Genomic DNA, 121,896 nt, shown 5'->3' with positions numbered 1-121,896 from the left:
CTAATCTGATTAGGTGGCACAAGGACTAGCCAACCTGTCAACACAAGAGTAACCATTAACATCATAGCTGCGGCCATTTGATGCTTTTATAATAATTCGATCATAAATGTAAAGATATCTGTATTATGTGAGGGCTCTCTGCTGCTGCTGTGCAAGTTATTATTCAAGAAAAGTCTGCCAGACTAGGCCTAATTAAAGATACCAGCTGATGCCATTTTTACAGGGAAGTCAGAAGTCTGCCATATAGTTAGAATGACAAAGGTAGCAAGTCTATGATGAATTACTTTCTCTTTTGGGTCCCTATCCCTACACCTCCACACATAACCCCTCCATAACGTGTCTCATTATCCATCTAACATCTTGCTATGACCCTTTTATATGCTCCAAGCAAGAATGGTATTTAGGGGGCCTCCCTGGTGGCGCAAGTGGTTGAGAGTCCGCCTGCCGATGCAGGGGATACGGGTTCGTGCCCCGGTCTGGGAGGATCCCATATGCCGCAGAGCGGCTGGGCCCGTGAGCCATGGCCGCTGAGCCTGCGCGTCCGGAGCCTGTGCTCCGCAACGGGGGAGGCCACAACAGTGAGAGGCCCGCATACCGCAAAAAAAAAAAAAAAAAAAAAAAAAAAAGAATGGTATTTAGGGTTTTGCTCAGTGCAGGGGAAGAGGGTATAGGAGTGGCTAAATGGACAAACTGACAAACAGAGGGCAAAAAGAAACATTCCAAAACCTTCCTATTTAATACAATGTTCTTCATGACACCTCTCAGGCTGGAAACAAAGGTTGGTGTAAAGAACTTCATTCTGATGATTAAAGACTTGTATGACTGAGTAAGGCGGTTTCCTGACTTACCCCCACCCCCTAACAGACTTTCCTAAAAACCTGTGGGATAATCAGGGAGGAAGCATATACATCCCTTTCCAAATGGAGGCATTGTGACTCCTCCCAGAAGGAAAGTTTACAACATTGGCTACTGAATCAGGAGCCTCCCCGCCAGCCATTCTGGAACGGGCAGCTACACCTGCACACCCTGGAACCTGTCAGGTCTCGAGTCTGATGTCTGAAGAGCATTTCAGTCCACGTCCACTTCAGTGAGGGTCAGTGGTGTCCGGTGGCTGTGGTCAGGGTTCTATCCTTTGATAACAGCAATCGGTCTCAGTTTAATGGCCTTCTTGCTGATTCCGGCATCATGGCAGGTGTTCACCACATCAGTCACATTCTTATAGGACTCAGGTGCCTGCAGGGGAGGAAAAGTCTACTTAAAATGGAATCTTTAAAAGCATTAATGTTCACTTGCAATTTAAAAAATGCACATTCAAACAGTACTGAGTTGGTTTTGTTTTTTCTTTTTTTTGCCTATCAAATAGGCAAAGGTTTAAAAGATGATTAAGTTCAGTGTTGGTAAGGGAGTAGTATGATAACACTCTCATCTTGTTTTATTTTTTTTTCTGTATTTCTCTAAATTTCCCCAAAGAACATATATCACTTGTATAAGTAGGAAGAGCAGTAAATGTAATTGAATAAAGCATATACACTAATACCCAACTGGAAGGAAATGTACCAAATCATCCTGTTAGTGGTAACTGTCTTTGGATGGTGGAGTTATTGGCAATTTTGATTTTCTTTTATTAGATATTTCTACAGTTGTCAAAATTCCTGGAATGACCATGTATAACCTTCACAATAAGGAAAGGTTATTACATTCATATATATAACTTACACTACATATGTGCATGCATACATGGGTATACATACATACACATACAATTTATTTCTGTGAGTTTCTAGTAAGACCTCCCCGCTTCCTTCCGTCTTCCCACCATTAGAACAAATCTCACCACACACACCCTTTATCTCCATTCATGTCAACACAGCAAGCTTAGGCCTCTCAGATTGATTCCCGTGGGGGCTCTGTACACACCCCTTTCTATCCCATCTCCTATTCCCTTCCAGTTTCTGAAACATTTCCACTGTGGCCACTGAACTCCTTCCACTGAGTCAAAGGCAAAGAACTTCTTCCTTTCTTCTTTAAGCATTCCCTTCACTTTCTTGTTCTTGCTGAAACATGGACCTCCGCTGAGGATATTTCTTCTGCTTCCAACTTTCTGAAGTGCTAGCTGTTTTCTCTCCCAAACTGGGTCATGCCATTAGGTTGAGAGGTGGGACAGGTGTCCTTGCTTTTCATGGTTCCTTTCAGACCATTCTCCCTCCTTTCTCCCAGTTTTGAATGTTGCAGTCACCATTTGTACCACCCACTACTCTTGTTGCTGCAATCTTCTGCTAGAGTCTGATCCCCATTGTTACTTGAAGTTTTGTAGCTCCTGGGTCACCCTCACCCTCTCCTGCTATAATTCAGAACGATTTCAGTATCCAGGAAGAGGATTCTTTCAGTACCTCGGCTTCCTAGTTTCTTGATTCCCGCTCCTTCAATACTTACCTCAGCCATTCACTCCCAGAGTCATTCCCCCAGAACTCATCATTACGAATGATTACAACTCCTCCACAGTCTCAGCTCCCAGCATCCCAGACAGCCTAGGTTTCCACCTCCAACAATCCTTTAACCCCACGAGACCCACAATCCCTTTGCAACACCCTTCAACAACCTTGCTTCTCCTTTACTGTGCCATACTTGCAACCCTGGTTAAAGGAAACTCAACATCTATTTCATGCCTGCACCTATACAGTTGGATGTAGCTGAAAAACACCCAACCACTGAATTTAAGCTCAAGTGGGCCCTTGACGCTGTCCTGGCAATCACCCAAAATTTCACTAGGCCAATCACTTTCTTAGATGATGATTTTATACCTTCTCCTGCATCCCCACTCTCAGTTGCTGGCCCTACTTCCTATTACACTGAAAAAACAGAAACAACCAGATCAGAATCCCCATAAACTCTCTTACCATATCTTCCCTGACTACCAGCAACTGTACCTTCTCTCCTTTTATTAAGGATGAATTACCTAAGCTCCTAGCAAAGACCAACCCCACCAGATCCCATCTCCTTTCATCTACTCAAGGACACTTCTCTAGTAATTCCCCACTCTTTCCTGCATCATCGATTTCTCTTCTAGATTCTTCTCAACAGCATGCAAACACATCAGTTAGATCATGTTATTCTTCTGCTCAAAATTCTCCTAAGTCTTCCCCTCATCTCACTCAGAGGAAGAGCAAAAATTCATCTGTAAAGGAAAAAACAAGGACCCACACGATCTGGTGCCCCTACCTCTCTAACCTCCTCTCCCTCTTGCTTGCTCCAGTCACGCTGGCCTCCACACCATTTCTTGAACCTCCAAGTATGATATGGCCTCAGAGTTTCTGCACTTGCCATCCTCCCTGCCTGGAAAGCTTACCCCTAGATACCCACGTAGCCTGTTCCCTTACCCCTCTCAGGTCTTCACTCAAATACCACCTCACTACACCCTATCTAAAACTGCACCCACCCCCAGTCTCTCCCTATCCCCCTTCCCATTTTTACTTTGTAGCACTTACCATCATTCTACACACTATACATTTTACTATTTGGTAAGTTTCACAGGAAAGGATTTATGTTTGTTTTGTTCACTGCAATATCCCTAGCACCTAGAACAGTTCCTAACTATAGCAGATGTTTAATAAGTATTAGCTGGATGAGTGAAAAAAATCATATGTAAAATGTGCAAGTAAAAAGTATACCAAATGTTAAAAGTGGTTATCTCTGGTTGGTGGAATTCTAGATGTTTTCTTCTTGGTATTTTCTAAAACCTCTTAATTAAAATCAGGTGAAAAATTAAGTTGTTAAAAAATAAAGCTTTGTCATACTCTTTAACGCAGTAATTCTGCTTTTGAGATTTCACTCTAATTATTAAAACATCTGGAGGAAAGCTTCATGCATGAAGACACACAGTACAACTTAATTTAGCATAGCAAAGATGTGGAAACTACTTGAATATCCACTATGGGCAGAAACTTATGGTACTTAGCTAGTAGAATATTTCTCAATCGTTAAAAAATGACGTAAACAATATTATGATAATGTGTTAAATTTTAAAAAGGACTATAAAATGTTTGTAAACTATGATTATAACCAGTTTTAAAAAAGCATTTAGGGAAAAAATGGCAATAAGCATCTTAAAAAAGGAGGTAATAGTTATGTCAAGGCACAGAATTTCTGGATGACAATTTTTCTTTTCTCTTAAACTTTTAAAAGGAAGTTATGTTACTTCTAATTTAAATATGTACATACGTGTACATATACATACATGTAATTTAAACAAAATCTTTGCTCCCTTATGAATCAAAAAAACCCATTTTCTCAAACATTTCCCGCCCTACCTTTTCAAATTTGCTTTCAAATTTAACTGTTAAGTATACAGTTGTGCAAAAGAAAGGTTAAGATGGGTCAGCTCCAACTAAATTTAAAAGCTTGTAATATGTAGACAAAGATTGTACATGAATGGTAAAAATCATTCTTATGGACCCAGCTCATAATTAACCTCCAAACAAAAGAGAAGACAATGACAGACTGTAACTGAGGTTATTTTAAAAAAAAACATTTCTATTAGCAATACTAAAAATTGCTGTGTCCGTGTACTGGCATAAATTATAAACAATTTTATGCTGAATACTTATCAAAATTTCACTTACCTCTTCCATAACCAGCTTGGGTGAGGCAACACGGATTGCAATTCCCATGTCTGCCAATTTGTCTAGGACGTCCTGGAAATCTAAATTACGCCTTGACTTTGCTCGGGACAGTGCACGGCCCTAGATTGGGAAAGGAATGAACTTCATTTATAAATTCTGAGCTCCAATTTACGTTCAACCCCAGCAATTATTTGAACCCTTAGGATCATATGCCTTTTCCCTGACTTCTTTTTAAACTAAAAAAATAAATAAGAGAGTCCTTTTCTATTTAATCAACACTGTAATGTGCTTTTTAAGACTCATCCTTTTGGAAGACAAATTTACATCTACAAAGCATTTAGCATTTAAAGACTTAGTTTTGTGTATCTAATCACTATTAATTGTCAATTACATATAAATATGTTAATTTAAAATTGTAATCAGTATGTCTATCATCACAAAAACTTTGTGCTCTTTGTGGTTTAAAACAGTTTCTCCACCTTAGCACTTACTGACATCTTGGATGAGGTAACTGTTGTGGGGACTGTCCCATACGTTATAAGATGTTTAGCGGCATCCTTGCCCTCTACCCACTAGATGCCAATAGCACAATTCCCCTCCCCCACTGCAACAACAGAAAATGCCCTGAGACACTGCTAATGTGTGTGGGGAGATGGTTTTGATCACTGGGTTAAAGTTAGGAGTTGGGAGGCAACTGAAAATGAAAAAGGATCAGAGGAAAAAAAGTAGGGTTAATATATATGTGAGGGTCTGTCCTACTGAGAAGGTATCATAGACAGTTTCTATTTTCCACTCCATCACCAGCTAAGAACTTTGATGGCTTAGAAGAGCAGTTGGAAAACTGGTTTGTGGGCCAAATCTGGCCTATTACCTGTTTTTGTAAATACAGTTTTATTAGCACATAGCAATACCTATTTGTTTATATATTGTCTATGGCTGCTTTTCTACTAAAATGGCACGATAGAATAGCTGCTACAGAGATCTTACGGCCCCAAAAGCCTAAAATATTTACTGTCTGGTGCTTTATAGAAAGTTTATCAACCTCTGGCTTAGAAGAGGCAATATATTGAAATAGGTGTGCAGTCTACACATGGGTCCTGATTTGCAAAATGGTGCATATCCTCCAAATCTCGAGTGGACCCACCCAGTAAGGAACAAATTATGCTAATGGCTAGGTCTGTGAATCACTGAGATACACTGTGATGTAAATTTGCATCAGGTAAAGTTTTATCAGTCATGCTAGTGTGATAATTTCTCAATCTGGATTTTGTGGACTCACAGAGTTGAGGAATAGTCCCTGGCCGTACAATGACCCCACTAAGGTCGAGATACTTGGTGTCCTCAGTTAGTTCACTAGACAGTATATATTACGGGGAAAAATTCAGGTAGAAGACAAGACAAACCCAAACCTCAACTTTGTTAATGCTCAACCAAGTACATTTACCTGTCAAAATGCAAAACAATGACTACACTGAAGAGAACATTTCTAAGTAAGTTTCTGTTTTCATAACTCACCGCTCCATGACAAGTTGTTCCAAAGGTCTCTGTCATGCCCTGCTCAGTGCCAGTGAGAACATAGCTACAGGTTCCCATGGTGCCGCCAATGAGCACAGGTTGTCCAGTGAGCTGAGGAAGCACACAAATCAAACGTGTTAAAATTTAGAAAAGCAAGAGCTTTCTATGTCTGAGATTTAAATTTCCTCTTGCATTGGAGGACCGTGGAGAAACCAGGGCCTTTAAATGCACTGCACTCACAACTATATTAAGATATTATTTTGATTCTTTGATAGTTGAGAGGGAAGGGAAGAGGATGGGAGGAAAAATGTGAGGACCAGGAAGGCAGCAGAAGACAGACTGAAGGTAAGAGCAAAGCAAAACTCAAATGTGTAGTGAAGTGTTTTTAGGAAGAACCATCCCGAGCAAGCCATCTGCCCTCTCAGGCTTGTTTCCTCATCTGTGAAATAGTAGGTTAAGGGTCTTTCTAACTCTATCACAGCCAGACACCAAAAGGATAAGAGGAATGAAACAGACTGAGTTTAATCTTAATCCTGTCTTCTAATCATTCAAAGGCCTTAAAAAGATAATCTTAGTGTATCTTAATGGAGTAGAATATTCTCCATGCAGCACTACAGCACACTGCAAGCACAGATGATGGGGGGAGTCATGCTTCAGAGAAGACTGGAAATCACTGTTCTCATGGATGACAGACTGTTTTCTTTTCACAATTGCTGCTTTCCTGTTTAAATTCTTACATATTTAGAACAGTCTAAATCATGCCCCCACTGCTTAAAACCACAAATGGCTCAGTACGTACTTGATAATCAACCGCAATGAGGGGATGGTGAGGAGGGAAAGCTCGGGTGGATCCCTTCCTGTGTACTAACAGAGTCCGTTCCTTTCCATCCACCACATGCTGTTCTACTTTGGCAATATTGTGAGAAACATCATAGATCACATGTAGGTCCAAGTCATCAGGGGTTGTGTTGAAGACCTTGGCAAAAGCCTAAGAGAAAAAGCTTACGTTAAAAGTGGCAGAACCAGCTCTTCAGAACTTATCTTATTGATTCTGGAAGGTCTGCTGGAAGGGAGTGAGGGATTTAAGAATTCAAAAATAGCAGAATTATTAACCTTCATGTAAAGGACAAAAACTGTCTTTAGACCACAGAGCAAACGCCACTCCATAAGTTCCAACTAGTCTTGACCGAACCCGTCAGAGGTGCTTCTTCTTCAGCCTTCTGAATGTCAGTGAACGGCACTTCTACCCTCTCCGCTGCTCAAGGCAAATTCTAGGAATAATTCTGGCTTCTCTTCTCCCCTCTCCTGATACCCTGCTGAGTTAGCTTAAGGACACACCGAAAGCTTGGACACTTCGCCAGTATTCTGAATATCTATTAACATACATTTCCCAAACCAAATTCTACAGGCTTAGATTTGAATACACTATGTTTTAAATTACTTAACTTCATCATGTATAACTGGGAACAGACAAGCAACCTCAACTGTACCTGACGGGTTAAGAAGGTCATGGAAGAGCGGTTGACCCAGGCATAGTTCCCGGCCGCTGCCATTCCCTTCAGGTAGTCCTGACCCTCTGCGGAAGCGATTCGAGCACAAGCCAACTGACGGTCATTGACTATAATCTTGTCTCTCTTCATGGCTTTTTCCATAGCTACCAGTGCATCTGAAAGGAGAGAGCGCAACAAGTCCAAACCAGCCAGCTTTCCCTTTATAATTCAGATTTACTGCAGAAAGGTGGGCTAGATTCAAAACCATTCTACAAAGAAACAAGTAAAATACCATTTTCCCTTTAAAGTGTTTCTGAGCTCATCTATTTATTGGTCAAGATATATTTACTGAGAATCTTCTGTCAGAGCTATGTGACACAATATATGCAGGCTCCAAAGAGAACACCTGCCCTCCAGGACTTGCAAGGGGAATGGAAGGTGGTCTGAGTTACTCCCTTCCTGGCATGTGCATGAATGAGAAGTAATAGAATACGTTTTATTGCCATCATGGTTTTTAAAAATAATTTTTAGTGACTTAAGAGAATTGGAGATAAGTTGCTAGACCTTCTGCATGCAAATCAAATCCATGATAAAGTGTAGAGCAGAACTCAGTAGAAAGTTCAGAATACTAGTCAATGCTCCATATATTTGCTAGACAAAATATTCTAACAGGCCAGGCTGGCACAAATTTTTAGATTCCCATAGAATGAAACGTACATACAAGGATGAACCATAATTGCAATTTAGAGTTTACAGTAATTTCCATGTGTCTATATAACTTTTCCTATATTCATAAATCCTTTCACTCATTGTACAAACATTCCAAAGTGACTTTTCTACTATTTCCCTGCCTCCTGCTTTTGTTCACACTGTCTTTTGGTCATGAATGTTCTGTGTGTGTGACTGTTCAAACTGCACATGTTATGTGTCCATGAAGTCATCTCTAAAATTTTTTCCCTAAACACTTTGTCTCTTCCATAGTATTTTATCAATTACTATACCTTCTGTCTTTACTTTTTCTTCTTAATGAACATGACATCTCTCTCATGAGACAATTTGAGGGCGGAGCCCTTGCTATTTCATTTCTGAATCCACTATAACACCTAATCTTGCAGTACAGGTAGGTGTCTAAAACATATTCCTGCATATATCATAAACTCTACAATTTAAAGTCTTTACTGCTCTTTCTTGGCCAGACAGTAATAGTAACCTGTAAGAGTAAATATGGTAACTGGAGCCTTTGACAACACCATATGAAATAATTATTATTTCCATTTTTTTCAGACAAGTAAGTTAAGGACCAGTGAAGTTAATTTCTGCTAGTTAGGAAAACCAGGGTAAAAACCTGCACAGTACAGTTCCAGCACTTTCTCCCTTTAATCTCTATATGGTTCCCCACAAAATGTACATTTTAGCACCAAGCCAAAAATTAGGTCCAGAATATACCTGTGGCTACTTGGTGGCCCAAGCCTCTGCTTCCACTGTGGATCATCACACACACCTGTCCCTTATGGTCGATGCCCATTTTCTTAGCAGCATACTCATTGAAAATCTCATCCACAACCTGGATTTCTGCATAGTGGTTGCCTGCTCCCAGAGTCCCCAACTGCAAATATGAGAATGTCTGATAAAATAGCTGCTATTCAGGTTTGAAAAAATCCATTTGCAAAGCAAATAGGTTAAAAAAACCAATAAAACCAAAAAGATAACCACACAAATAGTGTAACAAAAAAACTTCTAAGCTTAGAAATGCTTCATTCACTTAAAGTAATATCCCACACAACTAAAATAATGTAGACCAGTTCCTGCATTTATTATATCATTATTTGCTTGAGGCACAGCACATTAAAAGCATCATAAACGAAAACTCAAAACCACCAAATGGCTCACAGGACAATTTAAACATCATGGAGAGAAGGGTCAAATTTTGGGGTGAACTCTGGTGAATGTTGACTCTTACACAAAGTCCAAGTTCAAATGATTCTTGAAATATCTGTGAGTTCACTGACACCTACCACTATCCATCACTGGAAGAATATATCCCATAACTGGAGCTAACAGATGCTTTACGGACCCAAAGAATGGCAGCGTTGGAACAATCTTAGAGACTGCTTAGTTTTAACTATCGCAATTTTCGGATGAGAAAATGAGACCCAGACAGGCAAAAGAGACTTGCCCAAGGTCACAGTGAATTAGTGGCAAAGCCATCACAATTTGCTGTAAATTTCAAACATCTGGTATATTTTTATCTCATGGATACCATGAACCGACAAGGTATCTGTTGTCATCTTGGATGCTAGAAAACTTTCAGCCAAATCTGTAGATTGTCAAAGTTTGTACATATGCAATTTTGGTATATATTTTAAGCCTTATAATCATATCCCATTTTCCTCCCATCCACTTCTAATTCATGATATCTTGTTTTATTTTATGAACATCTGCAAGCTCCTGATAGCTTTTTAAAAGATTAAGAATGAAGCATAAACAAACAAATTTGTGTTCCTTTTGATGTGAAAAAAGCTGGGGTATATTTTTTTTTTTTTTTTTTTTTTGCTGTACGCGGGCCTCTCACCGCTGTGGCCTCTCCCGTTGCGGAGCACAGGCTCCGGACACACAGGCCCCGCGGCCATGGCTCGCGGGCCCAGCCGCTCCGCGGCATGTGGGATCCTCCGGGATCGGGGCACGAACCCGTGTCCCCTGCATCGGCAGGCGGACCCTCAACCACTGCGCCACCAGGGAGGCCCAGCTGGGGTATATTTACTACATGGAAGACAGATTTTTTTCTTCCTCCCAAAAAAAACAAAATATGAAAAAACTGAACATTTCCCCTGCAAAGCAAGCGCTACCTGGGGAAGGCCTCTTTTCTTGGCCCTGGCAGAGACCTTACTGGGGTCGGCTTGCAGCATCCTTCCGTACTCCTCACAGTGCTCCTTGTCTTCAGCCCAGGCATAGCCTTCCCTTAGGGACCAGTCCACACCCATCTCTAAGGCCTCCTCCAAGTCTCTGAGTGAGTAACAAGGTGCAGGTCATTTCACAGCCAAGGAAGATCAAAATCTAAAGATGACCACATCTCCAAAGGCAAGCGAAAGAACTATATTGACTATTGCCTGTGTATCAGGCATCGTGCTAGATGTAGTTCATGCTCTCAGCAACTCTAGTTTTTTGAGGAAAAGCAGTTACATAAATAATTGAATATTAAAATTATAAATGCCACATTACAGATGATTATAGTTCTTGACATTTACACAGTCCCTCATACTTTTCAAATCTTATTTATCTCTCTGATCCTGAATTCTATGAGGCAGTGATTAAGCATCCACAGAAAATGTATAACCATAATCAAATATCATTATCTACCACCAACTTTACTACAGCTACACTAACTTTTCATAGTAACTTATGAAAAATTACAACTAACAAAGCTATCTCAATGTCCTCAGGCAACACAGGTTAAATTTTAAGGTCTATTCCCACCTTCACAGAAGTACTACGTCGCTTTACTGCACCCGCACTTTGAAGCTGAGGTGCACACACGTTAAACCCTTAGAAGGAAAAAGCTCTGATCTTCACTTAAGGTCTAGCCCTCTTGCAGAATACCATCTGGAGAGATTACAATGATCAATGGGCCCTCCCCACAACAGCCCATTTCAAACATTACTTATTAGGACAAAATTCCTATCTAAAATATTTGTAAAGATGCTTGGAATTTATTTAGATGTTCCAGGTGTGCTTTTCAAAGTGGGACTGCATACCAGGGACCACATAAAGTCACAGAATAAGCATCTTCCAAATGTATCAATTTTACTCCAAGTTTTTTTGTTTTGTTTTTTGGTAAAGGGGAGCTGTATAACAGGAAATAGCTAAAAACATTTTAGTATTAACGTCTGTACATATATTTGAATAGAATGCAAAATTCACATGAACTTTTAGATAAAACAGAAGATATTAATGATACATACTTATTAAGCACACCCTTCTGCAAAGTGTAAGGTGCACAGCTTTACACGAGCTATGACAGTACATCAACGGCCATGTAAAAGGCCACTGTGCTGTAGCTTTACACTGAATTTTCTACTTTGGAAATACACAACATCTTAGGTGAAGAACACACTCAGTGCTATCATCCAAAAAGGAAGGTCGTCAATACAGGTTCACTGACAAAGGACAGTGGGGTTCAGGATACAGCCTCTGAAGCCAGAGGATCCTTGGTTTGAATCCTGACTTTACTTACTAGCTTATTTAGTGTTATCTCTTTAAACTTCAGTTTCCTTTCTTGTGAACTAGGAATGGTATTAGGGTTATTATCTACACAAAATGATATACACCTACACTACAGCACAGTGCTCTGCATAGAGGAAGTGCTCAGTAAACATCAGTGGATATTATTCTATTATGAATTCTACCATACGTCAAAGGCTGTCATGATGAACATGAATTGACTAATGTCTCTAATGAACGTTACAGACCTCATACTTAAAAAAACAATTCGTTACCACTTCCTCAACAGTGACTGAACAATCCCCATCTCCTAAGTGTCCTACACTGGAAATGAACGTGAGGGTCGTGTGATTATTATCTCTCCCTCCCTTTACTAGCAGCTCTTGTTCTTACTTGGCATTCATCGGGATGACGCCTTTCGACCCCACCCCGACAGGAATGTGGTCGAACATAGCTTGGGCGAGCTGCTCCTTCACAGGCTGGACGTCACTTTCATCTAAATTGGTTCTTAGCAAGCGGACACCACAGTTGATGTCAAATCCGACACCACCTACAAAATAGAGAAAAGTTAGTCAAATATTAGCGAAACCAGGTAGTTAGGCTTTGTTACCTGTGGTTTCCCACTATTAATAAAGGGTTTAAAAGACAGCCACTCTTTTAAAAGTAGCTATGTTTTAAAGGAGCCAACAAAGTGGTTCTCTGTGGGTAAAGTCTGATGACAACATAATTTAAAGTAAATACATACTAAAGGTACTTTGTGGGTCAAGGAGGCAGTAATGAACAAGTAACATCTAGACTAGAGATTAAAATTTGAATTACGTGCTTCTCTTTTTTTCTTGATCACTCTTGTCAGGGGTTTATGAATTCTATTAGTCTTTTCAAAGGACCAACTTTTGGCTCTGTTGATCCTTACCACTGTATATTGTTTCATTAATCTTGCTCAATTATTTCCACCTATCTACATTTTCTGGGTTTAGTTAGTTGTTCTTTTTCTAACTTTTTGAGATGGATGCTTAGATCATTGATACTGCAGCCTTTCTTCTTTTCTAGTTTGTGCACTGAAGGCTATATACTTCTATCCAAGTATGGTGTTAACAGTAATCCACAATTTTTAGACAGGTGTTTTTTAAATTAACATCAGTTAAAATTATTCTGTAGTTTCCATTACGATTTTTTGTTTTTGACCCATGGGTTATTTAAATGCATATTGCTTAACTCATAAACATGGGTTTTTCCCCCAGGTTTTTATTGTTATTAGTGATTTCTAACTTAATTCCGCTGTGGTAGGATAGTATCCTCTATATCAGTGGTTCTTAGGTGTGACCCAGGAATTCTTTCAGGCCTTTAGGATTAATTGTATAACAATGCTAAGACATTATTAGCCTTTTAAACGTATTCTCTCTACTGTCAGTGAAGTTTTCCAAAGGCTACATGACATGTGATAACATGCCTGCTCTGAGGGGTAATGAGACATGTCCTTGTGTATTGTTGTTTCTAAACTTTCTCAGTTTTAATTTCCAGTAAGGTAAACATTGATAAAAGCCTTTGAGATCAACCCTCAATAATTTTAAGAACATAAAGGGGTCTTGAGCCCAAAGTTTGAGAACTGCTGTTGTATGATTTCAATGCTTTGAAATTTGAGACATGCTTTACGGCTCAGTATATGGTCAATTTTGGTAAACATTCTGTGTGCATTTGAAAAGAATGTGTACTCTACAGTTCTTGGATGCACTGTAATGTGGATGCATGCACAACCACACATGTATATGAGAGAGCAAGATGTCAAGTTTGTAACAGGATTGTTCAAATCATCTGTGTCCTTAGTGACTGAAATTTCCTCAAGAGAAAAATAGTGCTAAATGTTGGGCTCATGTATCTGCACTTTTCCTCTGGATCTTAGACTCACAAATTCTTACTGCCTCTGTAGTTTTTTTATGGTTTCAACAGATGCGTTTTTGGCTCTGTTTTAAAAATTTCACGCAGCTTTTCTCATTGTTCTCGGCAAAGGACTGCCTGAAATGACCTTGTCGACTGCTGCTGGAGGCAGAACTCTCAAGACACAATTCAACCTTTCATCTTTTTTTCAGCCTCTTAACACAAAGATATTACTTCCAGTGTGAAACATTTTCAGTGAAAGCACACCACAGCAGAAAAGAAGTATACAACTACAAGTGACTAATAATGATGCTAATGAGAATAAACACTTATCAAGTAATTCCTATGTGTCCAGCATTGTTCTAAGTATTTTAACACAGCTTAATGAATTTAATCCTCACAATAATGCTATGTAGTAAGTAACATTATTAACTACAATTTGCCTAAGAGATAACTGGGGCACAAAGAAGATGTATAATTTGCCAGGGAAGTGTTTCAGTTTCTTTTGTAGCCCATGTCTGAATAGTGCCTGGCACACAGTAGGAGCCCAAATAATTTACAATAAATATATGCTTTACTTGATATTTTAATAGCCTCTGAGTGTCCACAATTAATTCTCTCAGTAAATGGGGAAAAGAAATGATAGAATATGATGAGGCTGACATTCACAAACAAAATGCAGCCGTGCTCTATTTTAGAAAGGCTACGATTCTGAGAGAAGCTACACACCTGACAGCAGACATGCACAGTGACCTTACCTGGGGATACCACTGCTTCAGGGTCATTCATATCAAAAGCCGCCATATTCCCAATAGCAAACCCATAACCTGAATGGACATCAGGAAGCCCAATGGATCGCTGAAAGAGAATTAGAAAATAAAATACAGCTTTCTCACTGGCACTCTGGCTGCCTGATAGACCTGACACTAACTGTCAAATAGGCTGGGGGGCTGAAGCCTTCCCTAAATCAAGATTCTGTTTTCATGAAATCTTCTTTATTGGTGGAAATTTGGTATAAAAATTCCTAATCATAAAGCCAAATATAGCAGGAAAAACTTTTTTACAAAGTCTGACATTAACTAAGAAAATTGAAAAGAGAAAAGCCTTAGTACCACATGATATAGGAGGACCACATACTAACTTTAATGCATTATTACATTTTAAAGATGATTGACAGATTGTGGTCATGTCAGGCTGACAGGAAGAAAATACCTGATTTACACAGGTCCTTAGTGTTTAAGCAATCAGAGACAAATGTAATCCATTTGATGGTATGAAAACTGTACAATTTCTACATCTGGGGCCTAGAAAAGGATACTGACCCAGGAAGAATGGAGGTCAAAACATGGTAGGAATACATGCAGACACCTGGACACTTACGAGTTCCTTAAATGCACAAGCCATGTGTTTTCATTTCTCCTCCCAAGTGCCCAGCAGAGAAACCAGCATAAAGACCTCAAAAAATGTCTGCTGAATGGATTTAACATCTACCTCTAATGGTGGAATCTAAATGTAGACTCGCGTGAGGGCCCCACTTGTACCATCCAGTTCTATCTCCACCATCGCTACCACCCTCCTTTTCCAATCATATCCACAACAGCTATATTGCCCTTTGTTCCTCCCCTCAGTCCTAACCCTTACGATTCTTGCCAATCTTTCTCCAATCAACCTCTTAAATGAGGCCACAGTGAAACTTTCACTGGTGGCAAACTGATATAAGAATAATGTGTACAACAAGAAAACAAAATCTACTTCAAAGGTTCTCAAACACTTATAGATTCTGGCTAAAGGCAACCAGAAACTGAGATGTTACCCAGACTCAGTTATTTCTTTAAATTCCACGGTTATTTCTAGATGTTTGAAGGTCACTGTCTAAATGACACCATTATCAGTTAGGCATGGCCATTCAACCATTCAACAAACTTTCAGACTAAAAAAAATATGAGTGATTAAAACTGTGAACATAGACTCACATGAACAATCCCAGGCAGGGCGGCCACATTGCCAATTTGTTTCATGGCTGGCAGGAAGCCACCAACACCTGAAAACAAAATTTCAATATTAGAAAAGAGGACATATTTGATTTTTAGCTTAAGTGTATTCATACTTTTCTAGATTGCGTTAATGAAGGGGTAGTGGTTAGGACTGCTAAAACAACAAAGCATAAAAGGGTGTTTGAGATGAAGTGGAGAAGAAGGCAGCACATGCACAGGAAGGTAGTGAGGGCAACCAGACTAATTACAAACATGCTGCCAGTATTCTGTGCATACCACGGAGGATTGCTTGCAAATACTGTACAGGGAGATGTAAAACATAATCATTATACCTTACGTTGTCAATATAAAAAAAGGGTTCTTTTAACTGTTCATAATATATATCAAAAAAAAAAGTACTGGTTTTACTCTAAGTGACAAAGAAGAGCAATTTGGAAGAGTTGGGAAAACACTGGATGGAGAGTCAGGGGATCTGGAGTTCTAATCTCAGCTCTGTCACTGGCTGTGTATCATTTCAGACAAGTCAGCACACCCTGGTGGGGGGTGGGATGAGACTTATTTATTTTAGGTTTGTTGACTATAAAAATAAAAGGGTTAAAACTAGATTTCTAGGGCCTCCCTGGTGGCGCAGTGGTTGAGAGTCCGCCTGCCGATGCAGGGGATACGGGTTCGTGCCCCGGTCTGGGAGGATCCCATATGCCGCGGAGCGGCTGGGCCCGTGGGCCATGGCCGCTGGGCCTGCGCATCCGGAGCCTGTGCTCCGCAACGGGAGAGGCCACAACAGTGAGAGGCCCACATAACGCAAAAAGGAAAAAAAAAAAAAAAAAAAAACAAACTAGATTTCTATTCCACCATCACCACTAGAATGTTATATTACAGTTTTATACATTTATCTCTAAACCTCCCTGTAGTCTTGCAAGATAGGTGTTATAAACTCTCTTTTATAGATGAGATAACTGAAGTTCAATGAGGCTAATCAGTACACAGACTTTGTAATCAGACACTCCTGGATCTGAATTCTGATTCTGTCACTGAGAGACTGTGCAACCTTGGACAAATTAAAATGACTTAACTTCACTCAGCCTTGACTTAAACATCTGTAAAATGGAGATATCCTCTTAGAGTTACTTTAAGAATTACATGAGATAACCTATGTAAAGTGCCTGGCACATAGTAAGTGCACAATAAATGGTAGCTCTTGTTATTACTGTCCGAGGTTAGGTGCAAAACCAACCAGGTCCATCCAGCTCCAAGTGCCTTCTACAAGGCCAGGTGGCTAACAATGTGATCACGAATAAGTAACGGTTCTCATCTCATTTGAAGTCTTGATCGTTCCTTGACAACACTTTTGTATTTTTTAATTATAATTATTTGAGTTACCATTTTTCAGGTCACAAGGCAGACACTACTTGTACTGCCACATGTCAAACTCTAAATTACTTACCACCACCTCGACAGGCATTCCTTAATTCTTCAAACATTAATTTTTCCAGAGCATCATTCACATAGAAAACTCCTTCAACCTGGTACCAAAGAAAAGGAAGAATTATGTCTGAGCACATGGACCTGATGTATATAAGTACAGGATAGAATACAAACACTGTAGGCAATATTTATTTTGCTTTACTCTTTATAAAACACTTTCACGTTACCTTAAACAAGCAGAAAACTACTTACAAGATGTTCCTATCTTTAAATATATCTTAAAAGTGTATTTTACAATGTTCACAAATCATTTTGTTTATTCTCCTACTCTCATAGGCCATATTTAAAAGTTCAACAGGTAAAATATTTTGTGTGTGTGTGTGATAAAGAAACGTCTTCCAACAATGCTCTCACTAAGGCCAAAGGTCTCAGTATTCTTGTGCTTCTAAAATATCAGTAGTTTTTGAAAAAAATAAATGAATCAAAAACTCAGATCTAAACATAAAAATGCAGTCATCTGACCTAAGTGTACTTTTTCTAGGTCTAAGACAACAGCACACTACACTTTACTGTGTCCTATTCTGATTTACAAATTTGTACTTAGGTAAACAGTGAGTAAAAAAATTTTAACAGGTAGCTATATAGCTGTGTGCTTAGTTTTACCATCTATGTAATTTTAAGGGGATAAAAAAAAAGCTTGACAATAGAGGCACACAATGGGCAATGGAAGACATAATTATGTAACACCAAAGGACAGAACATTTTAGTCACAGATCAAATATTATGAAGGATCTGCCTAGCATTGAAGAACCAAAGATTTAACAATCATCTGGACAAGGAAATTTATTTATCAGAAAGATGACTTCTGCATCTTACCACTGCATGAACAACAATACCAGTTATGGAAAATGTCTCAATTTTCCAAAGGACCACATTTATTAATTCACCAAACATTTGCTGAGGACTCATTATGTGTCAGGCACTGTACTGGGCAGTAGGGGAGATACAGAGAATGTGCAAGATCGTGATATTGTGGAACTTCTAGTCTAGCATGAAGCCCAGACTAGAAAATGTAGAGTGCAATGGGGCAAGTGCTGTAATAGAAGCACAGAGTACTATGGAAGAATCTGATGAAGAAGGGGCTCAACAGTCTAGGGAGGCGGTAGCCGGGGCGGGGGTGCGCTTCACAGTTTGTTCATTTTTTTGTGAACACTGAGCTGGCTCTTTAAAGACAAGCGACAGGGCTTCCCTGGTGGCACAGTGGTTGAGAGTCCGCCTGCCGATGCAGGGGACACGGGTTCGTGCCCCGGTCTGGGAAGATCCCACATGCCGCGGAGCGGCTAGGCCCGTGAGCCATGGCCACTGAGCCTGCGCGTCCGGAGCCTGTGCTCCGCAAGGGGAGAGGCCACAACAGTGAGAGGCCCGCCTACCGCAAAAAAAAAAAATAAAGACAAGAGACATTACTGAAGCAGCAGCAACACATTTAGGAGCTGAATGGAAACATGACATAAAGATGCGAGAGAAGTATTTTTAAGAAACAGAGGAATTTTTAGGGCAGCACACGGTTCTTACAGGAGGAATGGAGATTAAGCAAGAGAGATAGGGAATTGTAAGTGTGAAGTTCACTACTCTTATGAGAATGGGAATACAACACAAGCCTACCATAAGGTCAGTAACTTTTTAAGAGCAATATATCAAGATTTCAACTCTCCATTCCCAAGGGAGGGGTGGTAGTGAAGTGTTGTTCAAATAGTTAAACTGGAACTGCCTAGCAAAAATCAGACTTGCCCCCAAGCAGAATTAGCAGGAGTGTGTGCATCAAAAGTTAAGCCAGAGGGCTTCCCTGGTGGCGCAGTGGTTGAGAGTCCGCCTGCCGATGCAGGGGACGCGGGTTCGTGCCCCGGTCCGGGAGGATCCCACATGCTGCGGAGCGGCTGGGCCCGTGAGCCATGGCCGCTGAGCTTGTGCTCCGCAACGGGAGAGGCCACAACAATGAGAGGCCCGTGTACCGCAAAAAAAAAAAAAAAAAGTTAAGCCAGAATTGCTGACAGAATATAACAGTGTGTGTTACAATCCTCTTAGGATGATCATATGCTTTTTATTTTCTACTCCCTGCAGGGAACTGGATTCCATAAAAAGAAACTAGTCAAAGGAAAAAACAGAGCAAAAGGGAGGTTTGCGACTATGGGCTTTTTCTCCGCTCAGCGTCTAGCTAAGTGCTTTGCTCATAGGGGGCGCTCAATAAGTTTTAATATTGAGTAAAAGGGTGGAGCGGCTATCAGGAACTTTTACCAAGACGCAGGATCACAAACCTTCAATACAATTGCAGGGCACCTAAAGGGATTTCAAAAGCCGTCTAACAACATATGCACCAAAACCTCACAAATGCCTTCTTCTTCACTTTAATGGAAGACCATAAGCACAAATGACAAGGAAGCCCAAGAGATACAGAGACCTGGCTTTCAGACTCTCTGGTATCGGGCTCTCAAGTCTCCATCGGGAATACGTCATCCTGTCAGAGGAAAAAGAAGTGAACTGGACATCACGTGTTAGCTGAGCTTCTACTGGGTGAGTAAAGGAAGCCGTGTAACCGACTCACGCTCAAAGCCCTACTGCGAAGTGCATATTAAAAAGAAAAAACCTGCCCTGTGAACTTTCTAGGTTGCCACGAGAAGCAAGATCGTTGTATTATAACTCCACGCATATCAATTAAAAAAAACCCAACACGGAGCAGTGAATGCTAGAAACTTGGTTCAGCGAACAAAGGTCAGTAACCGTTATATAAATGACCGGCATGACTCAGAGAAGCGGACCTCAGTCCCAGAAACTGCACCCCGGACTGGCTGGGCCACCTAGTAAAAGCCCACTAATGTCTCTAAGGCTCAGGGACGTAACACATCTCACAGTGCGTTCATGAGACTTCTGTGTGAAGACGCTTTGCAAAGGCCAATTTCGTATTTACTGGGATTCCCTGGACGCACTCCGCTTTGCTCGTCCTCGCGGTTCGGGGACCTCTCCATCCGGGAGGTGGGGCCGGCACAGGTTGGGCAGCCCCGGAGGCGGGAGGGGTGGGTGGGGTGGGAGTTGGGGGATGGGAGGAACTCTGCTGGGGGCGGGGGCCTCTCCTGCGCGCGAGGGGTCGGGAGGGCTCGGAAGAGACCGGGCCGGGTGGGTAGAGACGCGCCGCGGGCCCCCAGCCGGGAAGGCCCCGGCACCGGGTCCCGCTCCCCCCCCTCACCTGCATGTTGGGCACGAAGCCCTTCTTGATTCTCCAGCAGCTTTTATTGACCTTTTCCAAGAACTGCAGTTCATCGTTATAATTGCGGCTCATGGCGGCGACAAGAGTAGCGAAAACTCCCGGCTCCGCTTTGAAGAGTCGCTGCCGCGTTGTCCCGCTGACAGAAACACCAACTTCCGGAACTCAACGCGCAGGCGCGGCAGGATGGGCGACGGCTAGCGCCGAGGCTCAAAACTCATCGCACCAATCGCTTTTTTTTTTTTTTTTTTTTTTTAAGTTAAGTTAGACTGTCCTCTAGCGTTTAACTTTTTGGATGTTAACTAGTCATTTTCTTCTAGGCTAAAGCTAAGCTAAATGCAGGACAGTAGTTTTTAGTATGATCTAGTTATCCTTCGTTTTGGAAGTGTTTTCCAGCACTGAAAAACACACTGAATCGGGATCAGGTCCAGTTGTTCTAAATAATCCATCTGCTTGGAGTTTACATCCCTAGTAGTGAGGGGAAAGAAATGTCTGCAGCCGAGAAAGAGAAACATGTTTAAATAAATACCACAACGGAAATTTTGTAATGTTTCAGAATGAATTTGTGAAAACATTAAATAACTTTTCTTTCAGAAAAGGGCATTCCAAAGAATGAAACGTGACAGTTTATCATTTATTCCAACAACACTGACAGGGGAATCTATTACGGGGGCATCTATCGCTATTTTATGAGCAATACGAAGATGAGTAAATGGCAGTCCCTATGGATAGCCAGAGCTTCCCAGTCCAGCCTTCTGTCATGACTAAGTATTCTATGATTGTGCTTTTATCCAGTGTCGCTTCTTCACAGTAATAAGCGAGCTTTAAGTGCCTTCGGTTTCTAATCCTACCTCATGTAAAGAACAGCGACTTTGAAATCAGAAAGGCTTCTTTTGAATTTTTACCTCTGCTGTTTACTGGCTTTGTGTGATTCATCTCTTTTAACCTTTGTTTCCTTATCTATAAAATGGGATCATAATTCTTCACAGAGTGGCTGTGAGGATTAAATGAAATGACACTTGGTAAGCCCTCCAGTAAACAGCTCTCTTCCATTCCCCCACTGGATTGTCAGCACCACAAATGCAAAGTGTGGTTTCTATTCATTTCCTACATTATCTATACGGGTTCCCCTTTCCTCCTCTTCTGCCCCAATTTTGCCCCATTCATTGGTTGCTTTAACTTAACCTACAGTGAGTTATCTAGATTTAGTACTCTTCACTGCCATTTCATTTAATTTGAAAGGGAAAACAGCCTAAAACTTAAACAAGTGATACAACTTCTAGAGTTTCCTGTGTTCACTCTGTTTCTCTCTGGAAACATCTAAAGAGACAACATATTCCCTTTTTAAATCAAGGATTTAAAATTCTTGAATTCTGTACAAGCTCAGTTTGTGTTAACGTTAAGGACACTAAATTTTCTTCTTACCAGTTTTATTTTATTAAAAAAAATCTGGGGCAAGAAAATTTGCAAATAAAAAGGCAAAACTGACATTGATAGCAAACAATTTTAATTAAATACAGGGGACAGTAACAGTAAATATAAAACATAAAATCCAATATGCAGGGAAGGGGGAACCCTAGAGAGCTGAAGGGGCTGAAGGGATCTCCGCTGATAACAACTGATGCAAATCTGTATTTGAGAGTTTCTCATGCACCTCCTTAGAAGTACATGCCTCACTCTTGGCCCCAGAATCTCACAGACACAGGAACACACAACATGCACTCAAACATGAACACACATTCAAACATATACACCTCCACACACATGGGAACACACACATCCCGACTGAGCTCTTTCACCCAGTTTGCCTCCCTCTACATCCATGAGGGCTTGAAAAAGATAACTTCCAGCAATTCGCAAAACGGCTTTACAATTTCCGTGTGTACCATTTTCCCACTCTGGGTTTACAGGAGCTGTGGGATTAAGGGCCATTTACTTCCTGGAGTGGACTCCAAACAGGCAATCAAGGGGCTGGCTTCCCCCTCCACTGTCCACTTATCAGGTTCAGAGCTTCCCAACCATGAAAACTTGGCTGCTGCTTTAAGGACGCTTTATACTTCAGGTCAGTGGAAATCAAAAGGAAACCCTGAAAAGGATGCAACAATGAAGATGATATCAAACTTGGGGCACCTGGAGCCATAGGATGTCTGAGTTTGCCTGAGGGGTTGGGGAGACGTCGTTTCTTTACCAGGTCCTACTGTGCAATACCCTTCCTAACCCCTGTCCCCCTTGTGAGTGCCTCAGACATAGGAACAGGCCATTTTGGATTCTTGTCACCTTATGTGACTTAAGCAGTAATAGAAAGGGACATGGGGAGGGAAGAGGGAGTGCAGGGTAGTATATAGGACTGGAGAATTCTGTCAGAATCTTATGTTCACCTCCCCAAACCAAAAAGCTCCAGAAAGGAAGAAACAAGGTATTCTGAAGTTTGTTAATAATGATTAACTAGGAAACAGCTCACAACAGATCCCTGAACCCAGAGGAGGGTCTTTGGTTCAGGCAAAAGTTTACTGACTGAGAGAATCAGAAGAGTCAGTCTAGTCTCAGATATGCCCTTTTCCAGCTATACAAGCCACTTCACCTCTCTGAATCTTACTTTCCTCATCTATAAAATGGGATTAATAATCCCAGCCTTACAAGTTGTCTTGTGGAACAAATGAAATACAGTGCACTAGTGCATCTTCTTGTAGTGTAGTGTGAATAAACTTGGCTTCAAAGGGAAATCAGACTTGGTCTGATGGGTTTTTTTTTTTCCACTTTGATCTGATTTTTAAACTCAAGTTTAAGTGCTTTTCATTGTTAATTATGGGCTTTAAGAGCTAAACATCTCATTTATAAAATTCCTCGGGCTGGGAAAAAACAAAAAGTAAGCAAAATAGGAAGAGGTATATTCTACTATGAAAAGAAATGGGGGCAATTAATATTGATAACTCTTACCTCAAGAACTTCAATATCTGAATTGACGAGTGAGATTTTGTGTGGGTTGGGCAGAGGAAATCCTTGCTGCAATTTTGCTAAAATAAAGAACAAGATGTAAAATAATTGGGCATGGGCATGGAAGATTTAGTAAACCTTTTAGTAAGAGACTAACAAGAAACTTTTTGATAATTTATCTTTCCATTCTTCCTGGTTCTGTGTCTTCATTCTCTCTGATATGTCCCTAGCATTTCCCTGAAAGAATAGTTAATTAATCTGTGCTTAATAAAAATGTACCTGCAACTATGGGCATTTGGATGGCAGAAAAATGCTGGCAACTTGTCCAATTTGTATTTTGAAAATACCTTAACTGGTGGGTCCTGAGAATATTTTGATCTCCAGTACAAAGCATATTTTAACCAAGCCAAACTCAAGATGCTACAGTTTGTGAACAATTGCAGTGTAGGGAGAAGGCCTAGGATTGTCATTCATTAAAACTGTGTCTGTCCAGATGGTGGTCTTTGCATAAGAACCACAGAGACACCTTCTAGGGATCATCATCTCATTTCTGGTTGACCCGAAGGAGACCCTTGACTGCCTAAGGAGAGTGGTTTTAATCTCCTTAACTCAACCAGAGTTAGCCATTCTTGCTGAGTCTGCAAGTAGAGTTGCTAACAAGGCCTGGACCTGGAATCTCTAACTTCAAAACTGTATCGTTGATGGTACAAACTCCGTCAATTCTGGTGCTCGCCTCGATTCATAAGAACACATTAGAAGTACAAGCTTCAGGATGGAAAGTCCCAAACAATCCCCAACACTTAGCCAATGTCAGTGTCACATTGTTTCCCAAGAATCCCTTACCGTTGGCCAGTGGGAGGACTCCGAAGTGGAGAATGGAAGACAGAATATTCTCAAACCTCAAGACCTAAAATGAAAGGGGAAGCTGAATCAGTTGCCAAATCAGGGCATTTTGAAAGCACCATACCTGGTTTGGACATGTACTCTCCCAGACTTTATCAGGACTGAAAGCAATAATCAGCATCTCCCCACAGAGATATTCTAGCTTTCCAGACACTGAAAGCTATTTTGTGGGAAGCCATTTTACAGGGTTTCCTAATCTTTTTTCCTCTTTGAGGATGGACATTTCGGTTCCTCTCTACAGTAAATCATGGTGACAACAAATGCAGAGGGACCACATGGTGGCAGCAAACATAACAGCTTAGATACTTATCAAGTAAGATAATCCTGAATGACTAATGGACATTCCAATTAGTAGTCTTCCATTAATTTATTGGGAACCCTGGCCACAGGAGTTTCCTTGTATTATATTATGCTCTATAGCTAATAGCACCACCAGAACATGCAATTTATCTTTAATAAACTACGGTAGTTGTATAATCTTAGCAAACTGCTGGTTCCTGGGAAGATTTAGGTATTAAAAACAAATGCACTATGATGAACATCAGTTCATTCAGTGAATATTTTTTAAGCATCCTATATGCTTAGCAATAATAAGAACCTCTTTGAAGCTTAGCAAGGGTGGCTCTGAAGCAGATGTCCTAGGTTTATCTCTTGTTTTTACCACTTTACTGTGTGATGTTGGGAAACATCTCTCTGTGCCTCAATTTCCTCAACTGTAAAATGAAGATAATAGTACTAATCTCCGAGGGTTGTTATCAGGATTAAACAAGTTAATATTATGTAAAATGCCCAGTATATACCATTGCCATTTTTCAGAGATGTCTACAAACACTGCCAAACACCCCTGGAGGGGAAAATTGACCCTAGTTGAGAACCAGTGCTCTAGAACATAAGCGACATGAGGGTAGGGGCACCAATTAGTGATCTGGCTGATCTTCCTGAAGCTTGGGGAGGGGGGTTTCCAAGTCGAATGTTGGGATGACCTCTTCCAGTCAGGAGGTCACCAGGCTAGACCCTCCTAAGAGGCACCTACACAACCTCCTAAAATTAGGCACCTTGACCTAATTTTAGGAGATGGGTGGATATCCTTTGAAGAGCAAACCTAATCATAGCCTAATAATTATATAGAGCATCATCCTTTGGTAGTCTGAATCTTAAATTTAACTCTAGATGATTATTTTACCCAAAAAATGAAATGTCTGGGTTTTTCCCCCCAATATTACACAGTCTTAACAGTCTTTTGAGTTCTTTTGAAAGTCTTTTTGAATAGATAAAAGTAAATTAGAGAGTTTAATAGTTAACAGGCTTGGTGAATGAGTAGCTACATAAAGAATTTTAAAGGTAAAACCTACAATCAGAGGCAAAGAAAACAATCATCCAGCTACTATATAGGAAAATTCTCATTTTCCCCTGTACGGGGGCTTTGAGAGCTCTGATTCCTACCTCGATACTGCTGCGACTGGACTGTGGCAAAGAGAAGCGGAATCTGAAAACAAAACAAAGCAACAAAAACCAATGGGAAAAAGTTAAAGGAGGGAAGACTTAAAAACAACCGTATCGGGCTTCCCTGGTGGCCTGCCGATGCAGGGGAAACGGGTTCATGCCCGGGTCTGGGAAGATCCCACATGCCGTGGAGCGGCTGGGCCCGTGATCCATGGCCGCTGGGCCTGCGCGTCTGGAGCCTGTGCTCCGCAACGTGAGAGGCCACAACAGTGAGAGGCCCGCGTACCGGAAAAGAAAAAAAAAAGGAAGAAAAGAAAGGGAACTTTTTTTATTCTTTAGTTCAATAAGCCGTTATTTAAAAAACCACACAAACTTTTAAGAACATAGTGTTCTAGTACATCTTTACCCCTATATTTGCTGCTTAAGAAGAAGAGCAAGGGTAACAGAAAGCTTGGATTTGTAACCAGGATGGGTTGCCCAAGTGCATTTGCTATATACAACTTACTGTTGGCCAACTTGGAATGCAGAACATTCTTACAAAACAGTTTTTAGGTCTTCTTGCTCTGAACTCAACCTTATAACTTCCCTGGGTCAGGCCGGTCCCTTATTAATAAATATGACAATGATGATGATGATGGTGGTAGTGCCACTGTAGGAGGCGGACTATTCTAGGAGCTTTGTAAACATTCAAAAATTTAATCTTCATAATGACCCTGTAAGAAATGCTACTATTACTGTCCCTTTGGCAGACAAGAAAACTGATGATCAGAGAGGGAAAGTAAATTTTCCAAGTTACAAAGTCAGCAATTGATAGGTGCAGGTGACAAATCTCACTCTATTTGACTCTTAAGTTCTATGCTCTGTCTAGGCCACACCCCTCTGAAGGAGGTATTACATGTATAATTTTTTTAGCAGCTCAGTCAAAACACATAGGGGAAACGGTAGCTGTGATGGCTATCTGATATGAAAGGCAGTATAGTATAATCGTTAAAGAATAGGGACTCTGTAGAATGCCTGAGTTTGAATCCCATTTCTGCCTCTTACTACATAGAATTACTTACTCTCTCTGGATCTTAGTTTTCTCACCTACAAAATATGAATAAGAATGGTATCTACCTTATAGGACTATAGTGAAGATTGAATGAAATAATGCACATAAAATGCCTAGAACTGTGCCTAGCATATCCTTAGCACTCTATCAATGCTGTTATTATAACTAGGAGAAATGCTAACAGTTAGGCCAGCACATAATGCCCTTGATATTCTTTGTCAAATACAGAACCTTTGCTATAGGTCCCATTAGCAGGGAGTCCCTCACCTCCCCAACACAGCCTGTGCTGATGCTTGATATTTTGTAATTTTCATGATAAAGCTAAAGGCCAACATTGCCTCTCTCCCCATTTTTCCAAGGACTGATCCACAGGTCCCAACATACACACATGATGTTCAATGCAATAGTAATAGTAATATGAAGCAATAGTAATCAATAGTAATAGTAATATGAAGCAATAGTAATCAATAGTAATAGTAAAATGAAGCAATAGTAATCAATAGCAATAGTAATATGAAACAATAGTAATCAATAGAATTGTACTATGGAGCAATAGTAGTCCACAGGGAGGATTCCTTCATTTTACACATGGGAAAACTGAGGGCCAAAGAGGGGAATATTAATGGCAGATTTGGGACTGAAACACAGATCTCTTGATGCCACCCCAAAGCTCCCTTCCATTATACGATGTTGACTCATCCTGTTTTCCCTATTTAGCTTCCTATGGCTCACTTTTGCCCAGGTCTAGAGTCTTACTTCTGCATCATCCCTCCAGTGGAACTCCCTGTCTTCAGTCTTGATTCTCTCCAATCCATCATCCACACCATCCCCAGAGTGAGCTACATTACACACATGTCTGATGAGGACGTTCTCCTGCTCAACATTCTTTCCTGGTTATGATAAAGTTCAAGTGATTCATACAGTACAGGAGGCTTTCTGTATCCTGACTCCCAGCTGCCTCTCTGTTCTCATCTTTCATTCTCTACCTTGAATTTTTTTAAGGTTAGCAATCATTTAATGTATTAACATTTTCACTTATAAGCATACAATTTGCATATACAGGGAAAAATAGGTTCTGAGGACACAACAGAATACTAGAGACAGGCAAGCAGTCAGAAAAAAAGATCAACCTAGGGGGAAAAAATGGAACTGCATCCCATGCTGGTGTCTACATAAACTTGGGAAGCAGAAAGATAGATCACACAGTATCACAATTAATGCAGAAAATAAACGTGGGTCATTTTGTCTCAATGACAGGAACTTCTCCAATGATCCAAATCTTGGGTCCCGGTCTGGCCCGTTTCATGAATGATGATCTGAAACACAATCACAGGTCTCTTCCTTCTCTTTACATCTAAGACCCTGAAGTTAACTCAAGGAATTAAAAGAACAGAGCTAAGAAACAAGCCAGACTGGCATGTGTGCAATGTCAAAGGCCAACTAGTTAAAAGTACACATGGAAGTAAAATACTGACTAAACCTGAACAAGTTCCTTCCAACTCACCTAACTTCTTGATTTAGGATTACCTAACTGTTGGCATTTACGAGAGTTGGGGCCAGGGGAATGAAATATCTCAGCCCATCTTTATACCAAGTATGCGTTTCCTCTCAGGATCAAGTCACTAGTGACATTGAACTTCCAGACTCAACTATAGTTGCCCAGTGGGGCTGACCCCACTGGGGACAGGGACTGGAGATGCGGGGGAATACGTGTGCCCAAGCTTCAGTCCATAGCTCTCCCTCTTCTGTCAGAGGGAAGCCAGGGGAACACAGGGAGACCATCTGCTTCAAGGGCATTTCACTGACATAACTCAGTATCTGTGGTTCCAGTAACTCCAAGTTCAAAATTAATACCCTGATGTAACATTAAAAACTGCGTTTAGTATTTTGTAAGTAAAGCATACAGCTCAAATAATGATTACCATCTGAACAAAACCATTCTTATTACGTACAATGTAAAATAACTAAAGTAACATTTTTAACCATCAAAACCAGTGTCGTCACACATCACATCTGGCAACTTTCCACCATGTCAAACACCCAAAGAGATGACAGCCAAGTATACTTCTTTTCAGCTGGAAACAGACTCCCCAGAGTCAACAAGTGCAAGAGAATTGACTAGGAAACCAGACCTGTGGTCACCACAAAGTTCATTTGGCATCTGGTTTCATACGGAGATAGATCAATTTAAGTCTGCCTTAGAGGTGGAGTGCGTTGATCAGTGGAACAAAAGACTATGTATGTCACTGGCCACATAGAATACAAACAGAATTTGTGCTACTAGGAGTGTATTTTATGGAAAATAGGGCCACATGGAATATAGGGGCAGAGACCTTCAATGTGCTAAACTGCCTTTGTAAAAGTACATTTTTTAAAGCATGCAGGACAGAAAACTGGAATAATTGAAGTTTTAAAATTTACGTAAATAAAGAAATAAGAAATAACAGAAATGCACGACTCAGTTTTCCAGAACTTCACACATAGTTGGGGCTCAAATTAGATGGTTTAAGCTTCTCTGTAACATTTGAGTCAAGAATAAAAACAAGGCCAGTGTCCTGATCAGGTGGAGTAATACCCTGAGCAGGTTATTCATGTCCTTAGGCCGCAATTCCCATCTGTAACCTGAGTCTCCCCCACCATGCCACCACCGGGGCTGCACGCACCCCAGTGCTCGGGGACAGCCACAGCGCCCCAGTCCTGCACAGGACAGGAAACGGGCTCTTTAACAGCCTTCAGAAGGGTGGAAAAGAGGATCCTCAGTGCAGTCCAACTCCCTGAAACAGCACTGTAACTATGGCTCTCATTCCACTTTCCTCACCATTCTCTTAATATTACTTTCTCAACAAGTAGAAAAATATGCTATAAGTAGGCTGAAGTGGCAATAAAAATAGTCAGAGTAAACACTAAAAACATGATGCCTCTGAATAAAGCAAATCTACCTCCACACACTTGTTTGTAATTGTTTTGCCTTGTTCAAGTTTTAAATGATAAAGCCCTAAAACGCTGAGACTCAAGTCTACTCCTAATTTGAGATGTTTTCCAAGGATCGCTACCAAAAACAAACTAGTAAAAATAAAATGAAAAGGTATCATTTTAAAGGGGGGGATCTGCCATCCCGCCCATCATCCTGAGCAGTCAGCTTTGCTGGAAGCCCGCAGAGCCCCAGAGGCTGTGGGCATATCACATTGCTGCCTCAGGAAGGTTCCAGCCTACAACTCCTGAAGTAACGTGCAGCCAGTTCTGGTCTGAGGTTTCAAAGTCTGGCATTAAAACAAAACAGCTGCAGTTCTTCTTGCCCTAATCACTCACTCACTCATACATCACCATGTTACTAGTGTAATACTAAAATAAACTATCCCTTAAGCACTAAGGCCTAACTCTAAAAGGAAAATGGCCTTTCCAAACAGGTGTGTTCAAATAAGGTATTCTGAGAGTGCCATAAAAAACTCCTAGAGGGCTTCCCTGGTGGCGCAGTGGTTGGGAGTCTGCCTGCCGATGCAGGGGACACAGGTTCGTGCCCCGGCATGGGAAGATCCCACATGCCGCAGAGCGGCTGGGCCCGTGGGCCATGGCCGCTGAGCCTGCGCGTCCGGAGCCTGCGCTCCGCAACGGGAGAGGCCACAACAGTGAGAGGCCCGCGTACCGCAAAAAAAAAAACAAAAACAAAAAACTCCTAGAATGAGCCAGTGCTCCCAGATAGTCCACGTTTTAGCTGAACAGCAGTCCAAAGCCTTCTCTGTGGTACTTATATGGATTAGTTGTAAGTATGATGTCACTACTTTCAAAAGAACTACTAAAGCTATTGTTAAAAACATTTATAACAGGGCCTCCCTGGTGGCGCAAGTGGTTGAGAGTCCGCCTGCCGATGCAGGGGATACGGGTTCGTGCCCCGGTCTGGGAGGATCCCATATGCCGTGGAGCGGCTGGGCCCGTGAGCCATGGCCGCTGAGCCTGCGCGTCCGGAGCCTGTGCTCCGCAACGGGGGAGGCCACAACAGTGAGAGGCCCGCATACCGCAAAAAAAAAAAAAAAAAAAAAAAACATTTATAACAAACAGAAATGCCCTGCAAAGTATATTATTGCACACAGGGTATCAGAAGCTATGCACATCCAGGTTCCAAGGACTCTAGAAGACCCAGAACAGAGACCCTAAGGCCAAGCCTCTGGCTGCTGCAGCCAGCATGCCCAGCGCCAGGTCACTGTCATTGTCTCAATACCGCTCACGAATGATGACTTGGTTGGCAGGCTGCTGTCCATAAAGTCCTGCATATGGGTACAGATAGGGTACAGCACAAGCCTGCCCGTTTGCAGCATAGAAAACTTGAGATCCTGGCGGGTATGCACCACTGCATGGACCACAGCCATCAGGCTTGGTGCAGCATAGGCTGTGTAAGGAGGTGGGGAGGAAGCCCTGGCAGCCTCATCATACATGACTTCTGAGCCAACATAAGCTGTGTTTGTCCTGGAATCCTGAAGTGTACATTTCCAGGCCAAACAATCATCTGTGCTTTCTGCACAAAGCCTGATGGTTTTCCCATCTCGGCAAACAACGTGCAGCAGTCTTGCCTTCCCATCTGGAGGCTGAATATCCTGACATTCATGTCCCATGCGGATGTTGATGCAGTCCACTGGCATGTGCACCTTATCCTCTACACTCTGCCGAGTTTGGTCATCATAATAGGTCAGGTGACCATCTGACCACAGGTCAAACCAATTCTCCTTCCAGCGCTTCAAAATAGTACTCTAAGGGCTTCCCTGGTGGTGCAATGGTTGAGAGTCCGCCTGCCGATGCAGGGGACACGGGTTCATGCCCCGGTCTGGGAAGATCCCACATGCCGTGGAGCGGCTGGGCCCGTGAGCCATGGCCGCTGGGCCTGTGTGTCCGGAGCCCGTGCTCCGCAGCGGGAGAGGCCACAGCAGTGAGAGGCCCGCGTACCACAAAAAAATAAATAAATAAAATAGTACTCTGTCTCAGCAACCATCCACTCTTCACAAACGCTGTCTTCTCACCTGCAAAGGCTCTGGCCACAGCCGTGCACCGAAGCAGGGCGGGAGCGCAAGGTCACTGCCGGGCTCCTCGGCTCCGACTGCCTCACACCCTCTACCTTGAACTTTATACTCAGTAACTCCGAACTGCTTAGCGCTATGCTGTCTTTTTCATCAGGTACTATATACCTGAGTTTAAAGTATATTGGCTTCAAAACACATACCAAAAAATCCTGAAAAATTAAAATTAATAAATGTCTACAAAAGTAACATTATGGCCACTAGTCACGTTGACTCAACCCGACTCATAGTTAAATATAAATTATATTTACTGTGGAATGCATTTGAATATGTGCAATATATTTTGGGATGGAGTCTCCAAAAATTAGAGTGGGTAAGGCCATAAAGATCCTAAAACGACCTTGAGGTGTTTCCATGCATATTCCATGATATTTCTGGCCTCCATGCTTTTTGCTCATGTGGCTCCCTCTTTCTAGAATTGCCCTTCTCCTTTCTCTTTGGCTAGTTAACTCCTTTTACTTGCTTAAGATTTAACTCAGGTGTGACCTCTTCCGGGAATCTTTCTGTTATTTCATTTAAGGAGCAGATATTCACAGAAGAGGTAAGTTTGCTTATTATCAGCCAATATCATGTTAGCATGAATTAGGTTTTGAGATTTATTCAAAGTGACAGCTAGGAGTAAAAACCAGAAAGACTGTTAATTCTGACAAGGATCAGAAATGGTATCAGAGGCACTGTGGCTCAAATTGATCTTAGTGGAAAGTGAGGACCAGAATCATTGGGGCATCTTTGAAGGAAGTAAGCTGAGCAGTTGAACAAACATTTGCAGGCACTGCTGGGGAAATGTGGGTGCCTCCCCCTGGTCACCCTGCCTCTTACAATGGGCAATCTAGAGCAAATTAGAAATTAGGTCTACATAAAATGGAACACACTTGTGAGTGTCCTTTCTTTTCTTTCATCACAACCCTAAGCCATGATTGGTTATCTTAGGACCACCTGAGCTTCCCGCAAACCAACTATCCTTTCCTATTAGGGCCGTACGACTTTTATCTATTTGCTAGTCTCTAGGCATATTTACTAGGTTAGTTTACTAAGAGACAAGTCTCACTAACTGCAGAGAAACAGGTGGAGCAAAGAGCAAACTCTTCCTGTCCAGGCTCTGAAAAACACACAAGCTCAACTCAGACCGCTAGGTGGCGAACAACTTCACTCCTTTGACATTTTATCCTTCACCTGGCACCTAACCTGTTACTTAAAGCCCTGCTACTAGCAGCTAATTTTTATTACAGAACCACAGAGCAGCTGGGGAGAAAGGGAGCTCAAATAGGTCTACCTTGCAGACATATAGAAGTATAGTTTATTTTTAAAGTTTTGGAGAAGGTTTACTGCTCTGATTGAAAACCAGAGCTAAAGTACAAACTTTTAAGCATGGCAAAAAGCCCTTCATAATCTGAGTCAATATAGCAACTATGACATAATGAAGGCCAAGTGGACCAAAGCACAGGCATTCACAATGCCGTTCCTCCAACCCTGTGGCCGTGGCAGACATTGAAAATCAATCCTTGCACTCAATCCTCTATAATGATTGTTTATCTCTTTGCCCTATGACTATAAACTGCTTGTGGGTTGAGATACAGTCTTAATTCCCTCTGTATTCGTGGGATTGAGTACAGAGCATGGCACACTTAGTGCTTAGTGTTCATTCGTTCACTCATTGATTCTTCCAGCAGATATCTATTGAATACCCAGTATACATCAGCCTGGGACAGGTACCAGAGATACAAGTGTGAGAAAAACCAAACACACTCACTGCTCCATGTAGCTTACAGCCTAGTGGGAAGGCAGACATTAACCAAATAACTGCACTGATGAACGTTTAACTACAGGTTAGATCAATAGTCTGAAGGAAAGAAATACGTTCATTTGTTCATTGAGGCAAATGACAAAGGAATCTGATCTAACTTGGTGGATGCAGGAAGGTTTCCAAGAAAGGGCTGTGTCCTTGAACTGACATATGAAGGAGGAGCAGGATTAAAAAGGCAAAATGGTGAAGGAAGAGTGGAGGGGTCTGGGCAGAGGCCAAGGCCCAGTGGAGGGAACAGAGAGCTATGGAGAGAGCACAGTGAGATGATGCTAGACAGACAGACAGTGGCTGACCAGGCTGGGTTTCTCAGGTCATGTTGGCATTTTGATGTTTACCTGAAAAGGAATCTGTGGCAGGTTTCTAAGAAGCGGGAGGATGTCAGTGTTTTGTAAAGATCACTATGGCTGCAGTATGGAGAAAAGATTGGCAGGCTGAGAGGTTCCCAGGTGCTTCTTCTATGCTTGGTAATGTGCTAGGCAATGTGAAGAATTTTATTTATATCTATATTTATGAGGGATGGGGAGAAACTTTATGTACAGGAAGCAATTAGAGAACAATACAAAGCAGCCTGTATTCAGGTGCTCTTTTGTGGGTTTACACACTACTTGTTGCAGGAATTCTGAGAAGGTGTGAAAAGGTGTTGAGACCAGCGAGGGCTGTGTGTGTGTGTGTGTGTGTGTGTGTATGTAATATGGGGGGGACAGCAGAAATAAATTGCCCTTTGAGAGAAGCACTCTGTATACTACCATGTACTGGCACCCTACCCTGTCCATTAGCATGTGGTACATATATACAATGGACTATTACTCAGCCATATAAAGGAATGAAATTGGGTCATTTGTAGAGACGTGGATGGACCTAGAGACTGTCATACAGAGTGAAGTAAGTCAGAAAGAGAAAACAAATACCGTATATTAATACATACATGTGAAATCTACAAAAATGGCATAGATGATATTATTTGCAAAGCAGAAATAGAGACAAAGACATAGAGAAAAAAGTATGGATACCAAGGGGGAAGGGGGGGTGGGATGAATTGGGAGATTGGGATTGACATATATACACTACTGATACCATGTATAAAATAGATAACTAATGAGAACCTACTGTATAGCCCAGGAAACTCTACACAATGCTCTGTGGTGACCTAAATGGGAAGGAAATCCAAAAAAGAGGGGATATATGTATACGTATAGCTGATTCACGTTGCTGTACAGTAGAAACTAACACAACATTGTAAAGCAACGATACTCCAATAAAAATTAATTAAAAAAAATCTGAGTGTTACCCTCACCAGGCTGTGGACCTGGAAGGTAAGAAACCATAGTTCCTCTCTCAACTCTTTGTATCAGGAACAGTGCAGAGCATGTAATAGGTGCTCGATAAATTCTCATTGAATAGATGTATGGATAAACAAGCAGATAAAGGATGGGTGGGAAAGTATCTATTAGAATTGAGGTCACCTTGAGGGTGAAGCACCTAAAGCAAAATGTTCATTTAGGGAGCTATGGGAGGTAAGACTTGCTGGCTGGAAAGGTAGGACCACACGTTGAAGAGCTTGAAAACCCTAGGCTGTAGATTTAATCCAATGATGAAACGTTTTGAGGGGAGGAATGTGTTGAGCCCACTCCAGAATTAAAGGACCCTCTTGATGAGGCACAGTTCCCCAGTATTTTAACTCCATTGCCTTCTGCAGTCTAGAAATTCCCCAAGTGAGTCTGAGAGAAAGGTAAGAAGTCATTCGGGGTTCCACCTCCGATAGGGGCTCCCCACTGTGGCCTTCCTCTACCCTGGCCTCAACAGTAGTTCAGAGGGAGGATGGAGATGGAGATCAGCCCAGTTGCCAAGACTGAGCTCTGCTGACCTGTCCAAGCACCGTTCCAACAGAAACTGAATCCATTCTTCCCAGACTTGTTTTCCTTTCTATTTCCCACCAGATGGCTCACGTTGGGAAATGTTTATCTGCCCAACTGTGAGAAGTGGAGTTGGGTGGTGATACTATCTGCTTGTAGTCAGCTATATTTGCATTCTCTGATGGTGTTGCATGGGAGGGGTTGCAGGGCAGGTAGGTAGGGGTGTGTGTGTGTGTGTGTGTGTGTGTGTGTGTGTGTGTGGTAGTGGGGTGGGGTGCAGTTTGGGAGTATCCAAATCCTCAATCATGGGAATGTAAAAAAAAATGTTCCAAGCTCTAAATGGTTGAACAATAATGTGCATTTGATTGCCTTGAGCTTTGCATGCGATTAAGAAAAAGGGTTAGAATTAAGTCATGTGTATGAAGACCATCAAAAGGAAAGTGTTGTTTAATTTGGTCCCTGAATTAGTCTCAAAAATGTCTACATGGACATTTGGATTGAAGTTACCTCCTAATAAACCAACCTAGATTGGAGTTACCTCCAAACAGAACTGTTTGGAACAAAAGCCTCAAATATAGAAAGAACTGTAAGAATCTGGTTTAGGGGCCACTCCACAGCTTTTAAGACCCTCCTGAGTTGTCATGTCTTTTGGGACCAATTTCTCCCTCTTACTTGGCCAAACTTTCATCCTAGAATAAGGAAAGAGAATAAAGTACTACTAGTTGCAGTAACGGATGTTTCTTGAGCACTGATTATGGGCTGGGTGCTGTGCTTTTCATACATTCTCATCTCTATCAATACAACATTCTACACAGGGACTCTGTTTTGCTGAGGAGGAAATGGATACTTAGAGAGGTTAGTTAACTTGCACAAGGTCACACAGCTAGCAAATGGCTGAGGTAGAATTCAAAATGAGACATGCTTGACTCCAGAGCCTGTGCTTTTAATTGGACATACACAAAAAGGTCAAGTTTATTACTAGTACTCTCAGCTTTCTCTTTCTTTATCCTTTCCTTCACTCAGTTCCTTAATGCAATAAGAAAAGGGCTGTGTGCTTTTTCCATTTCAGGACACACAATGCCAGTGTCTTCTCTTTTTTCTATCAATACTTAACATTGAGAAAGGACATCCTGTTTCACTTTAACCTGACTCCATGCTTCTGGTTTTCTCCTCTAGGCAAAGGTATTTATTTGATAAGTTGTAGGTCTAAGTCTCATTTTCTAAGACTTAGCTATTCACCACATCAAAGGCAGTACAATGTAGTAAGTAAACAAACACTCATGGCATTGAAGACTCACTCAGGTTCAAGTTCTATCTCTGCCATTCAATAGCTCTGTGACTTGCATAAAAAATTACTAATAGAAAGCTCAGTTCAATAGAGTCTGGAGACCAGCAGGGGGAGTTCTCACACCCTGTGACGACAGCAGAGCCCAACAGGAAGAAGGAAGCCTCCTCTTGTTTCCTGGCAAGGACTTAGCTAAAGAAAATCCATGGACCCTATGTTTACTACAGCCCTCCCAACTTCCTTTTCCCTCTATAAAAGGGCTCTCCTTCCCTTGCCATGTGGGGACTTGCACAGGGCTCACCATGGTTATAGACCCCAAACTGCAGTTCTCTGCTCATCCCGAATACGCACATCTTTGCTGGGGAGAAATATCCGGCAGTCCATTTATTTTGGTCAACACTTGAGTAAGTTATTTGACCTCTCTAAGCTGGAAAATGGGGATGATAAGCTACCTCTAGGATTATTCATTCAATCTACAGACATTTATGGAGCGCTGTGCCGGATCCTGGAGATACAGGGCTGTGAGGTTTAAATAAAGTAATATATGTGTGGTGCTTAGTACAGGACCAGCAGATAGTGAAGGCTCAATGATAAAGTGTAGTTATAAATGGTAGAACAAAAGGCAATTTCTCTAATAGCCATCACTGGACAGGAGACAGGGGAGTGAGGTGTTTTCTGAATAGAGCTCGTGGAATGATCTTGTATAATTGATCCCTTCCTTCCCCTGGCTGAGGCCAGTCCCCATAATTTTAGATAATAGCCATAGCCATCATTTTTTTTAACACTTAACAAGCACTTTACATGTATTAACTCATGTACTCCTCACAACAACTCCCTGAAGTAGGTTTTATTATATCATTTTATAGAGGAGAAAATGTAGGCCCAGAGAGATTAAGAAACTTGCCTGAGATCCCACAGCTAATGATCTGGGCTGGGACCTGAACCAGCTAGTCTGATTCCAAAGCCCATGATCTCCCCACCTCTCTAAACTCACCACCCTGGATTCGCCTCTGATTTCTGCATCTCGTGTCTAGCTAGCCAGCCCTGAGCAGCTCCAGAGAGAGATGCCCTAGGACAGGGGACAGTTAGGAAGGCCGTGGTGTTCTGGGGAGACGTATTCGGAGACCCTGTGTTCCCTGGCTCTCCTCAGGGGTGTTTCACCGCTCCCCACCCACTTTACACCTCTTCCTGCTGTGTCTCTATGACGTCACTTAAGACCAAACCAGCTCACCCTGAAAAGCAGCTCTGTGGAGCCCGGGAGCGGAGGCGTTGGCTGCTGTGGCCCATGTGGGAGGCGGGGCTCCTGCTCTTGTGCCAAAGGCTAAGGCTGCTCTTTCAGCACAGCCTCTGCTCCTTTGTGGTCTTGCTTCTGGGCTTGACTGCCTGAGGCCTGAGTGATGCCAGGCCCACCTGCTTTGCCCCTAGTCTGCTCACTGCCTGAGGTTTGCTATAGTACCCGCTGCAGGAGCCCCACTCAGACTCAGTGCATGTGACCTGCACGGTGCTCAGAAGAGCTCTGTGCTCGGTTTAACGCCCCGCCATCTCCATCTTGAAATTCTTCATAATTTTTGAACAGGGGGTCTGCACTTTCATTTGGCACCAAGCCTCACAAACTATGTAGGTGGTCTTGTTCAGACTCTACTAAGGCCTCAGGGCGCAGGAAGCCTCCCCAGCACGTGAATCTAAAGGAGATCACAGGGGTGTTTGGAAGAGACTTCAAGCAGGCAGGATTCCTAATTTCAGGTTTGTGTTCACAAGGTCAAAGAAGGCTTGTGGACCGCCAGAAGCTGGAGAAGGAATTCAAACATTCCTTTGGATGATGTGAATTTAGCAGGTTACCATCAGTTTTCCCAGTTACTCCCATAAATAAACATAGGAGTATTGCTTTTGGCCCCCACCCCCACCGGCCCGCACGCTCCGTCTCCGTTCGGACTCGGGAACCCCGCGGGACGGCGTTCCCGGCGCGCACGCTATCCCTTGCCGCCCCCTCCCCCTCTTCGTGAGCCTGACCTCCCCGCGGACAACTGGGGGCTCCCCAGAGGTTGGCCGCGACGTCGTGTAGAGCCCACGTTCTGGTGGGGGCCCGAGAGCTCACGGAGAGGAAACCACCCCTACTCCTAATCCCCCACCTACAGAAGAAGAGAAAACAGAATCTAATCAGGAGGTTGCTAACCCAGAACACTATATTAAACATCCTTTACAGAACAGATGGGCACTCTGGTTTTTTAAAAATGATAAAAGCAAAACTTGGCAAGCAAACCTTCGGCTGATCTCTAAGTTTGATACTGTTGAAGACTTTTGGGCTCTGTACAACCATATCCAGTTGTCTAGTAATTTAATGCTTGGCTGTGACTACTCACTTTTTAAGGATGGTATTGAGCCTATGTGGGAAGATGAGAAGAACAAACGAGGAGGACGATGGCTAATTACATTGAACAAACAGCAGAGACGAAGTGACCTCGATCGCTTTTGGCTAGAGACACTGCTGTGCCTTATTGGAGAGTCTTTTGATGACTACAGTGATGATGTATGTGGAGCTGTGGTTAATGTTAGAGCTAAAGGTGATAAAATAGCAATATGGACTACTGAATGTGAAAACAGAGAAGCAGTTACACATATAGGGAGGGTATACAAGGAAAGGTTAGGACTTCCTCCAAAGATAGTGATTGGTTATCAGTCCCATGCAGACACGGCTACTAAGAGTGGCTCCACCACTAAAAATAAGTTTGTTGTTTAAGAAGACACCTTCTGAGTATTCTCATAGGAGACTGCATCAAGCAATTGAGATTTGGGAGCTGAACCAAAGCCTCTTCAAAAGCAGAGTGGACTGCATTTAAATTTGATTTCCATCTAAATGTTGCTAAGATATAAGAGAAGTCTCATTCGCCTTTGTCTTGTACTTCTGAGTTCATAGTTTTTTTTTTTGTTTTTTTTTTTTAATTTTGGCTAGAGTGTCCACTATCCCAATCAAAGAATTATAGTACACATCGTCCCCAGAATCCATAAATGTGTTCTTGGCCCACTCTGTAATAGCTTAAAAGAATTAATGATTACAAACACATTTGACCCATCTACAATATTAAAGAATAGAATTTGCATTTCTATACCTTACAAGAGAACGATTCTGTTTATGTTCCATTGTATGCAGGAGCATATTTTGCTGGTTTGAAAGAGTATGATGCATACAGTTTTCTAACAATTTTCTTTGTTTCTTTTTACAGCATTGTCTGTGCTGTACTCTTGCTGATGCCTGCTAGATTTTAATTTATTTGTTTCCCTACTTGATAACATTAGTGATTCTGATTTCAGTTTTTCATTTGTTTTGCTTTTGTTTTTTTCCTCATGTAACATTGGTGAAGAATCCAGGAATATGACACAGAGGTGGAATAAACATTAATTTTGTGCATTCTTTGGTAATTTTTTTGTTTTTTTGTAACTACAAAGCTTTGCTACAAATTTATGCATTTCATTCAAATCAGTGATCTATGTTTGTGTGATTTCCTAAACATAATTGTGGATTATAAAAAATGTAACATCATAATTACATTCCTAATTAGAATTAGTATGTCTGTTTTTTTATCTTTATGCTGTATTTTAACACTTTGTTATACTTAGGTTATTTTGCTTTGGTTAAAAAATGGCTCAAGTAGAAAAGTGGTCCCATTCATATTAAGACAGTGTACAAAACTGTAAATAAAATGTGTACAGTGAATTGTCTTTTAGACAAAAAAATAAAATAAAATAAACATAATGCCCGCTGTACATGCAGTTTCTTACTGGTAGAATGTTGGAGGTGAGGGTCAAGCCCAATTAAGCAGAGAAGCAAACTTGGTCTCTGCAACTTAAGATCTTTCCTAGCTGCCTGCCACAGCCTGAAGTCCCTTTCCTATTAAATCCTTCCTTCAGATCCTGCCAGTAAACCAGAAGCCCGCTCAAGTGCAAATGTTTCTACCTTCTCAGAGCTTGCTGCCTCAATTAGCAGCCCTGCCCGCATACTCCCCCATCACTCCAGATTTCCAGCTCCCCTTTCCTATAGCCCTTTCCTCTCAGTCTTCAGATAGAGGCCTCACAGTCCTGCGGCTCAGGCAAACCGCCTTCCAAATTCTCTCCTTTCTCTCGGCCTAGCTCAGATACCGCCAGCTCTTCACCTTTGGTCCTTTCCCTCCTCATCTCCTGCTCTCTGGCTTCCATCCTCTCAACCATTAAAACTGCCATCTCAAACATCACCCATCAAGGTTCAGAGTTTCATCAGCTTTGATCCTCTAGAAACAGGGCCACATTATGAATTCTGGTAGCCTGAAGCCTTCAGGAGCCCTTCCTCCAAAAAAAAAAAAATTTAAAATTATCTTCGAAGACTGTGTTGTTATAAAGAAACGTATAATCCAGTCTGGATTGTATTCATCTTAAAATTCTTATTTTAAAATACATTAAAACATTTTCATGGGTCCCTGAAGTCTCATAGGCTCTGGGCACTGTGCCTTTAGAATTTAATGGAAAAAGTTAGTCATTCTTTGAAGGCCTGGGTAAAGTTGAGGAGAAAGCCTTCATGAAGTCTTTTATTTCTGGGAAGCCATATTACTTTTTGCTTTTACTGTTCCTTTTATTGGGAAAACAACATAGTTATAAAGAAAATGTTGAGGAAACAACCGACTCATAATCTCATAGTCTAACACAACCCCTCATTGGTAATTCACTTCCTTATCCAGATGGAAAGCTATTTTACATGGCTGACTGTTGTGTTTATGCAGTTCTGTATTCTGCTTATTCCATTTCATATTATTTTATTGAAAACATTTTCCATGTTTCTACATTAGTCTTCCTAACCATCAATTTGACTTATGGTGATTGACTTACTTTTTCTCTCTGTCGGTTTCCCAATCTTTTCAGACTAGGATTTCTTTGTCTGTTTTATTGCGTCCTTTTTTGTCCTTTCATGGATTTAGTCTGGGCCATTTGATTATTCTGTATATCCTCCCTTGCCTCCCTCTGCCCCAGGTAGTCTGATTCATGGCTTCAACTATGGGCTTTATTGGGCTGAGGAGAACGGGCTTTGCAGGTGGTTCTTCCCAGTGGCAATTAGTGTTCAATGATCTGTGTACATGACCTGCTCAAGCCCTTTCACACTGCATGGTTTGTGTTTGAGAGCCATCCAGGCCATGGCGCGTGGTCTTGTTAAATTCTACACTTTAGTAAAGGGATCAGAGTGTCAGAGCCTGAAGGTAACTCAGAGATGATTTTGTCCAACTTCATTATTTTACAGATAAGGAAACTGGGGTTCAAAGAGGTTAACAGACTTGATCACGGTTCTGGAACCAGGGGGCAGGGATTTGAAACTTCCTTCCTTGACCTCAAAGTTTCATGCTCTTTCTTCAATAGCATGCATTCTAAATTTGTTGAAGAGGAACTTTATTTTACACTGCTGTACCATTAGAATGAGAATTTACATTGTGGAATTAAATTTACAATAATTTTCTTGCCAAATTTATCTGAATATTGTCTAATGGGAAGAAAAAAGAAAAGCTTCATAATTTTCAGTTAGGTCCATATTTTGAAATTATCTGGACTATTATAGGAGAAATGTTTAAGTGATTCATGTTCTATTGAATGGTAACTTCACCTGTTTTGTTACTATTCACTTGTCTCTAAGGTCTGTTGATTCACTTATTACTACCGTCCAACAGTCACATCAACTGAGCTTACCTGTTCAGAGATAAAGAGCAGATCAATCTTTGTCCCAAAATAGCCAGGGCAACATTGGTACTAGCAACCTGCAGAGAACAAAAGCGTACATTAGTAAGATGAGTGAATTTATCCATTTTGGCCATGAATATCATTACCTATAGTAGAAACATAAACTTCACTTTCACTCTCATCTCAAAAAATATTGGAAAGCAATAGCTCTAAAAATATTATCTTGAAGGTAGGGAAACTAAAGACTTTTTGTTTGAAGATCTCCTTTAAATTATTTTTCCTTTTCTTCTAATCTCTCTTTTGCGTGTGTGGGGGACAGTGGGGGGAGAGAGAGGGAGAGAGAGACATCTCACTTAGGTTCATTGTTCAGTCATTTTCTCTCAGATTGCATTTGGCCTTCATCTACTCAAATAAACTTGAATTCCACCTTGACTGACTTATTTCAAGAAAAAAGAAATTTGGTTATCAATGTAACTGAAGCACAGGGAAGGGCGCACAGGATGTGGAGAAGCGGGGAGAGGTATTTTACAACGTTTGGGGGTATGAGCACTCGCCTCCCATACGTACCCCCACCCCAGTCTCAACCCTGTCCTCTCTCCTAATCGATGGATCACATCCCATCCCTCCAAACATTTAGTAGACCCTGCTGGTCAGTGGTCTACTGCAGGAACAGGACTGGTATCTGTAGGCTGCCCTCCTGTCCCCGCAGACTTACAAAATCCATGGAAACGATGGTTTCCGCAGTCGAGTTCTTGGACTTGCTGAGTATCACGAAGGAGGCAGGGATGTCTAGGGTGAAGTTACCCGGTAATAAATTGACCACAGGAGGCTCTCTTGCCATGACCTGTACCATGAAGGGCTGGGACAAGATGTACAGCTCTGCAATCTGCCCACATTCAGGGAAAGAAACAGAGATTGGGAGTCGTGAGTTGAAGAGGGGAAATCACAAATTTGGGGTGGCCTGTGGTGATTAATCTTACATCATACAGTTAGAACAGAAAAAAGCTCTTTCATAATTATACCAATAACAAGATAATAATAATAACAGCTGGCATTTATTGAACACATACTGTGTGTCAGGCACCATGTCAGGACTTTCAGTATTATTGCATCTAATCTCCACAAAATCTCTCTGAGGCAGGTTCTATCAGAATTCCCATTTCACAACTAAAGAAAGTGAGTCTCAGAGAGGTTAAGTAATTTTCTCAAGGTTCCAGATGAGTAAGTTATAGAACTGGGATTCAAATCTAGGTCTGTCTGACTCAAGATCCTTGCTCTAAACCCAGGATGCTACACGAGCATCTCTCTGTCCTCCAGGGCAAACCTGAGCCTTTCAATATACTGTGTCCAATACTCAGAGCCCATGACAGCATGATATTAATAGTTGTTTTATTAAAGTCACAATGTGGCACTATTCCTTCCTTTCCCATTTAAGCTAATTATTTAAAGTGTGGTGGAACCTTATGGAAGGAACAAATGATTTATTCTGTGTACCATGTCTTTCCTAGTACTTGTACTTGTACTGTTCAGTTAATATTTGTGGATATCTGATTAAAAGAAAAACTCTTAAGAATGGAAATATGGATGCAAGCTTGGACCAGAAAGGAACATAAAGAACCAAAAAGTCTTCCAGAAGTAATTGCAGCGAAACCAAATACACCATTAAGGAGTCAAACCCTGAGCACTCACCCAGGAGAGCATGTTGCCAAGGCCTTGAGAGTTGCGAATCAAACGGTTGAAAATCTGGAAAATGAAGACCATCATGTCACTGTAAGGTTTTTACCTGGGTTGTATTTTCAGGGAAAATGCAGCATTCCCTATAATTTTTACGAATCATGAAGCTGTTGTACCAAAAATGCCTAGTGTTTGAAGGTGACTGATTATTTTATAGCCCAACCACAGGAAATCTGAGGCCCAGAGAAGTAAAGTGACTTGTCCTAGGTCACACAGGAAGTTACATTGCTTTTGAGTAAGGGCCTTTTAACCTTAGGAACACAGTGTATATCATATAGGTATGATCCATGTGTAAACATTTTACAGTGGTTAACAATGTCTTGTGTTATTGTCCTCTTTTTCAGAGGTTACTGAGACATACGATGCATAAGTAATTTATCTTCAGAGATGAATGGTTTTCAAGTCTGAAGCTAGAAGTGTCTAATTGTCAGTACTGTATGGCAGCTGGTGTTGCCACCAGCATTTTGAACACAAGATTTATAAGTATTTGTATACTTAAGGCCTAGAGAATGAAAAGATACATAAGGGATGCTCAATAAAAGTTGTTAGTTGACTGGTCGGAGAGAGAGTTCTCATTATAAAAGGGAGGGGCATGGCAAAGAGGATCTTTGAATGAATATCTGTGCTATTTACTGGTCATCGTAGATGTCAGTTGTAATTACTAACAGCAGAAATCTTTATGTTGGCATAACACAAATAATAAAATAATAATGATGATGATGATGATGATGATGATGATAATCAACACTTATAGAGCATGTAGTCTGTGCTAGGCATTGGTCTGAGTGCTTTACGTATATTTAAACCTCTTTAATGCCCATAACAACCCTACGAGTATGGAACATTATTATTCCCATTTTCCAAATGATGAAAATCTGGCACAGAGAAGTTAAGTACATTGAAATTACCAAATTTTCATAGGTATTTGTCACAGGTAATAAGCAGTGGAGGGGCTTCGTGGTATTACTGAAGATCAGTCTAGAAGAACAGTGGCCCAGTATCATAAAAAGCTGAAATTAGCAGAACTGGAAACCCAACAACTCCCCAACTAGTATCAACATTCATTCCACAATCCCTTCATTCATTGTCCTGCTAGGAGTGATAGTGTCTACAAAGGCCCAGGAATAGAAACTATGACATAAAACCCCCCATAATGGGATACTTAGAACAAGATTAAATGTTGGTGTCAATTGTCATCATCCGTTAACTCTCCTCACCTCTTTTGTGGTGAGAGTGACGTTGAAAGCCCCAGCTGTAAAATAAGCATAGGATGCAGATTTAAAGAAATACTCGGAGATTCCAATGTAGATCATAGAGTCACTGTGTTCTGGGAGCACAAAAGGAACTGATGAGAAGGGGGGATCTGTGAGATTTTCCAGGGGATAGAATACGCCCTGTGGGGAAACAGAGAGAAAGACCAGTGTTATCAGGAGAAGACTCGAATGTGCAGGACTAAAGAAGGTGGACCCACTCAAGTCAGAATAAGGAATATTCCAGAAACTCAGTAGGGATGAAAAAACCATGAGTCCTCTGACTCCTTGACTGGGGACTATGTTTCAGAGCTCTGGTGACTTCTTGAGCATATCTGAGTGTGTCTGTCCACCCTGGGGTGTAATCCAGTGAGAAGTTCCTTGTTAGTCCTCTTCTCAGAGACGGGAAGGCAGGTGAATGTAGCTGGAGGGGACAGCTCTGAATAGTTCCTGAAGTGTCATGTAGAGATGTCAAACATTTGACCTTCAAAATCCATGACTTCTGAGCATCTGGGGCATCACAGAAAGAAGGACCCAGGATTCTAAATGGCTCAAAGCATTTTTGTGGCATTTTTACTGCGGCCTTCGTAAGCTATAGGCTGTTATTACAAAATGGTGTCTTGTGTAATATTTAACTGATTTGAATGACTCTGATTGAAACATAAGCCAACATACATTAAAAAAAAAAAAAAACCAACGGGGGCTTCCCTGGTGGTGCAGTGGTTAAGAATTCGCCTGCTTGGGCTTCCCTGGTGGCGCAGTGGTTAAGAGTCCGCCTGCCGATGCAGGGGACATGGGTTCGTGCCCCGGTCCGGGAAGATCCCACATGCCATGGAGCGGCTGGGCACGTGATCCATGGCCGCTGGGCCTGCGCGTCTGGAGCCTGTGCTCCACAACAGGAGAGGCCACAACAGTGAGAGGCCTGCGTACTGCAAAAAAAAAAAAAAAAAAAAAGAATTCGCCTGCCAATGCAGGAGACACGGGTTTGAGCCCTGGTAAGGGAAGATCCCACATGCCGTGGAGCAAATAAGCCTGTGCGCCACAACTACGGAGCCTGCGCTCTAGAGCCTTTGAGCCACAACTACTGAGCCCACGTGCCACAGCTACTGAAGCCTGCATGCCTAGAGCCCATACTCCACAACAAGAGAAGCCACCACAATGAGAAGCCCGCGCACCGCAACGGAGAGTAGCCTCCCCCCAAAATAAATAAATTTTAAAAAATTAAAAATAAATTATATCTACTTTGGGACAAAAGCACAGTTAATCACTTTTCCAGAATCAGTAAACACTATTATCATGTGTTAATGGCCCTGACAGAGTTCAGCAGTCCTCAGATCGACTAACCTGAGAGCTAGGAAAAGAATCAATATTTATAGTCTACTGATCTGTTGAGCTCTAATAAATGCAGACTATTCTACTTGCTGCCCCTTAGTCTCAAGCCTTACTCCCAGAGGCAGAGACATCACGATACTTTTCTTGAAGAAGGCAGACATATGCTGTGCAATCCAAACAATCATTTACCAGTCAAGATGTTCAAGAGTCTTTTAAAGGAGCATAAACATGAGAGAACTGCTTGAAAGAAAATTAAACTATTGGAAGAGAATGTAGTTATATTTCCCTCTGCACATAATATTTGTTCCTTGAATAGTGGTTACTGATAGCCAAGCTTAGGACTCTGATGATAATAAAATTACCTTCAAATTCAGATCAACGTAATTCTCAGTAATTTCTGGAGAACCGATTAGGGAATAATCCAGCAGAGTATAGTTGTCAACCTTTCTTAAAACTAAATAACAAAGAAAAAAGAAAATTTACATTTATTAAAGGTATAGTATAACACGTGGTTAATATTTATCCAGAACAAATTTTTAATCCTCTGTTATTTAAAACAAAAAATAACCATTACCCTATTTCATAAATAATACTTGCTTACTTTTCAAAACCCAGGAAAAGTAGATAAATCAAAAGAAGAAAGTAAAAACTCTTCTTTGTCACATTGCCCAGAGAGTAACATCAGTAAAATTTTGGTACATAGCCTTTTATGCATGCTCCCAGAAGTAAAGAAATTTGCCCACAGCAACCTAGGACATGGCAATCCTCCACTGGTTCTTTCCTCATCTTTTCTACATCTTCTTTCTCTTTCTCTACCTCTCCAATCTGTTCTTTTTTATTCATCTATCTGCATCCACTCATCAATCCATCTGTCCAGCCACCATCTCCTCTCATCCCTTTATCAAGCTAATATTTATGAACCTAGTGTGAGTTAGGCACTGTGCTCAGTGTTGAGAACACAGAGAAGAGTCAACGTCCCTGCCCTCAATGAATTCACAGTCTGGAGGAGGAGACAGACATATAAACAGGAAATTATAATACAGCGTAATAAGAGCAGATCTGTAACTGAGCTCCAGAGGGCCTACTACAAACATAGTCTTATAGTTTTCCCCATCTTGGTATCGGTAATTCCACTCTTCCAATTTTCTAGCTGCTCAGAGTAAACCCTGGGCTCATGCCTGACTCCCCTCATGACCCACATTCAATGTGTCAGCAAATACCACTGTCCCTACCCTCCAGGTACATCCGAAACCTGAACAGATCTCACCATCTTCGTCACTCCATCCAGGTCACTGCCTTCCTTGCTCGTATGGGTCACTGCACTAGCCTCTTAAGTGGTCTCCCTGCTTCCACCCCTGAATCCTGTCCTCTTATTAATAGACAGAAACCAGAGTGATCTCCTTAAAATATAAGTCAGTTCATGAAAGCTGTGCTCAGAACTCTCCCAAGACTTCCCATCTCAGACTAAGAGCCAGGTTTTGTAATGACCTACAGAGCCCTGAAGATCTAGCCATCTGCTTTCCCACTCTCTGACCTCATCTCCTGCTGCTTTCCCCTCATTCCCTCTGCTCTCGGTATGGACTCAAAATTCCTCCAACGCACTCGGCATGCTCCCACATGGGGCTTTGAGCTTGCAGTTTCCTCTGCCTGGAATGTTCTTCATCCAGATCTAGGAGCAGCTTACTCCTTACTTCATTCAGGTCTTACTCTAATGCCAGCTGCTCAGTGGTGCCTTTCCTGGCCATGCTATTTTAAACAAAAACCCCTCGTCAGCTCCTTCCCTGCTTTATTTTTCTTCTTACCACTTATCGCAACGATACCATAGATTTTACTTATTATCTTGCTGGCTGTCTGTCTCCTCTCACTAGCCCCATGAGGGCAGGGATTTCTGTCTCACAGGCTTATTGCTGCATCCCCAGCACCAAGAACAGCACCCAGCCTATTACAGGGGCTCAGCATACCATGGCGGGGCGGGGGGCGGTAAGTGGATGGAGTGCAAAGAGAGATCCGCCCAAAGTGTCACGTGAGCGTTGAGGAGGCGGGACTTTGGGGTGTGGGCTGTCAGGTAGGATTTCTTGGGAGAGACTATGCCTGAGCTGAACCTTCAGAGCTAAAGAGGAGTGAACAGGACAAGGGATGGCTGCGGGGTAGGGAGCAGAAGGGGCTGAATCCCTCGGGGCTTAGCACAGTTCTGGCAAAGAAATAGGTGCTCTGTAAATATCTCTTAAGTGAATAGATGGATGGAGGGGAGGAAGAGAAAGCTCTTCTAGGCAGAGAGGACAGCATGACTGGAGGCAAGGTGTGAGGCGGTAGAAGCAGCTTGATTGGTGGAGCAGATAAAGGCGCAAGATGAAGCCCAGAGAGGTGAGAGGGAGCCAGAGCACGGCAGGTGAGTCTTGTAGTCCATGTTAAGGTATATGGACTTGATCCTGAAGGCAGCTATAGGAGCCACTGAAGGGGTTAGAACCAGGGGATAACTGGTCAGGATGAGCATTCATCATTCTGAAGAGGATGGATTTAGCGTCAGAGCTGGGATTCAGGCTCACGACAGTTTAATCCTTTGCCTTGCATTTAGTTTCCTAAAGTCACCCCCACCTGCAGTGAAGCTGGTTAGCAGCAGAAAAGAGCGGGCCCTGCCCACGGGCAGGTCCTCCCACGCACCTTCCTGCGGTGCTAGTTTGCAGAGGGGAAAGCAGATGGGAGAGCTGGAGCAAAGCACACCTGGAGAGCACCTGCGTGTAAAGGTGGGAGGAGAAACACCCAGAAGAGACGGTTCTGGGACTCACCCTCCAGCATGCTGAGGTTGGCATTCAGTGCCTCCACCTCACTTGTGATAATGGGACAGAGCTGGCCATAAAAGGAATAAAAACAAAATGCAGGTTATCACATTGTACTGGAAACCACTGTTTAAGGGCCTAGACCCCAACAAAGGCCTTCCAGTGAGGAGACATTCTCCCTTTGGACTTTCCCTTAAATTAGTTGATGCCTATGGGCCTCAAGTTCTGTATGTATGGGTGGCATGCCATTGAATGCTGGCTCAACTTCATAGCAACCAGGACCACATCCACTTAGCCCCATAAAAGAACAAGCCCCTGGCTTTCATCTCTGCAGCATGACAGGGCATGTGCCCCAGTCCATATTAGTGCTACGACACCTGGGGAACTTGCTGCCTGCACGGCTGAGCCTCTCCCAAATGCAGGGATGCCCCTGCCTGCCACCTCTGCCATCAGCGTGCCAGGCCCTGCCAGGGAGAGGTAGAGCAGGGCCTTTATTTCCTTGCTGGGCTGCTTGGAGAGCCCATTAGATCAGACATCTATTTAGATCAGAGCCCCTTTTGGAATTAGAAAATCTATTTTGAATCAGACCCAAGCACATCTGTAGGAAGCAGGAAGAGTATCAAGAGCGATGCCGTGTGCCAGGCGTGCGCTGAGCACTCAGTGTGGTGGTTACTAGCAGAGGCTCAGGAGCCTGGCTGCCTGGGGTTGAACGCCTTGGCAAGTTACTTGTACTCTCTGGCCTCAGTTTCCTCATCTGCAACATGGGGATGATCGCTGTATCTACTGGGTCAGGTATTGTGAGTAGAAATTGAGGCAATCCACGTAAGATTGTGCAGCTCATAGTAAGTGTTCAGTAAATGTTAGCTGTTGCCAACTTCATTTCATCCTCACTACAGTCCTGAGAGGCAGGCACTACTAGCCCCTATTAACAGATGGAAAACAGAAGCTTGGAGAGGGTAAGCGAGTTGCCAGGAGTTAGATCAGTAGGATTTGAAATCTGGCCTGACATGGCTAGACAGCTGTGGTCTGAGCACCCTTGGCCTTTTCTAGTGGCACAGAGGGAACCCTAGAAGCAAAGCATCTATGATCTCTAAGTCATATACAAGCTCCAGGCAAACTTAACTATTGGCTTCTTGTCAGAGGCCAAAGGACCATGCCTTGTTTTGAACAAAAGAATGATCAAGTGTGCGGCCCCTGAAGGCAACAGCACTATTTCCCAGGCACTCTTTAATATGCACATTCACTGGCACTCAGCACCTTTCAGGTAAGCACGGGAAAGGCTGCGAAGCTTCAGTGTCCCCTGACCAGCCGGACAACCTTGTTAGATAAGCTGTTTAATGTCTCTGTGTGTTGATTTCCTCACTGACATTCATTATGCACCTACTGCCTTCCAAGTGCTGAACTGAACACAAGGGGGTTGGAGACAGCCAGACACCATCCTTGCCCCTCTTTTCCAGAAAGGAATCTCCCTTCTTTTCCCGTCCTCCTCACCTCTCTCCTTGTCTCCCCAGAAATGCGGGTAAAGCATTCAGGGAAGATATTGTCAGGAATGGAAACAGGGCACATTGCCAATTCCATCTTTCCCTTCCTCGGACACTGACTTCTGGCATCAAGGTACTTGGATGCCATCTTAACTTATACTGTTTTACTTGGCTGGGAATATTCCTTCTTCTTTCCCGTTCCTTACTTATTCAATTCCTACCTATATTTGAAGGCTCAGTTCAAGTCCTGCACTCTCCAAAAATATCTCCCAGGATACTCCTAGGCTCTATTTACTTAATTTTTCCAGTTCTCTGAACCCCCTCAGTCCAACCTAATGACCACGTAAGTATGTACGAAATTCAAATACTTATTCAGTTGCCATTTCACAAATCTCAGTTGGTTTTTCCTAAACAGATAAGTTTATTCCTTTTCCATATCCTCAACAGACTCTAGCCTAGAGTGCTGGGCATGTAGTAGGTACACAATAAACGAACTCTTTTTGATTGTTTGCCCACCCTGGGGTGAGGACTTGAGGGAGGGAATGCTGTATTATTTATCTCTGCATCCCTAGCACCTACCATTATGTTTGGCACATAGTAGGCACTTGAGAAACTATTAAGTTGCAAAGGATAATGTGTGTGAAAGTGCCTTGGATGGTGCTTAGCACACTGTAGGTGCTCAGGAAAGTTTTATTGACTAAAAGTTAATCAAAGCATGGCAGAACTGCTGCTGATGGCATGTTACTATGGCTGTATAATCTCTAAAGACTTACCATTTTATTTAAGTTCTTTAAAATGGGTTTCTCCATGGGCTCAGCAAAGGAGTTATATAGGACACTAGGAAAAAAAAGATTAACAAAGGGCTTACACAGGATCATATCTGCCAGTTCATAACTGCCCCTGGGTGCCAGGTGAGAATCCAGTTCCAGACTGGCCACTGCCCACCAGGGTGTTCTTGCTCACCTGAGCTCTCCAGAAAACGAGACGTCACTGTGGCTCACTTGGGCATTGCAGTCTTGGAGCTTCAGGATTGGGTGACCAAAGTCATTCAGGGCCAGGACAACTATACTGGTGAAGTAGACCCCAGAGAGAAACAAGTCAACTCCTTCTGTGTCTTGGCTGTTGAGAGAAAAAGTGCAAGGTTACCCAAGCCTGGACAGGGATGGAGATGGATCTTGTTTCTCTGATTAACCATAGAATCTAAGCCGCAGGAGGGCAGGAACTTCATCACCTCTGGATTCCTGGCACCTACAACAGGTAGGGGTGAATATATACTAAACAAATGAAGTAACAAATATGTGAATGGTGACAGCTCTAGGAACCTTGCATTTATTTCATCTTGAGTGCGCTGGCCCCCATAGTGGTTGAGCATGTATTAGGCACCATTCATATACGATGCTTGTTTGGAGGAAGAACATAGGGGTCAAGGTGGCCACACCTTATTTAGGAGGGGCATAGATGGGGAGGTGGCACTTAGATGTTATCTGTGAACTCCTTGAGGGAGTGATGCTATTCATCTCCGTGCCCCAGGATTTAGCTCATGGCCTGACACAGAATAAGCACTCAATCTATGGTTGATGTGTCAGCAAAGAAATGAATAATACATGAATCTATGTTTCTTACGGGGGAACATATTATATCCCTACCGTCTACGAGACTGGAGTTCTTGAGACAGGGATGAATGGTACTCAGTACCATTTATAAATGGATACAGTCAGTAGGTACTCAGTACATGGATATTGAATGACCAAATGGATGAATGAATGTGTCATCCTGGGGCATCAACCAAGGCAGACCTAAACATTACACCCACACAGTGACTTAAACATAGTAGGTGGTTTGTAACCGTACCATGAATTTGATCCTTTCTCACTGTTGTGGCCTCTCCCGTTGTGGAGCACAGGCTCCAGACGCGCAGGCTCAGTGGCCATGGCTCACGGGCCCAGCCGCTCCGTGGCATGTGGGATCTTCCCGGACTGGGGCACAAACCCGTGTCCCCTGCATTGGCAGGCGGACTCTCAACCACTGCGCCACCAGGGAAGCCCGATCCTTTCTTTTTATCTTCTTTTCTGGCCGCAGCCCATGGCATGTGGGATCTTAGTTCTCTGACCAGGGATCAAACCCCCGCCCCCTGCAGTGGAAGCAGGGAGTCTTAACCGTTGGACTGCCAGGGAAGTCCCAGGAAATCTTAAATGACATGTTGATCAGTGGCTCTGCCTTTAAGGGAAGGATGCTTTCAGGCCCCTCCTCCCTGCCCTCAGTAGAGATATTCTGATTTAAATCTCTCCTGGAAAAATGCTCTTGAGAAAGAAGGTTAATGGCTGAGGGAAAGAAGCCTAATGTCAAACACATTGGCAAATTTATCTACTTTTGATTTTTTGCTCTGTTTCCCCCAGAACAGCAGTAGACTTTTCAGTGGAATACTCACAAAAGTGGAGACTTGAATTCCCAGTCTGTGCTGATGTTGGCAGTGCCGTGGTTGATCAGGGCCCTGATTCCCACCCCAGGCACAAAGGCTAGTGAAGTATTTGGAAGTGAAAGGGCATTGATTTTTATGCTGTAAAACAGGAAACAGAGGAGTTAGTGCGACTCAGCCAGCACATCTCTAAGTAAGGCAAAATTGGAAATGCAGTTGTAGAACTCCCAAGATGGGCAATTGTGAATTCCTATAGAACAGGGGTCCCCAACCCCCGGGCCATGGACCGGTACCGGTACACAGCCTGTTAGGAACCGGGCCGCACAGCGGTATGTGAGAGGCGGGGCAGGCGAGCGAGCAAAGTTTCATCTGCCACTCCACATCGCTCCCCAGGAAACGGGTCCCTTGTGCCAAAAAGGTTGCAGACTGCTGCTATAGAGGAAGGACCCTCAGGTATGCAGTGCAGCCTCAGGGCACTGCCTTCTAATTCCTCTCACACCCTTGGCAGGAAGCCCCTTGTATCTAGCTGAGGGGAGAAATGAGCAAGTTTAGGAACAGATTTGCAAACAATCAATCGACTTCTTTAGTTTCTTTAAAGACAAAACACTGCCATCATTATTTTTCCCTTCAGCTGTTCCAGTGTTTCTCAATGTGGGAAACATTAACGTTTTGGATGGGACAACTATTTTTTTGTAGAGGACTGTTGTACAAATTGCAGGGTATTTGGCATATGTACCAACTAAATGCCAATCGTTTCCCTCCCCCCACCTCTAAATCATCAGGACAATAAACAGCATGCCTTCCTCCCCAAATGTGGACAGTATCTTCCCTAGTTGAGAAACTTATTTTAGAGCATTAACTCCCCCTAGGATTCTCTGAGCTGTCACACAGGTAACTAGAGGCAGTAGGTGGCATGCAACATACATAGGTAGATGGTCACATGCATTATGTTAAGTTATTATTATGACCATCTATTGAGCAATTACTACCTGCTAGACACTGGGGTAAGCACTTCACATGTGTTAGCTCATTTTAACCCTCACCATAATCCTATGAAGCTGCTGCTGATTTTGCAATCTGCAATTCAGAGATGAGAAGATTAGAAACTTGGCTGAAGTCATAGATAGGTGGTAGAACCAGACTTGGAAGCCTCCTCAATCTGTCTTCAGGCTTCTTAACCAGGAGGCTATGTCGCTTCATGCATTGTGCAAAGGGCACTCGGCTTGGAGCCAAGATTTGTGCTAGCTGTACAACCTTGGGCAAGGCACTTAACCTCTTTCAGTCAGTCACTCAAAAGAAGTGTGACTCATGGGAAGGTTGAGAAGAAAAAATGGAGCCATCTGTTTATAACTGTTGCACGGGAGAAAGCACTGTTATGAACTAAGATTAGGGAAAATTTTAAAATGTGATAGCCAATAAGAAACAATTATTTGTTATTTCCTCTTTTCTGCGTCCTTTCCTGCCTATTCTCTGCCAAATATCCTGAGTATCACTGTGAAAAGAGGATGGTAGAGATGATTGTATCTTGGAAATATTTTCATTTTGACACATATAGGTCTAACTCATTCTTTGTAATTGCTGCAGAGTAATCTAAGCTATGGATTAAAAAAAAATCATTGCTTTGTGGGTAGACATCTAGGTTGTTTCCAGTATTTCTGCATTATAAACAGTGCCACAGTGAACATCCCCATATATGCTGTTTGTGTAGATGTTTCTCTAGAGAGGGTGCTGAGAAGTGGAATTGTTGGGTCAAAAAGCATGCCTAAAAAAATCCTTTAAAATCACCTCCTAAAATAGCACTGTCTAGGGGCTTCCCTGGTGGCGCAGTGGTTGAGGGTCCGCCTGCTGATGCAGGGGACATGGGTTCGTGCCCCGGTCCGGGAGGATCCCACATGCCGCAGAGCGGCTGGCCCCGTGGGCCATGGCCGCTGAGCCTGCACATCTGGAGCCTGTGCTCCACAGCGGGAGAGGCCACAGCGGTGAGAGGCCCGCATACTGAAAAAAAAAAAAAAAAAAAGCACTGTCTAATAGAAATATAATGTGAGCCATATATGTAATTCAACATTATCTAGTCACATTAAAAATGGGAAATATTATAATTTGAACATGTAATCAATATAAAAATTGTTAATGAGATATTTTATTTTCTTTTTTCAAAAATAAACAAAATACAGTATGTGTTTTATATTCATGATGTACCTCAATCTAGATATTGCATTTTCATCAGAAATTCTTGACCTGTATTTAGAGTTGATAAAATTTTCAACTGAAAGAGTAAACTTACATACTCAAATTGTTCCAGACTTAAAAGTTCTTCAGTAACTGAATCATGTGAGTTTTTAAATTAAAATTGAAATTAAAAAAATTAAAAATCCAGTACTCAGTTGCACTAATCATACCTCAAGTGCTCAATAGTGACATGAGGCTAGCAGCTCCTGTTTGAACAGCACAGGTCTGAAATTATTGTACCAGTTTATCTGCTCCCACTAGCAATGCATGGGAATACCTGTTTCTCCTCATCTTTACCTTCACTTTATATTACAGGAATCACCCTGGATTTTTCTGCTGTGGCATTATCATCAGTGTAATTAAATCATTAGATTTGTAAATATATATTTAATGTTCATCTCTCTCACTGGACACTAAAGGCGTATCTGTGTCATTCACTACACTATACCCTATGCCTAGAACAAAGCCTTAGTACACAGTAGGTGCTCAACAAATTCTTGTTGAATGGCTGACTGTATTATAATTAGAGCATCTGTCATATTAGACCATGAGGCAAACGAAGCCAGAGGCCAGAGTTAAGGATGGGGGAACAGAAAAATATAAGACAGTTGTGTTCTGACGAAATTGTGGGGCTTCAATAAGATTCTTCAACTGTTTTTTTGGGGGGGGTATAGTTGCTTTACAATGTAGTGTTAGTTTCTGTTGTACAACGAAGTGAATCAGCTATGTGTATACATATACCGCCAGCCCGCTTGAACCTCCCTCCCACTACCCACCCCATTCCATCCATCTAGGTCTCCGCAGAGCACCGAGCTGAGTTCCCTGCGCTATACTGCAGGTTCCCACTAGCGATCTGTTTTACACATGGCAGTGCACATATATCAACCCCAGTCTCCCAATTCATCCTCCCCACTGTGTCCACACACCCGTTCCCTATGTCTGTGTCTCTATTCCTGCCCTGCAAATAGGTTCATCTGTACAATTTTTCTTCAGAGCTTATTATTTATGAGACAAAAATGAACCCCTATTTCATCTAAGTCACACTAATTTTGTTATATTCAGCTGAACATTTTTCCTAGTTCGTACCATCACCCCTACATACCCCAGGGAGCTGAAAGATCTCTGCTTTAACCTATTTCTATTCTTGTTCCAAAACACCTGATGTTTGTCAAAGATGTTTATCAGTTACACCTCAAAGGAAACTCTACAGTCGTCCGCCCTGAGTCTGTTCCAGCCTAAGTGCAAGAGCAGTGTCTGTGCCAAGGAAACCTAGAAGTGCCCCAAAGTTGCCTTTGCCTCATCACCGTGCTAAGATCTCCGCCCATAGAGGGGACTTGTACCTTGCTAGGCACAATGAGTGCCGGGAACAAGGGACTGTGCATGCAGCACTGTTCCTGGGAATCTCTGCCCTTTTCCCCAGTTTCTGATGATGTACTGGCCTCTTACCCCTTAAACGTCTCCCACTTTCCTCCCATGGGGAGAAGGTGTATTTAGAGCACGAGCTCTCCCTTCTCCATTCCTTGATCAACGAATACAGTTTCTGCTCTGCTTTGCCGAACCTTGTCTCATTCATCTGGCGTGAGAAGGACCCAGGTGGGGTCCACCCAATCTGAGAGGGTGGGTAACAATATAAATATAATCTCAAAACTCTTGGCTGGGTGAGACAAGGATCTGGATCAATATGGCAATTCCATTGCTCTTACACTGATGGTCTATGCTATCACTAAGTACATCAGCTAATCCGTGTTCAGCAGCTTCAGTTTTATGAAGTATCTTCACATTTGTTACATCATCTGCTTTTTATTGTTTACTGATTCTGAGATTTGATTTTACTGCTGTAACATGGTAAAAAAGATTATAGCTGCCACCAGAATTCTTCTTAGGAAGAGAAGTTTATTGGTGGGAAAATTACTTGGAGAAGTATTTAGGATGATCCTTTGGTACCCAGGAGTGGGTGGAACTGCTATGCATGAGACCAGGGGAAGAAACTGACGTTGCTCCAGAGAAGAAGAGGAGGTCTAGATAGCAAGAGGGCAGAAAGCCATGTGCCTTGTAATCCGCTCCTATGACCTCTGAAGTCTTGACTAAACTTTACAAAATAAGACAAGATGTAGTGAGAGCAGATTTGTTTGTGAGACTGATATTGAACTCTGCATCTAAGTTTATGGGGGTAGGGGTAGCAATGGAATGAACAAGAATTTCATTTAGAATTCTGGGGGCAAGGTGCCCACAGCCGACATCTGCATCGAATTAGAACTCTCATTTTAGGAATGAGGAGAGGACACTGAGTCTCTGAGCAGATTCGCCAGGTGCACACAACGAGTGTGCAGCAGAGATGTGACCTGGACCCACGCATTCTGACCCAAACACCACATGCTGGCTCCATGACCCCTCTATCTTGGGTGATTTATCTGATAAGCCTTTCACCAAAGGTTGGTTAACTTCTACTCCATCCTGGTGTTACACCAGGACTCACAGTGGCATATCCACAACCCTGAGATTTTAAAGATTAACTTCACTGCTAAAATGCTCTTCTCTTTTACTTACTTTATAAACTTGTAGTTCACATAATCAATGTTCAGAAATTCAGATTTAGAACTTTTAAAATCTGGGATGTTTCTTTCCATGAGCATTTGCTCAATCATCTCCACCCCAGCTTGAATGCCTATGAAGCAACCAAAGAAAATGTTTATTGATAACAAAGATGATGATGGCATAATATCATTAAACACACAAGTTATATTTATTAAGTAAGCCATGCTCTTAGATACTGAGAAAACAGGATTCTAACAAGGTGGTTATTATTGTCCCTACTTTGCAGAAGAAAACACTGGTCCTCAGAGAGGCTAGTGAAATTGTCCAAGAACCCAGAGCTAACAGCATGAGAGGATGTTAACACAGGACAGTGTTATAGGAAAAGTACAAAGTATCATCATTATCCAATTTCACAGATGAAGAAACTGAGCCTCAAAGAGGTTAATTCTTGCCTAAGTCACACAGCTAAGAACTGGGGGAGCCAGTAGTCAAATCTGGGCAATTTGGCTCCAGAATCTATGTCTGATGGCCAGTTCCAGAAAGTTATTCTACATTGTCCTTTTTCCCTCCTAGATTCTTTAAATACAGGAATTTTGGACTGGAGGTCCATGGACTGTTGGGAACACTTGAACTCCCTGAAATTCTAATGAAAGATTGTGAGTGGGTCATGTGTATGTGTATCTACCTCATTTTTTAGGGGAAAATTTTTCAGGGTTCACTTTTTTTTTTTTTTTTTGCGGTACGTGGGCCTCTCACTGTTGTGGCCTCTCCCATTGTGGAGCACAGGCTCCAGACGTGCAGGCTCCAGACACGCAGGCTCAGCGGCCATGGCTCACGGGCCCAGCTGCTCCGCGGCATGTGGGATCCTCCTGGACCGGGGCACGAACCCGTGTCCCCTGCATCGGCAGGCGGACTCTCTACCACTGCGCCACCAGGGAAGCCCCAGGGTTCACATTTTAATCAGATTCTCAAAGGATCCCAGCACTCCAAAAAGGTTAGCAACCACTGCTTTTGTTTAATCCTGGAATAAACCCATCTTTATATAATAGCACCACAGAACACATTTCTCTGAGTTAGTGGAGAAATAGAGCCCTCTTCCACATTAAAGAGCTTGAGAAAAGTAACTTACACAGTAACGAAGAATGATCTTTTCATTTTTACCTTCTCAAGGAGCAAGCTTTGCTTTTACCCCTTCCTTTACAGCTTAAGCTCACTTCCACTTATCCTATCCTTTTTGGAGATTGAGAAGAGCAGATTTTATCCTCTATAATACTGTGAATAATACTGTAATATGGAGATGTAAAGAGAGAATGTAAAGGATGGAACGATGAACCCGAAGGCACCATCAGACAGCTTAGGTTTGAATCCCAGCACTCACTTACTAGCTGTGGGACTCTGCAAGTTACAAAATCTCTCGGTCCTTCACTTTCCTCATCTGTAACATGCGGACATTAGCAACTGTGGAGGTGTCTGTTCACATACGTGAAAATAACAGTAGGTAATATTTGTTGGGCATTTGCTATTGTGAGATTCTGTTCCAAGTACTTTATATGCTCTAAGATGTTCATTGTGTATGCATGTGCGGGGGAGAGAGAGAGGGAAAATACGAATCTGTGACTATGTTTGGATATGCCTATTGTTAAGGTGATTATTTTTTAGACAACACTTTTCCCCCAGCCATCTTAGTAGCTCTGGATCACCCCACTGTAGAGCTTGTCTCAGTCATGAGACAAACCAATCTGAGCTTCTGGATTTGGGTCACAGACTACACCTGGGAGGTGAATACAGCCTGGCTTCTGAAAGCATCCAACTCACCATAGTCCAGAGCTCTCTGAGTAGCCCTCGCCTTGATTCCAGGGTAAATGGTCTGAGCGGATGAGATGTAGAGATTCCACAGGAGGAGACATCCCCAGAGGACTTGGACCATCTTTGTACACATCTGCAATTAGTCAACATTTATAGTCTCTTTATTATTCTTAACTTTTTCATTGGCCAATTCCATCTAGCATTTCTAGGCTTTCTCATTTTCATTGCTTACTTCCAGAACTTGCTCCATCCATCCATCCATCCATCCAGCAACCATTTATTGAACACACTGGAATGTATTCTAGGTGCTGAGGATGTAGAGATGACCTATGTGTGTCCCCTGACCTTTGCTTCCCACAGAATAGTGGGTGAATCAGACATACACACACAGATGATTGTAACACAGTAAGATATAATGCAATGCAATACAAGAGCCTTACAAAAAATATAGCAACTTGGATATGCCTTGGGAAGGATAATGGGGGTGGGATGGGGGAATTCTTGAGTTTTAGAACAAATGAGTCAGTAGTTTGGAAAGGTGGCCTCAGTGGATGTGAGGCAACCACTTATCTGCTTAAAGATCCTTGATGACTCTCCTCGGCCCACAGGACAGACAGGTCTAAGCTCTTAGCATGGCAATCAAGGCCGTTCACCACTGGCTCCAAACTTCTTCCAAGCTCCTATCTCTCCTCCTGTCTAAGTGGTAGTGTTCTGAGCTGGCCACACTGAGCTATTTGCTATTCTTCAATTTGTCAGTTCTCTCATGATTGAGGGTTTTTTCCATAACCCTCCGAATGTAAACACACACGCACATACATCTCTTTCTCTGTCTCTCTGCCTCTGGGTCACATACCCACATCTGTCTGGTGAATGCAACCTCCAGGGCCAGCTCTAATGTTCCCTCGTGAAAGCTCCCCTTACCAGGCCATTTTGACACATGATGGACTTGGAGGCAGCCTCACCTCTTCCACCACTATCCCTCCAACCACTACACCAGCCAGTATCATTTCATGTGGATGTTTACAACTGCCCCCTTACTGGTCTCTCAGGTTCCCTTGCCCCCTTCTGGCTATTCTCCACACCAGAGTGGGCCTTTGAAAATGAAAGTCAGACCTCATCACCCCTACCTGCTTTCCTGTTAAAACCCTCCAGTGGTTCCCCATCTTACTCAGCATAAAAGCCAAAGCCCTTCCACCAACTGCAAGGCCCTGCCCTGCCCACACCTCTACCTCCTCATTGGCCTTCCTTAGCACACACACCTGGCTCACCTGGCCCCAGCCTCACCGGCTGACTTGATCTTTCCTATCACTCTAAGCAGCCTGTACCCCAGGTCTTTGCACTTATTGTTCCCTCTGCCTGGCAGAGTCACCCTCCAGATAACCACATGGCTGGGCCTCTCGCTTTCTTCAGGTATCTTGAGTGTTGTCTCAGTGAAGCTTTTCCTAACCATTCTATATGAAACACCCTCCCCCATGACCTTGATATTCCCCATGCTTCCCTTGCTTTACTTTTCTCCAAAGCACTTGTCATCACCTAGTATAGTCTACAGTTCTTATTTATTTTCTGTCTCTCCTACTGGAACTTTTAGGCTTCATGGTGAAGGACTTCATCACTTCAGCACCTTGAACAGCGACTGGCACACAGTAGGCAATGGGTAAATTTTTTTTTTAACATCTTTATGTTAGTATAATTTACTAACATAAATTACTTAATTACTATAAGATGTAGTATATACTACATCTTTTATGTAGTATAATTAATGGGTAAATATTGATTGATTGATTGAATGAATGAATTAATGTCTCTTCCTTGAAACCATGAAGTGAGCCAGGTATGCCTTCTGAGGTTCCACAGTACTCAGTGCAGTCCTTGATCTTAATATGTACCATCCTGCAATGTGATTGTCTTTACTTGTCTATCTTACTTCTATAACTCCAGAGTCTAATACAATGCCTGGCACATAGTAGACACATGGAAAAACTTAATAAACATCTTCTCCAAGGAGAAAGACCACATCTTATTCACTGTTATATTCCTAGAACTTGACACAGAGTAAGTGTTCAATGTATACTTATTGAATTAATGGACTTGATGAATTAATGTCACTCCATTTTCTTGATGAATGAAGCAGAGGTACCAACAGCAACAGTGACATAGGTTTCTTTTAACGAGACTCACAGCTGAGTGAGTAATACATTTACAGGCCGTGTTTCTAGTTCTGGGAGTTTACAAGCTGGGTGAGCTATCCTTACTGCATTCACACAGATACCCACGGAGTTAACACACAAACATGAAACAAATCAGGGAAGCATTTGTGGGTGTGATCAGGGAAGAGGAAGCTGTAGGAGCTGTGCATTTAGACAGAGCGAGGACTCAGGCCAGCTGGGCAGGGAAGGATGCATAGAGGGGCTGGGACTCAGGAGCAGTCTAGATGAAGGCAAAGGTCATTGTAAGAGGGGTGTGTGTGTGAGAGAGACGCGCACACAGAGAGAGAGAGAGAGAGTGAGAGTCTATGCTTGGCCAAGATAAGCAAGAAGTTTGATAAAGGGGTTTGTGTGTGCTCTCGGGTAAGGCCAGAGAGGCAGGAAAGGGATAATGCAGATGAAGGGGTGTCCCAGAGAGTTTATTTGACAGGAGCAGAGCGGTCTGACCAGGGGAGGGAGTGTCCGAGGAGGGCTATTGCTAGCCTATCATCTTGCGCTTTTGTGTGAAATGAGAAAAGGTGCCCTCTGGAGATATACCAGCCTCTGGCACACAGTGGGGCCAGAAGAAAGTGTTCTAGGAAAATCCCACACTAGTGCATCCAGCTTGGTGGGGAGAGAAAAGGAGTCTCCATTCATCCCTTGTGTTGGCATTTTGTCTAGCGCACAAGCTGCCCCACTCATACAGTGGGCCTATGCTCAGACTGGTGAATGCTCATGAGGGCATTTTGCTAGAGGGCCATGAGGTTGAGAATTAGGGTTTTGACTTGTCTGTTTTGTAGTTCACGAATCCATCTTCAGGTGTGAGAAGAGGCTGGCTCAGTCAACCTGTTTACATTTCTCACCTGATCTCCCAGGAGCCTCCTCCGTATAATCCTGCCCCCCACCCATCCCTGTCCAGACAAGTTCCTAAACTCACCCCATGTTTCCTAATATCCATGCTTATGCTGTTCCCTTTTACTCAGGCCTGCAGAAACCCTGTGCATCCTTAAAGTCCATTGTAACCAGGGCCTTCTTTCTGAAGACATTTCTGACTTCCCTAAGCTAATCTCATTTCCTTCTGAACGCTCAGTCAAAATATATATTAATTCACACATCTATGTTTATTTTTTACTTATTGTCTGTCTCCTCTACCATAATGTAAGTGCCATGAGGGCAAAGGCCTCGTCAGGTTTGGAGGTTTCAGAGCCTGGCTTGCTTGGTGTCTTGGACACAGTGAGTAATTGATAAGTCCTGGTAGAAGGAATCAATGAATCATTAGTAAAGGAATAGCCCGCATTCACTCTACATTATATTATGGTTCTTTGCAGAGGTGGTTAACAAAGCACTAGCGGAGCACATTCACCCATCAGAACAGATGTTGGCCACAGTTCTGGAGCAGGATCGGAGAGGTTAGGTACCGGATCATGGGCAGCACAGAGGAAGACTTGGAGGAGAGGCCAGTGTGGCTGGCCTACACTGGGGGCTGGGGTGGGGGACTCTGAGTAGTGACTATTTACTATTAGATACTGAGGTCTTTCAATACTTTAAAACTGCTGTGGCCTTATGCATTCAGTGTGATGTCTCAGCTCTATGGAGTTGGTTTGGGTAATAAAGGACAATCTACAGGAGGAAGCTGGGCAGCATCAGGGTGAAGACAACACTGAGGAAAGCACGGAGGAGCGAGAGTGAGAGCTGAGGGGAAGGAATTCCAGTAGGAGAGGAGGGTCTCTGATCAAGCGATGAGTAATCTGAGGGCTGGAGGAAATGTGAGGAGTGGGATAAACAAGCGTGAAGTCCTCCTCATTCTGGGAAGCAGGGTGATATCAACAACATATACTCAGAACGGACGCAGAACTTAGGTCCAGGTGCCATCTGTTCTAGGCCTTCCTTGATCCTTTAGCTGTCCTGGGAGTGGTCCAGGGTCCTTGAGAGGGGGATAGGTAGAGATGGATGGGATTATCGGAGTGAGAGGAACACTCCTGGGGCTTAGATTAGTGGCTATTTACCAACTGGTGTAGAAGTATTTCCATGTTTTAACAAATGGTGAGCCATACTGATGTGTAGTCATGCTAATATCACTGTAGGCAAAGAATTGTAAATGGATGTGTCCTGCCTAGGCAGGCATAAGAGAGAAATTTTTTATTGAAGTATAGTTGATTTACCATATTGTATTAGTTTCAGGTGTACAGCAAAGCGATTCAGTTTATATATATATATATATATGATTATTTTCCATTATAGGTTATCACAAGAGGGGGATTTTTTAAAAGAGGAAAATATTTTCAGAGTAGTGGAAAGCAATGGGAAAGAATGTTAGACCAAAAAGTCTATATCCATTAGACTGTATGCAAAGTAAGGTAGAAATTATGTCTCTGCCTGGCATATATCAATAAATATTTGCTAACTGACCAACCGACTGGCTTACAAGATTCTGGTGAACTAAGGAAGGTTTTAGAAAATGTTGAAAGAAATGAGAAAACCAAACCATCATATAAATAGCTCTCCATTTTTGCAGTGAAAAAGCACAATAAACCAAAGCAGAGGTATTACTTGTGAATGGAAGAACAATTAAAATAATAAGTTTGTATTTCTTCACCATTCACAAAACTCACGACAATACTATCATCCTCCCCCCATTTTAGACATGTGGACGCAGAAGCTTAGAGAGTCCAAATGACCTGTCCAAGATCACATAATAAGTCAGACTCTTGGGAATCAAACCTGTTCTTCTGGCTCCTAATTCTAGTGTTTATGGTTTTCTTTCATTTAATGACTTGATAGTGCTAGATTTTTCATTTTAATCTGGGAATTTTAAATAGGAGTTGCTTGATGCCATCTTATATGTGGAAAGATTTATTAAGCATCTGGAAAATTTCAAGCATCAAAGTGCAAATCCCTTTGTATTTTCTTGGGTACAAATGGAGTTTTAAATTCCCTTCCAGCAGTGAAAATCCTGTTTTCACTTCTTGGTTAAAGGAAGTTGCTGAAGTGGTCTGCTTTGATGGAGATCCAGGAACTCAAAACTGCACATAGAAAACACATCTTTTTCCCCTAGAAATTTTATGAGTGAATAAAATTACTGGGCTCTAAAGGGACGGATTGTATGTAACTTTCAGTTGAATTGTTTGGGTAGGATGGTAATTTATGGGCAGGAGAGGAATAGAAACTTGTCAAGCTAGGAGATGACTCCTAAAAGGTTGGGTAATTTGGCAGACAAGTAAGGGCAGGGTAAGTTGCCTATTAAAAGAAGGAATCCAAGATGATTTAAAAACCTGCCAGAGGGGCCTCCCTGGTGGCGCAAGTGGTTAAGAGTCCGTCTGCCGATGCAGGGGATACGGGTTCGTGCCCCGGTCTGGGAGGATCCCATATGCCGCGGAGCGGCTGGGCCCGTGAGCCATGGCCGCTGGGCCTGCGCATCCGGAGCCTGTGCTCCGCAACGGGAGAGGCCACAACAGTGAGAGGCCCACATACCGCAAAAAGAAAAAAAAAAAAAAAAAACCTGCCAGCAAGTTACCTATTTGGTTGCTTCTGAGGAATTGCTTCTTTCCAATATTCGAAACCTCAGAAGTCACTGCATTGCCATACCAATGTCCAGACAGAATAACACTTCTAAATTAGTTGGCTCTTACTTGAGCCATTCTGATGACCGGAAATAAGAACACTCAAGTACAACTTAGAAAATTCCTGAGACAGATCAACTTACCATTACCACTCATGAAGGAGAACTTTGACAGACTCTGGAAAAATTAAAAAGGAGTGATGAATGAATGAAATGTAGCCTTTAAAATAGAGGCAAAGTTCGAGAAATTAAATTCAATTGGTTTAAAGAAGCCTAGTCTATAAGAATATTCCAACCTAACAGTTAAGACAAATAATAGCATTGGTAAAAAGTCTATATCAACAGGTATGGAATATGGGCAGAACTGGAGAATATTTCAAGGGATTCAGCACACACATCTGATGTTATACCAAGATCTCTAATGACAAGGGCCTTGAAAATTTACACCAAGTCTTCCCTCACCCCCCAAACTCTATACTTAATACAAACAAGTTAAACAATTCAGGCAGATGGGAAGGTCCTTTGCTTGGCAGGATCTAGGTCACCGATATGGTTTAAGACCTGGTCCCAAAGCACAGAGATCACAGCGGTTCCTTAATCTGAACCACACCCATTGAGAGACAAGTGCGAATTTTCTGTGCTGGGTGCCCCACTGGAATGGAGGCAAAAATAAGTCCAGACTCTTGAGCAACACTTTTTAACACTGCTGAAGGATGCAAAACTAAACATGTAGTCCAAACCAACTCTTGTTTCTTTCTTAGAGCTGTTAGTCTTCTGTGTGAGTGACATAAAAAAGAAATAAAACAGAAAAACCTAGGCAGACAAAAATAATTCAGGATACATGACAGGGGGCTGTTCAAGGTGTCCTACCAGATCTGGGTCATCTCCAGCAACAGGGTGATTCCTGTTGGGAGACTGTGCACTGGCAGAGACCTGAAGTTTGTTCATGATTCTTACCTCAAGGAGAGGAAGTATCCAAAGCCGGGGAGCACCTTTGATTCCCTCTGCCTTTGAAGTCGATGTGCTTTCCACTTGAGGCTTGAACTCAGCTGCTGCAAAGACAAGATAATTAAGTCTAAATCATCTAGGGGTGGATTTTTTAAAAAGCCTCTTTCAAAATGTGACACATAATTGCTTCACTTCAATTACCCAATGACTTGAATGAACACTTCAGTCTCTACCTACATGAGAAAACAATGCCACCTATGCGATAATTATCTCCCTAACACACACACACACACACACACACACACACACAAACTTGTGAAATTTTTATGGCTACTTCACCAGAATGCTTAAGTTAAGAATTCCAATGTATTGAAAAAGGTGTTGAATTGGAAATTGAATTGTATTGAATTGGAAAAGGAAGAACGTTCCTTTCTGGGATAGGAAGCCGGTTTCCCTCGGTCAGGGTGCCTGCAGTTGGTGGTGCCACTACTGCCCGAAATACCTTTTGGACTTTTGGTGGATCAGATTCATTCTGAAAGCATGAGGCTTGATAGCCACGCCGACCTAGTTACCATCTTTATCTTTCAGGGTAGGACCACAGATGGCGTTTCTAAGTGTCTGCTCCTCTTCAGGTTATTAATGACTTCCTCTCCCAGAATTCCTTTGAAATCAGTTTAGGTGGGTTCATCAACTGTTATGGAACTTGATGTCTTTTGTCTCTAAATGCCATCCCCACTCCCATCCCCCATGTTTTAGTCATTGAACTTTAGATGGCCAGGGATCTGATTACATGAAGTATCTAAGGTCTTAAATCTACAATTTAAGATAGGGTGATCAACATCCTGGTTTTCCCAGGATGTAGGATTTTCGGTACTAAAACCAGGAGAGTTCAGGGAAACTAGGTAGAACAACAGGTATGTTTGCTTGGCATTGTCCATACTTCAGACAGCTTTTCAGGTTTCTCATCTAGCGTACCTCCAGTTATATATATCTGTTTAACCTCAGTTTTCTTAAGGGTAAAGTGGGGATAAAATTAGTATCTACCTTGATAGGTGCTGATGGAAAAAAGATACAGATAACTGTCTTGGTCTGTTTGGGCTGCTATCAAACTATCACAGGCCAGTCCAAACTAAGCTAAATGTATAAGCTAAGATGACAGAGCTTATATAGAACAGATTTATTCCTCACTGTTCTGGAAGCTGGGGAAGTCCAAGATCAAGGAGCCAGCATGGTCACATCTTGGTTAGGACCCTCGTCCTGATTCATAGCCAGATCCACTGGCTGTATCCTCACATAGTGGAAGGAACTAGGGATCTCTCTGGGGCCTCTTTTACAAGGCATTAATCCCCCAAACCCCACCTACTAATACCATCACCTTTGGGGTTAAGATTTCAGCATATGAATTTTGAAGGGACACAAACATTCAGACCATAGCAATAACCTAGGAGAATGTACTTTTAAACTGTAAAGTGCTATAAAATCTTTATTCATTAGTATGTGGCCATACCAATGGTGATAGGAGCCTGGAGACACTCTCCTCATAGAATCATTTATTGTCAGTCATGTCAGTCATCATAGATTAATTCATTCATTAAATCCACAAATACTGGGCACCTACTAAGTACAAGTTCCTCTTCAGTAAAAAAGACAGAATTCATATCCACGTGGAGTTTATCTTCTAGCAGATGGAGATATAAAATAAACAAACAACCAGAGAAACCAAAATGTGTAGATTGTCACGTGCTATGAAGGAAATAAGGGAATGTAGTTGATGGGGTGGTCTTGTAATTGGTAGGGTGATGTAACTGGGGGAGAAGTGCTTCTTCTGTTAGGATGGTCCAGGAAGACTTCTCTGAGGAGGTATATCTGAGCTGAGATCTGAGCATTAGAAGCCAGGCAGGCAAAGCCCTGAAGGGAATAGGGTGGAGGGAACAGCAAAGGTGGGCCAGTGTGTCTGGAATGTAGCAAGAGCAGAAATAACGATATTAGACATCTAAATGGCTGCGTCAGGTAGGTAGTTGGCGTTCCCAGGAGAGGTCGGCTGGAAATATGAATTTCTAAGTCATCATGCTAGAGGTGGAATTAAAGCCACAGAAGTGGTGAGATCATCTGAGGCAGTTTCCCATGGTGCTTGTGCTCCAGGAGGGGTGCGGGATAATTTCAGGTGATACACAGATAAACACGTGATGTTGTATTGTGATTTTTTTAATGTATTAGAAAAACACACCCCAGAACCAGACATGGAAGAAGATGAATGACATGAACAGCACATGGAAAAACATTCATAAAGTACCTCTAAGTATTTCTGTCCTTGCCTCTGAGTCTTCCCTGGGTGGCAGCATCACCTTCTCCCCTCTTCTCTCCCTCTTCTCCCCTCTTCTCTCCCTCTTCTCTCCCTCTTCTCTCCCTCTTCTCTCCCTCTTCTCTCCCTCTTCTCCCCTCTTCTCTCCCTCTTCTCTCCCTCTTCTCTCCCTCTTCTCTCTCTCTGTCTCTCTCTCATCTCTCCTCCTCAGAGCAGCTTCTTACCTCTACCTTCCTCCCCTGCTCCCCAACTTCTCTCCCGCCCCTTTTTCTTTTCTCTGTCAGAAATATCTCTTGCCCAGCCTCCTGTTTCCATCTCATACTCATTAACCAGCTGCGTAAGAATCTGCTCGACTTAAGAGGAAGCTGAAAATTGTAAAATAACAGTATTTTTTCTGATGTAAATATTAATTTTTCTTTTTGGCACAAAAGGCCTGAAAGTCCAACCACATCTTGGTGAAAACCCGTCATTGGTGTGTAACTTGGGACTTTTGGCACAGGATTTCAGGAGGAATCTTGGGAAGGGTGGCCTGGATGAAGGAGAGGGGAGAGGATTTAAAATGGTGGGGGGAACCCCATCCTGCAGTCCTTGAGAGTTCTGGCCTCACATGGACCTGCCCTGCCCACCCCAACTCTGGGATCTTGGGCAATTTACTTCTTTCCTTTGGGTTTCAGAGAATCTTCTGTAAAAGTGGGGATCACATTTACTTTGAAGAGTCATTATAAAAATTAAACTAAGTGAACTAGCACATATTAAATTTTTCCTACAGTGTCAATAAATTAGATGCATTATTACTTGTATTTCCCCATTATTATTTTCAAGTAATAATTTAAAAGATATTTTAAACAACTTTTATTTTAAAGAAATGTACCAAGTTTAATTTTAATGATATTTACTTTTTACATTTACCCTCTATTTGGAAATTAACAAAAGTTTTCCCTTTATATAGCTTTTCCTTTCAAACAAATTTACATACACTTTAAGATTTGGGTTGACTTATGGCGAAAAATAAATAATTAATACAGCTCATGTGGGACACGGGATAATTTTGGAAAAAGGTGCTCAGATGATTGAAGTTTAAGAAACAAAGATAGAAGAAGAGATTACAGCGGGTCTGTTTTACTTTATTTGAAAGGGGCCTTAGAAATCAACTCAAGCCTTACTTTCTGTTCAAGGAATTGTTTTCGGGTAAATTTGCCAAATTTGTCATTAAAAACAACAAAAGCCAGCAGCACTATACCCAGTTGCGTTATTTATTTTAGTTTTTCAGATTTAACTAAAGATTTGCTGGGAACTCCTACTTATCCAGCCTACCCACGATGACAATCTAGAATGCAAGATTAATTATTTCACTTATTAATGGCTGACAGTACATTAGTCTCTGCAGATCAAGGGGTACCTTTAATTAATACTCCAGAAGAAAAATTATAATCAACTAGCTAGAATCTTCATTAAAGAAAGATGTCAAGATACAGGAGCGGAGCATCCTAGTTCTTGGTTTCTAGAATGTCTGGGCTATTCCTGTATAGAAAGAAGCTATCTGAATATAAGACTTTTTCTGAGCTTGGAAACAAATTGTTATTCTTTGTGGGAGACAAAAGTGGGAGGGAACAGGGATTCTGTGTATACCCCCGTATGGATGAGCCAGATAAAGCAGTTTTAGGGCAAAAGATACTGTGAGTTCCCATCCCTCATCATCCCCTAACATTTTGTGTTGATGAAATCGGGTTAAAAGGAAACCCTGAAGAGGGATATAAGAGGTAGAGAAAAATAAAAGCTAACATTTATTGGGTGTTTGTTATGCTCTGGGCATCATCTGTATTTGAACTCATTAAATCCCCACCAAGACTGTTCGAGGTAATAATATTATTTCCATTTTATAGATGAGGAAACCGAGAGGTTAAGTAATTTCGCCTAAGTTTAGGCATCACAGCTAGTTTGTGGAGCCAGGATTCAGGACCCAGGTGTTCCATTTCTGGGAGTCTAGGAACCACTATGGTTAAGATTACTTTTATGGTTAAGTTACTTCTGGGAGGCTCTTAACCACTATGCTAAGCTGCATTTTTTAGGAAGGTCACAAAAGGGCAACCCACAGTCTAGGGGATGTGGAAGGTGAGGAGAGAGAAGGATGCTGTTGCTAGGCAACACATCTGGTTTTCTGAGCTGCTAATTGAATCTGAGTAACATAGATATATGTGTTTGTTTGAAATTGTTAGTTTATTACTGACCAGAGGAAACTGCCTGGAATTAGTGTGGCTCTTGAGAGAGAGGAGTGATCCTACAGTTCGCTCTGGAAGGGCTAGGGAGACATCTGGCAGAATCACCCTACTGCCTGGCAGCATTTCTCCCTCTCTTCCCAGCTCGGTCCCAGGCCATACTCCCCTGATGTCTGTGTGATGACATTTCTGGGTGGACACTGATGACTGACTCAGACCATGGCCTCTCCCACCAATCACACTCTGGAATGGTTTATGGCAGTGACTCCCTCCTGGTTTTGAAAAATAAACAACCCCACTTACCCACTGAAACTTCACTTACTGTTGGTTATTTAAAAGGGAGTTACTTTTTATTTTTTGCAGTTCAAAGTGAATTTAAATTCATGCTAAAATTTAAATGTACTTTCATATAACTTTTATGAGACATGAGAAATATTGTGGAACCAAGCAAACAAGATAGTGTGATACATCTCTGAAATGTCTGAGAATCACTGGTGTGAGCCGAATTCCACTAGACAAGGATTTCTCTGCCTTGGCGCTATTGACATTTTAGTCGTATCATTCTTTGATTTAGGGGGCTGTCCTGAGTATCGTAGGATGTTTAGCAGCATCCCTGGTCTATACCCTGATGTTAGCACCACTCTCTCTTACCCAAATGGTAACAAAAATGTCTCCAGACTATGCCAAATGTCCCTTGATAGGCCTTCATTGAGAACCGAGAAAATAAAGTATATTAAAGTATTCTATCTAGCTCTTGCAGTAGAAAATGTCACTCCTCCTAAGGATCCGATTCTAGTATTCCTAATAATACTTTTGTTAATTACCCAATAAATATGTGAATAACATTCTCTTGGTAAAAGATTCAAACAATACTGAAGTTTACAGACCAAACTGTGAAAATCCTTAATGTCCCCCACCCACTTTGTCCCTATCTCCTGTGTGCCTCCTCTTAGTTTGCTTTCCAAGGATATTTTTATTTCTTTCTTTCAATACATTCCAGACATCTTCATTTGGTCCATGGATAAAGTCTTAATCATTTCAACAACTACTGAAGATTTTTTTTTCTAACTTGTATGGTTCTAATTTCAACTCACAACATTTTTAAAAGCCCATTTCAATTTCTCACCAAGCACAGCTACCTCAAAAGTCTTTTCTAAGTGTTAGAAAACCCCAGAACAACCACAGCAAGAACACATGGTATAAACCAGTGGTTCCCAAAGTGTGGTTTCACAGTAGCATCACCTGGAAATCATTAGAAATGCAAATTCTCAAGCTCCTGTCCTGCTAAATTAGAAACTCTGGAGATGGGATTCAGCAATCCGTGTTTTAAAAAGCCCTCCAGGTAATTCTGAGGCACCCTAAAGGGCAAGAACTATTGGTATGTAGATTAAAGCTCAAAATTCAAGAAAATGGATTGGATTTGTAAGAAAACATCGAAACTAAGGCCAACCTGACTTTCTCTGGTAGAGGCAGAATGAGGATCTTACTTTTCCAAACAGATATATGAAGAACTCAGAGATAAGCATGGATATCTTTTTGTCATTCTGAATCTTGCTTAACCAGCCCTCACATTGGAGCTAGGGGTTGAGTGTTGTTGAAGATGGATAAGACCTGCCTTTTCCCCTTGAGAAACTTGTAACCTAGGATTGGAGAAAGCCTGGTGCACAAATAATTGCACTATGATGGGATGGTTAACATTGAAAAGGATGTTCCAAGTGCTCTCAGAGCAAAAGGAAGGAGCAACACACTCTCCTTAAAAGAAGGGTAGGAAAGGTTTCCAGGTAGAAGGATAAGCATGTGTAAAAGCACAGAGGCAAACTGACTTGGTGCAAGAGGATATAAAGGGGAGGGGGAGAGGCTTTCTGGAGTAGTGCAGTGTGAGTAGTCTTCAGGGATCATTGGGCAGATTGAAGAAAGAGGTTTCTAGCTAGATTATAAAGGGTTTTTGTCATGCACCGAAATTTGATTTACATTCAGAAAATGAACAGAAACTCAACAATAAGAAAACAAACAGCCTAATTAAAAGTGGGCAGAAGATCTGAACAGATACTTCACCAGAGAAGATACATAGATGGCATATAAGCATATGAAAAGATGCTTGGCATTGCCATTAGAAATTGCAAATTAAAACAATGACATACAACTATACACCTCTTAGAATGGCTAAATTTTTTTTAAAAAACTGACAATACAAACTGATGGTGAGGATACAAAGCAGTAGGAGCTCTTGTTCATTGCTGATGGGAATGAAAAATGTTTTCCACTTTGGAAAAGTTTGGTACTTTCTTACAAAACTAAACCTAGTCTTACCATATGACATAGCAGTAGTATTCCTAGGTGTTTATCCTACTGATATGAAAACTTAGGTCCACATAAAAACCTGCACAAACACAAATGTTTCTAGCAGCTTTTTACATAATTGCCCCCAAATGGAAGCAACCAAGATGTCCTTCAATAGATGAATGAATAAACTGTGGTACATCCATACAGTGGAATGCTATCCGGCATTAAAAAGAAATGAGCTATGAAGCCACAAAAAGACATGGATTAATTTTACACGCATATTGCTAAGTGAAAGAAGCATGTCATGAAGCCATACAATGCTACATACATAATTGATTCCAATTATATGATATTCTGGAAAAAGCAAAACTCAAGAGATGGTAAAGAGGGCAGTGATTTCCAGGGGTTGGTGGTGGTGGAGGAGGTTGAAGCACAAAGGGTTTTTTAGGTTGCTGGAAGTATTCTGTCTGATATCATAATGGTGAAACAAGACATTAAGCGTTTGTTGAAACCCATAGAACTTTAGAGATCAAAGAGTAAACCTTAATATATGTAAAAAACGTATGTGTTAAAAAAATCACTTAGGAGATTGAGGGATCCAGGATGGTATGCAGAATGTGATAAAAGAATCTAAATGTAGTACAAATGTGCAAAACAACCTTGCTGAAGGGGATGGGGGAATAAGGTACTGACCTACGTAACTTCAGGAGTGAGTGGAGTCTGTAAGACTAAAGGCAACAGGAACTGTTGTTTAAGCACTGTACCCTAGTTAATAATGTCATTTCCCACAGGGGTATGGGTTCACGATTCTGAAATCACTACACCTGTCCACTGGAATGGAACAATTAAGTAAATGGATGGTAGATGGTGGAGGCCAGAGGTTGCAGATGAAAAAGGGAGGAGGCCAGAACTGATCCATGTGGTAATGGATTAGAGTTGAAAACATCAGAATGAACTCATGCTTAGCTTAACACAGACATAGACAGTTACGTATAGAAACAGTATACACCTGTATGTATCTCCTTGCTCTGTCAGCTGAGAAGGGCTAGAAGCAACACCACCCCAATAGCAATGGACACACCTGGCCCCAGATCTTGGCTTCTAAGACCATTTTCCAATAAAAAGGAACTAGGGTTCCTTGGGAAAACGGCTGATTCTGGGTTTGGCACAGGATATACACAAAATGATCCTGGAGCATCTTATAGTGCCAGGAAGAAAATGCTCAAGAACAGAACAAAACAAATGAAAAAAAATCCTCAATGATGTCAAATAGCCAACTGCAAGATCTCCCAATGGCCAAAGCTAGAACAATCTGGCAACCAAATAAATGGAGTAGTGTTGGACTATAAGCCAAAGTATAAAATAAAGATAAGTCTAAATTGATATAAATGACTGTATAAATAGAGAATAGATGAATCTGTGTAGAAATTAAAATGATTTATACAGATGCTCAGCCCCTAAAGGGGTAGGGTATAACTCCTACTCTTTAAGTGTGGGCTGCACAAAGTGATTTTCATCCAAAGGGTACAATATAAAAGGGAGAAAAAAGGAGTAACTTTACAGTGGAGATGCCAAGGGATCTGGGTTAACATCCAATGTGAGGGGTCATCCTGACAGCACGCACTATCGGTATGATGTGACGACAACGGCGCTTTACTCAGTTTTCTTCTTCCCAGAAGCACAGTACCTCAGTCGTGATATTTTCATGAGAAAATATCAGACACATCGCAATTGAGGGACACTATATAAAATACCTGACTAGTACTCCTCAAAACTGTCAAGGTCATAAAAAACAAGGAAAGTCTAAGAAACCGTCACAACCAAGAGGAGCCTAGGAGACATGACTACTAAACGTAATGTGACATCCTGGATGGGATCCTGGAACAGAAAGAGGACGTTAGGGAAAACCCGAGAAAATCTCAATAAAGTATGAATTTCAGTTAATAAAGATATCTATATTAATCCATTGATAGTGACAAATGTGTTACACTAATCTGTTAATAATAGGGAAAATTGGGTATGCGGTATATAAGTCTTCACAATAATTCTGTAAGTCTAAAACTGTTCTAAAATAAAACATGTATTGGGCTTCCCTGGTGGCTCAGCGGTTGAGAGTCCACCTGCCAATGCAGGGGACACGGGTTCGTGCCCTGGTCTGGGAAGATCCCACATGCCGCGGAGCGGCTGGGCCCATGAGCCATGGCCGCTGAGCCTGCGCATCCGGAGCCTGTGCTCCGCAACGAGAGAGGCCACAACAGTGAGAGGCCCACGTACCACAAAAATAAATAAATAAATAAATAAAACATTGATTAAAAAACCTCTAGAATATAAAAAAAGAATGTATATATGTGTATAACTCAGTCGCTTTGCTGTGCAGCAGAGATGGCACAACATTGTAAATCAATTATACTTCAATTAAAAAAAAAAAAGCCTGCAGAGAACCAATGAATGGATTCCCAAGGAAGAGTGACATCACCCCTTTGTAATATTCTATGAAATGGTCCATTAAAAAAAATATATAAACTTCTGAACTCTCTGAAAGTTGCAGTGCCTGTTGCTTGCAGACATTAAGGTGACATCCTGCAAAAGAGAAAAACAAATTCTCATGGAGGGAGAAAGTTGAGAGAAGGGGTATATAACATTCTCATGGACCTTTGAGGTTTTTGTTGTTTTTTTTTTTGCTGTACGCGGACCTCTCACTGTTGCGGCCTCTCCTGTTGCAGAGCACAGGCTCTGGACGCGCAGGCTCAGTGGCCATGGCTCATGGGCCTAGCCGCTCCGCGGCATGTGGGATCTTGCCAGGCCGGGGCACGAACCCGTGTCCCCTGCATCGGCAGGCGGACTCTCAACTACTGCGTCACCAGGGAAGCCCACCTTTGAGGTTTTGAAGGATTGTCCTCCAGAGTACCTTAAATCTTGGCTGTGCCTTGGAGATGCTCTGGTTCTCTTCCAGGACCCTCCTTCACTCCTGTGGTTGGATTGCTTCCTCCATCCCGGTGCTTACACTCTATGGGCAAAGGATTGAGATGAAGATCCCAGGTGGATTAGTTTTCTATTGTTGTCCTACCAAATTACCACAGGCTTAGTAGTTCAGAACAAAAACCAAGAGGTATTATCTCGCTGAATCTTTACAGAATACTTACCCGATAATATTATTTTTTACTATTTCATTTTTACAGGTTAATGTAGTAGTAAGAGGTAGACTGTGGTAGATGGTCTCTAAAGATGGACACCATATTAGCCTTGCACTACTTCCTCCAAGAATATTATTTCAGAGAGAAATAAACTTATATCTTGCTTAGGTCACTGTTATTTCAGATCTCTGTTCAAGTAGCTAAAGCTATATCCTGGCACAGCCACCAAATAGAGCCATTTTCCAGGTTCTGTGATTTCTGTCTCTGAAACATCTTCCCTGCCCATCCCATTGTCTCCATTCCCACTGTCATGCCACCAGTTCCTTTTTCTCTCAGGTACCAAAAGAGCCTCCTAACTGGGCTGGTCTCTGGTCTAATGGTTTTCAAGGCAATTCTCTTCCTAGGGGGTATTTGGCAAAGTCTGGAGACATCTTTGGTTCTCACAACTGAGGGGGTGTGGTTATACGGGCGTTTTGCTGATAGACATCGGGGATGGCCCTAAATAGCCTACAAGGCACAGAACCGTTCTCCACAGCAAAGACTTGTGAGGCCCAAACGTCAACAGGGCTGAGGTTGAGAAATCCTGACCTAATACATCTCCCGTATTCTACCAGGGATAGATTCACACTTCAGATCTGACCCATGCCCCTTGTGGTATACACTTGTCAGACTCACGGCCTCCTATCATCTTTTGAACAGCCTTCCTACATTTGGGGAAATCCGACTATTATAAGTCTCTCTTCCTCAAGGAAAGAGTTCAGACCCGAAATTCCAGCCTCCTTTGCAGCCAGCTCTCAGTTTCTTCCCTCAATCAGATGCAGCCCATGAGCGTTTGATTTAGAAGTGAGCAAGGTAAGGAAACAGGCTCTTTTGGAAGCTTGGCATTTTGTTGGTGTAAAAACATGTGGCATTTGAAGGTGGCAGCCATTCCTCAGCGGTTCCTGGCAGCGGTGACAGAAGCTTCCTCCAGGGTGGGGTAGGGCGGCAGCAGCAATCCCAGTCATGATAGTTTCCTCATCAGGCCAGTTCTTCAGCGTGGTTCTGAGCGTCATTCCTGGAAGATTAACTTAGGGTCACTTCCCCAGGCTTCCCCAGAATCCCCGAGCTATCCAGTATCCTTTTAATATGCTCTTTTTCTGCTTGGTCAGAGTCAGCCTCTATTGCTCAGAACTAAGAACCCTGATAGATAAAGCCTCCCCTGCTTAAAACTCTTCAGTGGCTTCCCATACATTCTAGAATGTGTCCCAAATCCTTTGCTTAGCTCGAGGCTCTTCTTTATCTGGGATATACCCACTCTGTCCTGTTGAGCCACCCTGGTCTGTCACCCTTCCTCAATTCTGTATTGCTTTGCCACTCATTTAAGAAAAAAAAATGGAATTTAAGAAAAAAAAGTCATGAAGAACATAGGGGTAAGACAGGAATAAAGACACAGACCTACTAGAGAATGGACTTGAGGATATGGAGAGGGGGAAGGGTAAGCTGTGACAAAGTGAAAGAGCGGCATGGACATATATACACTACCAAACGTAAGGTAGATAGCTAGTGGGAAGCAGCCACATAGCACAGGGAGATCAGCTCAGTTCTTTGTGACCGCCTGGAGGGGTGGGAGGGAGACGCAAAAGGGAGGGGATATGGAAACATATGTATATGTATAACTGATTAAATTTGTTATAAGGCAAAAAATTAAAAAAAAAAAAGTAAACCCATACATAATTCTTTCACTATTACCGAGGGATTTTGAGGGATCAACTAAAATAAACTAGTTCAATTTGCATTCTGTGAGAATATTTCCCTTCCAAAGTATTTTCCACAGATAGAGCCAGTGTATAAATATCCAAGGGAAAAATGAGGAAGTGTCAAAGGATTATTTGATGTTACATAATAATATACTACAAGATTCATACAAAAAATTACTTCCTTCATATATTTTGTTTCTTAGTATTAAAAAAATTATTAATGTATAGACTTTTGGGGTGAATATTCCTATTGACTGATCTGAAATACAAGAACTTTTAACAATTTTTGAGATGCTGCAGACCACTACCTTTCACCACAACAGTTTCAACTTAGCTGTGTTTTCCGATTAGAATTTCAAGCTAAACTGTTTTTGTGAGTACTTCTTACCAATTAAATTCAGTCACTTTACTCATTTCACAAAAAAAAAAAAAAAAAAAAAAAAAGAACCCTCCTGGCACAGCAACCCTTCTCTATGTACCCCAGTCCCCAGGGCTGTTCTCATCTTTATCATAAACAAGATACTTTTTATGCTCTAACACAAGAGGTGATTCACTTACCTGTAAGCTCTGCACGGGTAGGCACATGTCTTCTCAGCACCTAGGACAATATCTGGCACAAAGCAGGTGATCAATACATACTTATTTAATGAATGAAGGTCAATGTGGACAAGCACTGCCACCTATTGGGAGAAACTTTATTCAACTCTTTTATGATTTGGAAAATGGTTATCACACAAGGATGAAACTTGATGATCCTTTTTCCTCACCTAAGTCATCATCCTCATCATTATTGCCAGGCCCTCTGTGGTAGCCAGACTCCCAGATGGCCCCCAATGATCCCTGTCTCTTGGTACTCAGCCCTTTGTGTTGATTCTCCCACACTGAAGTCTTGGACTGTGATCAATAGAATGTGAGTGAAGTGATGGTGTGTGACTACTGAGATGAGATCATTAAAGACATTGTGGCTTCTTCCTTGGTCTCTTTGGGATCACCGGCTTTGCGGGAAGTGAGGATGTCACTGGGACACCCAAGTGGCCCGATGGGGAGGTCCATGCAGTGAAAAACCGAGGCCTCCGCCAACAGTCATGTGATTGAGATACTCCAGCCCTGACCTACACCTTGACTGTAATCTCATGAGAGACCACGACAGAACCGAACAGCCAAGCCAAGCCCAAACTCCTGCACTGTAGAACCTGTGGGACAGTGTTTGTTGTCTTAAGCTGTTAAGCTTTGGGGTGATTGTTATGCAGCGACAGATTACTAATATACTCTTCGACACAGATCACTGACTACAAGCTGTTTTAATTTTGCTGTAACGGGAGAAACTACCAGAGCCTGGGCTCAACCTAAGGTTTCTCAGAGCGTATGGTGCTGGAGCCGGGCACCACGGAGGAAATGAAGTAAGAACCAGGTACACCTGGGCCTTGCGGAGTGGCGAGTAGTTTTGCCTGTAGCATCCCTTTCAGCGTTAACGTTCTCCAGGCACAACTGGAAAGAGGTGACACAGCGACAAGCAGAAGAGTCCCGATACCCGCGCCTTGCTGCAGTCTGGGCGCCTGCGCAGTGTGCTCCTAGGGCTCCCAGGGGGCGCTGTCGTGCGTCGAGTCATCGATCGCGAGTTCCCAAGCGGCCAGGCTCCACGCAGGCCACCAGCAGCCTGCTCGCGGGGTGGGCTCCAGGGGGCGCCCTCAAGAGAGGGGGTGGGGCGCTCATGTTCCAGAAACCGTCCTGGCGGGGCCTTCACGCCGTTACATCTCAGCATACCCATAGCTCCGGCAGTCGCCTCTCCGGGGCCGCCGCCGATTGAGGCGGGAGCTGACCCGCCGCGCCGTCGTCACCGTCGCCGCCTCGGGGTCCCGGCCCCTGGGCCCTCCTGCGGCCGCCATGAAGCTGCGGGTCCGGCTTCAGAAGCGCACCTGGCCGCTGGAGATGCCCCAAGCAGAGCCGACGCTTGGGCAGCTGCGCGCGCACCTAAGGCAGGCCCTGCTGCCCACCTGGGGGTACAGGTACGCGAGAGGCGGGGGCGCGCGCGGCGGGTCGGGGAGGAGCGCCGGGTGGCGCGGGCACGCCCCGGGCTGTCACGTGAGGCCGGGCGGCGAGCTGGGCGTCGCGGGGCCCGCGGTCTTGGACTGTGACACGCAGGCCGGGTGGCGAGCGGGCACTGGGGCTGCAGCGTGCGGGGTCCCGGCTCCCAGAGGTCATGGCCCAGCGTCTCGGGGGCTCCGATCCCCTCCAGGGTGAGCCTTCGCTTCCGTGTTTGCAGGAAACGAACCTAGGGATAGGCTAGGATGCAAAATTCTCACGTCCTTTGAAATGTAAGGTTGGAAATTATGGGTTTGGCTTGGGTTAAACCTTTCGAGGCTCTCAGGCGTTTAAGTTCACCATCTCCAGCTGTCGAAGTATTTCAGTGAAAAAGTTTGGAAAGTACTAGAAGGAGTTAGAAACCTGCCCTCCATCCGAGGCCACCTGTAACCTGGTACCGCTGCTTTCAGGCTGCAGTCACCTTAAGACTCCGTTAAGTGTTTACGTGCCAGGCGCCGCTGTGGGTACTTTGACTTACCAGCTGCAGTTTTACAAAGTGCAGTGTGTCGGTCTGTTTCAAATAATAATATTTTCCTGGGCAAGATGTTGCTTTTTTTTTTTTTGGATAAAAACTATGGAAAACGTTGGCCTTATGATGACCCTGGAGATCTTGCAGTTTGGGGGCAGTGACATTGACAAGTAATGGATCAAATTCTGTTATTTATGGGGCTGCAGATGAGGCTGCTTTGTTTCCAAAAGGGTATCCTGGGGACAGTAATCTGGGAGGAGCGACAAACGTAAGGGTGGTCCTCTTCAAATACTGAGCTATACCGAATTTGGAATTTGAGTGTGCTGAGAAAAAATAAAAAAGATGTTCTCTGAGGCTTTTTAGATGAATTCTTCAAAAGAAAACCTTTCTGTTAATTAAATGGTTCCTTTCATAAGACTTTTATAAACTTACATTTTATTTTTAGGGAATTCGGTAAAATGAGGCCATATTATGAACGTCTCACCCTTTCATTTTTCAGGCTAAGACAATACTACATTCAAAGTAATCCTTTTTTTCTCCAAATTAAAAACATAAATACAGAAAACGAGGTATTGACATAACTCCTTTTAGGCATTATATATTAATTGATATGCCTGTTGTTTTTTTCTTGGTGTTAAAAAACCTAAGTGTTTTGTATCATTACCCCACCACAAATTGTCAAAATTAACTTCTCTTTTTAAAGTATTTTCATATATATGTATATATATATTATTTTTTTTTAATTAGGTGGGACACTCTGGAAAGGATGTGAAACGCAATATGATGCTTTGTTTACCCAAGAGCCCAAGTTAGTTTCGTTTTCAGGTTTGTTTTTACAGTCGAGGCTGGTTAACTGGAAGGAATGTTCAGCTTCAGCTTGTGAAAGTAAATTCATTCTTCTGAAAGTATGTTCATTTTATAATAAATGGGCAGTTTAAAAATGTGTCCATATGATATTATTACTTTTAAAGTGTCCTTGCTGAGCAAGTGGATCTGGGATTGTCATAAAATAATTCTCAAAGGCCTGGAGTTTCTAGGGTGGCACTTCCTGATGAAAATATTATTTTTTTCACGGTTTCAGAAAACAGGATCAATAACGACTCTCCTGGAAAACCATGTATTACTTTAGAAATAGCTCTTCTTCCCTTTTTCTAAAGGGGAGGCCGACATTTTATTAAGCAGACAATTCTTTACTGTTTTTACAAATCGATATTTGAACGAACATTGTGCTAGATACCATTTAAAAAAACAACCTTGTGCTGTGACAAATGATCCATAAAAACATAGCTCATTTGAGGTGTTTTTCTTTTTTTCTGCTAAAAATGGGATGTTGTTTTTCTGGGTAGTTGGCAGATTTTCAACATTTATCAACACATTTGAAAACAGAAGCATAGCTACTTATTTTCTAATAAGCAGGAGTAGTTCTTAAAGCTTCAGTAATTTCTCTACCAAAGACACTTTAATTGGTAAGACAAAATGTATTTATATGTGCAAGAAAAAACATAAATGAATTATGGGGAGCACTTTTGAAAATGTAGCATTTTAAGAACAAATAAACAGAACATGATTTTCAAGGGACTTCATCCTTTGTTAACCTCTCAAAAAGTTAATGAAGTTAGCATTGCTGAGTGTAAATGTCTTATAAAATGTTCTGCAGTGGTTTGTTGATTATTCCTCACCACTGTGTAATGAAATGATTGTTCTCTCAAGGTCAGATAATCTGCGATGCAGAAAGGATGGGAGTTCCTTGCTTCAGACTAATTTGAGCTCTTAGCTTGTTTAGCACTGGGTTTTTGGATTTGTGTTGTCTTTCATATAAGAGACATTATAACTGATGCTCAGTAAGAAGGTTGAACTTACCAGTAGGAGGGATGAATTTATACTCAGTCATCTACATGAACTCATCTGACTTTTTGTGATTATGAATATTTGTTTAGGACACGGGTCTAGTATTTTGGAACCATAAGCTAACTGTCCTGGAAGGATATTGTTAATTAGTCCTGATTTCAGCCTCATCTTGATCTCTCCATCTAATGTTTATTGGTTGCATCCATTCCACAAATACTTCTGTTTGCCAAGTGCTGGAGATAGTTTTGAACTAGACAGACAAGGTACCCATCTCATGAAACTTAAATCCTAGTTGTAGGGGTGGGGAAGAGAGCGGATAAGCAAATAAATATGATATTTTCAAATAGCAATGTTGTAATAAAAATAAAACAGAAGAATGAAATAGAGTGATGGAGGCAGGTGGAAGGCATCTCTGAAGAGGTGACATTTGGGTTGAGACCTGGGTGATGAGAAAGACTCAAGTCATTTGAAGAACTGGAAGAGCAGATGCAGAGGCCCAAAGGCTGCAGTGAGGTTGATCTGTTTTTAGGAATGAGTCGAATGGAGAACAGCTAGTAAGAGGATGGGTGAGGTAGGAGAAGTAGATCAGATGTTGGGCTTTGGAGGCCATGTTAAGGATTCTATTCCAAGGTCAAATAGAAGCCATTGGAGAATTCTCAGCAGAGGAATGATGTAATATAATTTATATTTTAAAGAGGCTATATTTCATTGAATCTCAGTTGCTGTCAATCCTGAGATGCACATTCTTATGTCACACTAAATGAAAAAATGCTGTCCATTAAGCTGTGATATGTCATCGATTGTAAGAAGCATCCTATTTCAAAGGTGACAAAGTATAAAAAGTGTGTATCTTAGAATTGATGAAAACATGGATTAACGATAGAGAATTACTGATCCTATCCCCCAGGCTAGAATCTATAACCTAAGCATTTGGTGATAAGAATAAATAATTTTGATACTTTTTCCAAGCTTTGGCTTTCCTCTTATCTTCGTTTTGTTTTCATTAGTTCTGCTGGGGTCATACCATGTACCTTATATATGTTTCAAATGTATTATTGTGGGTAATGGTAATAGGTAGCTCTTACTATCCTTATCCATCTTTCTTGGCAGTTCGGATACCCGGTTTGCAATTACATTGAACAACGAGGATGCCCTCACTGGAGATGAAGAGACCTTGGCTTCATATGGGATTGTTTCTGGGGACTTGATATGTTTGATTCTTGAAGATGCCATTGCAGCACCTAACTTACCTTCATCCACAGATTCAGAGCATTCCTCACTCCAGAATAATGACCAACCCTCTTTGGCCGCCAGCTCCAGTCAGTCCAGCATACAGGATGAACAACTGCGTGATTCATTCCAAGGACAGGCAGCCCAATCTGATGTCTGGAATGATGGAAGTATGGTGGGTATTAAAATCAAGACAAGAAATAGAGTAGTTGATAAATCATACTGAATAGCTCAATTGAATTCTGTACCAGTCAGGATAATTATCATCAGTAGACTGCAGATTATAATCTTATAGAAAATTTATTTTTATTTTAATTACTTTATTTTTATTGAAGTATAGTTGGTTTACAATATTATATTAGTTTCAGGTGTACAATGTAGTGATTCAATTTTTAAATAGATTGTACTCCATTTAAAGTTACTACAAAATAATGGCTATACTTCCCTGTGCTCTACAATATATCCTTGTTGCTTATTTATTTTATACACAGTAGTTCGTATCTCTTAATTCCATATCCCTATCTTGCCCCTTCCCCACTGATAACCACTAGTTTGTTGCCTATATCTGTGAGTCTGTTTCTGTTTTGTTGTATGCATTCATTTGTTTTATTTTTTAGATTCTACCTATAAGTGATAACATAGAGTATTTGTGTTTCTCTCTCTGACTTATTTCACTAAGCATCCTACCTTCTAGGTCCATCTATGTTGTTGCAAAATGGCAGAATTTAATTCTTTTTTATGGCTGAGTAATATTCCTGTGTGTGTGTATTTTAAGTTTTTAAAATTAAAGAAGTTGTCACCTCAGACTCTAGATGCTGATGTAAATTTGAAAATATGTGCACTGATGTTTTCTTCTCAAACCAGCTCCTCCTCTGTCAGTGGCAGTACTGTTTATCTGAGCTTAAAACTGTGGAATGATTTTTGACTCCTTATATCTAGCCCCTTAACAAGCCCTGCCTGTTTTTCCTTTCCATTCCAGGCTTCCAGTGTGTGTTCTTCAGTCTGCTTTCTGGGTTCATCTTCTTCTTGCACATTTATTTATTTTTTAATAAATTTATTTTATTTATTTATTTTTGGCTGCATTGGGTCTCCGTTGCAGCATGCGGGCTTTCTCTAGTTGTCGCGAGTGGGGGCTACTCTTCGTTGCGGTGCATGTGCTTCTCATTGCGGTGGCTTCTCTTGTTGCGGAGCACGGGCTCTAGGTGCGTGGGCTTCAGTAGTTGTGGCTCGCAGGCTCTAGAGTGCAGGCTCAGTAGTTGCGGCGCACGGGCTTAGTTGCTCCGTGGCATGTGGGATCTTCCCGGACCAGGGCTCGAACGCGTGTCCCCTGCATTGGCAGGATGTTTCTTAACCACTGCGCCACCAGGGAAGCCCCTTCCTGCACATTTTTGATTATGTTGTTCCCCTGCTCTTAGGTAACTCTGTGTCATAGGTACACATGGGCTCATAATTTTTGAACTGAAGAAATCCAAATATCTCTAGTTCAACCCTCTCATGTTGCAGACGAGGAAAATGTTGTCTGTCCTCCTGTACCTAGTTTTTAAGGCTTTCTGAGCAGTTGCCCCACAACCTTTGGGGGCTAGTTTCTGTTCCTCTCTCCTGTAAACTGCCATCTGCAGTCAGACTGGACTCCTCCTCCTCCTCCTCATTGTCCCTCTCGCAGCCAGCACCTGCGCACGCGCGCACCTGCACACGCTCACACCTGCGCGTGCGCGCACACGCGTGCACACGCACACATGCATGCACACACACACACACACACACACAGCCTAGCGACTGCTTCGCTCTCTGTTCTTGCTGCTCGCCCGGGGTGGAACCCCCTCCCTGTCCTCTCTCTCCTGTCCGCATCTCTACCCACCTTCCAAGGCCCTGCCAATGGCAGCCCAGTAGTTTTCTTCAGTTCCTTTGTATTGATCATCTTTATTGCCTTGTAAACACCTCATTATTTATTATTCTGCCTTTTGATTTCTTGTATGGCACAAATGGTCACTTTATTACTTAATATTTTAATACCAGTACATATGCCATCTTGTTAATTGTTTTGTGTGTGTACATTCATCATGTCAACTTAATTTTTTTTTGCAGGCTTTAAATATAAGTATTCATTGTGCCTATCATGTCATCAAGTATAGACAGATATTAAAAAATACTTTTTAGCTGATTGGTAAATTATAAAAATCATCTGTCTAGATGTTTAGTAATAGTATCCAGAGAGATTAAGTAAGTTAAAAAAGCTTTTATAAAGCTCAAAGTATTTTTATGAATTTTCTTTTCAGAAATTATTATGTATCTCTGAGATTCTGTCTCATAGAAGTAATCTAGAGAATGAGTAAGAATATTTAGTCAGATATTTAAATTACATTTCTGAATCTTTTTTGCTGATAGACTCATTCAGAGATTCTGGTAGAAGCATCCATTCCCTTTACTTTTCATAGTGTATATGATGGTTACTTTACTAGTTTCCTTTTGGAAAATTTTGAGACATTAGTATTGCCTCATGTTAGTAATTTCAATTCTAAAAGCATGCTGTTTTGTATTCTACGACTTGTATAGGGTGACTGTAAAATCTTAGTGGGGACATAGATGATTTTTATAATTTACCAATCAGCTAAAAAGTATCAGACCCTAATATTAGGGTCTTGTTCCATACTTGTTCCACTCACTTGTGAATGACATATGACAAATGATCTGTTTAGAGAGGTGGTGCTAAACATTTTTTCTCATCTCCACATGCATGAAGAGTATGATAAGTACTTATATCATATCAGGATGGCTCAGAGAACTTCAGTGGTTCTCATGGAGTGAGAGTAGAGTTTGATAAGCTCACCAGGGGATTCTGATATCTTCCTCCCATGTCATTATCAGTCTAGGGTAACCTTTTAAAATATTTTTCCCACGTATATTCTCTCCCATACGACTGTCAGTAAGTAGTAAATGGCCAGAAGTTAGGTATAAGAAGCAAAGAGCATATATACAGGCATACCTCATTTTATCGCACTCAGTTTTAATGTGCTTTGCAGATACTGTGTTTTTTACAAACTGAAGGTTTGTGGCAACCCGGTGTTGAGCAAGTCTGTTGGTGCCATTTTTCCAATAGCATTTGCTCACTTCTGTGTCACATTTTGGTAATTCTCACAATAGTTCAAAATTTTTTGTTATTACTATATTTGTTATGATCTGTGATCAGTGATCTTTGATGTTACTATTGCAAAAAGGTTACGACTCACTGAAGGCTCACCTGATGGTTAGCATTTTTTAGGAAAAAAGTATTTTTAAATTAAGGTATGTACATTGTTTAGACATAATGCTATTGAATACTTAATAACTACGGTATAGTGTAAACATAACTTTTATATGCATTGGGAAACCAAAAAAGTTGTGTGACCTGCTTTATTGTGATATATTCACTTTATTGCAGTGGTCTGGAACCCAACCTGCAATATCTCCAGGTATTTCTGTAATTCATAATTTAGTTAGGTGTTAAGTGGTTTTAATAAGTAGTTTCTCCTTTCTCAAAAATATGATGGAGCCTCGGTTTTAGGTAATATGGATTGTCATCAACGTCGAGGTTTTAACAAATGAATTTGGATCTTTTCCATAAGCCATCAGGGCTCAGGTCCTCAGGGATTTTGAAAGAAACAACCTCTTGTTCCCTTACATTCTTCCACCGTTTCACTCATATTATGTAATTTTAATTTCCTTTCCTAATGGAAATACGAACTTAAAAGAAACATGTGCTTTGCATTAAGAGTTGAGCACATACCTAGGAAATAGTCTTTCTGAGCAAAATTAATATAGGTAACTCAGTCTTACTGAAGCAGTCTATTGTGTCTAAAAGCCCTGAACTGTGAGTCTGGAGATCTTTGTTTATTTCAAATTCTTATTAGCTGGTCACCTTGATTATGTTATTTAATCTGAATCAAAATTACAGTATGTATAAAAAGGTGACGTCATCCGTCTTACCTATTTTACAGAATTTTTGTGTGGTGTAAATTAGAAAACAATGAAATCAAAAACATGAAATTGTAAGAATTGTAAGATTTTATCCTTCAGCATTTGTTCAACAAGCATTTACTGTGTACCTACTGTGTGCCAGGTACTGTACGGGTGTTACAAAAATGGGTGACATGTAGTCTGTTCCTTTCTAAGCTTGTAGTTATGGTAGGATATAGACATGTAATCAGAAAGTTGCAATACAGTGTGATAAAGTGCAATAATCAAGGCCTTTGCAAGGCAGAGAGGTAGTCTATAACCTGAAGAGGTGGGGAATACCAGAATGGGGAGGAAGGGACTGTGGAATGTGAACTTGATACAGAGTCAGGGATCAGGTGATGAAGGGCCCTGAATGCTAAGGAGTTTAGGAGTTTGGACTTTATTTTGTAAGCCTGCATTTCTCAGCATGGCCTCTATGAAAAACTTGTGAGATTATAAGTAAGTGTTATGGGGATGCTGAGTGTTAAGGAAGGAGGATAGTGTTTCTTGGTTAAATGTTGTGCACACTTTCTGTTATTATTGGACTTCTCAGAGCTTTATAATGCCAAAGTGTATTTTGTGAATATGGAGGGTGAGGTTAGGTGGCTATGTCATGTAGCATTTCCATACTTATTTGATTATAGACCTCTTTTTTCCTAAGAACACTTAGGGTCACATTCCAAGGCACAATTTAGGGCAGTGCTGCTGTCTGCATAGGGGAAGTACTGGCAAGTTTAAGCAGGGACATGGGACATAATTGGATTCTCAATTGTCAAAAGCCTCTGGCAGCAGTGGGTGGAATGTATTGGAAGACAAGAAAGAGGAGTGAAGGTATACTTGGGGAGGCAGTTGCTGGAGGTTAGGAGATAAATGAGTCTGAAGTACCACTGGAGTAGGAAGGGGCAGATTTCGGAGATATTCAGGAGATGGAGTCAGTAGACCTTTGACAGCTAATCATATTGGGGGTGGCGCTTAATAAGTCGAGGGGGAAGTCTAGGATGATTTCCAGGTTTTTGGCATATCAGCCAGAATTAATGGAGATAAGGAATTCAGGATGGAGGAGCAGATTGCAGGCTCATTTGTTGAGGAGGGCTTGCTGAAAATGTGTACCATTTCTGAACCTCTGAGCGCTAATCTCAGTTCACTTTGAATACAAAATTTACTGTGAAAAAATGAAAGTCTATTTAAAGAATTCGTTGTTTTTGTTATCCTTTTCAGTCAGAGCCTAGTCACAGTTTTGAAGCTGAGTCAAGTCCAGATGTCGTGGATGCGGAAGAGGGCACAGGTTTCTTTCCCTCAGAACCAATGCTCTGCAGTGAATCGGTGGAAGGGCAAGTGCCACATTCATTAGAGACCCTGTATCAGTCAGCTGACTGTTCTAACCCCAGTGATGCCCTGATAGTATCCATACATCTTCTCATGTTGGAGTCGGGTTACATACCTCAGGTAAGACTACAGAGTGCAAACGTTTCCCATTAGAAGAGGGGTGGTGCTCTAGATTTCCTTATTAAATGGGTTTGGGTATTGATGTGAAGTGTCGAACACAGCGATGAGCATACAGTAGGCAGTCAGTAAATGTTCTCTTCCCTCTTTTCCTTCTTTTTTTCTCCTTTATTTCCTTGTCAGCTTTTAGTTAGTATTATAGAATTGATGGCAACTATAGTTTAAAAAAACCCAAAAGTTTATATGTGATCGTATGTAGGTAAAATGTTGTCAGTGCGTGTGGATTGGGCATGACTAGATAGATGGCTCACCAGGTTATTTTTTAATGTTAGTGGTTCTGTGAATTGCCACTGACTTAGTAAGATTCAGTTAGGAAGAGGGATATTGTTCTTACGCTGTAGTTGCTTACCTTCATTCATTCATTCCTTATCCATTTGATAAATGTCTGCCAGTGTCAGGTGCAGTGCCTTGTCTCTGCTTTCAGGTTCCTTACAGTCCAAGAGTAGGAGAGAGAGACAAGTATACAGACCGTTATACTGTATTGGCTAAATTGTAGGAGAAATGCATACATATATAGGATGCCAGAGGTTCACAGAGGAGAACATTTAGAAGTTTTTCAAATTTAATGTGCTTAAGAATACCTAGGGATCTTATTAAATGCAGATTCTGATTTAATAAATCTAGGGTGGTGTCTGAGATATTATGTGAGCATACTCTACATGATAGCAATGCTGCTGGTCTGGGGGCCATGTTATGAGTAACAAGTATATAGACGAATTCAGTGATCATTGAACACGTGCACCATGTCATGCCAGGAATTAGAATATAAAGATACTGGGACAGTCCTTATCCTCAAGGAGTCTGTAAGTGGGGGAGAGAAACAAAAAGGAAATTATAACATATTATAATACAATTAATAACATAATAGAAGTATGTAACAATAGAAATATGAACAGAATGTGAGAGGGTGAGAGAGTGGGAATGACAAAAAGGATTTGTTTTGAAAAAGGCTTCACAAAGGAAGTGGCATTTGAACTGGGATCTTGCATAATGATATGGCTTTGCTAGGCAGAGAAGTGAGACTTTGAAGTGAGAAATCAGTCTCTATCTCTGATATCATTTTATTTATTTGAACAAAAGTTTTGATGGCAGATAATATATTGTACCTTTTTTTCTACCCAAGTTTTAAATATTAATAGAAATATTAATGATTTGATAAATTTTACTAAAGGGACTGTATGGAATGCTTATTTGTAGACAAGTTAGGGGCCTCTTGGGTTTTTAATCTTTTTGAGAGTAGTACGGTTCTTCATTATTTGTTTCCCTTTCATTTCACTCCCCAGGGAACTGAAGCCAAAGCTGTGTCCATGCCGGAGAACTGGAGGTCAGGGGGCGTGTATAAGCTACAGTACACGCATCCTCTCTGCGAGGGTGGCTCTGCTGCTCTCACCTGTGTGCCTTTGGGAAACCTCATCGTCATAAATGGTAATTGGATGGCATAGTCATGCTCGTTAGTTTGTGAATCTTTACATGTTTCTCTCCAGAAATTTTATAGCCACTTCAGTGATGGGCTATCATGATGCAGTTAGGAGTCTTAACTTTGTTTAATCCTGAGCCCACTGATAACATGGGTCTGAAAGGTTATAGAATACAGGGCTGATGTTTATGCTAGCAGCCTTCACTCTAGAGGCAGCTATACTCTTATGCTGTCTTAACTGTGTAATTTTTTTGCTCCAGGGGGAGTTGTGATACTAGGAGTAAAATGAGTCTATTACATATGAACTCTTTAAAGAATACGTTTTCTTTATGCCTGTGGATGGCTTTTTAATTTTTGTTTTACTAACCAAGGTCTTGAACTGAGAGATGGTGAAAGGTGAGGTTGAGCTGGGGTCATTTTTTATCTAGTTTGGCATCTCTGAATGCATAGAAGTACCACTAAGGGTTCTGAGGCCTCAGTATGTGTTTTATCCCCCTACTACCCACCCTCAAGTAAGTCACTCTGAATAGAGTTTCTTTTTCTAGTTCTCCTCTTTCATACTAAGAAATTTCACTGGATAGCAATACGTTCTATTTTTGTATTTCATTTTAGCTCAGATGCCATCCAGAGATCTATACCAGCTACCAGGGGTCTATGGAATAGTCTCATAATCACACATCCTGGAGATCCATTTGAGTGACTAGACTCTTTTGTTTTTGTTCTGGTTTGATTTTTGAGGTTTTACCCTTTTGCATTTTTTATTTTTCATTACAGCTCATCTTTTGTACAGCAGAGACAGTTGCCTTGATATGTCTTAGCTCAGTGGTTTTCAGTATGTTCTGCAGCTGCTAGTTTCTGCTGAGATGGGAGCAAGGAGGTGGCTTGGTAGAGTCACTGTCGCTACTTGACCCTTGAGCAGCAACATGTATGCCTGTTTCATTTAGTGAGGTCCCTTGTAAGATTTTGTTGGGAAAAGCTTTTTCTGCTAAAATCTATTTGAAAGCCACTGACTTACACTGTGATCTTTGAAATAAAAGATAGTTTTAGGTTCCCTTTATGTAATTCTTTCTATTTCTTTTTAATCACTAGATTCTTTGAAATGTTATTTAAAAGTCTCAAATTTTCAGCTTTAACAGCTTTAGTGGCATTTCACATTTGTAGGACGTGACTGATGGCACTAGGACCTAGCAGTGTCTCTTCAACAGTTCATCACAGTCAGCAAATGTAACTTTTGGCTGGGCATTCTTATACAAAGAGGGCCAACAGTGTCTAATCATACTGCTACATCACATCATAACTTGCAAGGTTGCAGCTATCAAATAGTAAATGTGAGGTTGTAATTTTTGCCTCAATTTCTTATAAATCACTTTAACGACACGTGTACATTAACCTTTATTTACTAGTCTTAAGATACTTAACATAGAGAATAGCTACTAAATGTCTTAGTTTCTGATGGTTTGTTCCTTTAATAATTCTTGGCAAATCATCTACTTGTGGATGTAAGTGGCAGACAGCCATTCCAGAACCATTCCAGGCCTGGTTCTTTGAAAAGGAGCAGCATGTCCTTAAATCTTTGCTTCACCCGAGACATCCTGCTCAGTGCACATGTGCACGAGCACATCACTGGCTCTTTCATGGAATGAAACGAAGTGCGCCTTTGCATATAGGATTAAAAATGAACCCTCTGGTGATGTCAAGAATATTGATCCTCTGAGTTTAGAGAGAGATGATACTGTGAAAACTAGCAGGATTCTTTTAATAAATAAGAGAAGACTCACTGCCAAGGGTTAAATAAAAAGTAAATGGAGTTTTTAGTGACCTTATTAGAAATAATGATTGTATTGTGTTTAACTGTCTCCTATTAACCTTGTTGCATATCTTTCAATTATTAATAAGCTGCTGTTGGGAAGACTTAGTGGGTTTCATATAAAGGTGCTTACTGTAGTTTTTAAAAGTGGTGTTTTAGAGTGATTTTACTTAATGTGATGCAGGTTTGCACTTTGGACTTTGCTGTGAGGGAAGGAAATAAGAATAGGGCAGTTTGTTTGTATAATGTGTTTTTCCTATATATGGGGGCAAGGGAATGCAAGTCGATACTAAAAAGTGAAGGCAGTTGATGAAATGGCAAAACTTTTTCATCATCTTTCTTTTGCTTATTTACAGCTACACTAAAAATCAACAATGAGATTAGAAGTGTGAAAAGACTGCAGCTGCTGCCAGAATCTTTTATTTGCAAAGAGGAATCAGGTAATATAACCATGATTGAACTTCTGGGATGAAGCTTTCAGAGGTTTGCTTTAAAAAAACAGAAAGGTAATGTTCAAAAGACTTAACAGTTTCTGGATGAGATTAAAGCAAATTTAAGACAATGTTGTAGAGTTTCGGTTTCTTTCCTGTTTCTCTTAGGGTCTTGGATACTGAATTATATTTATACATCACACACCATTGATGCTTCATAATTTCTTTCCTTTTTAAAAAAAATAAATTTATTTATTTTATTTTTGGCTGCATTGGGTCTTTGTTGCTGTGCAGGGGCTTTCTCTAGTTGTGGTGAGCGGGGGCTACTCTTCATTGTGGTGCACAGGCTTCTCATTGCGGTGGCTTCTCTTGTTGTAGAGCACGGGCCTAGGCGCGCAGGCTTCAGTAGTTGTGGCACGCAGGCTCAGTAGTTGTGGCGCATGGGCTTAGTTGCTCTGTGACGTGGGATCTTCCCAGACCAGGGCTCGAACACAGGTCCCTTGCATTGGCAGGTGGATTCTTAACCATTGTGCCAGGGAAGTCCTGATGCTTCATAATTTCAAAATTACTCTTTGTGGATTTTTCTAGCATTGTATTTAACCAGTATGGAGAGGATCTGTGTTTTGTGGAAACCATACACTGCAACTTCATTATCAAAGATTATCGAAGGAAAAACTGCACTCAAAATGTTTGCTTAAACTTCTATAAATTTGGTTGCTATTTGATACAGATTGGAACTTTACCAAAAAGTTTGCATTCTAGGCATGGTTTTGCTTATGTTCTATAAAAATTAATAGATGCAAAGAAGAGGAGTTTTCTTTTTTCTTTCAGTTAAACCCAAAGTGTGAGAGGCAGGTAAGTAGTTGAAGGAGAAGAGATGAGGTGGAAGGGGAATTAACATCTTTTAGTACTTGTCTTTTGCTGGACATGGGCCTTTACAGATGTATTTTTCATTTTATCCTCATAGTAAATTTAGGTGGGTTTCAAAATCCACATGGGGAATGGTGTGGTATAGCAGGGAGATGGGACTTACAGCAGTGTCTTTTAAGGGAAGCTACCTAGATCTAGATCTTTGCTTTGAAGGTCTTGAGACTTATTCTTGTTAGTTCCCAGGGGAGATCAGGCCCTGAGAGACTAACTTACATAAACTAAAGCTGATAAGAAAAGGAGACATCAGAATACGTATTTATAATGGTCTCTGAACATTTAATGTCATACTAGGCCAGTGTTTCTCAACCATTTTTTCATTATCCCCTAAGGAGAGTTTGTACACATTTCCCCCCCCAAATCATTCTCCCTCATGAAATTTTAATTTCATAGATATACTGTATACTTATTTGTATACTGTGGCCCTTTGGAGGGTCACAGACCAATGTAATAGCTGGGATTTTTGCCTGGTTGGGGGCAATATTGTTTCTGTTGAGAACGCATGAACTAGACTGATAAATCTGTAAAGATGGTCTTACCATTAAGACCAGAAAAACTTGAAATTCCTTGGGTATAACACTTTATATTCATCTCTATACTATGGAGGAACTTGCTGTGGGGAGTAGAAATACTCTACATTCTACAGCAGTAGAGGTTGTTATGCCCATTTTCTAGATCAGGAAACAGGTCTAGAGGAGGTTAAATTACTTCAAGGTCACAGAGCTAATAAATGGTAGAATTTAGGATTGGAATAGATGTGACTCCTGAGACCTGTTTTTTAAGAACAATTTTTATAGAAATATAGCTCAGATGATCTGATTTCTGTTAAATAAGGAAAAAGGAAATGTAAAAGGAAGAAAGTTAATACTGTTAGATTACAAGTTTTCAGATTATATTAATTGAATACTTTCAATATGTAATTTTTATGTTGGGTAGGAATATGCTGCTCATTTGACAAGTCATTTTAATCACTTTTTACTGTGGCTTATAGTATAGTACCTAGGTACTGTTATTTACCCTTTTATTTGTAAGTTCCTAATTACTTTTATAGTAAGGAAAAATTTGTTTAAAGATGGTTCAGCTCTCAGAGTTACACATTGTATTACTTCCTCTTCGACCAGAGACTTTGGTTCATTTCTGTTTATGTAGGAATTGTGAAAACTAACTTACCACTTTGATTTGGTTTGGCAGAAGTAGAGAACACCATTTCAAGTTTTTCCGCTTGATTGTGTGTTTTGATTTTTCATTTAAAAAATATTCTAGGGGAAAATGTAGCCAAGATATACAAAGATCTTCAGAAGCTCTCTCGCCTCTTCAAGGACCAGCTGGTGTATCCTCTTCTGGCTTTTACCCGACAAGGTGAGAAATGGTAAATCATCACAGGTTGAATGGCTGGAAAGAATAGTAAGTTCACATATGTTTAAGGGTGACATAAACCTTCCCTCTTTTCTTCCCTCTTTTCTCATCCTAGTGGAAATTCTGCTCTTTTAAGACTCAGCTTAAATGTTAATTCCTTAATTGCTCTTCACACCCTCTTTGTATCTCCACTGCATTTTATACATATCTTTAATATAGCCCTTTATCCAGTGTATCATAATAATTTTTGACATTATTTCTCTCCACCTAAGGTTATGAATACCTTGAAAGCAGGGAATATGTCTTTTTCACTTTTGTATTCTCATCGCCTAGCACACGGTCAGGCCTATAATAGGTGTTCAGTAAATACATATATGAATAACATATAGCCTGTAAATTTGGTCTACTTTTTTTTTTTTAAACTATTTATTGGGACTCTGTGCTAGGTACTTTGGATATTTCACATGCATTCTTATTTAATGCTAACAACTTTGAAGTAGATTTTACTCTCATTTTGTAGATGGTGAAGCTAATTCAGTGAGGTTTATAATTCACTCAAAATTCTTGTATTAATCAGCTTTCTCTTTGTGTTGTAGTAAAAAATATTTTAAAATCTTAAGTGAACATTTATGTCTCACTTGCATACATGCTGTGTGGGGCTTAGCTTTAGCCGAGGAGTGGTGAGTAGTCCTCATCCAGGACTTGCTCTTCTTGTGGCACAGGGAAGAGAGGACCAGTGGCCTAACCATGTGTTGGTTTTTAAAGCTTTTGTTCAGAAATGATATGCCACTTGCACTCACATTTCACTGGACAAAACAAGTAAAAATGGCCAAACCTGGTGACTGTGGGACGGGGAAGTATACCTATAGGGTAGAAAATGATAGGGTAGAATCATAATCTACCACATTCTTTTGGCTGGTAAATAATTTCAGGTTTATACAGATAGATATGTGGCTTTTGTCTGCTATTTGTATGTAGAAAAATGATATTTTAGGTCTCAAGTTGCATGGTGCCTAGGCTATTATAATCATAGTTTTCTTCTTTGGCTGGTGGTGAGGGAAAAGAATAATGTGAATTTTAAAACCCCTTACTGGACTTTGATTATCTTTGCTAGTGGAGAATGGTATCCCATATATTCAAGGGAGCTAATAATCAAAAAATAATTTTCATTTGACTTCGGAATATATTATTCTTTTCCTTTCTTGGTTTTGCTTTTAAATTTGTCTACCTCCCTTCTTTTTCAGCTAGATATCAAATAATAGTAATCTAAAACTCGAGTGCTAATTATGTGCCAAACATTGTTCTGAGCACTCTGTATGTATTTACACATTTAATTCTCAACTCAGTGAGGTAGGTAATATTACTAACCCATTTTACAGATGAGAAAACTGAGTTAGAGTTTAAATAACTTGTCCAAAGGCACACAGCTAATAAGTAGCAGCATTGGAAACCAATTGCACAAGCCAATTAATTATCCATTTTCTATAGTTGAATAGAGAATTTTTTGTTGTACTGAATATCGCTTGAAACAAAGGAGGCCATTGGCTAGTATTTAGAAATTGTCATAGTTATTTATTTGATCTGTATTAAAAAGTAATTTGTTTCTCTACTAAAACATAAAGAGAATAAGGGGCTTGGAGTTAGTAGTAGTTATATAGAGTTAACCTGGGGACAAAAGTTTGTTACAGATAACTTATGCTTGGATAATTGAGGATACCATCTAATTTATCATCTCTTTAGAAAGTTGGCAACTTTGGTTGAATATATGGGGAAACTGGATGTTCTTTACTCAGTGATACCTATTCTCTTTTTCCTTTTAGCACTGAACCTACCAGATGTATTTGGGTTGGTAGTCCTCCCATTGGAGCTGAAACTGCGGATCTTCCGGCTTTTGGATGTTCGTTCTGTCCTGTCTTTGTCTGCAGTTTGTCGTGACCTCTATATTGCTTCGAATGACCAACTTCTGTGGAGGTGTTTATATCTGCGGGATTTTCGAGGTGATTTCCATGATAACATGTTAACAAGAAAAGGGTTGTTACTGAGGTCTTAATTACTCAGCTTGCCAGAAATTTTAAGTTGTGGGCTTTTTTTTTAAGAGTAAGAAATAATCATAACATGGGCTTATTGTAAAGAGATTCTAAGCTTCATATACTTTTGCCTGTGTCCTGAAAACTCTCCCCATTCATTTCTGTGTTCTCTGCAGTACAAACAGTCCATTAGATCAAGTAGACTATTTCAGGATAGAAAATTGAAGTAAGACAGGTTTAATGTTGGATGAATGAAACGTTTTTAAATCTTTGTTTTTTGTTGTTTCTTTGTAGATGGTACTGTCAGAGGTCGAGACACAGATTGGAAAGAAGTAGGTATTTTTAAATACCAAGGCTAATGTTCATAGCACAGAAATAACTCGTGAATACATTAAGGGCATATTTTCCACTTTTTTTATGATACAATGCAATGTTTTAATTACATTTATTGCTAATTTTTAGTAAATGAAAATGTTTTCAACTTCTACCTTAGACTCGGTCCTTAGTGTCTTGTAATTACACAGGAAAAAGAATCTTTAACACAATGACTGTTTTCACCTTTACTTAATATATTCTTCCTTCTTCTGTTAAAAAAATTGAGTTGTTTTTGTGCTGGAGTAATCTTCAGCCGTTCAGCTAGCTAGAATAGTAAATTATGAAGAGAATAAGTTATATTGTTTTATTTGCTGATACCACTGTAAAAAGACATTGATAGGACTCAGAAACTTGGGATGAAGGACTAGAGAATAAAATTCAATGAAAGTCCTCAAATACGTACAAAATACATAGTACTGTTCTTTAGGAATATGTTCCATCCTCTAAAATAGCATCTTTTTTGTTATTTAAATTGAGGTCCATTAGGGACATAAGTTAGGTGAGAAATGGAACATAAGTGCTGGCCCCCCACCCCCTTCCCTGCCAGTACCTTAACTTTTTATATTGTGTGGCATGACATTTTCAACAAATATTAAAATTTTCCACTTTCAAAAAAATTGCATACCAGCTTGAGAGCTCTAGATTGCAGTCTTGAGAGTACATGTCACTCAGTTATCCCTCCTTTGGATGTATTGTTACTCCAGATTGGCACAATTGCTCAGTTGCAGTGTGGTTAAAGAATAGAGTTCATTTGGCATTGTGTTCATATCTGCTACCTTATTCATGCAGATAGGAACTGGTAAAAGTTCTCTTCTGTGCACTGTTTTTTTTTTTTTTTTTGCCTGCCTTGATAGTATGGGAAAAGAAAAGTATATATAGATCTATACAATGAAAGCAAACCAACTTTGGGAAAACATCCAACTGACTTTTACCATATCTTGTTCTTGTTTTGCTATAGCTGTACAAGAAGAGGCACAAACAAAGAAAAGAAGCTCAGAGAGGGCGGCATGTGATGTTCCTGCCATCATCACCCCACCCCATTCCATTCTACCCCAACCCCTTGCACCCCAGGCCTTTTCCTCCCAGTTCACTCCTTCCTCCAGGAATTATTGGTGGTGAATATGATGAAAGACTAACCCTTCCTTATGTTGGGGATCCAATCAATTCACTCATCCCTGGGCCTGGGGAGACACCCAGACTGTTCCCTCCACTCAGACCGCGTTTTGACCCAATCGGCCCCCTTCCAGGACCTAACCCCATCTTGCCAGGGCGGGGTGGCCTCAATGACACATTTCCCTTAAGACCTAGCAGGGGTCGGCCAGCTGACAGCCGGCTACCGTTCATGTGACTGATTCATCACCTCATGCTGGAGCTTGTTTTGGTTTTGTTTTGTTTTTTAAAAACTACAGACGTCATCTTGTTGGGGTGCTCTCTCTAGTGTTTTCTGATTGTGGTGGTGAGAAATGCAGTCACAGAAGTCTTTTGGTAGCTATATTTAAAGCTCCAGGGGTGGTATAGCCCAAAGGTTACTGCATGACAGGGTTGGCCTTGGGAATAGTTGGTTCCTGACATCCCCTCTCTGAATTACCCTCTAGAATGAAGGTTAGACATTGATAATGTTCTACACCAGAGTAATAAAAAAAAAATGTGAATTACACGGCAGTCTTGACTTTTATTACCGAAAGATATGTAATAAATATTCAGAACAGCTTTACAGCATTACTTGGACATTTCAAAATGATCAGAGAACTTGTTCAGTGTCATCAGATTGTTGTAGGAGATTATTTTTTTTTTTTGTAGTGGCACTCTTTTCTTCACCTGAAATCGTTCACAGAAGCCTGATTTGTGGAATGAATACAAGCAGAGCTAGTTTGGTTGAACTGGACATGGAGTGAGGGCTTTGGACACCTAGCTCAGTCCACCTCCTCCCTCTCTCTGCAGTTGTTCCTCAGGCTCTGTGCTGAAACATCTGGGCTCTGAAGCAGCACTGTTTGGCCACCATTGGGTTGTTAAGGACTCTTGTTTCTGGCTTCTTCTGGAGTGGAGTTATAGTTTCTTTTTCCTTGTGTTTTGAGTACTTGGAGCCTAATTTGTAATCTAAGTAGATGACATTTTAACAACAAACTTACACTGCTTTGAGTGCTGCTCAGGTAGTTGTTCTGCAAAGAAATCCTCTTATTATTTGAAGAACATTTTGCTTTTAAGACTTAAAATACACAGAATTCAAGTTTTATTTTTCTTACAAGAAAAAGGCCAAACACAAATGTCTTAGCACATAAACAACTACTGGAAACATGCTATAGTGACATTAAAATCTGAATCACAACACAGGAATAAAACACTGTTAGTATCTGCAGAAAATAGGAATACTGCCAATATCTTCCTGCTTTTTAAAAAAATCTGTTTTGCATATAAGGAAATGGCTTGGAATGCTATGTGCTGCAAGAATGTTTTAGAGTCCTACACATGAATTCGTACACAAATTTTTTTTCTTTGCTATACGTATGTATTGTCTTTTTTTCCCATCACAGTGAAGAAAATTCAATAAGATTTTCCAGAGGCCATGTCACCTTTAGTAGCATAATGTATAGGTAAAGGATTAGGGCTGTTGACATTCGTTTTTCCTATGGTATTTTGTAATATCTGAGCTATAGGACAGCCTTTAAAAAAGTGTCCACCAGAGGCCATATGGCTTTAATTGGGTCTGGGTTGAAAGAGTCACCCTGAAACTTCGATGGATAAAAACATCCTGGTTCTCTAGTACACCTTTCTGTGGCCTTATAATGTTAGGTTGCGCTGTATGTGGGGTGTGTGTGTGTAGTGGGGATGGAAGGACATAGAGATGACCAGAAGCACCATATACTATAAAACAGTAGTTTTCAAAATGCATTCATTTTCGAGTGGTCCTTGAGAGGTTCGTGAATGGTGTTGGTGTCCTGCAGACACAGGTGCTACTTTCTGACCTCACCTCGGACTTATATCCTACGTGACAAATCTCTCAGTTTAGGATACCAGTGGTGTGTCACACACCTAAATTTGTGGTCCTCTCAATAGTTTATTCTGAATTCTTTAAACCACCATCGAAGCTTTCCTTCTTGACTAGCTTTATAGTCAGAAGCTTGTAAAATCTACATTCTTTTCATTAGACTGAGACTGTTGAGCTTTATGTGTTGCTGGTGTATGATGAGAATGAAGTCATGGTTTGGTCATAGCCTGTTCACTGCGTAACTTTCTGACACAACTTTGATGTATTGTGATAGAAGACAGTGTAGAGCAGGGGTCCCCAACCCCTGGGCCATGGACCGGTACCAGTCTGTGGCCTGTTAGGAACCAGGCTGCACAGCAGGAGGTGAGCGGCAGGCGAGCGAGCGAAGCTTCATCTGTATTTACAGCCGCTCCCCGTCGCTTGCATTACCGCCTGAGCTCCACCTTGTCAGACCAGCGGCAGCACTCGATTCTCATAGGAGTGTGAACCCTACCGTGAACAGCGCATGTGAGGGACCTAGGTTGCCCACTCCTTATGAGAATCTAATGCCTGATGATCTGAGGTGGAGCTGAGGCGGAAATGCTAGCGCTGGGGAGTGGCTGCAAACACAGATTATCATTAGCAGAGAGGTTGGACTGCACAGAGACCGTAAGAAATCAATTGCTTGCAGGCTCCTATCAAAACCCTATCAGTGAGTGGCAAGTGAAAACATGCTCAGGGCTCCCACTGATTCTGCATTATGGTGGGTTGTATAATTATTTCATTATACATTACAATGTAATAATAATAAAGTGCACAATAAATGTAATGGCTTGAATCATCCTGAAACCATCCCCCCTCTCCCCTGGTCCGTGGAAAAATTGTCTTCCATGAAACCGGTCCCTGGCGCTAAAATGGTTGGGGACGGCTGGTGTAGAATGCTGTGTAAGATGCACTCCACATCACTGGCTCGTAGACTTTCTCCCCGCCCCCCCGCCCCCCAACCCCGGCCATTTATAAATGAGGGCTCTGGTTTGGCATAGCTGGAAATCAAATCATGGGAGGTATCCTCTCTTAACAATGTAAGATTTTGTGATTCCCTACGTACGAACAGTGGAAGTCTGTCCTCTCTCACTCTTGCTTGCCTCTCTCCAATTCCTGAGATCACTGTTTAGCTTAATATCTCTTTAATTCCTCCACCCTCCCTCTGCTCCCTATACTTGGGGCCCTGAGCCAAGGCTTGTCTTTCTCCTACCCTGGGCAGTAGCTGCCAAATTACAGAGCCTCAGGGAGGAGCCAGGCAGGTCCCAGTTCCCCACTGTGCTGTGAGCGTGGTTAATACTCCTTTGGATAGCCTCCAGTTGACTGTAGAAGATGTGCAGAAGATCAGATATACGGGAAGTACTAGTTAGGTCATGTGACATAAAGTTTCATCTTAACTAACTTAATGGCTCTCTTGGGATTCCCCAGTAGGTTATAGCACTTAAGTTTCTGCTATCCCATAGCAAAACAGGTAAAATGTTAATTGAGAGGCGAGGAGATGTTAACTTGCTTCTGCTCTAAACTCAACAAAAGACCACAGAGCAGATACTTAAAATATGGAGAGTTTGGAAATTTGAATTAAAGCAGGAGGACCAAGCAGAATAGAAATAATGAAACGTATTTAGGATGTTAAAGAATTCTCTCTCTCTCTCTCTCATTCACACACACACACACACACACACACACACAAATTGTAAGAAGAATGTTTAGTTTTACATTGGTTTTACCTTAAAGAAATAATACACTAAAATTTCAAAAAATGTTTCATCTTTTCCTCTTGGCCTGCCAGTTGCGAGGGTTATGAACACAATCTAAAAGTCTCATCTCTTGGGGCTGCATATTTTGTCTGTAGAAACACAAGGGAGCCTCTGTGCCCTTTATGCATTGTGTTTGGTTAATGGACTGGTTTGACTTGTCACCCAACCTTGCAATTTGTCTCCAACCAAACCAAAAGTGCCACCTTCTATTAGAGTCTAAATATTAGACTGAAATGGAATTTAATCCATGACTGCTCTGGAGTGGAGGACAGCTTTTGACACTTAGGGGGGATAGTTAGCAACCAGCCTGCTTGTTCTCTTGGGTAAAGAAAACCATGCAATGCATGTGCAAGTGCTCTTAGGCTCTGAGCTATTCCTCCAGCATAATTAAGTTACTGCTTGTATCTGCGAGGCTGACTTAACTTGCTTACACTGGGACTCTAACTTGCATCCTTTCACAGATTCTAAACACACAAAACCAAATGAGCCACCAACTTGTTCTATGAAGTTGAATGAGGCACTGGGAGGGGCAGGGCTCTGCAAGAACACTGTGTGCCCGCAGGATGGCACGAGCTGGGCTCTGCTGTGGTCTGCTGTGTGCTGTGTGGTCTGCATGGGACCCCTGGGCCTTAGCTGGACAAGCCTTTGTATTGTCCTTGTCTGCTCGCTGCACCTCCTGACTGATGCTGACAATGGCACCTGGCCCCTTCAGCTCCCAGCCTCGGTGGCCCTGCAGTCAACTCACCTGTGTGGGCCACACTCACCACAGGGGAGGTCTCAGCCTTCTGCTCTGCTTGCTCCCGTAGGTTAAAAAACGGCCACAGGGCTTCCCTGGTGGCGCAGTGGTTGAGAGTCTGCCTGCCGATGCTGGGGACATGGGTTCGTGCCCCAGTCCGGGAGGATCCCACATGCCGCGGAGCGGCTGGGCCCGTGAGCCATGGCCGCTGAGCCTGCGCATCCGGAGCCTGTGCTCCGCAACGGGAGAGGCCACAGCTGTGAGAAGCCCGCGTACCGGAAGGAAAAAAAAAAAAAAAACTGCCACAGATTCTCTTCAGCTTATCAATCTCTGTTGGTTTGATTCTCTTCCTGGGCAAGTGATTTCCTCACATTGATACTCTTAGAAAAACAGCCTTTTTCTTCTCTCTTAACATTTTGTTTACATTTTGTTAATTTCATAGTTTTCTAGGAGGGCCAACCTAACACACATCCTGCACACCAACTGTGTGCCGAACAAGGCGTGCGCTGTGCTGTGCCCACATAGCTCGTTCACGAGATGCCGGCACCAGCTTGCTTTCCCCTCGAGCTCCTTCCACTGCAAATTCAGATGAGAACTTCCAGAAGGTAGTTCAAGTTCAGGCTCATGGGATTTGCTGCTGTATTTGTTACCATGGGAATGAAGGCCTATAACCCCTGAAATTCTGGAATGGTAGAACTAACTGCCCCATCAGCAGGGACTGAACGGGGGGGGCAGTGTGGTAATGATGAAGAGGACACAGAGGATTAATGCAAGAGAAAGGATACGTAGATTCCAGTATCCCTCGAAAGCTGATTTGACAATTAGATGACAGTACCCTTTTATCATGCCGTTAGGAGGAAGATCTGGAAGAAGATATTTTCTCCGGCTGGTGAAGGTGTCCATTGAGGCTGCATCTGAAATTCTCTATTCATCGTGCTACATGTCAGCACAAACCAAATGGATCTTTGTCATGTTTCAGCCTCACCAAGTCAGCCTGGACGGAAAATGCTAGTCTTTCTTTGGGCCAAGGTTGTGAAACAACGCAAAAAATAACAAACACAACCTTTCAGACTCTCTACAGAGTGACTCCCTTCCCTCTTTCATTTTGTTCTTTCCCATTAAAAAATATCACAATTATTAAAGGTTAAATGTTTGGAGGGAACATGTGCTAGCCTAGGTGAGAAAACAGTCCATTTTGGGGCTCAACGGTCTCCAAAGGACCATTCTTGGTCTCTATACTCATACACAGACTGATGGGAAAATTTATTTCAATGTGTTGGTTATAAACTTGTCTCATGTCATGGAATCTTCTGTGCATGGCCATAAAAACAAGGATGCCTGGCCTGAGAAATAAGTTTGATATTCTACTGGAATATCTGGGAAATACGGTTTGAATGTTGGGATGTTTTTAGGGACAAGGGACAGAATATGGGAAAGTGGGAAGATTTAAGCCATGTAATCATTGTTTGTGGAGCCAGTAGTTTTGGTCACCAAAGGAGTGGGCCCTGGCTGTGATGCTTCCACACCAGTACTGTTTCTCACACAGCAGCTTTCCCACACAGCTCAGGGCAGGGCTGCTGGTCTAACTTCAGTGTGCATTCAAAATACTTAGGGAGATTGACGAAGATACAGGTTCTGGGCCTTATGACCAGAAATTATGAATCCTTTGGTCTGAAATGAAGCTGGCTATGCACATGGCCATGTCCCATGCTTTGAGAAACTTTGTCTAGCCTATCACCACTTTGTTGTGTATTTTGGGCTGTGTTTTATTACTAAGTGAGAATTGGGTGAGATGGTTTGATTTCTTCTTCCAGTCTTAATTTCCAGTGTAGAAGAGTGACGATCGCCTCACATATTTCCTGTGTTCTCAATCTCCTAAAACACGTGGCTTTGTGGTGTTACATCCTGCCCGACAGTGTTCCGCACTCTTTTATTCAGAATGCAGCTCCAGGCCAAGGACACTTTCATTCTTACCTCCCTCTCCCCCTTCCCCATGAACAGTGAGGGGAAGACGTGTCTAAAGTTGCAAAGTGGGCTGTAAGGGGATAGCATGGCTATGTTGGATTATCCTCGGCTCTTTGGAGCCAGGAGGCTGGTCTGGCACCTACAATGTTTCTAGCACCAGGTGCTTGGAGATTTGGGACACCCCTGCACCCCATCTAATCATGAGAGGAGTCTGATGTAGGAGAAAGCATTGGGAAGGGAGTCAGGGTTACCTTTTCCAGCTCTGCAGTTAACTTGTTTAGTCAAATAAGTGTGGGTTAAACAAAGTTAAAGCTAATTTCTTTACTGCAGGAATTCCAAGAGCCTTTGATATGTACTATCAATCTCAGAAAAGGAACAAACAAAAAACAGTGTTTCCTAAACACGTTTGACCGGTGAACCCTTTTATAACTGAGTAACCTTCCAGTACCTTGCTGTACACTGCCTGCAAAACGCTGAGCTAGAAGTTACTGTCATCGCACTTTCTGATCCTGTGTCATCCATCTGCTCGTTGTCTCTGGCTCCTTGTATATCCTTGAGGAGAAAACAACATTCCTGGTGGGAATTCAGAGATCAAATGGTGGTGTAACACGGAATGGGTAGAGAGGCCCTAACCTAACTCCTTCCTTGGGAAGCGGAGGGCATATTCCCCCTCTGGGAACTAGTGATGACTCCTAAAAGAACCCGTGGTCTGCTCTTGGCTGTCCAATTTAGGATAGCACTCTGGGCACGAGCAACATTGTAAAGCCTCCCCTCTGTTTCTGTTGTGTTCTGAAAGGCCCCACGTGTCACACAGGCTCTGAAATCTTTCCATGGTCCTCAAGATCCACTGGTGGCGGGTGTGATGGGGCCTTTGCCTGTCTGGTCCGCAGGGCCATCTCTTGAGCTTGGATGGGCCTCGCAAGGGTAGGTGGTAGGTTCCCCTGGCTGTGCTTTTCTCCTTTTGTTTGCAAAACACTGTCAAAAGGTTATTGCCTCCTACATTGCTGAGGTCTGACTTCAGCGTCTGCATTTGATGGAGGTGGGGCAAGGCTCAAGAGGGGGCCCTTCCCAAAGGCAAGCAAAACACTAACAAGAAATGTCAAAACGAGCCACACACAGACATCTCACTTGGTTATCTGAGGCAGGGAAGCAAGCATCTGGGTAGGAAGGTTGACGTGATGCCTGTCTTTAAGGCCCGTTTTGAGGAATCTGGAGGCTCTCAAAGGCCCACCCCTCAGTTGGGCAATGCTGGAACGTCATGGCAAAGGAAAGTGGGAACACATGTAGATACTCAGTTCCTGGATCAAAGGCATTTGGAAAGTATATTCTCAGGCCCTCCATTCTGTTCCCGTCAGGAACCAAGGCTGAGATGGAGGATGGGGCAGGAGAGGGGGGAGTGTAACGGGGCACCCCACCTCCCGGCCTGGACAGGGTTAGTCAGAGAACAGGCTGGCGAAAGACTTCCTCAGGTTGCGGATGGTCTCGGCCTTGGCCTCGTCTTCACTTGGGGTCCCACGCTGGGAGGTGTCAGGCGTGCTGAGGCTGTTAGTCAGGGACTGGGATTTGCTGAAACAGAAAGGCAAGGGGGTTGGGGGCGACAAGGCTTGACTCCCCAGGAAGTGAGTCCTGGGGCTTGCCTGGAAGCCAGCTGGGTGAGCCCCCTCACCACAAGGACAGTGAGACCAGAAACAAGGCATCCCCGCCCTTACACGATGCTGAGTACACCACACACGCAATTAACCTGCAAGGTGGCTATTGGTATCCTTCTTTTTTAGGCACAGAAATTGGGGCTTACAGCAAGTAACAGGGGAGCATCCAAGGCTCATGTTCTTTTCACAAAACCAGGCTGCTCAGATGGCAGGCGTGACTAGAGCGCAGCTTGACCACTCTCCTGCCTCTGTGTACAAACCCACTTGACCCTGTGTGCCAGCCTAATGCTAGGTGACAGGTTGGAGAGATGAATGAGATTCAGGCCCTGCCCTCAAGGGGCTCACAGTCTAGTGGGGGTGAAAGACATAGGAAGAGATCCCCACTTGGTCTTGTCATCACATTAAACAAAATCTTCTTCAAAGCAGAGACTATCTTTTCCCCTTGCTTATTCCCCCCGGGGTGCTTTCCAGGACTAAGTTCAGAGTAGGCATTTGATAAACACCTGCTGATTTGAATTGAACCAAATAATACTTCAGAGCAACAACCCAGGAGATTTAAATGTTTTTAGCTAGATGACTATTGAGGTTAGTGTCCAAACCTGGCTTAAGTCCCAAAGCCCTCTTCTGTTCTGTGATTAGCTGGGCTGTGTCTTTTCACATGTGAGAGGCTGTCACAGATACACCCGTATGGAGCCAGCTGCATTCTGGCTGGCTAGAAGCACTAACTGTGCAAAAACTCATTTTAATCCTTACAATAACCCTGTGGTGTAAGTACTATTGTCCCCATTTTGCATGAGAGGAAGTTTAAGCACAGAGAGATTAGGTAACTTTTCTGAGGTCACGCAGCTTTCAAGTGGCAGGGCTGACAGTGAACCCAGGTGGTCTGACTCTAGAGTCTGTGCCGTCAGCCTCTATGCCTATTGCTGGAGGACCACTTGCTCAGTTCATCAAACTAAAAATGCATTTGTCCTTTGATCCAATAATACCATTTCAGGTATTTTCTATACAGCTGATCCTGCACGTATAAGAAACAGCATGTTTTCAAGGCTATTCACTGCAACCTTCTTTGGAAGAGCGTACCACATTTCCATTCCGGGTGGATTCGTTGGATAAGTTGTAGTATAACTATATAGTAGAATACTATACAGCTGTGAAAAGGAGAAAATGTCAATGAACTGAGTGCAGGAGCTCCAGGATTTACTGTTAAATGTAAAAGCAAGGAGCAAAACGGTGTGGACAGTGAATACTGCTGATTGTGTAAATAAGTGGCAGGAGGGAATCAGAACGTATATTTCTGTATTTGCATAAGGAAACACTGGAGGAACACACAAGGAACTAACAAAAATAGTTACCTCTGGGGAGCAGGGCGCAGGAAAGCATTGGATAGGAATGAGATGGGAGATTTTTTTCAATAAAAACAATATCTTTTAGATCTTTGAACCATGTGAATGTATTACCTATTCAGAAAAATTATGGTTAGCATGACTCATGGGCTGGATGTCTTGTGTTCAATCCTAGCTCTTCTCCTTCCTAACAGTGGAAACTCTGGCAAATTATTAATGTCTTTCTCTGTTTGCTCATCTGTAAAATGGGGTTAATAACTGTTATTAACTCCTAAGCCCATGGGACTTAAAAAAAACAAACCAACTAAGTAAAGTGCTTAGTACATAGTAAGTAGATAATAGATGCCAGCAGTGAAACGATGATTATTAATATTAGTGTTTGGAGTTGAAGAAAGGGAGAGGCTTTCCAAAGAAAACACATTTAGGGTCTCTCTTTCTGACCTCAAACCAAGAGACGGGCTTGAGTGGAAACAGGAAAGAGGATGTATGTGTGCATTGGGATGGATCTTTTACAAAGTGGTGGCAACTCTCCCTCCCGTCCCCATCTCCTAGTCTTTCACAATGCGACTCTGCAGGTCCTCCTATCAAGAGTCTATTTCCCCACCTCTTTAATCGGGGCTTGACCATGTGACTTGTATTTACCAAACACGTGTGATGGGATGAAATGACATTATGCGGCGTCTTCTAAGGCTGGACCTCGAGAAGCCTTGAAGCTTCTACTTTTGCCCTTTTGGAATGTAATTCTACCACGTGAGGAAGCTGAGCCCAGCCTGCTGGAGGATGAGGCCCAAGGAGAGAGAGAGGCTCAGCTGACAGGCAACACCAACAACCAGAAATGTGCAGGAGGCCCTCTTGGACCATCCAGCCCCAGGTAAGCTGCCAGATGACTACAGCCATATGAGTGATCCCAGTAGAGTAGGGTTGCTAGATTTAGTAAGTAAAAATACAGGACACCCACTTAAATTTGATATTCAGATTAAAAACAATTACTTTTTGAGTATAAGTATATCCCATGTAACATTTGAGGGCACACTTATGCTCAAAACTATTCATTGTTTATCTGAAATTCAAATCTACCTGGGCATCCTATATTTTATCTGGCAACTCTACAGGAGAGACCAGCAGATCCTCCCAGCTGAGCCAAACTCAGAACAAATTGCTAAACCCAAAAATTATGAACAAAGAAAATGGTTATTTTCTTAAGCCACTAAGTTTCAGGGTGGTTTGTCATGCAGCAAGAGATAACCGATGCATGTATACATGGAGGATCACAGTGGGACCTAATCTATCCTCTCACCTTTCTGGGTCCTGCCTGCCATCCCGGGTGCATCCTCTGGGCTTCCTTCTACCCATTTAAAGTCTGGGTGAGGCCTTGGTGGGTCTTCTTCTGTCTCTGAGTCCCTGACCCTGAGCCAGCCCAGCTCTGTCTACACCCCAAGTCCACCCTATGCCCTTCCCAATTCCCAAAGCACTTACTTGAGATGGGGGTGGGGTGTTGCTGGTTTCTTGGACTCTTCACCCTGTTGGGAGGTGCTGTGGCCCTGCATGGGGGGCCGGGGCTGTGAGGTAAGGGTGGTGCCTGGCTTGGAGACCTGGTTTGGAGAGCTGCCTCCAGATGTGCGGGATAGCTGTGGAGAGCCTGGTGACCTCTGCTGCTGTGGAGATCCAGATGAGGGGCTCAGGGGTTGCTGGCCTTGTGGGGAGAGCCTCTGTTGCGAGGGGCTTCCAGATCTCGGGGGCTGAGGAGACTGAGCTTGGCGAGGGCCCCCTACAGGGAGAGAAAAATTATTACATTCAAAATTTTTTTAGGGTAAATATGGCTGTGCACAAGTGTCGTTTCAGGGATGTTCATTACAGTGTTTTTCTTCTTTTTTTCTTTAAGATTTTTTTGATGTGGCCCATTTTTTTAAAGTCTTTATTGAATTTGTGACAATAATTGCTGCTGCTTTATGTTTTGTTTTTTTGGCCACGAGGCATGTGGGATCTTAGTTCCCCGACCAGGGATTGAACCCGCACCCCCTGCTTTGGAAGGCGAAGTCTTAACCACTGGACCGCCAGGGAAGTCCCTACAGTGTTTTTCGTAACAGTGAAAAACTGAAAACAATACAAACGCCTAACTGTAGAGGAACCGACTAGGAACATTAGGATAAATTCATATAACGGAATATGCTATGGTCATCACGTATGACGTGGCAGAATAATATTAAATGACATGGGATGTTGTTGATAAGCAGCTTATAAAACAGTATGTGCAGTTTAATTCCATTTTGGCATGTATATATATAAAGATATGTAAAAAAGAAAGACTGGAAGGTTATACATTAAAACCAGTGTGTCTCAAACTTTAATGGCATATGAATCACCACGCATCTTGTCAAAATAAAGATTCTGATACAGTAGGCCTTGAGCGGTGTTATGAACTGGATTGTGTCCCTTCACAAAATTCATATGGTGGAGTCCTAACCCCTGGTGTGACTGTTTTTGGAAATAGGGCCTTAAAAGAGGTAACTATTGTTGAATGATGCCATAAAGGTGGGCCTTAATCCAATAGGACTGGTGTCCTTATGAAAAGAGAAAGAGAGACCAGGGACCTGCACACACAGAAGAAAGGCCACGTGAAGACACAGTGAGAAGGTGCTGTCTGCAAGCCCTGGGGAGAAGTTTCAACCCTGCTGGCACCTTGATCTTGGACTTCCAGCCTCCAGAACCATGAGAAAATAAAGGTCTGTTGATGAAGCCACTCAGTCTGTGGTATTTTGTTATGGCAACACGGATGGGGTATACGTTACTAACAAGCTCCCAGGTGATGCTTCTGCTTTCCACACTTCGAGTAATGAGGCACTGAGCAATGATTTTAAAAGCGGTGGGATGGGGGCTTCCCTGGTGGCGCAGTGGTTGAGAGTCCGCCTGCCGATGCAGGCGACACGGGTTCGTGCCCCGGTCCGGGAAGATCCCACATGCTGCAGAGCGGCTGGGCCCGTGAGCCATGGCCGCTGAGCCTGCGCGTCCGGAGCCTGTGCTCCGCAACGCGAGAGGCCACAACAGTGAGAGGCCCGCGTACCACAAAAAAAAAAAAAAAAGCGGTGGGATGATGAGGGACTTAAATTCTCTTCCTTTTGCTCACTGATGTTTTCCACACTGAAGATGTATTACTTTTGAAACAATGAAAATAATTATCCCTTACTTTTGGATAGCTCTCTAATCTTTTCTAAGAACTTTCAAAAGCAATATATCATTTGATCTAGAGAGAGGCCGGTAGGGAAGATACCAATCTTCTCATCAGGTTGAAGTGGAAACAGCCTCATTAAGGTTTCATAACTAGAAGGGGTAACCACAGAAAGCCCACAGAGGAGCTTGACTTCACCCTGTTGATGCACAGAGCATATAGGCTTTCACCTACAAGCGAAAGGACATTTTAGCCTCCCAGAAATGACTCTGAGTGGAATTCCAAGGCTCCAAGCAAGCAAGGTGCACCCTCCTCAGCCTTGAACCCAGGTGTCAGGACTGCTGATTGTGAAATGCATCTTGGCAAAGCAGACTAGCTGCCTGCTGCTCTCCATCCCAGGATACAGCGGCTCCTGGGAAGGTGGGATGCACTGCGGTGATTCTCGCCATGCTTTGTTGAGAGGATGGGAGACTGAGAGTTTAAAAAGGGCTGGAGCTCAACTCTGAGCCCTTTCATAATGTGGCTTCCACTTGTGTGAGCTCCCCAGGTCTCTACTGTGTCCTCTCTATCATGTCCCGGCCTTGGGCTGGGCACCCTCGCAGCTTGTGGGTTAGGCATTATTATCATCCCCATTTTACAAAGAAACTCAGTCCCAGATATACTGTGACTTGCTTAAAAAGTGTCACTTCTAGTAAGGGGAAGAGCCTAGACTCAAACCTAGATCTCTCTGGCTCAAAGCTCTGTTTTCTTTTGTTTCCCTTTTTTCCTTTCTTTACTGTACCACACAGGGCAGCACCTTTGTGCAAATTAAGAAAAAGGTGCTTTCCCCCAGTGGTGGCTGCTCTGAGCCCGGTGCAAAGGGGGCAAGGACTAGATTTCAGCTGGCCTCCCCCCTCAGACTGTCTCAGCTGGGCCCTGTGTGGAGGGCACGACCTGCATGTCTGGTGGCCCTGACACCCTACAGGTACCAGAGCCCCAGGTCCTTGCCATTAACCTGCTGTGTGACTGTGGGTGCATCACTTCTCCTCTCTGGGCCCTTGTTTGGAAATGAGGTCGTTGGACTAGACATCAAACATCTCTCCATATTTGAATATCTCTGTGAGCTTGTGCAACACTTTCCAGGTTGGACTGAATTGCAGCTCCAGTCTAGCAACTGATTGCACATGGCTTGATTCATGACTATATTGTCCCAGTAGATTGGAGGACCCACTGATCACAAAACTCAAACACCTATAGGGCCAGGCAGATACATAAATAAATAAAGCAGGAGAGTGTCAGAAAAATCACGTGGCTTTAAAAAATTTTCCCACTTGAGATACACGGTTCAGAGACTTATCTCTTTAAAGAGGGGCAAGAACAAAGAAAATGGCAATTGACACTGTGTCACTGTGGAAGTGACACTAGCGAGGAAGGAGTAAGGCCTGAGGCAAACGGAGGAGTCCTTGCCCTGTCAGTGGTCAGTGGCTACGTAGCAAGCAGGCCCACTGTTTCTAGAGCTCCTGCTCTATCAGGAGAAGCTGGAAATCTAGATGTTTATGTAAAAGCTTCTGATTTTTAAATGTTGGTTTACTTTTTTGTTTTTTAAACCCATTGTAGGTCCCAAAAGACATGTTTTCTAGTTTTATCTTAAATCCCACCCCCCGCCCCACCTCTCCACACTCTGCTCCTCAAGACTGATATAATATCTTGGAAAATCTGGATACTCATTCATTCATTTATTAACTATTCGTTCAGTCCCTACTATACAGGTGGGATGCATCAAGAGACACTAATTGTTTTCAGCTTCTCAGCAAAGCAACAAATTTGGTATTTTTTGTTTGAGCACATACAGAAAAAAAAATTAAATGTAGAAAGTATTGCCTTAGCCCAGGATTGGTGCTAAAAGATGTGAGGTTCATTAAAAGAGACCTTCATTTTTACTGAGTTGAAAGTGAGTAGTGAGTTCAAAAAACAAGTTAATAATGTGGTCTTGTTATTTGGGGAACTCAATGAAAGCACTGTGTTTTAATTAGCCTTGTTATTTTTAATCTGAATGTTAATTCAATGAGCATTTTCTTTAATTATCCTAATTGGTTTTAAATTGATTGTTTTTCAACTCACTAAACGTGTGTTTAGCATCATGTCGCTTAAAATATCTCTTTATCGAGCGTGTCTCTACTCTGGGCCGGAGAGGAAACCAGAATACAGTAGCTCTCTGTTTTAAAAGTGCTCGGTTCAAATGTGGTTGAAAAAGTAAGCCCTGGGGCAGAGTGAGAAGGGCCAGGGTAGGGCAGAGGCACAGTCAGAGCCTGGCAGGGTGATGAATAAGTTGTTTTTGAACATTTATAATCATAGAATTCTCACTGGGCAGGAGGGCAGTGGGGCTGCTTTAGTTATAAGGATTGTTATGATAACAACCATTAAGGACAACATGTATATTATAATTGTTAGTAAGACACAAAATATTAATAGTGAGTTTTTAACGGTAAAGGTCATATAAATAGTTATTAACAGTATATTAGTAGTAGTAAAAGCTAGAACCTACTAAGCACTACCTCCACGCCGGGACACCTTGCTAACTGCTTCACCTGTGTTATCTCACGGGAAGCTTCCCATTACTAAACGGGGCAGCTGTCATTTCCTCCTTTATCACTGGGGAAACTGAGGCTCCGAGAAGTGATGTAACTTGCCTAAGTCTGCCAGGGTACTGAGACATGGAAGTGGATTCAAATAGGTGTTTATCTGCCTGAAGAAGCAGCCAGTGTTCTTTGGTACACAGTTATGTAAGTCATGCAATTTCCCTCTTCTTAAATGCTTTCTGCTTTTCCAAGAAGAGAAGCACAGACAAGAAAGATGAATGGGGTGTTTTATCTAAGACCTTTTGAAGAAGAAGCCATTTAGTGCCCAAGGCCGATTTTCCCAAGAAGCAATGAATCTGTTACTTTGATAAAAGTGACTGCAAAGGCCACAGTGTGATAGTAATGTTTCTTTCTGATGAGTCTTAAAGCAGATCCTTAAAAGGCCACCATGAAAATGCCGGGCCTGGCTTCTTGGTGCGAAGCGGTCCTGAGGCTCCAAGCTGGCACTAGAGCAGTGAGTGTGCCCGGAAAGTTCTGACTGCGGGAGAGGACATGGGCTGACTTTCTCCCCAGGCCTGAGCGTGAGAACACCCGAGCAGCTGGCAGCCTGAGAGAAGGTTAGTTATGGCCATGATTTCTTTTCATCTTGTCATCAATAGTTCATCCATCCTCTAATAAATGGTGGCATTTACATAGTAATGCTGGGATATTTTTTGAGGAACAATTCCAATCGACAAGGTTCTGTACAACGTTCCGTTTTTCTTTCTCACTCTAGCTGGTTGGCTCATAAATCTATAATCAGGCACTGCTAGCATCTAGGAAACAGACAATTTCTAGAAGATCTGAAAGGCCAGACTTGTAAACCTGCCATTTTCTTGTGCTTCCTTGGACGAAGCCTCAACACCCATCTCTGTAAAAGGGAAATACTGTTGTTTTCACTGTTGACAAGTTGGGAGGCTGAAAATGAGAAAACAAATGGGAAAGTCCCTAGCACAGTGGTACTTAATATTTACTGTCTGTCTTCCTTTCCTCCTTTTCTGACTTTAAGGGGGTAACAAACGTCATGGTCTCTTTCATTCTGCATACAGAGCGAGGGCACATATCTGGGGATAAAGTATTAAGACGGAGTGTTCCAGAGCGCCTTCTGGAAGTCACGTGTGGACCCCTCAGTGCATTCCAGCATGCTTGCTGGACGGTTTCTCTCGGTGCGTGGCTCGTCGTGGGCCCTACCTTGTGTGGGTGTCCGTGGCTGAGGCTGTCCGAGCGGAGGCCCAAGCTGGGCTTGCCCGGGGGGTTTTGCTGGTTTAGTCTGAGGAGTCTAGAGCAGAAGAGAAAAGAAGCCTGTTGTGATCACCACAGCCATTTACTTCCTGCGTACGAGGGCAGGGTTTATCAACATCTGTTCACTACTGAGGTAAAACTTACATAATGTGCACAGTTCTTAAGTGTACAGCACAACGAGTTTTCACACGTGGATACACCTGTGTAACCACCAAGCAGGTCAAGACAGAACATTTCCAGTGGAGAAGCCTGCTCCGTGCCCCCTCCCAGCCAGCAGCCCCCTCGAGTATGACCATCATTCTGACATCTGTTATCATCACAGGTTTGTTTTTGTGGGGAAAGGGGGAGCAGGTTTTGAGACTTGCTTTTCCAGAAAGCTGGGGGTCTAGCAAATTCTTTGGAGAATAATCTGGTAGTCCGTGGTGAGGACTGTGGAAGGGAGGAGCTCTGAGGGAGCATATCGAGGTTGGAGGATGAGGAAAACAGAAGACACAATAGTCTCTATTGACTGGTGCCCTGGGAGTATACAAAGGGCATGTGTGTACACGGGCACGTGCGTGCGCGCACACACACACACACACACCCTGCTCCCTGCTCAGGCCCGGGATGGAGGGCACAGAGGGGACAACTGGTTTCTTATGTTAATAATCTCTGCCTACAGACACCCAAAGCCTAGTTGAGACAAGGTTTTTCTCCCCAGGATGGTGAAGGGAGGAAGGGTCTCTCAGAGCCTCCCAAGTTCCCCCATCAGGAGCAGGGCTACAAGCTCTCCCCCAATCCCAGCCTCACCCACACCCCATTCCTTTCTCCCCAAGTTGGTTCCTCCCTGGGAGCATCTCCTGTGGATCAGGGCACCCATTCCCAGACAGCCAGGCGTTTCTCATGGCTACACAGTGTCGCTTACTTCCGAGGACCTTACCCAAGGCCTCAGGGGCGAGGGCACTGTGCCCCCTGGCATCGGGAGTTGGCTCATTTTGGAGACAACGAGATCGGCCATCAGCTGTTTGTCCTCTTCCAGGTGCTCTCCAATCAGGGGCATGGAGCTGTCCATCACCTGCAGGTGATGAGAGAAAGGAGTCCTGAAGGACCCTCAGGCCAGGGCAGCCAGGAGGCAGGCTCAGAGCTCATGACAGAAGTGACCACTAGATGGCAATGCTCTCCATGCAAACACCCAGCCCAGCGCCTCCAGCTGGGAATGACCGCCGTGGAGACATCCAGTTTCCTGCAGTTCAGTCTAAATCAACTCCCTGGACTCAGTTCAATTCAGTCGACATTTGCTGGACCTCAGACATGCGACCAAGGGCTGGGAGCCTTTGCTGACCTTTTCTGCTTTTTTCTTTGGGGAGCTGGTCTCTGCCCCTCCTTTCCCACCTTGGCCCCCACCCAGGATTGGGGCTGGCCTCCTGAACTCTGGCCCAAAGTCAAGGTGTTCCACAAAGCCGGAAGCAGTGAAGGTGGGGGGCTCGATTATGACCAAAAAAAGAACAAGGGTTAGAGTCAACTCAGGGCTCAGAGAGAAGAGGGAAGAGGCAAGGCCTGTTCTCCAGGGCTCTGGCAGAATAAACTCCTGGAGAGGAACTTCTTCCACAGGGAGCAGGCTGCTTCTCAAAGGAGGCACAGTGCTTACACTGGGAGGGGGCCTGAGGGATCATATTTGTACATCCGCACATCCGCTTTGCTTGCAGATGGGGAAACCGAGGCCCAGAGATGGGAAGGGACTTGCCCGAAGTCACGCAGGCCAACGATCCAGGTGATTCCCCAGGCACGGGCGGCTGTAGACGGTCTCAGAGGGCCTTGGTGGGCCCCCTGTCTCCTCCCCAGCTGTAGGGAAATCCAGCCTGTTCACCAACCGCCCCCCGCCCCCCCGACCCTGCCCCCATCAAATGCACTGTCTCGTTCTCCCTCTTCCCAAGCTGGGGACTCACCGGGTTCTCTCTTGTCTAGGTCCTTGTGCGTGTCATTCTCTCTACCCACTCTCTACCTGCCTGAGCCCTTCTCATCCGTCAGGGAACATCTAGCCGGCCCTTCCTCTGGGAAGCCTCCTCGGCACTCCTGCCACCGTCACTTTGGTCGTCCCGTTGGACAGCTTATCCCACAGGGCCATGGTCTCCTGTTGATGTGTGTCTCCCCGACCAGATGGTGAGCCCCTGGGCTGGGGATGGGCCCTGTGTCCTGTTAGACAGGTGTGCCCTCACTAAGTACCTCTTGAATGGAGGAATGAAAGGTCCCTGCAGTAAGTCCTGCTGCTGCTGATAAGGATACTAATAAGTGCTCTATTTCATTGTTACGTGCCAGGCGCTGTTCTAAGCACTGGGTGTGGATGACCTCACACCAATCTCAGCATAGCTCTTTGAGACAGGTACCATTACTATCCTTATCATGATGGGAAAACTGAAGTCAAAGAAGCAGCAAATTCAAGGACAGATTGCTAGCAACCCTTCCGTGTCTCACCGATCACCAAACAGCTCTCTGTGTTAAGAAAGGGGAACAGCAGACCTGGGTTCCAGGCTTTGGTTCTGCTAGGGACTTGCTGTGTGATCTTGGCATGTCACTTTTCCTCTGTGGGCCTGTTGTTTCCCTCAACTATAAACTGAGGGGTTTGGGCAGCTGCAAAGACCCTTCCAGCTGGGACTTCTAGGAGCCTGTGAGTCTAAAGCACCTACTATGGTGGGGAAGCTGAAAAGCAAACTCAAGGATGTGAATGCAGATTCTATTATGGATGGTCCTGAAAACTGTCCTCAAATTGAGCTCCCTGCTGGTTATGCCTGGGTTCTTGGTACCCTGGATCCCAGTGCCCGGCACATGGACAGTCTCTCGTTCAATGTGGGCTGAGTTGAGTTATAACTGTGGAGTCTACGTGTACACAGGCCTGTCCTTTCTCTTCCTGACCCCGCCCACCCCTTTCTGTTCTGGTTTGTGTTTCCTACATTCCCTGCAGTAGAAAACAGCCACCACAAGGAACCTGAGGTCAGAGCATTCTGGAGTCCCCATGGCAGACACAGCCAGAGGAAGTGGACATTCTGGTCTCCCCAGGGAAACATTTTTCCAATGAGCAATGTCATTCCCTGTACAGGTCATGGAGGACAAGTTCATGGGTCTTTCCCCTGAGTATTTCACTGTGAGGATCTTCACAAAACATGTCCCACAAATTTTATGTTCTCACCACAGAGGTGGCTGAAGAAATCAGTATTTTTGGATCCCTTCTGTCTGTTGTTTTTCCTGACTGGGGAAAAATACCTTTTATCTTTCTGGTAAAAACCTCCCCATCTCCCTTGACCTCACTCTAAACTGAAAAGCAACGGAAACAACTCTGCAATGTTTCTGAGAGAAAAAAAAATCTGAAAAGCCATTTCCCCCGCCCCCCGCCCCCCGGAACATTTTTGAGAAGTTGTCTTATTGTGTTGTAAAGTCCAAACATTTTTGAGAAGTTGTCTTATTGTGTTGTAAAGTCCAAACCCACGAATTTTTTTTTTTTTTCAATGTGTAAGATCTTTCATCCCTGACCCGCTGAATGTCTGGAGGCATGGAGTCTGGGCCCACGGGTACAAATTTTTGTTTCGTAAGAGTGAAAGCTGAGGAAACTCAGATAGGCAGGAGCTCGGCGAAGGGAGCCAGGGGTCCTCCTGCTGATTGCTGGTCCCCTTTCTGAAAGGAAGCTCTCGGGGCAGGGTCCCTGCTACTGTGTGCACTGCTGTATCTCCATCACTTGGCTGGGGGTCTGGTGCCCAGCATAGGAGCTCAACAGTGAATGAACGAATGGGTGAGTGAATCCATGACCACATGTGTGCCAAAGCTGAGTTCATGTGTGGTGGTCCCATGAAGAGATGCAGAGGCAGGAGGCCAGGAAGGGTCTCAGGAGATGCAATGCCCTAGGCGTCGGTCTGAAGGTCCCAGGCATCCTCGTTCCTCCAGGGAGCAGCCTGGGTCTAGCTTGGAAGCACATGTACAGGGCAGTAGTTTTGCTCCTGGCCCCTTCAATGTCCTCTGAGGAGGGGCTGCTGAGGAGATTTCAGGTAATGGTGGCTGCTGGACTTGAGGAGAGAGCTGTTTTCTAGAGCAGGATTGAACCTGCAAATATAGATGCAACTCATCCTTGGAAGCTACCTGGCCTTCTGAGGGGTGAGTGTGGGCAGAGGGGCTATGTCCACCCTGGACTCCCTCCCCTTCACCTCCAAGCTGGCTACTCCCTGGGCTTGGGTGTCGATGCCCTCCTGGCAATGCTGGGGCAGAAGAGCGGGACTCCCACCCCTCCGGTCACTGGGTCCCGCCATGCTGTGGGTCCCGGGAGTGGTGCAGACACTCGGGGCTGGAGGACTGGCTGGCTCTTGCGGTCACCCCAGCCATGTGCTTCCCATTAGCCGCCCACACCCCGGGGAGGGGGCAGCCACAGGGCTCTCCCTCACGTGTCTTGGCCCTGTGTCAGCACCGCGCCTCTGCCGTGGTTGGAGAAGGCCACAGAAGGGAGGCACTGGAAGGGGCTCTGGGGGGTGGGAGAGCTAGGATGTGAGGTTGGGGAGAGAAGGGAGAATTCTGAGCCAGAGCAGCATTTTCAGGGGAAGCAATGGAGAACCATGAGCTGTGGAGGGGAGGGAAAGGGAGTTAGGAAGGGAGAGGGGGCTGTGAGGCCAAGAGACTTGGGGAGCCACGGAGCGGGGAGGGGGACTGTGGGATTGGGGGAGACGGGGGGGGGAGCCACGGAGTGGGAAGGGGGACCGTGGGATTGGGGTGGACACAGGGAGCCTTGAAGGTGGGAGGGGGGCTGTGGGGATGGGAGAAGCATGGAGAGGAAGTCGTGGGGGTAGGGGAGGAGGGTGATGGAAGGACCACGGCGACCTGTAGGCGACAGCTCTGGAGGGCAGCAGGGGTGGTTGGCCTCTGAGAGGCATGGGCTGCAGGAAGGTTGAGGGAAAGATTCTGGGACTCAGAGCCCCTCTGACCTCTCTTACAATTACATTTCCCTCCATTCACACCCCTTTCCTAACCTTCGGTGCCCTGAAGTTAGTGTACCACCCTTCCCTGCCAGCCTGCACACCCCACGTCCGTCTTGCTCAGAGCTCTGTCCCCAGAGCTGCCCCCACACCAAGCCCATGGGAGCCACTGGGTACCTGTCTGCTGATTGAACAGACAATGGAATCTCTGCCTAGTGACCAGGGAAGTGTGCCCTCTTTACACACTGGGACACTGAGAAAATTGAAGAGGCCTGAGGGGACGGAATCTTGCCAACTCTTGGCCCGATGCTTTTCCCCTACTGTTAGGGCCATGGGTTGGGGATATTTGTTTAACCTCATGCCCAGACCTCTTGAGGGCCAGCTCAGAGCCCCTGGGCACAAAGGCTTTAGAGGCAGCCAAGGGTGGGGATGGGGTATGTGAGGGTGGTAGGTGAGAAGCCTGTGGGAGCTGCTTGCTGTGGCTTGGGCTGCATGTGCCCCGGCCATGGGCTAAGACACAGCTGACTAGGCTGGAGGCCACACTTGGACTCCTTCCCTCTGGCATGCCTGCTCAGGGGCCTGGACAGGCCAGGAGGACCTCCTGGTCCACCTCTCACCTCAATGATGTAGTCTCTGCCATCCTTGCTGTGGACAGCCTTGACGGCGCAGATGTCCAGGCCACCAAACATCTCTGAGCAGCTGTCCACCCACAGCCTGTACCTGCGGGGATGGAGAGACAGGCAGTGGGCATGAGGGGCAGGGAGCAGGGACGGGAAGCAGAGGGAGAGAGAGGCAGAGACAGAGGGAGGGAGAGACACAGAAGGACACATACAGAAAAATAGGCTATGGGACAGACAGTGACACACAGGCAACCATTCAGAGATGGAGAGAGACAGGAGATGCAGCAAGAGAGACAGAAAGGCAGAGAGACAGAGGCCTGAGAGAGACAGAGGCAGTGGGAGAGACAGAGGCAGTGGGAGAGACAGAATGGGTAAAGAGGGAGGCAGAGACATAGATGGACCGTGAGAGAGAGACAGCAGGAGAGCAGCTAAAAGGGAGCCAGGAAGGCAGGAGAGAAGCAGGACTGGGGGAGAAGGAATGGGAGCTGGGAGAGATCTCAGAGACCTGACCCCACCCCGCCTAGAACCTGACTGGCTCCCTAGTAGTGGGAAGCTTGCCTTGCCCCCATCTGGAGCCATCCTGGACACCCAGCTTCCCCTGAAGTCCTTTTTCCTTGGGAAAGCTGCTCGAAGGTCCCCAGAAATCCCTCCCAGGCCGCTCTCCCAGGCCCAGCCTGTGGGGACAAAGGGCATATTCTCCTCCTGCCTGGGGAATGCGGGCAGAGGAGCCTGGCAGGCTGCTCTTGTCTGGCCTGGGGGCCTGGTCCTCTGGACCCGCTGCTTTTTTTTCCCTTTCCAGCCACTTGATGGCTGCAAGGCCTGTTTGCTTTGCAGGGGAAGATCTCAGTGCTGGACTTTGACCCTGCAACAAGAGGATGGTTGTATCTGGAGAAGTCTTCCTGGCCTTGCCCTTGGCTTCCCTCATGGTGGCTGGATTTGGAGTCACAGGGGACTTTGTGTCAAATGTTCTTGCTTCTCTCTCCACCCTCCAGGGTCACATGGGGGCACGCCTGCTCTGAGATCTATTTGTGTCTCTGAGCCATGAGGCCTGGAATGAGCTGAAGTGCTCTCAGAACCAGATCTCTCATCTCATCCGCTA

General features: G+C 42.8%; 6 protein-coding genes across 8 annotated transcripts in view; 2 read left to right on the top strand and 4 right to left on the bottom strand.

Moving 5' to 3' along the window:
* Positions 1-713: 713 nt before the first annotated feature.
* On the bottom strand, positions 714-20,560 carry RTCB (RNA 2',3'-cyclic phosphate and 5'-OH ligase). The gene is made up of 12 exons (XM_060113607.1): positions 20,375-20,560; positions 17,156-17,234; positions 15,691-15,758; positions 14,476-14,575; positions 12,236-12,392; positions 10,471-10,627; positions 9,071-9,230; positions 7,625-7,800; positions 6,934-7,122; positions 6,135-6,245; positions 4,620-4,739; positions 714-1,233 (listed from the first exon to the last, which is right to left on the bottom strand). The coding sequence occupies exons 1-12, from the start codon at positions 20,465-20,467 to the stop codon at positions 1,126-1,128; spliced, it is 1,518 nt and encodes a 505-aa protein (XP_059969590.1). The 5' UTR covers positions 20,468-20,560; the 3' UTR covers positions 714-1,125.
* A 1,795-nt stretch (positions 20,561-22,355) lies between these two features.
* Positions 22,356-64,037, bottom strand: BPIFC (BPI fold containing family C). The gene is made up of 16 exons (XM_060113596.1): positions 63,998-64,037; positions 59,992-60,117; positions 58,189-58,306; positions 53,425-53,553; positions 51,960-52,115; positions 51,770-51,833; positions 49,525-49,585; positions 47,101-47,192; positions 45,374-45,550; positions 44,112-44,165; positions 43,138-43,308; positions 42,432-42,499; positions 25,673-25,715; positions 24,170-24,233; positions 23,330-23,406; positions 22,356-22,478 (listed from the first exon to the last, which is right to left on the bottom strand). The coding sequence occupies exons 1-16, from the start codon at positions 64,035-64,037 to the stop codon at positions 22,356-22,358; spliced, it is 1,563 nt and encodes a 520-aa protein (XP_059969579.1).
* LOC132499046 (pleckstrin homology domain-containing family B member 2-like) lies at positions 30,765-31,461 on the bottom strand. The gene is given in 2 exon segments (XM_060113369.1): positions 30,765-31,093; positions 31,096-31,461. Coding segments are annotated over 2 exon segments (507 nt in total). The 5' UTR covers positions 31,358-31,461; the 3' UTR covers positions 30,765-30,848.
* Positions 37,933-39,789, top strand: LOC132499002 (eukaryotic translation initiation factor 4E-like). Its single transcript, XM_060113308.1, has 2 exons — positions 37,933-38,025; positions 38,794-39,789. Exons 1-2 carry the CDS (start codon positions 37,933-37,935, stop codon positions 39,466-39,468), a joined length of 768 nt encoding a protein of 255 aa, XP_059969291.1. The 3' UTR covers positions 39,469-39,789.
* A 15,921-nt stretch (positions 64,038-79,958) lies between the features above and the next one.
* FBXO7 (F-box protein 7) lies at positions 79,959-99,442 on the top strand. Of its 3 annotated transcripts, none has more exons than XM_060112291.1 (9): positions 79,959-80,349; positions 84,057-84,147; positions 89,163-89,390; positions 90,731-90,872; positions 93,028-93,111; positions 95,293-95,388; positions 97,206-97,382; positions 97,707-97,744; positions 98,746-99,442. In XM_060112291.1, exons 1-9 carry the CDS (start codon positions 80,228-80,230, stop codon positions 99,133-99,135), a joined length of 1,368 nt encoding a protein of 455 aa, XP_059968274.1. In that variant the 5' UTR covers positions 79,959-80,227; the 3' UTR covers positions 99,136-99,442. The 3 variants fall into 3 exon arrangements, with proteins under 3 accessions (XP_059968274.1, XP_059968273.1, XP_059968275.1); XM_060112290.1 differs by having other exon boundaries at positions 83,853-84,147; XM_060112292.1 differs by lacking the exon at positions 79,959-80,349 and adding an exon at positions 80,464-80,580 and having other exon boundaries at positions 84,005-84,147.
* Positions 99,443-106,601: 7,159 nt separating this feature from the next.
* The window catches only part of SYN3 (synapsin III), a 454,719-nt gene continuing 439,424 nt past the window's right edge, over positions 106,602-121,896 (bottom strand). The window contains exons 10-14 of the mRNA XM_060112343.1: positions 120,795-120,897; positions 116,169-116,303; positions 115,199-115,286; positions 109,721-110,012; positions 106,602-106,818 (exon numbers count right to left, since the gene is read on the bottom strand). Of these exons, the coding sequence (XP_059968326.1) occupies positions 106,686-106,818; positions 109,721-110,012; positions 115,199-115,286; positions 116,169-116,303; positions 120,795-120,897 (751 nt within the window). The 3' untranslated portion in view covers positions 106,602-106,685. The remainder of the gene's footprint in view (positions 106,819-109,720; positions 110,013-115,198; positions 115,287-116,168; positions 116,304-120,794; positions 120,898-121,896) is intronic.

The sequence above is a fragment of the Mesoplodon densirostris genome, chromosome 11 (genome assembly GCF_025265405.1).
Source record: "Mesoplodon densirostris isolate mMesDen1 chromosome 11, mMesDen1 primary haplotype, whole genome shotgun sequence".
In the NCBI taxonomy this organism is placed as follows: Eukaryota; Metazoa; Chordata; class Mammalia; order Artiodactyla; family Ziphiidae; genus Mesoplodon; species Mesoplodon densirostris.
Note: the sequence above shows the minus strand (reverse complement) of the source record. Positions and strands in the feature narration are given on the sequence as shown.

Excerpts from the sequence above, each read along its gene's own strand:
- RTCB (XM_060113607.1), bottom strand. The coding sequence starts at position 20,467 with ATGAGCCGCAATTATAACGATGAACTGCAGTTCTTGGAAAAGGTCAAT. Across the intron at positions 15,759-17,155 it reads GAATGCCTGTCGAGGTGGTG|GTGTTGGTGGCTTCCTGCCA; the intron begins GTAAGTAATTTA and ends TTTTGTTTTCAG. Across the intron at positions 12,393-14,475 it reads TGAAGCAGTGGTATCCCCAG|GTGGTGTCGGATTTGACATC; the intron begins GTAAGGTCACTG and ends TCTATTTTGTAG.
- LOC132499002 (XM_060113308.1), top strand. The coding sequence starts at position 37,933 with ATGACGTCACTTAAGACCAAACCAGCTCACCCTGAAAAGCAGCTCTGT. Across the intron at positions 38,026-38,793 it reads TGCTGTGGCCCATGTGGGAG|AGCCCACGTTCTGGTGGGGG; the intron begins GCGGGGCTCCTG and ends GACGTCGTGTAG.
- BPIFC (XM_060113596.1), bottom strand. The coding sequence starts at position 64,037 with ATGGCACCTGGACCTAAGTTCTGCGTCCGTTCTGAGTATA. Across the intron at positions 51,834-51,959 it reads TCGTTTTCTGGAGAGCTCAG|TGTCCTATATAACTCCTTTG; the intron begins GTGAGCAAGAAC and ends TTTTTTTCCTAG. Across the intron at positions 44,166-45,373 it reads TCACTCTCACCACAAAAGAG|ATTTTCAACCGTTTGATTCG; the intron begins GTGAGGAGAGTT and ends TTCATTTTCCAG.
- FBXO7 (XM_060112290.1), top strand. The coding sequence starts at position 80,228 with ATGAAGCTGCGGGTCCGGCTTCAGAAGCGCACCTGGCCGCTGGAGATG. Across the intron at positions 84,148-89,162 it reads TCTGGAATGATGGAAGTATG|TCAGAGCCTAGTCACAGTTT; the intron begins GTGGGTATTAAA and ends TATCCTTTTCAG. Across the intron at positions 95,389-97,205 it reads TCTGGCTTTTACCCGACAAG|CACTGAACCTACCAGATGTA; the intron begins GTGAGAAATGGT and ends TTTTCCTTTTAG.